This window comes from Nomascus leucogenys, chromosome X (assembly GCF_006542625.1).
Source record: "Nomascus leucogenys isolate Asia chromosome X, Asia_NLE_v1, whole genome shotgun sequence".
Classification (NCBI taxonomy): Eukaryota; Metazoa; Chordata; class Mammalia; order Primates; family Hylobatidae; genus Nomascus; species Nomascus leucogenys.
Window position 1 is genome coordinate 71,416,363 of NC_044406.1, and position 144,179 is coordinate 71,560,541.

Genomic DNA, 144,179 nt, shown 5'->3' on the forward strand with positions numbered 1-144,179 from the left:
CTTAAAATGGTGTCCTTTTTTGTACAGACAGCTGTTGTTTAATTCATTTTTGTGTGTAGTTACTTGACACAGACCATTTTTCCTGCCTTTCAGGTGGCTCATGTAGAGAGATTCTTGTTCATTATGCAAAAATTCTTTTTAGTATCACAGAGGCATAATCATCAGAAAATCTGAGAAACTACTTACCCAATAGTCAAATCTTGGATTTTTGTCACTTTCATTACGTTTTAAGAAACTTGCTTTCATTGAGTTGCTTTCTTGGCCTTGATTCATAAACTTACAAAGGACGAATGTTGTTTTCAGAATGACATCATTAAGAAGTAGCACCTAGTCAGAAGGTGATATTCTCCGACAATTAACACTAGAATATTGATCATATTAATCAGACCCTTGAAAAATGCATAAAGAATCATTAATGATAAATGCATAAGTTGACAGTGTTTAATTAGAAAATAACAATTTGTATTTTCTACATAGTTAATGGTACTTTTATTAAGGGGATTTAGAGAATTCAGTTATCATTAAAAGGGAGAGTTACCTAAGGTCAATAATATGAATCCATCTTAAAGTGCCTGTGTTTCAGATGTTATAAATTCTTATCACTTTAGTCAACTTAGTTGTACCAAGTAGTCTATATATGAAGACAAAATTTGTCTTATTCCTTATACCAACAGAGCCTATTGTGTGTTACTTCCCAAGGTATGATGAAAGGAAATGTTGAAGCATTACATACACCATAACATTAGGTATGTTTTAGCACACTGAGTCACTTACCAGTGACTGAATCACTTTAATAAAAATCAATAGTTGGCCGGGCGCGGTGGCTCACACTTGTAATCCCAGCACTTTGGGAGGCCGAAGCGGGCGGATCACGAGGTTAGGAGATCGAGACCACTGCGAAACCCCGTCTCTACTAAAAATACAAAAAATTAGCCGGGCATGGTGGCGGGCGCCTGTAGTCCCAGCTACTCGGAGAGGCTGAGGCAGGAGAATGGCGTGAACCCGGGAGGCGGAGCTTGCAGTGAGCTGAGATTGCGCCACTGCACTCCAGCCTGGGCGACAGAGTGAGACTCCGTCTCAAAAAAAAAAAAAAAATCAATAGTTTTCTTTACTTAGTACATATGTTTTTTCACATACAGTCACATATTTACTTCCAAAATCTCAAGTTTAAGATCTTAGTTAAAAGTACTTCTTAAAGTTATAATTTAATTATCTCCCTGAAATATAATTGCGGTTTACAATTGATGTTGTGTCAATGCAAATAGTCACAACATATGTGTCCCTCTATATATGTTTTACTGGTTTAGCAAAGCTAAGGGAAGCTAAAGTTAAAAGAATTCAAGTGATATTGAGTGGTGTGTGAATAAAGATAATATCATCTATTCATCCCACTAATTTCTAAGCCTAGGAAAAGAAAACAGGTTGTAACATAGCAATAAAATAACATAAAAAATAAAATTTGATATTGAAATGGAAATAGTGTGCCCACAGATAGATACTTGAAGGTGACCATTTAGGTGTCAGGAAAACTGTCAAGGTATATTTACGTGCCCTTCCATTTTTGTTTCTGTGCCTTTTCTACTCCTTGCCTCTCCCTCTTAGCCAGCTATATTGTCAGTGCCCTCAAAATGTCCTCTATCTCTATAGAAAACAGTATGAAGATTAGTTTTAAAACTGAAAAGAGAACTACCCAAAATCCAGCAATCCCACTATTGGATTTATATCAAAAAAAGAAATTAATGTATTAAAGGGACACCTGCACTTTCATGTTTATTGCAGCACTATTCATAATAGCCAAAATATGGAATCAACCTAAGCCTTCATCAGTGGACAAATGGATAAAGAAAATGTGGTATATATACACAATGTAATACTATTCAGCCATAAAAAATAAAATCCTGCCATTTGCAGCAATGTGAATGGAACTGGAGGTCATTATGTTAAATGAAATAAGCCAGACATAGAAAGATGAATATCACATGCTCTCACTCATATGTGTAAGCTAAAAAGTTTATCTCATAGAGGTAAACAGTAGGATAGTATTTACCAGAGTCTGGGAAGGGTGTTGGATGGAGTTAGGGGGAAAAGAGAGGTTAATTAATGTATACAAACATAATTAGATAGAAGGAAGAAATTATTCTGCTATTCAATAGCAGAATAGGGTGACCATAGTTTACAACAATGTATTATGTATTTAAAAATAGCTGCAAGAGAGACTTGAAATATTCTCAATACATATAAATGATACATACTTGAGGTGATGGATATCCTAATTGCCCTGACTTGATCGTTACAAATTTTATATATGTAACAAAATAGCATATGCAACCCATAAGTATGTACAAATATTATGTATCAATAAAATAAAAAATAATTTTTAAAAAATTCCTCTGGTTGCTCACTATTGCCCCCATCACAGGCAGGTAAACCTGAGCCTGTCTCAGAATTTCTCAAGTAGCCAAATTACCTCTCTTCTCTCCACATCAAACATCCCCAATGTTATCTTACTGGAGTAATTTTGTTTTAATGGAGGAATTTCTCAAATGAAAATAGATCCTTAATTGACATATTTTATAGCATTACTGAGTGGAGAATACTCATGATGTAGACATAATTTGAAAATTGGTGGGGGAAAAATCGCTAATGTTCTCACTTTCTCATCTGAAATTATTCTAGATGGATAAGCCTGTTTTACTTTTTTGTCTATTCAGCATACAGGAAAAGGGTAGAAAGGCATTGTAGGGCCTTTGATGTACAAATCAGTGAAGGTATGTGTAGTACTTATTGCTTCAGCTCACATACTTTGGAGTCAAACTGATGATGGTTTCATGCCCAGCTTTACCACAAATTAGTTGTATAACCTTTAATATTTCTAACTGCAGGATGAATAATAATGATATTCACCTGAATTATCATCATCATCATCATCCACCTCATCATCAGCTACATCTTTATTGTAATTAGAAAATATAGTTGTCTTAGAGGCTCAAATACACTCAGATTAATCCAATTACATAATCACTAATCTCAATTTGAATGTTTGACTTTAAATAAGCATTTGAGGAAATGAACATGATCATAGAATAACATTAAGTATTATTTCAATGTTTATAAAGTATATCAATGTTTATAAAGTATATCCCCCAAACAGGGTACCATTCAATCATTCAAGAGGTAAAACATGGAGGAAAGAGCAAAAAATGGATGTCATCAAATATTGTTGTCATTTGATGTCATCAAATACTGTTGAATTTGAAACAATATAGCATTTTTACAAAGCAATTTGACAACATAAATCAAGAGTCTTAATAATGTATATACATTTTGTCCCCGATTCTCACTCTAGAACTTCACCTAAAAAAAATGATCTTTCTATCCATGAGCATGGGATGTTTCTCCATGTGTTTGTGTCCTCTCTTATTTCCTTGAGCAGTGGTTTGTAGTTCTCCTTGAAGAAGTCCTTCACATCCCTTGTGAGTTGTATTCCTAGGTGTTTTATTCTCTTTGCAGCAATTGCGAATGAGAGTTCACTCATGATTTGGCCCCCTGTTTGTCTATTATTCGTGTATAGGAATGCCTGTGATTTTTGCACAATGATTTTGTACCCTGAGACTTTGCTAAATTTGCTTATAGCTTAAGGAGATTTCGGGCTGAGGCGATGGAGTTTTCTAAATATGCAATCATGTCATCTGCAAACAGAGCAATTTGACTTCTTCTTTTCCTATTTGAATATCCTTTATTTCTTTCTCTTGCCTGACTGCCCTGGCCAGAACTTCCAATGCTATGTTGAATAGGAGTGGTGATAGAGGGTATCCTTGTCTTGTGCTGTTTTTCAAAGAGAATAGTTACAGCTTTTGCCCATTCAGTATGATATTGGCTGTGGGTTTGTCATAAATAGCTCTTATGATTTTGAAATACATTCCATCAATACTCAGTTTATTGAGAATTTTTAGCATGAAGGGGTGTTGAATTTTATCAAAGGCCTTTTCTGCATCTATTGAGATAATTATGTGGTTTTTGTCATTGGTTCTGTTTATGTGATGGATTAGGCTTATTGATTTGCATATGTTGAATCTGTCTTGCATCCCAGGGATGAAGCCAACTTGTTCATGGTGGATAAGCTTTTGTATGTGCTGCTGGATTCGGTTTGCCAGGATTTTATTGAGATTTTTGCATCGATGTTCATCAGGGATATTGGCCTAAAATTTTCTTTTGTTATTGTTGTGTCTCTGCCAGGTTTTGGCATCAGGATGATGCTGGCCTCATAAAATTAGTTAGAGAGGAGTCCCTCTTTTTCCATAGTTTGAAATAGTTTCAGAAGGAATGGTACCAGCTCCTCTTTGTACCTCTGGTAGAATTCAGCTATGAATCTGTCTGGTGGGCTTTTTTTTGGTTGGTAGGCTATTAATTACTGCCTCAGTTTCAGAACTTGTTATTGGTCTATTCCAGGATTCAACTTCTTTCTAATTTAGTCTTCGGAGGGTGTATGTGTCCAGGAATTTATGTATTTCTTCTGGATTTTCTAGTTTATTTGCATAGAGGGGTTTATAGTATTCTTTGATGGTAGTTTGTATTTCCGTGGGATAAGTGGTGATATCCCCTTTATCATTTTTTATTGTGTCTATTTCATTCTTCTCTCTTTTCATTAGTCTGGCTAGCGGTCTACCTATTTTGTTAATCTTTTCAAAAAACCAGCTCTTGGATTCATTGATTTTTTTAATGGGTTTTTCTCATCTCTATCTCCTTCAGCTCTGCTCTGATCTTTGCTATTTCTTGTCTTCTGCTAGCTTTTGATTTTGCTCTTGCTTCTCTAGTTCTTCTAATTGTGATGTTAGGGTGTCGATTTTAGATCTTTCCTGCTTTAATCAATATCTTGAAAATGGCCATATTTGGCAAAGTAATTCATAGATTCAATGCTATCCCCATCAAGCTACCAATGACTTTCTTCACAGAATTAGAAAAATCTACTTTAAATTTCATATGGAACCAAAAAATAGCCCGTATAGCCAAGACAATCCTAAGCAAAAAGAACAAAGCTGGAGGCATCACGCTACCTGACTTCAAACTATACTACAAGGCTACAGTAACCAAAGCAGCATGATACTGGTACCAAAACAGATATATAGACCAATGGAACAGAACAGAGTCCTCAGAAATAACAGCACACATCTACAACCATCTGATCTTTAATAAACCTGACAAAAACTAGCAATGGGGAAACAATTTTCTATTTAATAAATGGTGTTGGGAAAACTGGCTAGCCATATGCAGAAAACTGAAGCTGGACCACTTCCTAACACCTTATTCAAAAATTAACTCAAGATGCATTAAAGACTTTAATGTAAGATGTAAAATCATAAAAACCCTAGAAGAAAATCTAAGCAATGCCATTCAGGGCATAGGCATGGGCAAAGACTTCATGACAGAAACACCAAAAGCAATGGCAACAAAAGCCAAAATTGACAAATGGGATCTAATTAAATTAAAGAGCTTCTGCACAGCAAAAGAAGCTATCATCAGAATGAACAGGATCCTACAGAATGGGAGAAAATTTTTGCAATCTATTCATTTGACAAAAGGCTAATGTCCAGAATCTACAAAGAACTTAAACAAATTTACAAGAAAAAAAGAAACAATCCCATCAAAAAGTGGACAAAGGATATAAACAGACACTTCTAAAAACAAGACATTTATGTGGCCAACAAACATGAAAAAAAGCTCATCATCACTGGTCATTAGAGAAATGCAAATCAAAACCACAACGAGATACCATCTCACACCAGTTAGAATGGTGAACATTAAAAAGTCAGGAAACAATAGATGCTGGAGAGGATGTAGAGAAATAGAAACAAAGACACATATACACATATTTTTACTGCAGCACTGTTCACAATAACAAAGACTTGGAACCAACCCAAATGTTCATCAATGATAGAATGGATAAAGAAAATGTGGCATTTATACACAATGGAATACTATGCAGCCATAAAAAAGGATGAGTTCATGTCCTTTGCAGGGACATGGATGAAGCTGGAAACCAACATTCTCAGCAAACTAACACAGGAACAGAAAACCAAACACCGCATGTTCTCACTCATAAGTGGGAGTTGAACAATAAGAACACATAGACACAGGGAGGGGAACATCATACACTGGCATCTGTTGGGGGGTGGGGGGCTAGGGGAGCTTTAGCATTAGCAGAAATACCTAATGTAGATGATGGGTTGATGGGTGCAACAAACCACCATAGCACGTCTATATCTATGTAACAAACCTGCATGTTCTGCACATGTATCCCAGAACTTAAAGTATAATTGTAAAAAAAAGAAACAAAGTGATCAGAAATATACCAACAACCCCAGGTTTTTAAAATCACACAAAAGACCTATAAACAACCTAAATATTTACAATAGAAGAATTAATTAAATAAAGTAAGATATATTAATATAATAAAACACTAGAGTTATTAAAATCATGGTGTTGAATATTTGCAGATACAGAAAATGCTCATATTGTTATGTAAAAGTTATAAAACAATATATGTACTTCTGGGTTTAAAAATAATAAATCAAGGTCATATACACATTTGTGCATTTTTAGATACACTCACACACACTGGAAAAGAATTATACAGTGATAACGACTTTCACTTCTACATCTATGTGCTGAGATTATTACGGATTTCAAGGATATGTTATCTATGCACCTTTCCGCATATTTGACATTTTCTACTCTAAGTATATATTATCTTCAATAGTAAAAAAGTAACAACTTTTAAACAAAGGTATTTCATACAGAATTCACTTCATATAGTGTCAGGGTTTACTCATTGGAAGCTCCTGCTCTTTGCCCCTGTGCCTACTGGTACCATTTCTTCTCAGTCGCAGACTCTAGTTTTAATCTTCTACACTAGGAGCCACAGAATAACCTATTTGCAGTAGTAGGGGTTAACTTAGAATAAAAAGGAAGTTAGGTGTTAAGGATAGAAAGTCAGGAAGCCTCACAAGCCCAGCTTCAGCATTGATTAGCAATGTAGTCAAGGGAAAATTACTTTTCTTCCCTAAGCCTCAATTTCTCCCATCTGTGGAATGGGACTATTATGTGTGCATATGTAATACATACAATATGTATAACAAATACCCATACATATTGGGTATTTGTTGTGCATATGTAATACATACAATATGTATAACAAATACCCATACATATTGGGTATTTGTTGTGCATATGTAATACATACAATATGTATAACAAATACCCATACATATTGGGTATTTGTGAAGATTAAATAATACTAGGTATGTCAAGCAATTAGCTCAGTGCCTAACAAATGATGCATGCTCAACAAATATGAGCAATTAGCTATTATTGACTGTGCTGGCTTATTGTACTTACTTTTGATTTCTTGACACTCCTTTTGTAATCTAGCACGGTGTGTTTGTACACAGTAGGCATTGAGCAAAATTACGTTTTAGTCAACTATAGAAAATAGTGTCATGTGTTGACAATAGCACTGGCCTGAGAAACAAAATATATGGATTGCAGTCACCTTTCCAATTTGCTATGTGACCCTAGACAAGTTACTTTCTATCTGTGGGCTTCAGTTCTGCTTTATTCTTCACTTTATAGTGAAGGTAGTAGGTAATACCAATAGAGGTTGTTTTTAGGTCCCTGCCACAACTCGGATTCTATGATTCCTTTGCCTCTAATTCTCCTGTCTGCCTTGACTGCTGAACTACTGTAGTTTTCACCATTGTGATGCTTGCTTACCATTTGCTGCACACTCCGGGCCTGCTCTTATGCCAGGCATCCATGTGTACCCTACTGACTGCTTGTCTGTTATCCCTAGGGGTGTATCTGCCCTTTCCAGGGCCATCTCCTTGGCTTGATCATTGACATACTATCTACCCATACCCAATGCTGACATAGATGCAAAACAATTGATAACTATTTGTAACTATTCAAGATTAAAAATCAAATTGCCTGCTACTGTTATCTTGCTGTTTCTTAAACTGACTTTTTCTGTTTCACAAAATTTTCTCATCATACTAATGGATCTCAACCACTCATGTTTTCAGAAAAGTCTTTAGCGTCATGAGAAGTAAAACATCTATAAGAGAAGCCCCTTTCCCCTGAGCTATGGTCAGCCAATACATACCAACTGTGTGGGTTCCCTTCGGTCTACTTCTAGTGTGGCTAAATAAGTCACAATCCCTTTAAATTTTTGAGGTTTACTTTATAACTAATTATATAGGGAGGTTATTCACAATTGCCACTTTTTCTCCAGGGTTTTATTTTTGTAGACTATTTTGAGAAAAAGGAGTGCTTAAGGATAAGTGTCTATGTGCAACCTACTCCAATATTTTCTGCTTAATTCCAGTTTAGGACTAGGGATTTATTTTTTTGACTAGTTAAGAGTTTTTACTTTTGTTTCTGGCTGGTATAAATTATTTAATGTAGAAACAAATTGTATGGGTAAAATATGTATAAATGATTATGAGCATACACACACTTTTTCAAAGTTTAATTTTTTGTCAATATTGCCTTAGGAAGAAAATAACTGGTTATGTTATTTTTATAGTGTCCTTTGGAATATCTGATAACCAGGAAATCAATTACATTTAACTCATGCTCAATCCAATTCGTTTGTTGTAGACCAAAATTATCACTGTAATCACATTGGCCATGTGGAGATCTAACTGCTTACTTAGTGCAAATCAACTAGAAAATGGTTGATGCAATTTGCAGTAGAATTTATGTTTGTCTATAAAGTCAGCAAACAAAAGCTTCAGATCCCATGAAAAATCCCTTCTTATGTCTAATCTGGCAGTCATAAATCAGTTTTAAAAATTCAAATCTTAACAGAAGCCATAGGAGGTTTTGGTAAACGCTTCCTGGACCAGTCTATTAAATTGAGCTGTTTGTAAGTATATAAGTGACAGAACCACTACAGTGACTTATTTGAAGTTACAGAGAGGTGGGCCAACTGTTCTTCCATGGTTTTTTTGCCATGTGCTTCACAACGGTCCTTAAAAGAAAGCTTATCTTGCTGGTTATGGCTTTTTATTTTTCTCTACCTCTAATTATTATGCAGCATAGTGTCAATTTTTAAAAATGTGTAGGTAAAAATATAAGGAAACTAATGAAAAGCCAATTTTTTTTGATGGTTTAGTTTTACAGTTTTACAGCTCACATTTATAAAGTATAGTGTGCTATGAAAACTGTTCATTTTATTGCAAGGCTTAAGTCCTGTAGTTATTATAAGAAAGGTTTTTCCAGGAGTCATTTGCATGGCCAGAAATCTAATCATGAACACGCAACACAAATAATCAGGCCTAAGTGAATTGAATTATCTTAAACCATAGTATTGTAGAAAAAAGTCCACAAGAGCGGTTCTAGAATATTAGATTTTAAGAAATTAAATTTCAGATCACTAGCTTTCAATGCCAGATATTTTGGCTGACACTAAGTCTAGAGCGAAATTTAGGTATTTATTTTTCAAGACACCCCAAGATGTTTCTGATGCTGTTAGCGTTTTTATCACATTTTAAGAAACACTACTTGATGCTCTGAAAACAAGTTTAAATAGCTGCAATGAGAACAAATAGCTTATTTTTTTATAGTAAGAAATATCTTGCAACTAAAGTGATTTGAAGCACTATCACCTACCCTAGAAATGTTTTCAAACTTTGGGGTACATAAGAGTAGCCTGGAGTGCTTGTTTGCAATTGCAGATTACTGGGAATAAATCTCAGAAACCGGAAGTTAGTAGAGCTAGAGTTGGGACCAGTAGTCTACGTTTAGGTGGTCAGGGGCCTTATTTGAGAGGCATTATTCTCTGTACCTTTTGCTGAATGGAGGAGGAAACAGGAGAAGTGTAGATATGAAAGCAGATACAAAGTTACATTTCTTAGTAACAAACCTATCAGATCAATAGACCTTACAGCCAAGAGAGAGGAAACTGGTCAGACTAACCTAAAGAAGGGACTTTTAAGAAATCACTTCAGCATGAAGGGGAGTTGAATTTTATTGAAGGCCTTTTCTGCATCTATTCAGATAATAATGTGGTTTTTGTCATTGGTTCTGTTTATACGATGGATTACATTTATTGATTTGCGTATGTTGAACCAGCCTTGCATCCCAGGGATGAAGCCCACTTGGTCGTGGTGGATAAGCTTTTGGATGTGGTGCTGGGTTTGGTTTGCCAGTATTTTATTGAGTTTTTCACATTGATGTTCATCAGGGATATTGGCCTGAAATTATCTTTTTTGTTGTTGTTGTGTCTCTGCCAGGTTTTGGTATCAGGATGATGCTGGCCTCATAAAATGAGTTAGGGAGGATTCCCTCTTTTTCTATAGTTTGGAATAGTTTCAGAAGGAGTGGTACCAGCTCTTCTTTGTACCTCTGGAAGAATTTGGCTGTGAATCCATCTGGTCCTGGTCTTTTTTTTGTTGGTAGGCTATTAATTACTGACTCAACTTCAGAACTTGTTATTGGTCTATTCAGGGATTCGACTTCTTCCTGGTTTAGTCTTGGGAGGGTGTATGTGTTCAGTAATTTATCTATTTCTTCTAGGTTTTCTAGTTTATTTCCATAGATGGGTTTATAGTATTCTCTGATGGTAGTTTGTATTTCTGTGGCATAAGTGGTGATATCCCACTTATTATTTTTTATTGTGTCTATTTCGTTATTCTCTTTTTTCTTCTTTATTAATCTGGCTAGCGGTCTGTTTTGTTAATCTTTTCAAAAAAGTAGCTTCTGGATTCATTGATTTTTTTGAAGGGTTTTTCTTGTCTCTATCTCCTTCAGTTCTGCTCTGGTCTTAGTTATTTCTTGTCTTCTGCTAGCTTTTGAATTTGTTTGCTCTTGCTTCTCTAGTTCTTTCATGGGAGAAGATTTTTGCAATCTATCCATCTGACAAAGTGTTAAAATCCAGAAGCTACATAGAACTTAGACAAATTTATGAGAAAAAACAAACTACCCCATCAAAAAGTGAGTGAAGGATATGAACAGACACTTCTCAAAAGAAGACTTTTTTTTATTATACTTTACGTTTTAGGGTACATGTGCACAACGTGCAGGTTACATATGTATACATGTGCCATATTGGTGTGCTGCACCCGTTAACTTGTTATTTAACGTTAGGTGTATCTCCCAATGCTATCCCTCCCCCCTCCCCCCACCACACAACAGGGCTCGGTGTGTGATGTTCCCCTTCCTGTGTCCATGTGTTCTCATTGTTCAATTCCCACCTATGAGTGAGAACATGCGGTGTTTGGTTTTTTGTCCTTGCGATAGTTTGCTGAGAGTAATGGTTTCCAGTTTCATCCATGTCCCTACGAAGGACATGAACTCATCATTTTTTATGGCTGCATAGTATTCCATGGTGTATATGTGCCACATTTTCTTAATCCAGTCTATCATTGTTGGACATTTGGCTTGGTTCCAAGTCTTTGCTATTGTGAATAGTGCCACAATAAACATATGTGTGCATGTGTCTTTATGGCAGCATGATTTGTAATCCTTTGGGTATATACCCAGTAATGGGATGGCTGGGTCAAATGGTATGTCTAGTTCTAGATCCCTGAGGAATCGCCACACTGACTTCCACAATGGTTGAACTAGTTTACAGTCCCACCAACAGTGTAAAAGTGTTCCTATTTCTCCACATGCTCTCCAGCACATGTTGTTTCCTGACTTTTTAATAATCGCCATTCTAACTGGTGTGAGATGATATTTCACTGTGGTTTTGATTTGCATTTCTCTGATGGCCAGTGATAATGAGCATTTTTGGTTGCATAAATGTCTTCTTCTGAGAATTGTCTGTTCATATCCTTTGCCCACATTTTGATGGGGTTGTTTGTTTTTTTCTTGTAAATTTGTTTGAGTTCATTGTAGATTCTGGATACTAGCCCTTTATCAGATGAGTAGATTGCAAACATTTTCTCCCATTCTGTAGGTTGCCTGTTCACTCTGATGATAGTTTCTTTTGCTATGCAGAAGCTCTTTAGTTTAATTAGATCCCATTTGTCAATTTTGGCTTTTGTTGCCATTGCTTTTGATGTTTTAGACATGAAGTCCTTGCCCATGCCTATGTCCTGAATGGTATTGCCTAGGTTTTCTTCTAGGGATTTTATGGTTTTAGGTCTTAGATTTAAGTCTTTAATCCATCTTGACTTAATTTTTGTATAAGGTGTAAGGAAGAGATCCAGTTTCAGCTTTCTACATATGGCTAACCAGTTTTTCCAGCACCATTTATTAAATAGGGAATCCTTTCCCCATTGCTTGTTTTTGTCAGGTTTGTCAAAGATCTGATGGTTGTAGATATGCGGCATTATTTCTGAGGGCTCTGTTCTGTTCCATTGGTCTGTATCACTGTTTTGGTACTATTACCATGCTATTTCGGTCACTGTAGCCTTGTAGTATAATTTGAAGTCAGGTAGCGTGATGCCTCCAGCTTTGTTCTTTTGGCTTAGGATTGACTTGGCGATGCAGGCTCTTTTTTGGTTCCATATGAACTTTAAAGTAGTTTTTTCCAATTCTGTGAAGAAAGTCATTGGTAGCTTGATGGGGATGGCATTGAATCTACAAATTACCTTGGGCAGTATGGCCATTTTCATGATATTGATTCTTCCAGCCCATGAGCATGGAATGTTATTCCATTTGTTTGTATCCTCTTTTATTTCATTGAGCAGTGGTTTGTAGTTCTCCTTGAAGAGGTCCTTCACATCCCTTGTAAGTTGGATTCCTAGGTATTTTATTGTCTTTGAAGCAATTGTGAATGGGAATTCACTCCTGATTTGGCTCTCTGTTTGTCTGTTATTGGTATATAAGAATGCTTGAGATTTTTGCACATTGATTTTGTATCCTGAGACTTTGCTGAAGTTGCTTATCAGCTTAAGGAGATTTTGGGCTGAGATGATGGGGTTTTCTAGATATACAATCACGTCATCTGCAAACAGGGACAATTTGACTTCCTCTTTTCCTAATTGAATACCCTTTATTTCCTTCGCCTGCCTGATTGCCCTAGCCAGAAAAGAAGACATTTTTGCAGCCAACAAACATGAAAAAAAGCTCATCGTCGCTGGTCCTTAGAGAAATGCAAATCAAAACCACAATGAGATACCATCTCACACCAGTTAGAATGACGATCATTAAAAATCAGGAAACAACAGATGCTGAAGAGGATGTGGAGAAATAGGAAGGCTTTTACGCTGTCGGCGAGATTGCAAATTAGGTTACCTATTGTGGAAGAGAGTGTGGTGATTCCTCAAGGATCTAGAACCAGAAATATCATTTGGCTCAGCAATCTCATTACTGGGTATATACCCAAAAGATTATAAATCATTCTACTACAAAGACACATGGACACATATGTTTATTGCAGTACTGTTCACAGTAGCAAAGACTCGGAACCAATCCAAATGCCCATCAATGATAGACTGGATAAAGAAAATATGGCACACATACACCATGGAATACTATGCAGCCATAAAAAAGGATGAGTTCATGTCCTTTGTAGGGACATGGATAATGCTGGAAACCATCATTCTCTGCAAACTAACACAGGAACAGAAAACCAAACACTGCATGTTCTCACTCCTAAGTGGGAGTTGAACAGTGAGAACACATGGACACAGGGAGGGGAATATCACACATCAGGGCCTGTCAGGGGGTGGGTGAGTAGGGGAGAGATAGCATTAGGAGAAATACCTAATGTTGATGACTGGTTGATGACTGCAGCAGACCACCATGGCATGTGTATACCTATGTAACAAACCTGCACATGTATTCCAGAACTTTAAGAGAAAAAAAAAGTCACTTCAAACGAGTTTTCTTTTTTTGCTGTTGCATTCTAGGGTACACCTACTAAATGCCAGTGTTAGCACTATTACCACTTTTCTGAACCCACTCTCTTTATATACTGGCAGCCCCACCACTCACAGGAATTTAACAGCTCTAACAAAATTTAACAGCTCTCAGATTTTTTTTTCTAAAACTACTATCCTCTTTTCAAGTCTTCTTACATGTAAATAATTTCAACCTTAAAGTCACAAGAAAATTACAAAGTACATTCACATAATGTCACCTACATTTTTCAGTTGTAAACATTTCCCTCTTTCTAGTCCTTTACCACTAAATACTTTAGTGCGTATTTCCTATCAACAGGGATGTATTCTTACATAAAGATCATACAGTAATCAACTTCAGTATAATGTGAGGTAGATAAAATAGTTTAATCTACTGTTTGTATTCCAATTTTGTTAGTTAGCCCAATAATATCTGTTTCATCACTTTTTTCTTCTGCAGTATAGGATCCAGTATGGTCAAGTATTGAATTTAGTTGTCCACACATTTTAGCCTTTTTTAAAAAATCTAGAGCATCTTCATAATTTTCCATAGTGCTTCAGTAAGCCAATATATTTGAAGGTTAATAGAATGTTCCTAATTTAGTGTTTGCCTGAGAAGTTCCTTGAGATTCAGAATATGCATTCTTGTCCAGGATAATCCATGGGGGATGGTGTATCTGTCTCAGGATTTCACACCTGCAGGTCTACAATGTCCATCTGTCTCTTGTTAGTAATGTTACTTTTGACAACTTGGTCAAAGCGATGTGCAATTTCTTCACTATATAATTACTGTGATTCCTTTCTCTTGATTGCAACTAATAGCAATCTTTGGGGACACATTTTAGACAATGTAAATATCCTACTTCTCATCAAAATTTTCTTTTAGATTCAATATTATTTGCGATTCTTTTCTGATCCAATTTTTATAATTATGGTTACAAAAATATTATTTCTCAACTCCAGATTTTCTTGTATACTTGTCAGTCAACATATACATTTTATTATGAGTCATTTCCCACCCTTGCCACTTATTAAGTTATTTACTATAGATATGAAGTTATTAATTAATATGTTTTAAGTGGTTTATAATTTGTCACCATATTTAATTATTTTGGCACTCAAATTTTTCCAGGTTTCACCATGGCGACCCCTCTTCAATCTGGCTATTGTGTCCTTGTGACAGCTTTATCATTTTTAAACCACTCTTTCACCTATCATTGACACTGTAATCATCCATTTATCCAAGGACCCCTGGTTCTTCTGGTCAAAAATGATATCACCAATATCTGGGTGTTTGGTGTGCTCATTTTTACTGGGCTGTTTCTTGGCTCTTTCAGTGGTTCTATCTTCTTTCTAGTTTTCCTCCTAGATATCACTGTCGTATGTGATATTGTTCACTACATTCTCTTTGAAATGTATGCTTCTCTTGACTTCTATGACATAATTTTTCCTGGTTCTTTTTCTCTGTGTACCTGTTTTTAATTTCCCTCTTTCAGTGACATGTCCCGTTTTTCATTACTAAAAGTATACCCTAAAGTTTCAATTCTTGATTATCTTCTCACTATGTTGGTTGCTCTCAGTCATACACATGCTTTAAAATGCCATTGATGTGGTCACAAATAGCAAATGATTTATCATAATCCACTTGTTCTCTCTGGAGCAATTAACTCATATTCCCAAACAACACACTGAGCATCTCTTTATCGATTTCATTCAGGTATTTCAAAATCATCATGTTATAAAGTATGTCATTGTCTACCATTCTACACTGCCCTCCCTTCTAGAAAAACAAACTTCAAACCCTTCTTATGGTGTATATCTTATCATCTACACTATCTATCGAGTAAGAAATATCAAGGCAATCCCTGACTTCTTTTCTTTCCTCATTTCCGTTTTTCAGTTTGTCACCAAATACTATAGATTCTGTGTCTTAAGTAACTGAGGAACCGAGTCCATCTTTATTATCTGTAATGTAAAGTGCCATTCTTGTTCCCTTAATGTTGTGCTTCAATGGACTATTATTTTGGCATTTTGATTCCCTTTTTTATGCATGCCCTTATTTTTTAGTATATTATCTCTTTATTTATTTCTTATTATTGTATATATCCAAGATGTACAGCATGATATTTCAATATATATATACACATAGTGAAGAGATTGCTACAGGTAAGAAAATAGTATATCCCTCAACTTTCACAGTTACTTTTTGAGGGTGGAAGTTAAGAGTACCTAAAATCTAGCAAATTTCAATATACAATATTATCAACTAATTTTCTTAGCAATTTTTCAATATACAGTATTATCAATTAAGATACTTCTGCTGTACATTAGCTCTTTATACTTATTCATTCTACATAACTATAGGATTGTATCTTTGACATACATTTCCCAACTTTCTTTCTCTCCCCATCCTTGGAAACCACCATTCTATTTTATTTTTCTATATATTCAACTGTTTTCTTTTTATATTTCAAATAAAATGAAATCATGCATTATTTTTATTTCTGTGTTTAGCTTATTTTACATAGCATCATGTTCTTCAGATTCATCTATGTTTTTGCAAATGGCAGAATGAAATTTTTAGGGCTGAATAATATTCCAATATATTTCTACAATATGTACTTATACACGCAAATATTCTCCTATTATATAGAATAATTGCGTATGCATATATACATATTATATATATACCAAAATATCTTTATCCAATCATCCATGGATTAACACTTATTTTCACATATTGGTTTATTGTGAATAATGCTGCATTCAACATGTAACCACAGATATCTCTGTGAGCTTTCAATTTCATTTCCTTTGCATATATACCAAGGAGAGTAAGTGCTAAGTCATATGGTAGTTCAATTTTTTATTTTTCGGGAAACTCCATGTTGTTTTTAATAATGGCTGTACTGATTTACATAGTCACCAACAGTGTACAAGTGTTTCTTTTTCTCCAGAAAGTTGACAACATTTACTATCTATTATCTTTTTGAAAATAGCTACCCTGACAGGTTGGGTGATATGTCATTGTGGTTTTTTCACTTTCTCTGAGATAAGTGATGTTCGGCACCATTTTATTAATATATACCTGCGGGCCTTTTGTGTGTATTCTTTTTCTAAATGTTTATTCAGATTCTTTGCCCATTTTTAAATTGTGTTATTTGATTTTTTGAGTTGTGTGAGTTCCTCATATATTTTGAATATTAAGCTCTTATCATATATACAGTTTGCCAATATTTTCTCCCAGTCCATAGGCTGCCTTTTCACTTTGTTGATTTTTCCTTTGCTGTGAAGAAGCTTTTTACTTTGATGTAGTCCCATTTTTTATTTTTGCTTTTCTTTATCTGCTATGTTATTCTGCTATGTTATTCAAAAAATCATTGTGAAGGCCAGTATCAAGGAGTTTTCATCTTATAATTTTTTCTTGAATATTTATGGTTTCAAGTCATAAATTTAGGTCTTCAATTCTCTATTAGCTTATTTTTTTTGTATTGTGTAAAATGTCATTTTATTCTTTTCCACATGAACTTTCAATTTTCCTAACAGCATCTATGAAGGAGACTATCCTTACCCCATTATGTCTTCTCTGAGGTCTTGTCAGAGATTAGTTGACAGTATATGCTCGGGTTTATTTTTGGATTCTCCATTCTGTTGCATTGGTCTATGTCTCTGCTTTAACCCAATATCATGCTGTTTTTATTACTATAGCCTTATATTGTAATTTGAAATCACGTAGTGTGATGCATGCAACTTTGTTTTTCTTTCTCCAGATTGTTTTGGCTATTCAGAACCTCTTGTGGTCCCATACAAATACAACTTTAGAATTGTATTTTTTCTATTTATTTGTAAAATGCTGAGGAATTTTTATGGAGATTGCATTGAACCTAAATATCTATATTACTTTGGGTAGTATAGACATTTTAACAATATTAATTTTTCTAATCTATGAATACGTGGTGTCTTTCTATTTATTAGTGCTTTCTTCCATTTCTTTAATCAGTGTTTTATAGTTTTCAGTATAGGGACTTTTCACTTCCTTGGTTACATTTATTTTTAAGGATTTTACTCTTTTTGGTGCTCTCACAGGTAGGATTGTTTTCTTGACATCTTTTCTGGATAGGTCATTATTGGTGATGAGAAATGCAACTGATCTTTGTATTTTGATTTTGTATCCTGCTACTTTACTGAATTAATTTATTAGTTCTGATTGTTTGTGTGTATGTGTGTGTGTATGCGTGTGCATGCATGTAGGCTTTATTTTTCTCTCATACCCTGTACATTGCAACCAGATTGGCCTTCTATGACATAAATCTGACCAGGACGCTTTCTTATATGAAAACTTCTATGTTTATCTATGGCCTTAAAATAGCATAATTTTCCAGTCTATCTTTTTATAAAAATGATTTATCATACCTCCTGTCCTCTACCTTGAAAGACTCATGTTGTCTTCACTCTTTTTAAATTCAGGTAAGAGTTACATATACTTACATATAGCGAAATGCACAGATCTTAAGTGTATATTTTGATGAGTTTCTATAAATGTATACACCTGTTACCATTGCCCTACCTTCCAAACCCTAAACAGCATAGGCAACATTTCTAATTCCTATGATTAGAGATTAGCTTTTCCTGTAATTTAACTTAATATAACTGGAAAAATTGCAGTATGTATGAATTTATGTCTGTTTTTTCTTTAAAAAAGAGCTTCTACAGTTGATCCATGTTGTATGCTCTACTAGTTCATTTTTTTTTCAATTTCGGAGTAGAATTCCATTGTATGAATATACAATATTTGGTTTGTCTGCTTTCCTGTTGATAGGTAGTTGGGTACATTTCGGTTTGAGTATATTATATATAAACCTGCAATAAACATTTGTAGATACACGATTTTCATTCATGTTTGTACATAGAAGTGCAAATGCTTTGGGTTTTCCTATGAACATTCGTATATGTATATATATATATACACATGTACCTAGAAATGCAAATGCATAAACTAAGGATATATTTGACTTTACAAGGATCTGCCTAACTTTTAAAAGTGGTTGGACAGTATTACACATCCACCATCAAAATAACGAGAGATTTATGAGTTCGTAATCCTCACCAAAATTTGGTGCCATAAAATTCATTTTATTTATTTATTTGTTAGATAATAAGTGTATGATGGCATCCCACTGTGGTTTTAATTTACATTGGTCTGATGATTAATGATGTTGAGTAACCTTTAATGTGTTCCTTGGTTATTCATAAATATTCTTTATGAAGATTTTGTTAATGTCTTATGCACATTTTTACTGGGTTGTTTGTCTTTATATTATTGATTTTTAAGGGTATGTATACACATTTATATATTCTGAATACAATTCTTTTTTCATATATATTCATTGAAAATACTTTTTCCAGTATGTAGTTTCTTTTTATAATTTTTGTGGCACTAAGCTTGTTAATAGTAGTTTTGATTAAGTAGACTTCATCCCAGGATGCAAGGTTGGTTCAACATATGCAAATTAATAAATGTGATTTATCACATAAACAGAACACAAGACAAAATCCACATGATTATCTCAATAGACTTAGAAAAGGCTTTCAATAAAATTCAATGCCCTTCATGTTCAAAACTCTCAATAAAGTAGGTATTACAGGACTGTACCTCAAAATAATAAAAGACATCTATGACAAACCCACAGCCAACATTATACTGAATGGGAAAAAGCTGGAAGCATTCTTGAAAATCAGCACAAGGCAAAGATGCCCACTTTTATCACTTCTATTCAACATAGTATTGAAAGTCCTAGCCAGATCAATCAGGCAAGAGAAAGAAATAAAGAGTATCTAAATGGAAAGAAAGAAAGTTAAACTATCCTTGTTTACAGACGACATGATTCTATAGCTAGGAAACCCCATAGTCTCAACCCAATAGCTTCTCCAGCTAATAAAGAGCTTCAGCAAACTTGCAAGATACAATATCAATTTACAAAAATTACTAGCATTCCTATACACCAACAACAGCCAAACCAAGAGCCATATCAGAAAGGCAACCCCATTCACAATTGCCACAAAAAATAAAATACCTAAGAATACAGCTCACCAAGGAGGTGAAAGATCTCTACAATGAGAATTACAAAACACACCTCAGAGAAAGTAGAGAAGACACAAACAAATGGAAAAATTATCCTCGCTCATGGATAGAAAGAATCAATATCACCAAAATGTCTATACTTCCCAAAACAATGCACAGATTCAATGCTATTCCGATCAAACTACCAATGACATTCTTCATAGAACTAGAAGAACTACAAAAAACTATTTTAAAATTCACATGGAGTAAAAAAAAAATCTCCAAACCTCATATAGCCAAGGCAATTCTAAGTAAAAAGAACAAAGCTGGAGGGGTCACGTTACCTGACTTCTAACTATACTACAAGGCTACAGCAACCAAAATGTCATGGTACTGGTACAAATACAAACATATAGACAAATGGAACACAATAGAGAGCCCAGAAATAAGGCCACCCACTTACACCCATCTGATCTTCTGCAAAGCTGACAAAAAATAAGCAATAAGGGAAAGATTCCCTGTTCAATAAATGGTGCTGGGATAACTGGCTAGCCATATGCAGAAGATTGGAGCTGGACCCCTTTCTTACACCATATGCAAAAATCAACTCAAGATGGATGAGAGACTTAAATGTAAAACCCAAAACCATAAAATCACTGGAAAACAACCTAGGTAATACCATGCTGGACATAGGAACAGGCAAATATTTCATGACAAAGACACCAAAAGCAATCATTACAAAAGCAAAAATTGACAAGTAGGGTCTAATTAAACTAAAGAACTGCATAGCAAAAGAAACTAGCAGCAGAATAAACAGACCACTTACAGAAGGGGAGCAAATATTTGAAAAGTATGTATTTGACAAAGGTCTAATATCCAGCATCTATAAGGAATCAACAAATTTACAAAAGAAAAACAAACAACCCCTTTAGAAAGTGGGCAAAGGACATGAACAGGCACTTCTCAAAAGAAGATATACATGAAGCCAACAAGCATATGATAAAAAGCTTAATATCACTGATCAGTTGAGAAATGCAAGTCAAAACCATGATGAGATACCATCTCACACCAGTCAGAATGGCTATTATTAAAAGTCAAAAAACAACAGATGATGGCGAGATTGAGGAGAAAAAGGAACACTTATACACTGTTTGTGGGACTGTAAATTAGTTCAACCATTGCGGAAAGCATTATGACAATTCCTCAAAGGGCTAAAAGCAGAACTACAATTAAATTATCATGAAATACAATTTTTTATAGACAATAATTTGTCTGTCCTAACAGACTTTTGCTACCAAATGTTTTAAAGATATTCTCCCATTTTTTTCCAGAAGCTTTTAAAAAATCATTTTAAGCACTTATTTTGAAATATTTAATTAACAAATAAAAGTTTCATACATTCATGATGTACGATGTTATGATCTGATATACATATGCATTGTGTAATGCTTGTCACAATTAAACTAATTAACACACACATCACCACACATCCTGTACATTATATCCCTAGAACTTGTTCATCTTATAACTGAAAGTTTGGGTCTTCTGTTCAATGTCTAGATGTTTTTAGGTGCACGTCTCTGATGAATTTCAACTTAATTATTTTGTGTAATATGAGATAGGAATCAAGACTCATATTTTTACATACACATGCCTAGTATTTGAGCACCAATATTGACAGTATTTTTTCTCAATTGAACATTTTGGCACTTTTAATAATTTTGTAACTATTTGTGGTGGCATATTATTAAATGTTCTATTCTCTTGCATGTATTTATTTATATATTCTTATGTAAAGAGCTCATTGTCTTGATTAATGTACTTTTATACTGAGTCTTTTTATTAAGTATCATTACTTAACTTTATTTTCCTTTTTTGAAATTTTTTGGGAGTCTGAATTTTTGGTTTATATAAATTTTAGAATAAACACGCAAATTCCTATTTATTAAAACGAAAGCCTGTTAGGATATTGACTGTGACTGCACTGACCACATAGACAAGTTTCATGAAAAGTGTAATCTTAATACATTTGAGTCTTTCAATTGATAAATGTTATATGTTTTCCATTTATTTGGTCTTCTTTTATTTCAGGCGCACTATGTAGTTTTCCACACAGTTATTCACGTCTTCAATTTTAAATATTTATATTTTAAATTATATAAATAAAATGCACATTTTAATCATGTAGTTCTATGCATTTTAACACATGTGGTTTCATAAAACCAACACCAGTTAGAATACAGAACAATTCCACCACATTCAAAGAACTCCTTGATGCTGGCTCTTTATAATCCTATTCACACCAATCATAATACTGATAAGCATTGGTGTGTTTATCATGTCTATAGCTTTATCTTTTGCAGAATGTCATATAAATTGAATCATGTAGTATATAACATTTTGTGATTTATTATTATCGGCATAATGCCTTTAAAATTCATTAAAGTTTTTGCGTGTATCAGTATTTCATGTATTTTTATTTCATGTGTGGATATACCACAGTTTGTTTAAACATTCACCCACGAAGAACATCTGTGTTGTTCTCAGTTTGGAGCTGTTATGAATAAAGCTTATACTGAAATTTATAAATATGCTTTTAGTAAACGTTAGTTTTAATATCTATGGGGTAAATGTAAAGGAAATTTGATTGCTGGTCATGTGGCAAGTACAAGTTCAATTTTATAACAAACTCGAAAATTACAGAGTGGTTGTGAAATTTTGCTTTTAAACTGCAATATATGAGAGTTACAGTTGATCTAGAATCTGACCAGCACTTAGTATTGTCACTTATTATTATTATTTTTTTTTTAAGAAAGAATCTCACACTGTCGCCTGGGCTGGAGTGCAGTGGCCCGATATCGGCTTACTGCAACCACTGCCTCCTGGGTTCAAGCGATTCTTCTGCCTCAGCTCCCCTAAGTAGCTGGAATTATAGACACCCACCACCATGCCCAGCTAACTTTTTGTATTTTCAGTAGAGAAGGGGTTTCACAATGTTGGCCAGGCTGGTCTCAAACTTCTGGCCTTGTGATCCGCCAGCTTCAGCCTCCCAAAGTACTGGGATTAGAGGCCTGAGCCACTGTGTGCAGCCAATTTTTACATTTTTACTTCAGCCATTCTAATAAGTGTTTAGTAATATCTCATAATTGTTTTAATTGCATTTCACTGGTGACTAATGAAGATAAATGTATTTAATTTTGCTTATTTGCCACCTCTGTATCTTCTTAGGTGAAATGTATGTTCGAGTATTTTGTCCATTTTAATTTTTTGTATAATTTTGAAATAATTTTAAACACAAAATATTACAAAGATACAGTCATCTGTTGCTCAACAATGGAAATATTTTCTGAGAAATTTGTTGTTAGGTGATTTTGTTGTATGAATATCATACAGTGTGCTTACACAATCCTAGATGGTGGCACCTACTACATACCTAGGCTGTGTGATATAGTCTATTGCTCTTAGGCTAAAAACTTGTATAGAATTTTACTGTACTGAATACTGTAAAAAATTGTAACACAATGGTGGGTAGTTTAGATATATGAATATCATAAAAAACTAGGCTACTATAATTTTATGGGACCACCTTCATATATGAATTAACTGAAATGTCATTATGCAGCATATGACTTGTTAAAGCTAATTCAATAAAACCTGAGAAGGACTCCATGCTCTTATATTTGAGTCCTTGTGGATGAACTGTAAACTAACTTAACAGGTGGACAAGATTAAGCCTTGCATCCCAGGGATGGAAGGCTGGTTTGACATACGCAAATCAATAAATGTAATCCATCACATAAACAGAACCAATGACAAAACCACATGATTATCTCAATAGATACAGAAAGGGCCTTTAACAAAATTCAACAACCTTTCATGCTAAAAACTTCCAATAAACTAAATATTGATGGAACATATCTCAAAATAATAAGAGCTATTTATGACAAACCCATAGCCAATATCATACTGAATGGGCAAAATCTGGAAGCATTTCCTTTGAAAACCAGCACAAGACGAGGATGCCCTCTCTCACCACTCCTATTCAACATAGTATTGGAAGTTCTGGCCAGGGAAGTCAGGCAAGAGAAAGAAATAAAGGGTATATGAAGAGAAAAGAGGAAGTCAAATTGTCTCTGTTTGCAGATGACACGATTGTATATTTAGAAAACCCCATTGTCTCAGCCTCAAAATTCCTTAAGCTGACAAACAACTTCAACAAAGTCTCAGGATACAAAATCCATGTGCAAGAATCACAAGCATTCCTATACACCAACAATAGACAAGCAGAGAGCCAAACCATGAGTGAACTCCCATTCAAAATTGCTACAAAGAGAGTAAAATATTTAGAAATACAACTCCTAAGGGATGTGAAGGACCTCTTCAAGGAAAACTACAAACCACTGCTCAAGAAAATAAGAGAGGACACAAACAAATGGAAAAACATTCCATTCTCATGGATAGGAAGAATCAATATCATAACAATGGCCATACTGCTCTAAGTAATTTATAAATTAAATGCTACTCCCATCAAGGTATCATTGACTTTCTTCATGGAATTAGAAAAAACTACTTTAAATTTTATGTGGAACCAAAAAGTGCCCATATAACCAAGACAATCCTAAGCAAAAAGAACAAAGCTGGAGGCATTATGATACCTGACTTCAAACTATACTACAAGGCTCCAATAACCAAAACAGCATGGTTCTGGTGCCAAAACAAATATATAGATGAATGGAACAGAACAGAGGCCTCAGAAATAACACCACACATCTACAACCATCTGATCTTCAACAAGTCTAGCAAAACAAGTAATGGGGAAAGGATTCCCTACTGAATAAATGGAGCTGAAAATACTGGTTAGCCATATGCAGAAAACTGAAACTGGACCCCTTCCTTATGCCTTACACAAAAATTAACTCAAGATGGATTAAAGACTTAAACAGAAAACCTAAAGCCATAAAAACCCTAGAAGAAAACCTAGGCAATACCATTCAGGACATAGGCATGGGCAAAGACTTCATGACTAAAACACTGGAAGCAATTGCAACAGAAGCCAAAATTGACAAATGGGATCCAATTAAACTAAAGAGCTTCTGCACAGCAAGAAAAAAAAAAAAAAACCTATCATCAGAGTGAACAGGCCACCTACAGAATGGGAGAAAAGTTTTGCCATCTATCCATCTGACAAAGGGCTAATATCTAGAATCTACAAGAAACTTAAACAAATTTACTAGAAAAAAAAAAACATCAAAAAGTAGGTGAAATATAATAACAGACACTTATCAAAAGAAGACATTTATGTGGCCAAAAAACATGTGAGAAAAAGCTCATCATCAATGGTCATTAGAGAAATGCAAATCAAAACCGCAATGAGATACCATCTCATGCCAGTTAGAATGGCGATCATTAAAAAGTCAGGAAACAAAAGATGCTGGTGAGGAATTGATGAAATACGAATGCTTTTACACTGTTGGTGGGAGTGTAAATTAGTTCAACCATTGTGGAAGACAGTGTGGCAATTCACCAAGAATCTAGAACGAGAAATACCATTTGACACAGAAATCCCATTACTGGATATATACATAAAGGATTATTCATCATTCTACTATAAAGACACATGCATACATATGTTTATTGCAGCACTATTTACAATAGCAAAGACTTGGAACCAACCCAAATGCCCATCAGTGATAGACCGGATAAAGAAAATGTGGCACATATACACCATGGAATATTATGCAGCCATAAATAAAGAGTGCATGTCTTTGCAGGGACATGAATGAAGCTGAAAACCATCATTCTCAGCAAACTAACACAGGAACAGAAAATCAAACACCATATGATCTCACTTATAAGTGGGTGTTGAACAGGGAGAATACATGGACACAGGAAGGAGTTCATCACACACCAGGGCCTGTTGAGGGGTAGGGGACAAGAGGAGGGAGAGCATTAGGACAAAAAACTAATGTATGTGGGTCGTCAAACCTAGATGACAGGTATAGCAAACCACCATGACACATGTATACCTATGTAACAAACCTGCACATTCTGCACATGTATCCCAGAACTTAAAGAAAAATTTTAAAAAAGAGAAAAAAAGAATCAAACAAAACAAAAAAACAAAAACAAAAAAAAAGAATGGCTATTGGCAAAGACCCAAGTGCAAAGACCTGAAAGACCTGAGTGGGTCTTTGCACATTTGGATCAGCAAAGCATTCTTTCAGTAATCTTGAAGTTCTGACATCATTCCCATCCCCCACTGATAAATAAGACTCCCATGGGGATGGGCTAATCTCAAAATTGGCTAATTGGTTTTGGGTTGCCATGCAATAAAATCATGGTAAAAACATTTCACTGTCTTCTCACATAGCATTTTCCTTTTTTAGGAGGATCTAAGATCTGTTGTAAAAATGAGACCCTTAATTTTGGAGACCTGTTTTTGTCTTCCAGATGTGCCTGCTTATCAGGCTGTAGAAACTGCATGCTTTCCTGGCCCCGTTCCTCCAGGGACTCCACCCTAATGCCAGTAATCAAATAATAAAAAAAAAAACTTAAAAACTGTCAAATAAAAAATCTTACAAATACTGAATCTTCTATCTGGTTTCTAGTTATATATGTGTTGTATGTGAGATGTTTATGCAAAAGAACTCTAATTAATTGGTTTAAAGAAAAATAAGCACTTAAAAAATGTAAAAGAACATAAAGCTGTTTTGTCTTTTATTTCATGTGACTTTAGTAATTTTTGGAAAATAAAAAGAACTTTAAAGATTATTGGTAAAAATAAAGACACTTGGTCTAAATTAGGCAGGTCAGATATTAGGTTTACTAAATGCTTTAATGCCAGTTTTTGAAAATTGTTCAACTGGCCTGCTTTACAGCTAGGTAAGGCCTGGAGACAGTTGGAGTTAGCCACACTTCTAGCTATGCTGGAAACAGTTGGACCTTATCTTTCTGGTGATCTATGGTCCACACCTACTACATAGTTAAAATAACTTACCAGATTTTTCACCAAAACTAAAAATTGCTAAGAGTTACCATTATCACATGTAATTGAAACTACAGTAAAAAATGTTTTATACACAAGCTGTGTAAGAAAACAAAAATGTGTTTTTAGTAAAAAACTGTAAAAAGGCATGGAAATGTAAATTTTTGCCTAGCTTAGCGGGTTAAAGGACTATTTGTAATTAGATAAGACAAAGCTAATGGTTTGAACCAGTTGTATAAGGTTTGTAAAAATTAATCTTGTAAAGTAAATTCTGTGTGTGAACATATTAATTAAAGTTAAAAGGATGTTATTCAGTTGAAATTGAACTTTGGGATAAAAGCACAACAGGGTTTCCCTTGAACGCTGATCTGCTCATTAACAAAAATTTGTAAAGGGATATAAAACGTTTATGAGAATCTCACTTTATGATCAAAATGATTATAATTGGATAGATTTGGCTATAAGGTTTTATTAAAAATTGGGGTTGACATTAATAGTACACTAAGGCAAGGGTGAAATTTGGCTTTCTCTCTTGAACAAGATTTTTATGTAATATTAGAAGATAATGAAAGATTTTTGTTTGGCTTTTGAATAAACTAACAAAGAAAGGGGTGGGAGGGGGAATAAGAGACAGATCTTTTGGAAAGATGTCTTCTTTCTATCAATGAGTAAATGTTTTTACCTTTTAAGAAATTTTTGAGTCATAATTTTGGCTAAATGAATGACTTATGGTAAACTGGAATTCTATTTCATAATATCAAGTTTTAAACCTTTAATATGCTTGATAGGCTTCCCAAAATCAAATTTCAGCCTCCTAATTGTCTTTTCTGACCTCTAACTTTGAAATGCTACAAAGGCCCCCTGAGTCATCCAAAAGATAGGTAAACAGAATTATTTGACATGTTTAATTACATGGGAAACATTGTTGAAATAAAAGATAATGTTTAACCTTCTTCAGGTTATATTTTAGTAAATAATATTAATATATGTTTCAAAATCATATGGGATTTCTAATATTCTAATATTTCTAAGTATATGCTATCAATCATAATTATGTTTATTGTGTTAAGTTATTGCAGACTACAGAAATAACCAAATTTTCTTGTCGATTTGGTCTTTAACTATTACCATTTAAAGTCATTTGCACATTAACTTAATTGTTTAATGTTGATGCAGTTTCTGAAAACTTCACAAGTACCAAAAATCCTAGAATATGTCTTTTAGGAGGTTCATGAAAGGATAAAAAGGGCCCTGAAAAGCACTCTTAAATACAGGTTTCTCATAACTTTAGAATCATATCATTTGAACTGGGTAAGAATTCCTGGAACTTTAATGAAAAGGCTGCCTGGGTTATTAAACTGCTAACTCCACTAGAACAAAAATTAATTGAATACAAAAGAAATACTTTGCCAACTTTGCATGCTGAATCAGCCAATACTGAAATTGTTTACATATGCAATTTGAACAAACTCCATGGTTTAAGTCAAATTACCTATGATAACCCATCAGTTTTCAGCACTATGCACCTAAATTGGAAAAACAACTGGTATTCAAGAGGACGTAAGTCTAATGTTAACTAAGCATAGACCCTTGGAGAACCAGGTTGGCCATCTTGCTCTTCTTGAGTCCTTCGAACATCTGTTATTAAAACTTCTGAATTCCATGGCTCATCATGGAAAAGATAAAATTATCTAAATTAAATATATTTGTGTGATAACTTATAAATTGCCAAAATAGTTTATAACCAATTTTTAGTTTGTCAAATCAATATCAAAGCTCTAGGTGTATTTGGCTACCTGATGGGCCATTTAAACATTTATAAAGAGATTTCATTAAATTATCATTTTCAATGCATGTTTTCTGGTTGTATAAAAGCTTTCCCATGCAAGAGGGGTGATGATATTATAGTTAATTATTATGCCACAGTGTATTTTCTTCAGGTAAAAAAAGCTCTTTGTGTTTCACTGAGAACAGTCAACCCCTTCACAATCTAGAACTTGAAGACTGGATCTTCTGCAAACATCAGAGAAAGAGTGCCCTTGCCATCCACACTGCAACAAAACCTTGGGACCTTGAACCTTGCGACATAATCTCACAACTGAGAAGGCTCTCTCCACACTCTTGGAACTGTATACCCATTGGAACCCTTAAGGTAAAGCTAATCAGGGAAGTTTCTCCCCAGAAGAAGATGACATCCCTGTTGTGAACAGCTTTTCCCAAGATGTTAGATCAAGACTTCTCTACTGTCATGAAACTCTTATCTTTAAATATTTTTCCTTGCTTATGCCTCTATGAACAACAGAAGTGAAAAGAGGGTCTGTTATTTACACTTATTGGATATATTTTTATTTGAGAAGGATTTTACAGATAGCTTTATACATTGATAACTTTATTCTTTGATAGATAAAAGAAGGCCCAAAGTAGGTGAGAAACTTTAATGTTACATACGTTGCCTTGTAATCAATCAGAAACAGAACATTAGTTCACTCCTTTTAACCCACATCGTCAGTTAAATTGAACATTGCCAGGAAGCATTCATTCTTCTATAAGGGCATCCTTTGTTAGGTCATTTTTCTATGATTTGGAGTAAAACAGGCAATGGCTATAAATGTATCCGTCATGATAGGCTCTATAGCAGATTCTACTGTAAAGGCTATGGTTACACTGCAGACTCTACATTCTCTTGTGAAAGTTATGCTAAATAATTGAATTGCTCTAGATTACTTACTGCCTAAATAGCAGTATCTGTGCAGCTACTAGTACTTATGGCCTATGGAGAAAACACTGGGTTTTATAGAGATTCGGTCATCCTTTGATCTATTTGAATTCATGTGGTTTGGTTTATGGGGATTCTGGGTTAGCAGCATACTCCATACTCTTGATATTATTATCCGAATAATCATAATAATATTCTCCCTGGTGCACAGTATTCTCTCAAATATTTTAAATGTTTGCATGCAGCCATGTCTAGAATGTAAAATAATCTCTCTTCAACTGTAATGACAAGAGCTGAAAGAAATGTGCGACCATGTGGACACTGTAACTTATGAATGACATGCTGAGATGGGAAATCCAAAATAATGGTAACTGAGAGTGGCACTAAGGCCCTAAGTTTTGGCACACTGTCACTTAAGTGAGAACTTTACTACAAATAGAGGATTTTTTAAAACAAAATTATGGGAGATCATTGTTTTGGACTGACCTCATGTACTTGTCACCAACAGACTAAACAAACAAACAAAAAATAGAATCACTTTTGCTAAATGTAACATAATCAAATTAAGATTTTAAGGAAACACATAGGTCCTAGAACAGACCAGGTTTTGTTTTTCTCCTGTAAAAAGAACATTCAAGCATAAGGAGGTACTTCTACTTTTGCAAAACTGACTGTTTTATTGTTTCCCAGTGGGTTTCAACACCAATAGTTATAGTGACATCAATGACCGAAGTTTTGGTCAATCTCTCAAAATTGAGAAGATGACCTAAAGGGGGGAATTGTTAAAGCGACTTAAATATGGCCCAAGAAGGACTCCATACTTCTATATTTGAGTCCCTGTGGCTTATCGTCTGTATCCTAATTTAATAGGTAGACAAGATTGAAAACCTAATTTAGGAGTATGTGCTTGTAACAATAGCTCAGTCTTGGCCAATCCCAGCAGCCATACAGTAACCACTCATACACTGCTGAGTGTTCAAATAAGGCAAACACGAACCTGTAACCAACAATCCAGCTATTTCTGTACCTCACTTCCAATTTCTGTACGTCACTTCCCTTTTTTTGTCTATAAATTTGTTGACTATGAGGCATCCCTGGAGTCTCTGAATCTGCTGTGATTCTGGGAGCTGCCTGATTTACAAATTGTTCATTGCTCAAGTAAACTTCTTTAAATTTACTTTGGCTGAAGTTTTTCTTTTAACAGACTGCAGCACAATCTCTAAATTATTGAAAATAAAACCATCTCGGTTTGAGGAAATCCTAGACAACGTCTGGATCTAAAAATAGTTGAAAACGTAAACTGCTCTCTTGACAAATAGGAAAGACTACCTTTTTAGAGCCACCGGAGGGAAACCTGCTCAAGGAGATAAAAACTGAATTGTTTTGCAAAGATTAGGGACTGCCATTTAGAGTGGCATTTAAACCATTCTTGATTACTACAGTCAAGCCAGTTAACATATTCATTATCTCATATAGTCATCTTCTTCTGTGAGGTAAAAGAACATAAAGCCTATTCTTTTTGCAAATTGTCAATATGCAATAGTATTTACTATAGTCCTCATGTTGTATTTTATCTCTGTAGATTTATGCTACATAACTGCAGCTTTATACCCTATGAGGTGCATCTCCCCATTTTCTCTTTACCTGTAATAACAACAATCCCACTCTCTTAGATTGTTTTAAAATTCTACATAGAGAAATCAAGTAGTATTTTTTTTTTCTGTGTCTAGCTTATTTAACTTAGCATAATGTCCTCCAGGTTCATCTCTGTTGCCACAAATGCAAGATCTACCTTTAAAAATTTGAATAATATTCAATTGTATGTATAACACAATACCTTTATCCAGTCATAATTCCACAGACACTAAGGTTGTTTTCATATATTGGCTATTTTGAATAATGCTATAATGAACATGGGAGCACAGATTTTTCTATGAAGTGCTGATTTTATTTCCTTTAGATACATACTCAGAAGAGTGATTGGTAGGTAGGTGGATAGGTAGATAGATAGATAGATAGACAGACATACTTAATTTTGGACTCTGTTGCATTCTATTAATTTATGTGCCTACATCTTTAGGAAAAAACAGTTCTGATAACAATAGTCTTTTTTTCTCAAACAGCTTTATTGATATATAATTTATAATATAAAATTCACTGGTTGTAAGTGTCCAAGTCAATGGTTTTTAGTATATTCACAAAGTTTCATGAACTTTGCTACAGTCTCATTTTAGAACATTTTCATAACTCCAAAAGTAAACTCTATGATTATTTTATCATCACTAAGAATATTCACCTCCAGCCTGACAACAAGTAGTTTACTTTGTGTTTGTATATATTTGTTTGTTTTGAACATTTCATAAAAATTGAATCATGTAAATAATATAAATAAGAATAAACCCTTCTTGAATGAGAAACAATTTTTTAATTTGTTATCCCGGCTACATCATAAATACTACTCATACTTAAAAAAGTATAAACAGCCCGGCTTCCAAGATGGCCAAATAGGAACTGCTCCGGTCTACAGCTCCCAGCGAGATCAATGCAGAAGATCTGTGCAAGGTGATTTCTGCATTTCCAACTGAGGTACCTGATTCATCTCATTGGGACTGGTTGGATAGTGGGTGCAGCCGATGGAGGGCAAGCTGAAGAAGGGTGGGGCATCGCCTCACCCAGGAAGTGCAAGGGGTCAGGGGATTTCCCTTTCCTAGACAAGGGAAGATGTGAGCGACTGTACCTAGAGGAGTGGCACGCTCCTGTCCAAATACTGCGCTTTTCCCATGGTCTTTGCAATAGGCAGACCAGGAGATTTCCTCCTGTGCCTGGCTTGGCGGGTCCCACGCCCACTGATGCCTGCTGAGTGTTAGTGCAGCAGTCTGAGATCGAACTGGAATGCTGAAGTTTGGCAGGGGGAGGGGCATTCACCATTGCTGAGGCTTGAGTAGGCGGTTCTATGCTCACAGTGTAAACAAAGCAGCAGGGAACTTCTAACTGGGCAGAGCCCACTGCAGCTCAGCAAGGCTTACTGCCTCTCTAGATTCCACCTCTAGGGGCAGGGCATATCTGAACAAAAGGCAGCAGAGAGCTTCTGCAGACTTAAATGTCCCTGCCTGACAGCTCTGAAGAGAGCAGTGGTTCTCCCAGCATGGCATTCGAGCTCCGATAATGGACAGACTGGCTCCTCAAGAGGGTCCCTGACCCCCATTGTAGCCTGACTGGGAGACACCTCCCAGTAGTGGCCAACAGACACCTCATACAGATGGGTGCCCCTCTGGGGTGAAGTTTCCAGAGGAAGGATCAGGCAGCAATATTTGCTGTTCTGCAGCCTCTGCTCATGATAACCAGGCAAATAGGGTCTGGAGTGGACCTCCAGCAAACTCCAACAGACCTGCAGCTGAGGGGAAGGTCTTTTAGAAGGAAAACTAACAAACAGAAAGGAATAGCATCAACATCAACAAAAAGGATATCCACACCAAAACTCCATCCGTAGGTCACCAACATCAAAGACTAAGGTGGATAAAACCACAAAGATGGGGAGAAACCAGAGCAGAAAGGCTGAAAATTTCAAAAGCCAGAACACCTCTTCTCCTTCAAAGGAACATAACTACTCACCAGCAAGGGGACAAAACTGGAAGGGGAATGAGTTTGATGAGTTGTAAGAAGTAGGCTTCAGAAGGTTGGTAATAACAAACTTCTCCAAGCTAAAGGAGCATGTTCTAACACATCTCAAGGAAGCTAAAAACATTTAAAAAAAAGGTTAGACAAATGGCTAAATAGAATAACCAGTGTAGAGAAGAGCTTAAATGACCTGATGGAGCTGAAAACCACGGTAGGAGAACTTAGTGAAGCATACAAAAGCTTCAATAGCCGAATAGAACAAGCAGAAGAAAGGATATCAGTGATTGAAGATCAAATTAAGGAAATAAAATGAGAAGACAAGATTAGAAAAAAAAGAGTGAAAAGAAATGAACAAAGCCTCCAAGAAATATGGGACTATGTGAAAACACCAAATCTATGTTTGATAGGTGTATCTGAAAGTGACGAGGAGAATGGAACCAAGTTACAAAACACACTTCAGAGTATTATCTAGGAGAACTACCCCAACCTAAGAAGGAAGGCCAACATTCAAATTCAGGAAATACAGAGGACACCACAATGATACTCCTTGAGAAAAGCAACCCCAAGACAAATAATTGTCAGATTCACCGAGGTTGAAATGAAGGAAAAAAATGTTAAGGGCAGCCAGAGAGAAACGTCGGGTTACCCACAAGGGGAGGCTCATCAGACTAACAGCGGATTTCTTGGCAGAAACTCCACAAGCCAGAAGAGAGTGGGGGCCAATATTCAACATTCTTAAAGAAAAGAATTCTCAACCCAGAATTTCATATCCAGCCAAAGTAAGCTTTGTAAGTGAAGAATAAATAAAATCCTTTACAGACAAGCAGATGCTGAGAGATTTTGTCATCACCAGGCCTGCCTTACAAGAGTTCCTGAAGGAAGCACTAAACATGAAAAGGAAAAACCAGTACCAGTCACTACAAAAACATGCCAAATTGTAAAGACCATCAACGCTATGAAGAAATTGCATCAATTAACAGGCAAAATAACCAGTTAGTCTCATAATGACAGGACCAAATTCACACATAACAATATTAACCTTAAATGTAAATGTGCTAAATGCCCCAATTAAAAGACACAGACTGGCAAATTGGATAAAGAGTCAGGAACCATCTGTGTGCTGTATTCAGGAGAACCACCTCACATGCAAAGACACACATAGGCTCAAAATAAAGGGATGGAGGAAGATCTACCAAGCAAATGGAAGGCAAAAAAAAAAAAAAAAAAAAAAAAAAAAAAAAAAAAAAAAAGGCAGGGGTTACAATCCTGTCTCTGATATAACAGACTTTAAACCAACAAAGATCAAAAGAGACTTAGAAGGCCGTTACATAATGGTAAAGGGATCAATTCAACAAGAAGTGCTAACTATCATAAATATATATGCACCCAATACAGGAGCACCCAGATTCATAAAGCAAGTTCTCAGAGACCTACAAAGAGACTTAGACTCCCACACAATAATAATCGGAGACTTTAACACCCCACTGTCAATATTAGACAGATCAATGAGACAGAAAATTAACAAGGATATCCGAGACTTGAACTCAGCTCTGCACCAAGCAGACCTAATAGACATCTACAGAACTCTCCACCCCAAATCAACAGAATATACATTATTCTCAGCACCACATCACACTTATTCTAAAATTGGCCACATAATTGGAAGTAAAACACACCTCAGCAAATGTAAAAGAAGAGAAATCACAACGAACTATCTCTCAGACCACAGTGCAATCAAATTAGAACTCAGGATTAAGAAACTCACTCATGAAGTGTTTTGAACATTTCATAAAAATTGAATCATGCAATAATATAAATAAGAATAAAATAAATAAACCATTCTTGAATGAGAAACAATTTTTTAATATGTTTAATTCACTGAAAACCACACAACTACATGGAAACTGAACAACCTGCTACTGAATGACGACTGGGTAAATAGCGAAATGAAGGCAGAAATAAAGATATTCTTTGAAACCAATGAGAATAAAGACAAAACATACCAGAATCTCTGGGACACATTTAAAGCAGTGTGTAGAAGGAAATTTATAGCAGTAAATGTACACAAGAGAAGGCAGGAGATATCTAAAATTGACACGCTAATATCACAATTAAAATAACTAGAGAAGCAAGAGGAAACAAGTTCAAAAGCTAGCAGAAAACTAGAAATAACTAAGATCAGAGCAGAACCGAAGGAGATAGAGACATACACACAAAAAAAAACCCTTCAAAAATCAATGCATCCAAGAGCGGTTTTTTAAAAAGATCAACAAAATAGACTGCTAGCAAGACTAATAAAGAAGAAAAGAGAGAAGAATAAAATAGATGCAATAAAAAATGATAAAGGAGATATCACCACTGATCCCACAGAAATACAAACTACCATCAGAGAATACTATAAACACCTCTACACAAATAAACTAGAAATTCTAGAAGAAATGGATAAATTCCTGGACACATTCACCCTCCCAAGACTAAACCAGTAAGAAGTTGAATATCTGAATAGACCAATAAGAGGTTCTGAAATTGAGGCAATAATTAATAGCCTACCAACCAAAAAAGTCCAGGACCAGACAGATTCACAACTGAATTCTACCTGAGGTACAAAGAAGAGCTGGTACCTTTCCTTCTGAAACTATTCTGATGAATAAAAAAGAGGGAATCCTTCCTAACTCATTTTATGAGGCCAGCATCATCCTGATAGCAAAGCCTGGCAGAGACACAACAAAAAAAAAGAGAATTTTAGGCCAATATCCCTGATGAACTTCGATGCAAAAATCCTCAATAAAATACTGGCAAACCGAACCCAGCAGCACATCAAAAAGCTTATCCACCACCATCAAGTTGGCTTCATTCCTGGGATGCAAGGCTGATTCAACATACACAAATCAATAAATGTAATCCGTCACATAAACAGAACCAATGACAAAAACCACATGATTATCTCAATAGACGCAGAAAAGGCCTTCGACAAAATTCAACAGCCTTTCATGCTAAAAACTCCCAATAAGCTAGGTATCAATGGAACGTATCTCAAAATAATAAGAGCTATTTATGACAAACCCACAGTCAATATCCTACTGAATGGGCAAAAACTGGAAGCACTCCCTTTGAAAACCGGCACAAGACAAGTTGGCACTCTCTCACCACTCCTATTTAAAATAGTGTTGGAAGTTCTGGCCAGGGCAATCAGGCAAGAGAAAGCAATAAATGGTATTCAAATAGGAAAAGAGGAAGTCAAATTGTCTCTGTTTGCAGACGACATGATTATATATTTAGAAAAGCCCATTGTCTCGGCCCAAAATCTCCTTAAGCTGATAAGCAATTTCAGCAAAGTCTCAGGATACAAAATCAATGTGCAAAATTCACAAGCATTCCTATACACCAATAACAGACAAACAGAGAGTCAAATCATGAGTGAACTCCCATTCACATTTGCTACTAGGGGAATAAAATACCTAGGAGTACAACTTACAAGGGACGTGAAGGACCTCATCAAGGAAAACTACAAACCACTGCTTAAGGAAATAAGAGAGGATACAAACAAATGGTAAAACATTTCATGCTCATGTATAGGAAGAATCAACATCGTGAAAATGCTCTTAGTGACCAAAGTAATTTATAGATTCAATGCTATGTCCATCAAGCTACCAGTGACTTTCTTCACAGAATTGGAAAAAAATATTTTAAAGATCACATGGAACCAAAAAAGAGCCCTCATAGCCAAGACAATCCTGGGCAAGAAGAGCAAAGCTGGAGGCATCACGCCACCTGACTTCAAACTATACTACAAGGCTACAGTAACCAAAACAGCATGGTACTGGTACCAAAACAAACATATAGACTAATGGAACAGAACGGTGGCCTCAGAAATAACACCACACATCTACCACCATCTGATCTTTCACATACCTGACACACACAAGCAATGGGGAAAATATTTTCTATTGAATAAATGGTGTTGGGAAAACTGGCTAGCCATATGCAGAAAACTGAAACTGAACCCATTCCTTACACCTTATACAAAAATCAACTCAGAATGAATCAAAGACTTAAATGTAACACCTAGGACCATAAAAATCCTAGAAGAAAACCTGGGTAATACCATTCAGGACATAGGCATGGTCAAAGACTTCATGACTAAAACGCCAAAAGCAATTGCAACAGAAACCAAAATTGACAAATGAGATCTGATTAAACTAAAGAGCTTCTGCACAGCAAAAGAAACTATCATCAGAGTGAAGAGGCAACCTATAGCATGGGAAAAAATTTTTGCAATCTATCCATCTGACAAAGGGCTAATATCCAGAATCTACAAAGAACTTAAACAAATTTACAGGAAAAAAGCAAGCAACCCCATCAAAAAGTGGGCAAAGCATGTGAACAGACACTTCTCAAAAGAAGACACTTATGCAGCCAACAAACATATGAAAAAATGCTCATCATCACTGATCATTGGAGAAATGCAAATCAAAACCACAATGAGATACCATCTCATGCCAGGTAGAATGGTGATCATTAAAAAGTCAGAAAACAACAGATGCTGGAAAGGTTGTGGAAAAATAGGACCGCTTTTACACTGTTGGTTGGAGTGTAAATTAGTTCCACCATTGTGGAAGATAGTGTGGTGATTCCCCAAGGATCTAGAACCAAAAATACCATTTGACCCAGCAATCCCATTACTGGGCATATACCCAAAAGATTATCAATCATTTTACGATAAAGACACATGCACACGTATGTTTATTGCGGCACTATTCACAATAGCAAAGACTTGGAACCAACCCAAATGCTCATCAATGATAGACTGGATTAAGAAAACATGGCACATATACACCATGGAATACTATGCAGCCATAAAAAAGGATGAGTTCAATGTCCTTTGCAGGGACATAGATGAAGCTGGAAATAATCATTCTCAGCAAACTATCACAAGATCAGAAAACCAAACACCACATGTTCTCACTCATAAGTGGGATTTGAACAATGAGAACACATGGACACAGGGAGGGGAACATCACACACCGGCCTGTGGGGGGATAGGGGAGGGATAACATTAGGAGAAATAGGTAATGTAGGTGACGGGTTGATGGGTGCAGCAATCCACCATGGCACATGTATACCTATGTAACAAAACTGCCCGTTCTACACATGTAACTCAGAACTTAAAGAGTAATAGTAAAAAATGTATAAACAGTATCATCTCAAAGACTACTTCAATTATTACTGATGTGAAGATTACCTTTTATTTACTAATATTGATAAATCATTTTCCACTTAAAAGTTCCATTTGCAATTTTGAAATTAGTTATGAACTGAAACTATTCTGGAGTTTCATAATTAAAAACCAGGAGTCAAAACCATAATAATTACTTTGCTGTTTTTGCTCAAGAAAGAAAAGTATTGGCAGTTGGTCGTGATAAGTATATGGAATATTAGTTTGAAAATTTGATTTTAAAATAAATATTTCTAATTTATTGGTATAATTCTGTTTTTACATCTCATTCTTTGTTTGCATTTTCTGTCAGTCTGATGGTTGCCCTGTGGTTGTTGATCTTAATTTTGCCTCATCTGGCAACCAAATGAAATAGGGATCCTCACAGTGTTGCATGACAGATAGAAGTGTTGTTCAAAGTTTTGTTTGTTTTTTCTAAAAGTCTACATTTTAGAGAGTTCTGTCTATTAGCACCAGTAAATATGTATCAGAAATTCTGTAATTTTAAAAAGTTAGTGCTATTTGGAAGGCATCATGGCTTATGGGGAAAATCAGTAACCTAGAATTTATAGACCTTAGTCTAGTCTGCCTACATTACCCTTCTTGTGTGTAGCTTGAGTATGTCTTTTAAAATCTCAGTCTCAATTTTCTAATCTATAAAATGGTGACTTAAAACTTTACCAGTCTACCAATCCACTGGGGAGCTGTGAGGATAAAATGACAATTGATGTGAAATATATTCTAAATCACAAAATACTGAAACATGTAAATATTAAAGGAAACCTTACCATTCTTATTATTCTTTATATTAATTTAGAACTTTTGAGATTGGCATTTGTGAACACATCTAGTAAAGAACGTGTCACACAGTAAGTCTTAAAAAAGGGTTAGCTAAGTCTGAATCTGAACAAGCTGGTGTTTTCGCATTTTATTTTCTGTTTTTCAAATAGAAGCTGGATAAGCTCATGTTGGAGTGTGATTTTGGAAGTGTGAAGTTGAATCCACTCAAATAAACTTAGAGAAAATTCAGGCAAATCTAAAATCCTCTGATGTTGAAGTTGTTTTGGAGTGCTCAGGGACAAGCTGTTAGGTACTTATGGGGTATGCCTTAAAGTCGCTTTGCCTCAAAAATTTAGCTATTGCCTGGTAAGCTACTAAATTTAGTAACTTCTAATTTTTCAGATAATAATTTATTCAAAAATATAACAACTATTTCTTGAATATCAACATTTCTGGTGCTGTAGTCAGCACTGAAGTGACAGTGATGAAAAAAATTTAGTACCTCGGTCAAGTAATTTCATACAGTGAGGAAAAACATGCATGAAAATTTTTACATTTTATCGCAATTCTGTGCTTTAAAGCAGTAATTTTCAAACTTTAATTTGGTTTAGAATCCCCTGGAGGACTTGTTAATGCAAATAGTTTTGAATTTAGCAGGTCTGAAATGGTGTTTGACAATTTGAATTTCTAACAAGTTCCCAGGTGATGCTGATGATGTTGATACAAAGATCACATGTTGAGAACTATTCCTCTAAAAGTTATGTACCTAAGCTAGAAAAAAAAAAAAAGACTTTCTCAACTGAAGGAGCTGCCATCAAGTCCAGCAGCATGAGTGAGATTAAAAGCAGGTGGTGTGGAGATAAGGTAGTCCAATCACAGAAAATACTTACACCAAAGCCTAGGAGAAAGCCTTAATCAATAAATATGTCAGAATGTGTAAAACATAGAGTATGAAGGAAGAGGTTTTAATGGCATGAGACAAAGCTAGAAAGTTAGTAAGTATCAGATTATTGATGTTCAAGTATAACATGCCTTGAGGTTTTAATTTTATTTGGAGGGCAATGCATCATAAGCAGATAGATGTCATGTGCCAATTTTCATTTGAGAAAGATTACACTAGCAAAAGGGTGTGAAGTGAATTGAAAGGTGGCTATGTTGATGAGAGGCAGAGCATTGAGAAGGCAAGGTGGTAGAAGACAATGGTTCAAATTAAAAATGGCATTGGAGACAGACAAAAAGGAACTCGTTTGAAAGACTGTAAAGTGTTTTGTTTTCCTCTTTAGGGGATTGGGAAAAATAAATTCAGTGCTGCCCTCTTCTGTTTTAGTGCTAAATGGAGATTTTCAGTAAGCATTGGGTATAAACACATAAAGTTTAGAAGATAGGTCTTAGTTGTAAATCTATATGGGAAATCAACATATGGCTAATGATATTATAGAAACAACAAGAGTGAAGAAAATTACCCTGGACAGTGTAGAGAAGAGGCTCAAACTCTTGATTCCACAATAGATTCACCTGGAGAGATTTTATAAAGTATGGATGCCTTAGCTCCATCCAAGATATTCTGACTTAACAGATACTGAGTGAGGCTCCCGACAGCAGTATTTATACAAAACTTTTGATGCTAATGTGTAGTCAAAGTTGAAAACAGTGTGGGAAAGGAAGAAAAAGGAATGAAGTAGAGGAGGGAAGAGAAAGGAAGGGAAGGAAAAAAGAAAAAAGAAGAGAAAGGGAGAGAAGACAATAAGATTGATCTAAAACTGAAAGGACCATGAGATCTAGACTGAACATGACCAAAGAAGCATAGGAAGAGATGATCAGGCGAGCAGAGTTTAGAGAGAGAAAAATATTTCAATTTGCTGCACTGATGGCTTTGACAATGTAGGAAGCTGCCATGAGCCAGGGAATGCAGGTAGATTGCAGAAAATGAGAAAAGCAAAGAAACAGAATATATGCTAGATCAACCAGCTGGAACGCAGCCCTATTAATGTGACTTTAGAAAATTAATATACTGGCTGCGAAATTAAGAGGCTGAATGCAGTGGCTCACACCTGTAATCCCAGCACTTTGGGAGGTCAATGCAGGTGGATCACGAGGTCAGGAGTTTGAGACCAGCCTGGCCAACATAGTGAAACCCTGTCTCTACTAAAAATACAAATATTAGCCAGGCATGGTGGTGCGTGCCTGTAGTCCCAGCTACTTGGGAGGCTGAGGCAGGATAATCGCTTGAACCCGGAAGGTGGAGGTTGTGGTGAACTGTGATCATACCACTGTACTCCAGGCTGGGCAACAGAGTGAGACTCAGTCTCAAAAAGAAAAAAAAAGAAAGAAATTAAGTAAAGATAAAAGAAGTGCTGATAGCAAAGGAGAAAAGGTTGAAGTGAGAGGTAAACAATCAAATGATTTATCTCAGTAATTTTCATCACATGAGAGTTTAAATTATAATTAAAAGAGTGAAGAGATAGGAAGTTTTGATGAGTTTAATGAGAAAGGGGATATCAGAGATCATATGTGATTAAACTTCAAATAATGGAAAGGTGTGGTGCATGGCCATGTAAAAGCTAAATATATTGTCAGTGGAGATCACTTAAGGTGAAAAAGTAGGAAATCAATTGCCCAGAATGATAACATTATCCATATGGATGTGACACCATTCGGGATCATGACAGTTTTTAAAGCAGAAAGAAATACAATTATTCAGGTGCTAAGATCTTTAGTAACTGAGAGAGATGGAGCAGGAGTCAATATAAGACAACAAGTAAGAAGAATGGATAACAGTAGACTGAGGTAGAATTTATGGGTTTCTGAGGAACTTGGGGTTTGGGAAGACAATGAAGGAGTAATGATCTAAAAGCAACAATAAAAAATGTGGGTAGCTAAATTTTCAACTCTTAAAAAGATGATGTATAAAATAATAAGTAGGAATTACCTGCTAAGGCAAGTTGGAGAAAAATTACTCTAGAGGGAAAGTCACGTTGGATGGGAGAAGTGTGAATTCAATGGAGTTATTAGGATAGAAAGTGAAAATAATATCCCTGGAAAAAAAATACTGAGATATAAACATCTTAACGTTAAATAGATTATCAAATAAGTTTTTGGAGGGGAAGTTTGTTAGGGAAGTTTGTTATAGTGAAAAATGTTAGAAATTCCTAAGTTTGGATCATTTTTTTGCTACCTACTATCTGTGCGACCACGCTCAAGTTATAGACGTTCTCTAGACCTACATGTAATCACCTGTAACTGGGGGCAATACTGGTATCTACTTTAGAAGGTTGTTGTGAGGATTCCATAATTGGATACTCTTAATAGTCAACATTTATGGATAACCTTACCATAAGCCAGCAGTTGTTCCAAGGTCTTTCCTTCTTAAATTTATAATTGTTTATTTAAAAATATAATTATATTTTTAATTAGCATAATTTTCTAGGTTTATGGGGTGCAATGTCATAATATTACACATTTATAATGTGGAATATTAAATCAGGCTAGTTAACAAATTCATGACATTACATATATATCATCACATATACTTTTTTCCTGTTTACCTGAATCTTAAGAAATGTATATATTACAAATATGATTTTATGTATATTCATAAATACACATAATTTCATATATATGATTTTACATATGTAATATATATCATATATATGAAATTGCATATATGATATATCATATATAAAATTCTATGATATATAATACATAATTTATAAAATATAAATATATTTTTATTTACGTATATTTTATTTATATATATTTCATTTATGGTATGTCAAGTATGAAATTATATATCATATGTATTATATATAACTTATATATGTAATTTCATATATACATGAAATCATTACCCTAGTTTTGCAGATGAAGAACCTGTGCCATAAATATGAATATGAATTAGACATCCAGTGCCTACATTATTAAATGTTCAATAAATAGTAGCTGGCTATTTTTCTATTCAGTCATGAGCCATATAATGGAATTTCATCAATGATAAACTACATATAAAACCATGGTGCAATATGATTATAATGCCATATTTTTTACTGTACTTTTCTATGTTTAGATACACCAATACTTGCCCTGTGTTACAATTGCCTACAGTATTCAGTACGGTAACATGTTGTAGAGATTTGTAGCTCAGGAACAATAGGCTATACCATATAGGCCATTTTTATAGTGGGCTATATCATCTAGGTTTGTGTAAAAACACTCTGATGTTTGCACAATGATGAAATCACCTAATGATGCATTTATTAAAATGTATCCATGTTATTAAGTAATGCGTAATTTATTTGTATGTATAAAAGTTATGGGTGTATAAGATTTTTTTATTTAACTTTTGAGTTCGGGGATGCATGTACAGATTTGTTATATAGGTTAACGTGTCATGGCGTTTGCTATACAGATTATTTCATCCCTCAGATATTAACGCTAGTACACTTTATTTATTTTTCCTTATCCTCTCCCTCCTCCCACCCTCTACCTTCCAAAAGACCCCAGTGTGAGTTGTTCCCCTTTATGTGTCCATGTATTCTCATCATTTAGCTCTCACTTATAAGTGAGAACATGCAGCATTTAGTTTTCTGTTCATGCACTGGTTTGAGAAGAATAATGGCCTTTGGCTTGATCCATGTTTCCGCAAGGGATGTGATCTCTTTTGTTTTTATGGCTGCATAGTATTCCATGGTGTATATGTACCACATTGTCTTTTTTTATTTTTTATTTTTTTTACTATTACACTTTAGGTTTTAGGGTACATGTGCACAATGTGCAGGTTTGTTACATATGTATCCATGTACCATGTTGGTTTGCTGCACCCATTAACTCATCATTTAGCATTAGGTATATCTCCTAATGCTGTCCCTCCCGCCTCCCTGCACCCCATAACAGTCCCCGGAGTGTGATGTTCCCCTTCCTGTGTCCATGAGTTCTCATTGTTTAATTCCCACCTATGAGTGAGAACATGTGGTGTTTGTTTTTTTGTCCTTACAATAGTTTACTGAGAATGATGGTTTCCAGTTTCATCCATGTCCCTACAAAGGACATGAACTCATCATTTTTTATGGCTGCATAGTATTCCATGGTGCATATGTGCCACATTTTCTTAATCCAGTCTATCATTGTTGGACATTTGGCTTGGTTCCAAGTCTTTGCTATTGTGAATAGTGCCACAATAAACATACGTGTGCATGTGTCTTTATAGCAGCATGATTTATAGTCCTTTGGGTATATACCCAGTAATGGGATGGCTGGGTCAAATGGTATTTCTAGTTCTAGATCCCTGAGGAATCTCTACATTGACTTCCACAATGGTTGAACTAGTTTACAGTCCCACCAACAGTGTAAAAGTGTTCCTATTTCTCCACATCCTCTCCAGCACCTGTTGTTTCCTGACTTTTTAATCATGGCCATTCTAACTGGTGTGAGATGGTATCTCACTGTGGTTTTGATTTGCATTTCTCTGATGGCCAGTGATGATGAGCATTTTTGCATGTGTTTTTTGGCTGCATAAATGTCTTCTTTTGAGAAGTGTCTGTTCATGTCCTTCACCCAATTTTTGATGGAGTTGTTTGTTTTTTTCTTGTAAATTTGTTTGAGTTCATTGTAGATTCTGGATATTAGCCCTTTGTCAGATTAGTAGGTTGTGAAAATTTTCTCCCATTTTGTAGGTTGCCTGTTCATGCTGATGGTCGTTTCTTTTGCTGTGCAGAAGCTCTTTAGTTTAATTAGATGCCATTTGTCAATTTTGGCTGTTGTTGCCATTGCTTTTAGTGTTTTAGACATGAAGTCCTCTAACATCACAATTAAAAGAACTAGAGAAGCAAGAGCAAACATATTCAAAAGCTAGCAGAAGGCAAGAAATAACTAAAATCAGAGCAGAATTGAAGGAAATAGAGACACAAAAAACCCTTCAAAAATAAATGAATCCAGGAGCTGGTTTTTTGAAAAGATCAACAAAATTGATAGACCGCTAGCAAGATTAATAAAGAAGAAAAGAGAGAAGAATCAAATAGACACAATAAAAAATGACAAAGGGGATATCGCCACCGATCCCTCAGAAATACAAATTACCATCAGAAAGTACTATAAACACCTCTATGCAAATAAACTAGAAAATCTAGAAGAAATGGATTAATTCCTGGACACATAAACCCTCCCAAGACTAAGCCAGGAAGAAGTTGAATCTCTGAACAGACAAATAACAGGCTCTGAAATTGAGGCAATCATTAATAGCTTACCAACCAAAAAAAGTCCAGGACCAGATGGATTCACAGCCAAATTCTACCAGAGGTACAAGGAGGAGCTGGTACCATTCCTTCTGAAACCATTTCAATCAATAGAAAAAGAGGGAATCCTCCCTAACTCATTTTATGAGGCCAGCATCATCCTGATACCAAAGCCTGGCAGAGACACAACAAAAAAAGAGAATTTTAGACTAATATCCTTGATGAACATCGATGCAAAAATCCTCAATAAAATACTGGGAAACCAAATCCAGCAGCACATCAAAAAGCTTATCCACCATGATCAAGTGGGCTTCATCCCTGGGATGCAAGGCTGGTTCAACATACGAAAATCAAAACATAATCCAGCATATAAACAGAACCGAAGACAAAAACCACATGATTTTCTCAATAGATGCAGAAAAGGCCTTTGACAAAATTCAACAACACTTCATGCTAAAAACTCTCAATAAATTAGGTATTGATGGGATATGTTTCAAAATAATAAGAGCTATCTGTGACAAACCCACAGCCAATATCATACAGAATGGACAAAAACTGGAAGCATTCCCTTTGAAAACTGGCACAGGACAGGGATGCCCTCTCTCACCACTCCTATTCAACATAGTGTTGGAAGTTCTGGCCAGGGCAATCAGGCAGGAGAAGGAAATAAAGGGTATTCAGTTAGGAAAAGAGGAAGTCAAATTATCCCTGTTTGCAGATGACATGATTATATATGTGGAAAACTCCATCATCTCAGCCCAAAATCTCCTTAAGCTGATAAGCAACTTCAGCAAAGTCTCAGGATACAAAATCACTGTGCAAAAATCATAGGCATTCTTATACACTAATAACGGACAAACAGAGAGCCAAATCAGGAGTGAACTCCCATTCACAATTGCTTCAAAGAGAATAAAATATCTAAGAATCCAACTTACAAGGCATGTGAAGGATCTCTTCAAGGAAAACTACAAACCACTGCTTAATGAAATAAAAGAGGATACAAATGGAAGAACATCCCATGCTCATTGGTAGGAAGAATCAATATCATGAAAATGGCCATACTGCCCAAGGTAATTTATAGATTCAATGCCATCCCCATCAAGCTACCAATGACTTTCTTCACAGAATTGGAAAAAACTACTTTAAAGTTCATATGGAACCAAAAAAGAGCCCGCATTGCCAAGTCAATCCTAAGCCAAAAGAACAAAGCTGGAGGCATCATGCTACCTTACTTCAAACTATACTACAAGGCTACAGTAACCAAAACAGCATGGTACTGGTACCAAAACAGAGATATAGACCAATGGAACAGAACAGAGCCCTCAGAAATAATGCCACGTATCTACAACTATCTGATCTTTGACAAACCTGACAAAAACAAGCAATGGGGACAGGATTCCCTATTTAATAAGAAGTCTAGATTAATTAATGCCTTCACATATTTTCCACCTCTTTTAATTAGTATCATTTCTTCATCACTGGGTAGCAGCTCCTCTTCATCAAACTATGTATTTGTTTTAATCATCTACTAGAACCACCTGAGACATCATTTCTTGAAATAATTTCAAACTTTAAAAAAGCTGTATGAACAGTACAAACAGTATATATCTTCTTTACTCAGACTCCCCAATTGTCAATGACTTATGATATATGCTCTCTCTCTCTCTCCCTGTCAATAAATAACTATATGGTTAGATAGAAACGTTGCATTATTCTTTTTCTGAATAAGTTAAGAATATGGCGTAAGACTGATGCTGCAAATTTATAACATTACAGTATACATTTGCCTAAAGTAATGACTTTTTTCACCATACCACCATTACAACCTCCAAATTAGTAAACATTGCCATTCATTTTACAGATTCCATTCAAATTTTGCTAATGGTTTCAATAATTCGTATTTTATATTTTTGGTCCAGGATCTAATCCAGGATTAAATGTTGCACTGAATTATCACATCTCTTTACTGCCCTTTAATTTGGAGCAATTTTTCTGTCTTACCCTCTCTTTCATGACGGTGCCAATTTATTCTGTGGGAAGTAAGGCTCATATCGTTTGGTGTTTTTCATGACCAGGCTCAGGCTATGAAAACTTGGCAGATACACCACTAATGCGATGCTGCTTTTTTCACAGTGACTCACATCTAAAGACACCCAAACTGGCCGAATATTAACATCTTACATAGCAATAGTACATTTGTCAAAATGAAAAAAATTAACATTGGTTAATTTTTACAATGCTATTCTCATATTTACTTTCTCCTCTTCTCCACCTCCTCTTGCTCCCTTTCTTTTTCTTCCTCTCTTTCTTCTTCCTCCTCTTGCTCTTCTCCTTCCTGCTTATCCTCCTTCTTTCCATCTTTCTCCTCCTCCTACTTCTTATTTTTTCTTCTTCTCAACTCTCCATAAATGTAACAAACTTTCTCAGCCATGGAGTCACATAAAAAACATAGAAGAATACACAACAACGACAGTAGATTAGTGTAGAATAGCATAGAAAAATGAGGTGTGTTGATTCTGGATATTAGCCCTTTTGTCAGATGGATAGATTGCAAAAATTTTCTCCCATTTGATAGGTTGTCTGTTCACTCCAATGCTAGTTTCTTTTGCTGTGTAGAAGCTCTTTGGTTTAATTAGATTCCATTTGTCAATTTTGCTTTTGTTGCCATGTCTTTTGGTGTTTTAGTCCTGAAGTCTTTGCCCATGTCTATGTCCTGAATGGTATTGCTTAGGTTTTCTTCTAGGGTTTTTAGGGTTTTACATGTTTTGTTTAAGTCTTTAATCCACCTTGAGTTAATTTTTGTATAAGGCATAAGGAAGGAGTCCAGTTTCAGTTTTCTGCATATGGCTAGACAGTTTTCCCAACACCATTTATTAAATAGGGAATCCCTTTCCCATTGTTTGTTTTTGTTAGGTCTGTCAAAGATCAAATGGTTGTAGATGTGTGGCGTTATTTCTGAGGCCTCTGTTCTGTTCCATTGGTCTATATATCAGTTTTGGTACGAGTACCATGCTGTTTTGATTACTGTAGCCTTGTATAATTTGAAGTCAGGTAGCATGATGACTTTGTTCTTTTTGCTTAGGATTGTCTTGACTATATGGGCTCTCTTTTGGTTGCATATGAAATTTAAAGTATTTTTTTTCTAATTCTGTGAAGAGTGTCAATGGTAGCTTGATGGGGATAGCATTGAATCTATACATTACTTTGGGCAGTATGGCCTTTTTCATGATATTGATTCTTTCTATCCATGAGCATGGAATATTTTACCATTTGTTTGTGTCCTCTCATTTCCTTGAACAGTGGTTTGTAGTTTTCCTTGAAGAGGTCCTTCACATCCCTTGTAAGTTGTATTCCTAGGTATTTTATTCTCTTAGTAGAAATTGTGAATGGCAATTCACTCATGATTTGGCTCTCTGCTGGTCTGTTGTTGGTGTATAGAAATGCTTGTGATTTTTGCACATTCATTTTGTTTCCTGAGACATTACTGAAGTTGCTTATCAACTGAAGGACATTTTGGTCTGAGGCAATGGGGTTTTCTAAATATACAATCACGTAGTCTACAAACAGAGACAATTTGACTTCCTCTTTTCCTATTTGAATACCCTTTATTTTTCTCTCTTGCCTGATTGCCCTGGCCAGAACTTCCAATTCTATGTTGAATAGAAGTGGTGAGAGAGGGTATCCTTCTCTTATGCCGGTTTTCAAAGGGAATGCTTCCAGCTTCTGCCCATTCAGTATGATATTGGCTAAAGGTTTGTCACAGATAGCTCTTATTATTGTGAGATACATTCCATCAATACTTGTTTATTGGGAGTTTTTAGCTTGAAGAAGTGTTGAATTTTATCAAAGGCCTTTTCTGCATCTATTGAGATAATCATGTGGTTTTTGTCATTGGTTCTGTTTATGTGATGGATTACATTTATTGATTTGTGTATGCAGAAGAAGCCTTGCATCTCAGGGATGAAGCAGACTTGATCGTGGTGGATAAGTTTTTTTTTTTATGTGTTGCTGGATTTGGTTTGCTAAAATTTTATTGAGGACTTTCGCCATCAATGTTCATCAGGAATATTGGCCTGAAATTTTCTTTTTGTTGTGTCTCTGCCAAATTTTGGCATCAGGATGATGCTGACTTCATAAAATGAGTTAAGGAAGAGTCCTTCTTTTTCTATTGTTTGGCATAGTTTCAGAAGGAATGGTACCAGCTCCTCTTTGTACCTCTGGTAGAATTCGGTTGTGAATCCGTCTGGTCCTGGGCTTTTTTTGGTTAGTAGACTATTAATTGCTGCCTCAATTTCTGAACTTGTTATTGGTCTATTCAGACATTAGACTTCTTCTTGGTTTAGTCTTGGGAAGGTGTATGTATCCAGGAATTTATCCATTTCTTCTAGATTTTCTAGTTTCTTTGCGTAGAGGAGTTTATAGTATTCTCTGATGGTAGTTTGCATTTCTGTGGAATCAGTGAGCACTTTTTATATCTTTGTTGGTTGTTTGTATATGGTCTTCTGAGAATGGTCTATTCATGTTATTTGCCCACTTTTTGATGGGATTCTCTTTTCTTGATTATTTGTTTGACCTCCTTGTAGATTCTTGATATCAGTTATTCTTCAGATGCATAGTTTGCAAATATTTTCTCTCACTCTGTGGGTTGTCTGTTTACTGATTATTTCTTTTGTTGTGCAGAAGTTTTTTAGTTTATTTAGGTCCAATTTATTTATTTTTGTTTTTGTTGAATTGGCTTTTGAGTTCTTAGTCATAAATTCTCTGCCTAAGACAGTGTCTAGAAAATTTTTCCTTATGTTATCTTCTAGAATTTATATGGTTTTTGGTCTGATATTTAATCTTTTAATTTATCTTGTTGATTTTTGTATAAGGTGAGAGATGAGAATCCAATTTCCTTTTTCTACATGTAGCTTACCAGTTTTCCCAGAACCATTTGTTGGATAGGGTGTCCTTTCCCCACTTCATGTTTTTGTATACTTTGTCAAATAACAATTGGCTGTAAGTATTTGGCTTTATTTCTGGGTTCTGTATTCTGTTCCATTGTTCTACATGACTCTATTTGTACCAGTACCATGCTGTTTTGGTAACTATAGCCTTGTAGTATACCTTGAAGTTTGGTAATGTGATGTCTCCAGATTTGTTCTTTTTGTTTAGGATTGCTTTTGCTCTGTGGGCTCTTTTTTGTTGCATATGAATTTTAGAATTTTTTCCTAGTTCTGTGAATAACTATGATGATATTTTGATAGGAATTGCATTGAATCTGTAGATTGCTTTAAGCAGTATGGTCAATTTCACAACAGTGATTCCACCCATCCATGAGCATGGGATGTGTTTTCATTTGTTTGTCTCATCTATGATTTCTTTCAGTAGTATTTTGTAAGGTTTTTTTAAATCTTTTTTTAATGTCTAATATAATTCAGCTGTGAATCCATCTCGTACTGGACTTTTTCATGGTGGCAATTTATTTTTATTACTGATTCAATTTTGTTGTTTGCTGTTGGTCTGTTCAGGGTTTCTAATTCTTATTTAATCTAGAAGGGTTGTATATTTTCAAGAATTTGTCCACATCCTCTAGATTTTCTAGTCTGTGTATGTAAAGGTGTCCATATTAGCCTTGGGTGATCTTTTGTATTTCTGTGGTATCAGTTGCAACATCTCCAGTTTCATTTTTTATTGAGCTTATTGGGATCTTCTCTCCTGTTTTACTTACTCTCCTGTCACTATAATTAATTCTAATTAATATTTTATATTAAAATTACTTATATTGTACTGTGTTTCATGACAAAAAGATTCTATCTTATAATTTAAATCTGTCAATTGCTTTATGAACTCTAGATTTTATAAGTTGCTTAGATCAGCCTTTATAATATTTTTATGTCTATGGATTTTATAGATCAAAATCTGTTCTAAAATTTTATTTAATTCAAATAATAATAGCCACTTGAAACGAGTTCATGGTATTTTTTTTTAATTTTGGGTGATTGATTTCCCCAAATCATTAATAAAGTCTTTTATTTTTCTTACTAGTTTGAAATGTTGCCTTAAATGTGTGCTGAAATGACATACGTATATCTTCTTGTTTCTTAATTATTATATTTTTAACTTTTAGGTTCAGGGGTAAATGTGCAGGTTTATTATATAGGTAAACTGTGTATAACAGGGGTTTGGAATACATATAATTTTGTCACCCAGGTAATAAGTATAGTACCCAATGGGTATTATTTCTGATCCTGTCCTTCCTTTCACCCTTCATACTCAAGTATACCCCAGTGTTTGTTGTTCCCCTCCTAGTATTCATATATTCTCATTGTTTAGTTTTCACTTATAACTGAGAATATGCAATATCTGGTTTTCTGATCCTATGTCAGTTTGCTTTTGATAATGGCCCCCATCTCTATACAAGTTGCTGCAAGGACATGATCTTGTTCTTTTTAATGGCTGCATAGTATTCCATGGTGTATTAGCCTTTTGATGTGCTGCTTGATTTGGTTGGCTATTATTTTGTTCAGAATTTTTGCATCGATGTTCATCAAAGACATTGGCTTGAAGAGGTTTTTGTGTGTGTGTTTTGCTGTTGTTGCTGTTTTTGGTGTTTCTCTGTCTGGTTTTGGTAACAGGATGATCCTAGACTCACAGAATGAGTTGGGAAGAGGCTCCTACTCCTCATTATTTTGGAATAGCTTCAGTAGGGATAGTAACAGCTCTTCTTTGTACATCTGGTATAATTCAACTATGAATCTATGGACTTTTTTTGGTTAATAGGTTAGTTACTACTGGTCCTGGACTTTTTTTGGTTAGTAGGTTAGTTACTACTGATTAAATTTCAGAACTTGGTATTGGTCTGTTCAGAGTTTCAATTTCTTTTTGTTTCAGTCTTGGGATGGTGTACGTGTCCAGAAATTCATCTCTTTCTTCAGGATGTTTTAGTTTGTATGCATAGCAGTGTTTATAGTAGTCTCTTATGGTTTGCTTTTTATTTCTGTGTGGTCACTGATAACATCCCCTTTGCTATTTCTAATTCTGCTTATTTGGAGCTTCTCTTTTTTCATTTATAAGTCTAGCTAGTGCTGTATCTATCTTATGAATTTTTTCAAAGAACCATCTCCTGTATTTGTTGACCTTTCAAACTGTTTTTCATGTCTCAATTTATTCCAGTTTGGATCTGATTTTAGTTATTTATTGTATTCTGCTAGCTCTGGGGTTGATTTGCTCTTGCTTCTCTAGTTCTAGCGTTGATGTTAGATTTTTAATTGAAGATCTTTCTAACTTTATGATGTGGATGCTTAGTGCTATAAATTTCCCTCTTAACGTTGCCTTAGCTGTGTCCCAAAGATTCTGGTATGTTGTATCTTTGCTCTTATTAATTTCAAAGAACTTCTTCTTTTTTTTTGCCTTAATTTTATTGTTTACCCAAAAGTCATTCAGGAGGAGTTTAATTTCCATATAATTGTATAGTTTTGAGTAATTTTCTTAGAATTGATTTCAATTTTTATTGTGTTGTGACCTGAGAGGGTGGTTGGTATGATTTGGGTCCTTTTGAATTTGCTGAGTATTGCTTTATGTCTGAATATTTGGAGTATGTGCCATGTAATGATAAAAAGAATGTATATTCTGTTGCTTTTGAGTGGAGAGTTTTGTCTATTAGGTCCATTTGGTCAAGTGTTGAGCTCAGTTTTTTATTATATTTGTTAATTTTCTGCCTCGATGATCTGTGCAATACTGTTGGTGGGGAGCTAAAGTCTCTTGCTACTATTTTGTGGAAATCTCAGTCTCCTTGCATGTCTCTAAGAACTTGCTTTATTAAAATAGGTGCTCCTGTGTTGGGTGCATATATATTTGGAATAGTTAAGTCTTCTTGTTGAATTGAAGCTTTTACCATTATATAATGCCTTTCTTTGCCTTTTCCTGATCTTTGTTGGTTTAAGGTCCATTTTGTTTGCAATTAGGATTGCAACCCCTGCTTTTCTTTCTGATTTGCTTGGTTGATTTTTCCCCATCTCTTTATTTCGAGTGTATGAATATTACTGCATGTGAGACTGGTCTCTTTAAGACAACATACCATTCGATCTTGTTTCTTTACCAAGATTGTTACTCTGTCCCTTTTAATTGGGGCATTTAACCTCTTTACATTCAAGGTTAGTATTGATATCTGTGAATTTGTTCCTTCATCATGTTCTTGACTGGTTATTATACAGACTTGTTTGTGTGTTCCTTTATATTGTTACTGGTCTATGTACTAAAGTGTGTGTTTTTGTAGTGGCTGATAATATCCTTTCTTTTCCATATTTACGGCTTCTTTCAGGACCTCTGGTAAGGTAGGTCTGATGGTAATACATTTTCTCAGCATTTACTCTCTGAATGGAAACTTATTTCTCCTTCAGTTATGAAGCTTAGTTTGGTTGGATATGAAATTCTTCCTTGGAATTTATTTTCTTTCACATTGAATATAGGCCCCCAATGTCTTCTGGCTTTTAGGGTTTCTACTGAAATGTCTACTGTTGGCCTGATGTGGTTCCCTTTGTAAGTTACTGGGTTCATCTCTTTAGCTGCCTTTAATATTTTTTTCTTTCATTTTGACCTTGGAGAATCTGATAATTATGCTTCTTGGGGAGGTCTTCTTGTGTAATATTTCACATGGGTTCGCTGCATTTCCTGGATTTGAGTGTTGGCCTCAGTAGCAAAGTTGGAAATGTTTCCATGGATGATATGCTAAAAGATGTTTTCCATGTTGTTTGCTTTCTTCCATCCCTTTCAGGGATGCCAATGAGTTATAAGTTTGGTCTCTTCATGTAATTCTATATTTCTCCAATTTTTTTATTCTTTTAAAGTTTTGATTTATTTTATCTGACTGAGATAGATATTTCAGAAAGCCAATCTTTGAGCTTTGAGGTTTTGTTCTCACCTTGGTCTTATCTGCTCTTAATATTTGCAAGTGTATTTTGGAATTCCTGTAGTGTGTTTTTCAGCTCTATCAGATCAGTTTGGTTCTTTTTTATAATGGCTGTTTCATCGTATCAACTCCTGTATCATTTTATTATGATTCTTAGCTTCCTTGGATTGGGTTTCAATAGTCTCCTGAATCTCAATGATCTTTATTTCTATCTGTATTGTGAATTCTATTTCAGTCATTTCAGCCATTTTAGCCCAGTTAATAAACCTCACTAGGGAACTAGTGGAGTTCTTTGGATGCAATGAGGCTCTCCGGCTTTTTAAGTTGCCAGAATTCTTACACTGTTTTTCTCTCATTTGTGTGGCCTAGTGTTCCTTCAATCTTTGAAGTAGTTGTTTTTCAAATTGATTTTTTTTCTGCTTTGAAGGAGGTTTGATTATTGTGTAAGGTGAGTTCAGTTAACTGGCTTTGATTTCTAGTATGCTCCTGTGTCTTGGAAGAGCCCCTTGTGAACCTTCTCCATGCCTATGTTTCTTCTGTTGGGTGTTCTGGTCTACAGGGCTCCTTCAGGCAGGGGCCGCAGTTGGCAGACAAGCTGTATCCTTGCTAGCTCAGACCTAATCTACTGTCCATGTTCTTCCTGGGGAAACACTAGATTGCACCTGCCTGCAGAGTTCAGGCAGAAGCTGGACCACAGGGTTGGAATGTTTAGCAGATGTGGCCTGATTATGGGAGGCAGGAGTCAATGGAGTCACTTACCCTGCTATTCAGGTGTTTCCAGGGCAACTGGAGGCTTCACCACTCAGCCAATTCATGCAGAAATAGGACCGCTGGGACAGAAGCTCTAGCAGAAATGGCTCCCTAGCTATCAGTGTTGGGGGTAAATGGGGTCATGCGCTCTGCTGTTTGGGTGTTTCCTGGGACAAGAGGAAGCTGTACCCTCTAACTGAGTTCACACAGAAGCAGGGCCGCTGGGCCAGTAGCTTTAGACATTGCCCACTTGGCTATCATTGAGTGGGGGGGGAATAGTCATGTGCTCTGCCATCTGGATGTTTCCCTGGGCAAAAGGATGCTGTTCCCTCCAGCTGAGTTCCCACATGAGCAATAATTCTGGGCCAGAAGTTTAGCAGGTGTTGCTTGCTTGACTATTAGTGGCCAGGTTGGGTGGGGTTGTCTGCTCTGTCATCCCAGTGTTTCTCAGGACAACAGAAAGCTGTGCCCTCCAGCTGAGTTCTCACAGAGGCAGGAACAATGGACTAGAAGCTCTGCCAGGCATTGCCTTCCTGACTATCAGTGTCGAGGTGAGTGGGGTTGCATGGGGAGGCAGGGGATTCTTTCATTCCTAGTCTTTTACAGGTACCTGCAGAGAGTGTAAATCCCCCTGGGGGCTCTCACTTACTAACTCCTGTCGGAAGATTCTCCTGGCTCTGAATGGAACCCAGACAGGCTGATGCCCAGCTTCGCTCCTCTCTCTCTGTGTTCCCTTGCTGCCTTGATAGATTCTGGTGTGGTTTCTTAGATGATCAGCCTGCAGGTTTAGTGTTCACTAGCCCTTATGTTTTCTCTCCCAGTTTTCTGGTTTTTTTATGGTCCATTATTTTCTTTCTTAAAATTATTATACTTTAAGTTCTGGGGTACATGTGCACAATGTGCAGATTTGTTACAGTGCAGGTATACATGTGCCATGTTTGTTTGTTACACCCATCAACTTGTCATTCACATTAGGTATTTCTTCTAATGCTATACCTTCCCTAATCCCCCACCCCCCGACAGGCCCTGGTCTGTGATGTTCCCCTCCCTGTGTCCATGGGTTTTCATTGTTCAACTCCCACTTATGAGTGAGAACATGCAGTGTTTGGCTTTCTCTTCTTGTGTTACTTTGATGGTTACTTTTCTGATGGTTCCTAGTTTCATCCATGTCCCTGCAAAGGACATAAACGCATCCCATTTCATAGCTGCATAGTATTCCATGGTGTATATGTGGCACATCGGTCTATTATTTTCACTCGATTTATTTCTTTATCAATACTGTATTATTTAATTGGTATTGTTAATAAGTAATGTCCTCTGTTTTTCTAACTCAAATATTTCTTGGATTTCCTTCATTATTTTGTAGTTCATATTAATTTTAAAAGCGTATTTTAGGGTTTATAAAAATCTTATTTAGTGTGACTGGGATTGGATTTGTTGATTAAGTCATGGAGAATTAACACATTGTGTTATTGATAAACATGGTATATGCCCCATTTAGTCGTTATATTTTAAATCTTCAGCATTTAAAAATTGATTATCCATATTATTTTATATTTCAGTTGAGTTTATTTCAAGACATTTTGTATTTTTGTTTTTATTGTGAAGAAAATATCTTTCTCCACTATCAGTATATCTTCTAATTGTTATTGCTAGAATACAGAGAAGCTAATGATTTTAACTTGTTTATTTTTTATCTGGTTTTCTGACTGCTATCTTATGAGCTCTTTAAATTTTAGTTTAATATCTTGGTTTTTGAAATAGCTAATAATGTTGTCTGTAAACAGATGGCAGTTTTCTTCCTTCTTTATAATGTCTTTGCTTGTATTTTTATATTGTATATGACCCACAATTCATTATTGAATAATTGTGTTGCTAGAAGGCATCTTTCTCTTCTTAGACCAGATTCTTCCAATATAATAAAAAATAAATTTAATTTGTAATTAGAGGAGAAATACTCACCAAATAAATGTCTTTTTTTTCTGAGAAATAAGTATGTTTAGGGAAGAAGTTAAAAATTGTGGCAGAAAGGCACTGGAATAGACAATATTAAAAAATGATTATTTCCAAATCCAAAATAACAGACGAAAGACAAGAGTCCACAGCTTCATGAATTAATTTTTTTGTTAGGTAAAAAAATCTACAGACAAATTTGGATGGAAATATGTGAGAAATCAAAGAAATAAAATTATGTTTACCCAATATTCCAGGTTCTATCATATCTGCAGCTTTCCTGTTCCATAGACATTCATAGATTCGTACTAAGGCTTTACTAATTAGGATTAAGAAAATTGCTTGGTACTCCAATAAATCCAAATTTTTGACAATAAGGGAGTGGTTAAATGAATCATGATTCACCTGTACAATAGAGCCCCTTCTGGCCATTAAAATAATATTTTAGAAAGATCATAATCTTTTATAATAGAAAAAAGTTTTAAAAATAGTATAATTTTATTTGTGTCATATATTTTTTCACAATTTTATCGTAAAGTTAAAAGGACATATACATAAGAGGATTATTTTACACACACACAAACACACTTATATGTATGTAATTAATAAGGTGCAAATATTCATATATATCTACAAAATCAAAAAAACTTAAAACACAGTGTTAACATTGGCAATGCAATGTAGTGAGGTTTTCGATAATTTTTATTATCTTTATTGAACTCTTCTGTATTTTCCAAACTTGGTGAATGAACATGGATTACTCATATAATAATAAACATTCAACCAAGCATAATATTTACCCAAAACTCGCCCTTTAACTGAGTTAGGTCATATATCCCAGCACATTTGCTACCTGCTCCTCTGTTTCCTGTTAATATCTGCATTTTAGTACTTGATTATTTGTTTCTGTATATCAACTGTCTCTGGAACTTGCCCTCCACATCTCATGTTGTCTCCCATTCATATTAATCATGCAACTTTACTTCTTTACTCCTAAACTGAATCTGTTTATTTCATGCTTGTGTTCAGTTTCTGGGAGTTTTTATCTCATATCTCTGGTTATCACATTATTGACAACTACATCTTCCCCTACATCACCCCACAAACATGTTACATAAAGTACAATATTAAAAGTCTTGAAAGACATGCACATCGATACTCAGTAATGTATTAAATAAGTATTTTTCAGTGCTTGCTTTGTATCACACACACACAGACTGGGAACTAAAGGTAAAACTGTAAGAAGGAGTGGACTCTGCTTTCATGAAATTACTCTTACAGGCATTCAGAAATACATTAATTAAATTCTACACACACATGCAAATATAACTCAGAAGTATGATCCAACCACGAGGAATTGCATGATTCTATAAAGGCGTATAACAGAGAAATGACACTGGCTTTTAATGTCAGTATTATCTGGAGGAAGTAGCAATATTTGTGGTGGTTAATTTTATGTGTCAATTTGGTTGGGCCATGGGGTGTCCAGATATTTGCTTAAACATTATTCTGGGTGTGTGCATGAGGGTGTTCATAAGTAACATAACATTTGAATTTGTAGATTGACATAGCATATTATTCTCCCAAATGTGAGTGGCCCTCATCCAATTATTTGCAGGCCTGAATAGAACAAAAGGCTGAGTAAAAAAAGAAAAGTTCACTCTTTTTGCCTGACTACCTTCAGGCTGGGACATTGGTCTTCTCCTGCCTTCAGACCTGGACTCAGACTGAAACTTACACCATTTGCTCTCCTGGTTCTCAGGCCTTCAGAGTCTACTTGGAACTATGCCACAGCTCTCCTGTTTCTCCAACTTGCTAAATGCAGATCTTGGTACTTCTTTACCTCCATAAGTGTGTGAAACAATTTATTACAATAAATGACTCTATACATGCATACATACAAACACACATTCACACACACACGTGCAGATGCATACACAGACACACACACACGCACACATACACACAAATTTGTTCTGTTTCTTGGAAGAACTTGGACTATTACAGATTTTGGTACCAAGAGTGGTTTTATGAGAAGATAATTTTAAAGGTGAGTTTTTAAAATTGGTTCTGGAGTTTCTGGAAATTTCCCTCTAGTCTAATTAGATTTTAAAAGACCATGGCTGTATTTCCAGTAGTAAAGAGAGTGCTGATAGTGCATGGCATAGTGTGGAAATAGAGATATTCAAAATATCTTCATTGGATACTCCTAATCAACCACTTATAAGAAGCAAGGAGCTGGGTGACTGTTCATACTGCCCTTTGAAATATTTTTGGAATTCTAACAAATATAATGACGTTGCATGGTTGCTTTTAATGTTTCTGGAGTAAGTGGGGAAAGAAAAAAATTAGCTCAGTATTTAAATTCGCAGCTAAAGCACCACATAAATGACCTTCTATGTGTACCATGAAGGAAACTCTTATTTTTTAACCACAATGTTGAAATTGCTGAAAATACTAATCTCATCCTGTATCTGGCTGAATTACAAGTTGAATCCCCAGTATTACACAGTGTCTATTGCTAAAAAGAGGGCATTGATTGGAAAATAATGTGACCAATGGAAATGAGGATGCATGTAAACACTCTGACAAAATTGGGAACATTAAACCCCTGAATTTTGATGTATCTTCTTTGTCAGTAGAAGTCCTCACTCCCAGTGGATGTATCCTCCAAAATTAGAGAAGAAACAGATTACAAAACCCTAGAAGAAGCAACCTCTGCAAACTTGTCTGAGGAGATTAACCCTTAGATTACCTGAGGAAACTGTAATGGCCTTCCCTGGCTGTGGCCACACAATATAATGTTGATTTTCCTCTAGATGGACTCGCATGACACCTCTTTTCTTCTAAAGCAACAGAATCTCATATTTGAGAATTCCAATAAATTTTAATAGGAAATTTAACTAAACTCAAATCTAAGCAGGTGCATAAAGGTGAGTGTGACTCAAGAGGAGTTTCACTATATTCCAAATGAATTACCTGAGTTATATATTATATATATATATAATAGAGAGAGACAGACAGAAATTTGGGAAATATATATGAGAATGCATGTTGTCGGTTTGGCATAATGGTAAAAGGAACATAAAGTTAGATCAGGCCAAATTTATTAATACAAGCTAACTAAGCATGAGAGAATTAGAAAAGCTGATTCCTTGGTTTAATGTACAGAAAGGTGTTCAAAGGCTAAGGGATATTAGTATGTTGGAGTGGATTTTTCATTTAATACTGTCCCACCCTTACAGGGTCCAGAAGACATACTTTTCAGAAATACTGGGTTAAATATATTTATAAGGGAAGCATCACCACTTTAGATGAGCTCTGTAATCACTCATCACTACAGGCCAGACCTTACACTGGGAAACGCTGTCACTTAATTGGAAATCTTAAATGTAACAGAAGTAATTGGATAATAGGGTCTCAAGGGACAAGTGGTGACACTCAAATTATATAAACAGAGAGTCATTGCCTCTCAATCAATTTCCACATCTAAGTTAGTTTACAGACTTAGAATCTCCCCAGTGAAGTGGAGAAGGCTGAGTTCACTTGAGGAAGAACCATGGGATATGGTCAAAAATTATATTGTTAATCTTTCTTCCTGCCATACCCAAAAAGGCCTGTGGCCTATTACCAGGGCAATGTTATATTTTAAAAAAAATAAATAAACACACCTTCTGCGGACTACTGAGTACTATATTTGAACTGGCATTTATTTCAGGAGATTTAAGAGATCACTGCAGTCCAGTGGTTGGAGTAGGAACTTATGGATGTCAGGATTTAAATGGATTTTTAGCTCAGGTCCACTTCTAAGAGGGACCAGCGTATCTTTTAACCCAGCTTGTGATTATTTTTCCAGTCCCAGAATGGAAAACTGAAATAAATGTACTCAGCAACTGGTGGAATTCTCATACTGGTTTCCTGACCTGTGGAGTGAGGGCTATTAAAATAGGAAGGATGAAGTGGAAGCAGTTAGAGCTGCCTCTGCCTAGAAAACTAGTAAATCAAAAGCGATACTGCATTCATGAAGATATTACAGAGATTAGTGTCACTCTCAAAATCTTGAGAGATGCAGGAAATATTCCTACTCAAATATCCTATTTGTCCTGTGCAGAAGACAGACAAGTCTTGAATATTGACAGTGAATTATTGTAAGTTTAACAAGATGTTGATTCTAATTGCAACTGCTGTACCAAATGCAATTTCATTGCTTGAAAAAATCAACACATTCTGGTCACATGGTATGTAGCTAATTATGTGGAAAATGCCTTTTTATCTTAACCTATCATCAGGTGTATCAGAAGCAGTTTGATTTCGGCTAGCAAGATCAGCAATACACATTCACTGTCCTACCTCTAATGTATATCAGCTCTTTAGTCCTATTTCTTAATTTAGTTTTCAAGGACCTTGACGACCTTCCTCTTCCACAGGATAACACACTGATTCATTACATTGATGACATTATGCTGATTGGAGTGAGTAAGAAATAGCAACTACATTCAACATAGTTTGGATCCTTGCATGTCAGGGTGTTGGAAATAAATCAGAAAAAGATTCGGGGCCTTCTACCTCAGTGACATTTGTATGGATCCAGTGATGAAGGGTATGTCAAAATATTCTGTCTAAGCTGAAGGATAAAATGCTGCATCTGGCCTCTCCTATAACCTAATAAAAGGCTCAATGTCTAGTGGACCTATTTGAATTTAAAAGGCAACATATTCCTCATTTGGATGTGTTCCTCTGGTCTATTTACTCAGTGACTTAAATAGCTGCTAGTTTTGAGTGGGGGCTCAGAATAAGAAAGGCTATTCAAAAGGTCCAGACTAGTGTGTAAGATGCTCTACCAATTGGATCATATGATCCAGCAGATCCAATGATGCTTGAAGTGTCAGTGGCACATGCATAAGTTGTTTTGAGCCTTAGGTAGGTATCTATATGTATGAATTATAGTTTAAGCCTTTAGGATTTTGGAGCAATGCTATATCTTCATCCGTAGATAACTACTCTCCTTTTGAGTAAAAGCTCTTGGCTTGCTCCTGAGTCTGGTAGAGATTAAAACTTAACCATGGGTCATCAAGTTACCATGTGGCCTGAGCTGCCCATCATAAACCTGATACTATCTCACCCAGAAAACCACACATTTTGGTATTCAGAGCAGCACTCCTTAATCAAAAGGAAGTAATATATACATGAATGGGCCTGAGCAGGTCCTGAACACATAAATGAGTTACATGAAAAAGTGGCCCAAATGTTCATGGTTCCCACTCCTGCTACACTGCTTTCTCTCTCCTAATCTGCACCTATGGCCTCATAAGAAGTCCCCTGCAACTAGTTGACAGATGAAAAAAAATTGAGCCTTATTTGCAGTTAGTTCTGTACAATTTATAAGTACCACCCAACAGTGCCTTTCTTGCACATCCCTAAGAAATGATAGTGAACGGAAATTCTTTTAGTAGACAAAACTTTGAGCAGTGCACCTGGTTGTTTACTTTTCTTGGAAGGAGAAATGACCAGATGTTAAACTATACCAACCAATGGACTGTGGCCAATAGTTGTCTGGATGGCCAGGGACTTGGAAGGAATATTGTCTCTGCCTGTTTTGTGTTGCTTCAACAGAATACTTGAGACTGGGTAGTTTATATTTTAAAAGAGGATTATTTTGGCTCATAATTATGGAGGCTGGAAAGTGCAAGAAAAGGCAGCCACATCTGGTTGGCTTCTTTTGAGGGCCTTGTGCTGTGTCATAAGATGATGGAGAAGTAAAAGAGGAAGCAGGAGTTCAAAAAGGACAAAACATGAGGGGTGACTTTTTTTTGGTAACAATCTGCTCCTACAAGAACTAACCCAATCTTGCAAGAAAAAGTTAATTTATCTCACAGACCTAATAACCTCTTAAAGGCCCCACCTCCTAACATGATTATATTGGCAATTAAATTTCAACATGAGTTCTATCAAGGACAAACCACATCCAAACCACAGCCAACATGATTGAATAAATGGTGACAAAGAAATTAGGAGAAGAGATATGCGGGTATATCTTCCTGAATGGGCAAAAAAAACATGAAAATATTTGTGCCCGCTGTGAATGCTCAACAAAGAATTACCTCATCAGTGGAGGATTTTAATCATTACACTTGGATACTAGTCAGCCTCTTTTCTCAGCCACAGCTGTTCCTGCTCATAAACAAAGTGGCCATGATAGCAGAGATGAAGGTTATACATTGGTTCAGCAATATAAACTTTTATTCACCAAGGCCAAACTGGCTATGGCCATGGCTGAATGATCAATCAGCCAGTAGCAGAAACCAACACTGAATCCTTAATATGTCACCATTTTTTAGAGTGATTAGGCAGCTACCTGACAACAAGTTAATTACAGCTATTTGTATTATAGAAAGAGTAGTTTTGTTTTACTGTAATAGAAACTTACTTTTGAATATAAATTTGCCTTCCCTGCATGCAATAATTCTGCCAAAACTGCCATTAGTGAACTTTCAGAATGCCTTATCCATCATCATGGTATTCCACACAGTATGCTTCTGATGAATAAACTGATTTTATGGCAAAAGAAGTGCTACATTTGGTCTATAAAATTCACTGGTCGTACCATGTTCCCAACATCATTAAGCAGCTAACGTTTAATAGAATAGTGAAATGGCCTTTTAACAACTCAGCTACAGCACTTTCTAAGTGGCTGTACCTGGCAGGGTATAAACATAGTTCTCCAGGACACTGCATATGTTCTGAATCAGCGTTGGGTGTTTCTTCCATACCCAAGATTTATGGGTCCAGGAATTAAGAGATCGAAACGGGAGTTGAAACCACTTACTATACTTTAGTGCCCAATAGCAAAATATTTTCTTCCTGTTTCTATGACTTTATGCTCTACTGGCCTAGTGGCCTTAGTTCCAGGAGAAGAATGCTTCCACTGGGAGAGCCAACAATATTTCTATTGAATTGGATGTTAAGCCTTCTATCTGGCCACTTTTAACTCCTCATGCCTCTGAGTCAACAGGCAAAGAAAGGAGTTACAGTGTTGGCTGAAGTGATTGCTCCTGACCACCAAAGGGAAATTGGACTGTTGCTCCATAATGGAGGTAAGGAAGAGTATGTCTGTGGTACAGAAGATCTCTGAGGATATCTTAGTTTTACCGGACCCTGTCATCAATGTTAATGGAAAACTGCAATTACATAATTCTTGCAGGACTACTAGCGGCCCAGAGCTTTCAGGAAGTGTTGAGTCACTCTACCAGATAAATATCTGCAATGAATTGATGTGTTTCCTGAAGTTAAAGGAAATAGACAATGGACAGTGGAGGAGAGTAGTTATCAATTTCAACTATGACTATATTATCAGTCCAAAAAATGAGGACTCTAATTTTCATAAATATTTTTTATTTTGTCATAAATGTACACATACACACACATATATGTATGCATATATAGTTGTTTTCTTATCTTTCTTATTCCTTTATTATGTGACATAAAAGGTATGCACTTGTTATCACAGTATTTAAGTAAGGTGCTGTCAATTTTACTTTATTTTATTTAGTGTACAAGACATCAAGAAGTAAAGCAAACAAGACATAATCTACCATTTTTATTCTGAGGAAAACACACTTTAATAGGTGTTTTCAGTTGTACACTGATAACTGTATTATGTTAAGTGGGATTCTGACCTTGTTATCATCTTTACTTAGAGATTTAGTATTATTTAAGGAGATGTGTATGGGTGCTAAATTGAAGAGATTTGAAATTGTGATGGTTACTTTTATGTGTCAATTTGAGTGGAGGAGGGTTGCTCAGATATTTGGTTAAACATTATCCTGAGTGTGTCTTCGAGTGTGTTTTTGGGTGAGATTAACATTTGAATCAGTGAACTGAGTAAACAGATTGCTTTTCCTAAGTTATATGGCCTTCATCGAATCTATTGAAATCCTCAACAGAACAAAAGGCTGTGTAAATAATAATTTTCTTTCTCTCCTTGGCTGTTTTTGAGCTGAGACATTAGTCTTCTTCTGCCTTTGGCTATTCTGGGTCTCCAGCTTGCCAGCTGAAGATATTGTGACTTCTCACTTTCCCTAACCATGTGAACTAGTTTCTTATAATCCTACCCATTTTTTTCCTTTTTGTTCTGTTTATCTGAAGACCCCAGACTAATACAATATTTGAATCCAAATCTTAATTGTATATGAGAGTTAACTGGGTGAAGGGATTTATGAAGAGCATTGAAGTCAGTAATATCAGAATAATTCAAGAATCTGTGATGAAAAGAATTAAACTTTGATAAACTATGTGTCAAAAAACATAGCATGTCATTGGGGGGGTGTGTTGAAAGAAGTGGCCTAAAGTGCTGTTGGAGAAATTGAAGAAGGCTAAACATTGGGCGATCTTACAGGTAAATTCAACTGTCATTTTCTGCTGTTTAGGGTGTATCAAAGAGAATGTTGCCACAATGCTAATAACATTGGAAAAAACCTCAAAATTATGAAACTAATAACGTTTATGATCCCTTCAGATAGATGGGGTCTTATAGAAACAAGGTTAAATGAAACTTGAAAGTACAGCAGGCCCCTCTGAGAAGAGACAGGACACACAGACTGTTTCATCTTTAACCAGGCATGAAAAGATGTAGTATCATAACAGTAGATTATAAGAAATCAACTAAAATGATATTAATTCTTAAAGGATGAGTTATGTCAAACATCTCTTTAGAATAACTGCCACCACCAGACACAATGGGAGTTTGCATTCATTGACAAGCTCTCTTTTATAGGCACTCATCAAGTTCTCAAGAGAAAGATTCGGGCAGGACAGGAAACTACAAAATAAGTTACTATCAGTAGCACACTGGTAGAAAACTCTGCACACACTTACTAGGACAGTTTTCTCATAGAAAGAGAAAACTTTGAGCTGATGTGGGAGAGATAGGAAACTCTCTTGGTTTCAATGATCAGGCAAACTTCCACAGTTTCTATGGCTGGGTTAGATGTAAAACATATCTTCCTCTAAGGAAATTATTAAAAATTCTGTTTGCTTCACATCCATTTTTATTTCTACTTGGAGAGGAGTAAAAACAAAAATTATTTTTCTCTGGGAAAGGTACAGAAAAATCCTAGTTGATTGAGGATTCTGTGCTAATACAAAGCAGATACCTGCTACCAGTGATAGAGTCAGCAAACTCTCCTGATCAAGACCCCAAACAAAAACAAGACATACTTTGATTGGCACGCAGGGAGAGTAGAAGCAATTAAAAGAATAAAAGAGCCTTACCCCAAGTCCTAGGCACAAAGAACCTGTCTAAAATTGAGACGAAAAAAAGGAGAGACAAGAATCTCCTCTGGCTATATGACTAGGTTGAGACTAAGTAACAACAGTGGTAGACTACATCTAGAGCTGTGGGAGCGTAAAGTAGAGAAATCCCGCTCTGTGGTTTAAGAATGCAACGACTGCTGAAATTTCGGGATAGAAGAGAAACATTGAGAAAAATCTTCTGGTTTAAGGTTTCCACATGATGCACAAGGTAACAACAAACCACTACTTCAATAAATTTAAGGCTGTGTTGCACTGAACATAAATGTAGCAAAAATAAAACAAATTGAATTTAACTCCTAACTAGATTGAATCAACTCTTGACTCCACTGTTGGCCTCAGCCATATCAATTTCTGAGGATAGATACTATTTATATTATGTTCTATTTTTTCTCTTATACAACATATTCAGCAGTTTTTAGAGACAGTGCTTTCCTTTGTCACCTAGGCTGGAGTGCAGTGGTGTGATTTTGGTTCACTCTCCTGAGATCAAGTGATTCTCCTCCCCCAAACTCCTAAGTAGCCGGGATGACAGCCACATGTCACCATGCCTGGTTACCTGGTTAAGGTGGGTTTGTTTTGTTGTTTGTTTGTAGAGACAGTGTCTTTCTGTGTTGCTCAGGCGGGTCCTGAACTCCTGGCCTGAAGTGATCCTCCCACTTCAGCCTTTCAAATTGCTGTGATTACAGGCATGAGCCACCATGCCTGATTGGCAGTACTCTATTAAGATAAGAGCATTTTGTCAAGTTATAAGCAACCAACACAATCATGCTCAAAGATGAAACAAGTGTTGGAAAAATAAGAGAAGAAATTTTAAACAACTGTAATTTATATATTAAATAATTAAATAACAAAGACAAACTTCATGCATAAATATATGGAACATTTGATTAAAGTTATGAATATAGATCCACATATAACATGTAAAAGGGTTAGAAAAATGATACTAGAAAAAATGCTGGGCATATATGCAGATAAATCTAGTTAATTTGAAATTATGAAATACAAATTAATTACTTTGAAACACTAAAAGAAAAAAAAGTAAAATCTTTGAGTGGTTTCCTAAAAAGTTAAACATAGATTGTTTTGTACCAACTGTCTTAGCTTGTATTGTTTTCTATAATAAAATAAGATAAACTGGGTAACTTATAAACAACAGGAAGTTATATCTCACAGTTCTGTAGCCCTGGAAGTTCAAGACCAAAATGCTAATAGATTTGCTATCAGATGAGGGCCTGCTTCCTGGATGATATATAGCCATCTTCTCACTATAATTTTATGTTGTGGAAGTCATGAGAGAGGTGATTGGGGTCTCTTTTATAAAGGCACTAATTTCATTCACGAGGGCCCTACCCTCATAACCTAATTACCTCTCCAAAATCCCACCTCCTAACAGTATAATTGGTGTTACATTTCAATATATAAATTGGGGTAAAGGATATAAACATTCCATCCCTGGCCCCCCATTTTAGTCCATTGCAACGGCTATAAAAAATATATCACATATTGGGTCGCTTATAAACAACAGAAATTTATTTTTTGCTGTTCTGGAGGCTAAGAAGTCCAAGATCAAGGCACCAGCAGACTCACTGTCTGGTGAGGGCTCACTTTCTGGTTCCCATTCATGAGGGCTCCACTCCTGTGACCTAAACCACTTCCCGAAGGTCTCATATAATGATATCATCACCTTGGGGGTTAAGATTTCAACATATAAATTTTGAGGGACACAAATATTCACACCACACTTGCTTCCCTGTAATTTACATTCTTCTGTTATGCAAAATGCATTCATTCCATCCTAGTAGCCAAAAAGTATTAACTCATTTCAACATCGACTTTAAAGTATAAGTTTAAAGTCTCATATAAATGTTATTTAGACAAGATATGGGTGAGAATGAAAGTACATTTCTTTTTAAGACAATTTTTTCTCTCCAACTGAGCACCTGTGACATCAACGCTACTTGCTTTCCAAATCCAATGGTGCAATAGGAAAGAAATATTCATTTTCATTACTAAAGGTAGGATAGGAAAGCATAAGATAGTGACAGGTTCTAAATTAGTCCAAAACCCAATGGAGAAAATTTTATTAGACCTTAAGTTTCAAGCTTAATTCTCTGGCTTAATGCTTGGCCCTCCAGGAAAAATGGTGTGGAGGTTCTGCCTTCCAGATACATTTTGATGAAGATCATACTCTTCAGATATATTATGGCAGTTGTCCTCACCCATGACTTTGCTGGGTGGAGGCAACCATGCCTTCCTGAAGGGAGGCCACCACAGCTCATACTACACTAAATCTCACCAGTTCACGGTAAAGCAAATTCAAAAAATTGGAGGAAGTGGCCGTTATATAAGATGTGCAAATATCAATGTAAAAACACACAAAAAACATGAAAAAGAAATAAAATAAAATGCTTTCAAAAAGGGTAATTTCCCAACAAAAGATTCCAATAAAAAATAATTATAAAATCCTGGAAAAAGATTTCAAAATATTGCCACTAAAGAAGCTTAATGATTTACAAGAGAATACAGAAATACAATACAAAGAAATGAGACAAATAATTTAAAATATAAATACAAAGTTTGCCAAAAAGATAGATATCATAGAAAAGACCCAAAATGAAATTCTAGAAATATAGAATTCATTGAATTAATTTAAAAAATACATTCTAAAGCTTCAACAATTGATTAAATCAAGCAGAGAAAGAATTTCAGAATTTAAAGACAAGTCTCTTGAAACAAACCAGTTGCAGAAAAATAAATGTAAATAAATAAATAAAAATTGATAAAGCCAATATGACATATGTGACACCATAAAGCAATCAAGTATTCAAATTTTGGACGTACTGGAAGTTAAAGATGAAATATAAATGACAGAAAACCTACTTAACAAAATGGTAGTTAAAAATTTTTCAACTCTAGTAAAGCATTTGGACATTCATGTATAAAAAGCTGAGATCCCCAAATAGATACATTTCAAACAGATCTTTTCATTCCACAGGGGTTGAACTTTCAAAAGTCAAACACAAAAATAGAATTCTAAAATCGCCAAAAAAAAAAAACAACTAGTCACTTATAAGGGGAACCTCTAGCCTGCCAATAGTTGATTTCTCAGCAGAAATTACAGGCCAGGAGAGAATAGGATGATATATTAAAAGTACTGAAAGAAAAAACAAATCTTTCCCAGATAAGCAAAATCTAAGGAAATTCATTAAAATTCGATTAACCCTACAAGAAACGCTTAAGGGAGTCCAACACCTGGATATAAAAGAATGATACCTAACTTCCTGAAAATACATAAAAATATAAAACTCAATCTAGAGCAAATACATGAATAAGGGAGAGAAAGAACTCAAATGTTATCACTACAAAAAACAACCAAGCCACAATAATAAAAAAATAAGAAAGAAAAGAATAAACAATATACAAAGGAACCAGAAATCAATTTATAAAATAACTGGAATAAGCCCTCACATAGTAATAATAACATTGAATATAAACAGATTAAACTAACCACTTAAAAGATATAGACTGACTCAATGGGGTAAAAATAAAATTATATGCTGACTCAACTATGCTACCAATAAGAAACTCATATCACTTGTAAAGACACATTTAGATTATAAGTAATTGGTTGGTATAAAAAAATTCCATGCAAACAAAACAAAAGCCAAATAAGAAGATATCTACTTATGTCAGATTAAACAGACATTAATTAAAAAATAATGATAAGAGCAAAGATTTTTACTTAATGAAGAAAGAGGATGTAAAAAATTATAAACTAATTTGCACTTGACATTGGATCACCCAGATATATAAAGCAAATAGTATTAGATTTAAAGAGAAAGATAGACTGCAATACATTAATACTTGGGAATGTTAACACCTCACTCTCAGTATTAGACAGAAAACCTAAATAGAAAATTAACAACAACCACAACAAAACCCACATTGGATTTAAACTGCATATTGCACCAAATGGACCTTAAAGACATTTGTATGACATTCTTTTCATCAATGGATAGAATATTCTCCAGGATGCACCACATGTTAGGACACAAAATATGTCTCAACAACTTTAAAAAATATATCAAGCAACTTCTCAGGCAACAATGAAATAAAACTAGAAACCAATAACAAGAGAAACTTAAAAAACTGTATAAATACATGTACATTAAAGAACATGCTCCTGAATGACCATTGGGTCAAAAAGAAATTAAAGTGGAAAGAAAAAAAATTATTGAGACAAATGAAAACGATAACACAACATATGAAAACCTCTGGGATACAGCAAAAGTAATGCTAAGAGTAAAGTTTATAGCAGTAAACACCTTTGTCCAAAAAAGTAGAAAGATTTCAAATTAACACTTTGATAATACACCTCAGGGAACTAGAAAATTAATAACAAACCAATAAATAAAATAGAAAAAGTGATTAAAATCAGAGCAAAGCTAAACAAAACAAAGACTAAAAAAAGCAATACAAAACAAAATAGAAAAACAAATAGCTAGACTAAGAAAGGACCCAATAAACAAACTTGAAAATGAAAAATGAGACATTACAACGGATAATACAGAATACAAAAGGATAATTAGAGATTATCATTAACCATTATACACTAATAAACTGGGAAATCTTAAGAGAAAATGAATGTATTTCTAGACAAATACAACCCATCAAGATTGATTCCAGAAGAAATAGAAAACTTTGACATGCTATTAATAAGTAATGAGATTTAATCAGTAATTAAAATTTTCTCAACAAAGAAAAGTTCGAGATTGGATTGCTTCACTGTAGAATTCTACCAAAGATTCAAGAAAGGAACTAATGCCAATATCATCAATCTATTCCAAAACATTGTAGAGGAAACAATTCTTCCTAAAACATTCTACAAGGCCAGCAACAACCATAATAAAACCACACACACACACACACACACACACACACACATACACACGGCCCTACGTGTCAATGTCTCTGGTGAACATAGATGGAAAAATTCTTAATAGAATACTAGCAAGGTGAATACAACAACATATTAGAAATATAATACACAATGATTAAGTGTGATTTATCCAAGGGATGCATGAATGATGAAATGTTTGCAAATCATAAAATATGATACACAGCCTGGCCAATATGATCAACCCTGTCTCTACTAAAAATACAAAAATTTGCCAGGCATGTTGGCACATGCCTATAGTCCCAGCTACATGGGAGGCTGAGGCAGGAGAATCCCATGTAGCTTTAACCCAGGAGGCGGAGGCTGCAGTGAGCTGAGATCATGCCACAGCAGTCCAGCCTGGGCGACAGAGCAAGACTCCATCTAAAAAAAAAAAAAAAAGTGATACATCATATCAACAGAATGAATAACAAAAATCACATGGCCATCTCAACAAACACAGAGGAAGTATTTAATCAAATTTAACATCCCTTCATGATGAAGACTCCCAACAAACTAAGCTTAAAAGGATCATATCTCAACATAATAAAGGCCGTATATAACAAACCCATGGCTTATACTGAATGAGGAAATGCTAAAAATATTTCCTTTAAGAACTGGAATGAGACAAGGATACTCACTTTCAATACTCCTTTTCAATATAGTAAGAGAAGTTCTAGTCAGAGCAACCAGGCAAGAGAAAGAAATGAAAGTCATTAAAATTGAAAAAGATGAATTCAAATAGTTTTCTTTTGCTGATGTTATGACTTTATATCAAGAAAAATCTAAGGACTTCATCACATCACTCCTAGATATAATTGATAGAGTAAGCAAAGTGTCAGGATATAAAATCTGCATAGGCCGGGCGCGGTGGCTCAAGCCTGTAATCCCAGCACTTTGGGAGGCCGAGGCGGGCGGATCACGAGGTCAGGAGATCGAGACCATCCTGGCTAACACAGTGAAACCCCGTCTCTACTAAAAATACAAAAAATTAGCCGGGTGTGTTGGCGGGCGCCTGTAGTCCCAGCTACTCGGGAGGCTGAGGCAGGAGAATGGCGTGAACCCAGGAGGTGGAGCTTGCAGTGAGCCGAGATCGCGCCACTGCACTCCAGCCTGGGGCACAGAGCAAGACTCCGTCTCAAAAAAAAAAAAAAAAAAAAAAAACTGCATAAAAATTAGTAGAATTTCTGTGTACCAATACTGAATTATCTAAGAAAGAAATCAAGAAAGCAATTGGATTAATGATAGCTACACAAATAATAAAAAACCTAAAAATAAATTTAACAAAGAAGGTGAAATACCTCTAAAAAGAAAACTACAAAATACTGATGAAAGAAATATCAGAAGAAACAAACAAATGAAAAGACATTCCATGCTCATGAATTAGAACAATTAATACCATTAAAATGGCCACACTTCCCAAAGCAATATACATGTTCAATGATGCAATTCCTATCAAAATACTGATGTCATTTTTCACAGAAATAAAAAAATCTAAAATATGTATGAAACAACAAAAAATTCATACAGCCAAGGCAATTCTGAACAAAAAGCACAAAGATGGACATATCATGCTACCTGTCTTCAAAATGCATTACGAGTCTAGGGTAACCAAAACATTATGGCAATGGCAAAAAACAAGACATACAGACCAGCGGAACAGAATGTAGAACCCAGAAATAAATTTATATATGTGCAGCTGTCTGATTTTTTACAAGGCACCAAGAACATAAATTGGGAAAAGGGCACCCTCCTCAATAAATAATGCTGGAAAAATTAGATATCCATTTGCAAAAGAATAAAACTGGACCCCTATCTCTTACCATATACAAAAATCTACTCAATAAGGAGTAACAACTTAAATGTGACACCTGAAACTATAAAACTACAAAAGCAAACACTTCAGGACATTGGTCTAGGCAAATAGTTCATGGCTAAGAGCTCAAAGGTACAGGCAACATAAACAAAAACAGACTAATTCGTAGGAGTTTGGTCAGGGTGGTGGAAAAGTTTGAAGAAAAAGTTATAGGGAAAGATGCAAAACTTCTTGGATGGCTAGGAGGTTTTGCAAAACTTCAGGAAAGAAGTATGGCTGAAGGCAGCCAAATTCTCTTATCCGGAGCCTGAGAGCAAAGGGTAGATAACAAGGGAATGTAAACAAACTTATCTAGATAAATTTATTTATTCCTGTCTCTAGAAATCAACCTTTGACCATTCGCGCACCGGACTGCTCTCTACTGGGTGGGGGGAGGTGGTCGACAATGTTTATTACCCACAAATTGTATTTTCTCCAAGACTTTGTCATTAAATCTGTAGTAAATAAATGTGAGCAGGGCTGGCTTATGGGGACTGCACTCTCTTGTGGCTGCTGCACTCTCTTGGTGGCTGCGGCACTCTCATCGGTGGTGCTGAGGGGTGCAGTCCCCTAGCTGTGCTGTCAGGCAAAATACCTGTGTTAGCATACTTCTTTCATCTTTCACTCAGCCAGAGTTTGCAGGACAGACTTGGCACTAATTGGATTACATTACAATAACAAAGCTTCTACATAGCATAGCAAAATGTTAACAGAGTGAAGAGACAACCTGTTGAATGAGAGAAAATAGCTGTAAACTAATCATCTGACAAGTGAATAATAACAAGAATGTACATGGAATTTAAAAACTCAACAGTAAATAATGATCAAATAACACAATTTAAGAAGTGGTAAATATGTAAATAGACATTTCTCAAAAGAAGACATACAAATGGCTAGCAGGTATATATGAAAAAAAAAAGCTCTACATTACTAATCATAAGAGAAATGCAAATCAAATCCAAAATGAGAATTCAACTTACCCCAGTTAGAATGGCTATTAATAAAAATGCCAAAAACCCTATGGTGATAAAAGTGAACTCTTATGTATTGTTAGTGGAAATCTAAATTAGTACAGCCACTGTGGAAAACACCGCTGGGATTTTTTAATAACTAAAAATAGAACTACTGTATCATCCATCAGTCCAACTATTAGGTATTTATCCCAAGGAAAAGAAGTCAGTATATCAAAGAGATCTATTCACTTACATATTTATTGCAGCACTATTCACAATAGCTAAAATATGGACTCAACCTAAGTGTCTATCAATAGACAAATTGAATAAGAATGTGTAACGTATATACATACAATGAAATAGTACTTTGTCTTAAAAAATAAAATCCGGTTGTTGTAGCAACATGGGTGAAACTGAAGGTCTGTATGTTCAGTGAAATAAACCAGTCATGGAGATACATACATCCCATGTTCTTGTTCATATGTGGGAGCTAAAAAAGATAATAACATGAAGATGGAAAGCAGAATCATACTGTGTGTGAGACAAGGGGTAAAGAGAGGTTGGTCTATGTGTTCAAACACGTTTAGATAGAATAAGTTATAATGTTCAACAGCAGAGTAGGGAAACTATAGTCAATAATAATGTTTATATATTTTAAAATAGCTATAAGAGAGGAATTGAAGGGTTTCCAAAATATAGAAATAATAAATAATTGAGGTGATGGATACTCCAAATTCCCCGAATTGATCATTACACATTGTATTCATGTAACAAAACATCACACGTACACTATAAATGTGTATCTTTATTATGTGTTAATAAAATAAGAATGACAAAAACCTTCCCTAATTTATTGAAAAACATTAAACTACACATCTAAAAGCTCTTCAAATTTCAACTAAGATAAAAACAAAGAAATTCACATTCAGATACAATATAGATAAAATGCCAAAAGGTAAATATGGGGAAAAAAATCTTGACAGGAGGAGAAAAAAAGATTCCTTACTTACGAGCAAATTTCACTGAGATTAACTACTGACTTCTTATAAGAAATGCTGAAGACCAAAAGGCAGTGGGATTACATATTCAAAGGGCACAAATGTAATAAATAAAACTCTCAACTAATATTTCTACATTTGTCAAATCTAACATTCAGCAATAGATTTAAAATAGAAACATTCCCAGGTAGGCAATAAATGAGATAATTTATTATTAGCAATCTTACCTAGCAAGATACTAAAGGACATTTGTAAAGCTAAAAGCGATGGAAAACAAAGAATAACAAATCCCAATGAAAATACAAAGAACACTGGTAAAGAAAAATATGAAAGCATTAAAAATATTGCAAATGCATATTTTTCATAGTTATTTTATAACTACACTGTATTTTTAGAAAAGTTTTAGAATTACAGATAAATTGAGGGGAAAATACAAATAACTTACCTATACATACTCTGCCTTCACAAACACACAGCCTCTATTGAGACAGCCAGGTGGGAAGGGGTCCCCAGAGAAACTCCAGAGTGCCTGTGCACTGGGAGGAGTGCACTCTGTGGAGCCACAGAAGTATGTGCTATATGCAGCAGAAGGAGCCTGACCCCTCTTTTCCCTTGGGTGGAACCTGTGATTCAATTTGCGAGGTGGGAAGTGCACCAGCAGGGACCCTGGCTTTGCAGGGTGTCCCTGTTTATTTTATTTTTGCCCAATAAATTCCATTTGTCTCCTCCTTCAAATTATCTGCAAGCCTAATTTTTCATGGCCATGTGACAAGGACCTTGTTTTTAACCAAACTAAGAAGAAAGCCCTATAATATCTTTGATGCCCAGGACGTGGGGCTTGAGAAGGGGTGAGTAAAATGCGGACTGAAAACCTCTCGTTGTCGTTTCTAAGCCTTTTCACCCTCGGAATTCTTTTTTTTTTTTTTTTTTTTTTTTTTGAGACGGAGTTTCACTCTTGTTGCCCAGGCTGGAGTGCAATGGCACCGTCTTGGCTCATCGCAACCTCCACCTCCCAGGTTCAAGTGATTCTCCTGCCTCCGCCTCCCAAGTAACTGGGATTACAGGTGCCTGACACCATGCTCCGCTAATTTCTGTATTTTTAGTATAGACAGGGTTTCACCACGTTGTCCAGGCTGGTCTCAAACTCCCGACCTCAGGTGATCCACCCATCCCGGCCTCCCAAAGTGCTGGGATGATTCATGAGCCACCACGCTCGGCCCTCACCCTCAGACTTCTGAGGATAGGGGATACCATGACCCTACTCCTGTCACTCCCAGGGATTCAGAAGGTCAGCCTCAGTCTCCATGGCCTTTTCCTTCCTTTTTACGTGTGGCTTCCCTCAATCTCCTCACTTCCACTCCCCTCCCATCTGGGGCTGGGGAGCACCACACATCCATAGCATCTTCCCCTCACCCAACCAAGGGGTTCAACTTCATTGGACAGTAATTCAGCTTCTCTCCCTGGTAGAAGAACCAGTTGCATAAGAATAAGAGGTTCCTTCCCAGGCATTTTAAAACTGCTTCTTTTCTTCCCTTTCTCCACTCAATAAGCAGTTAACTTTTAAGTGAGGTTTTTCCTTTTAGAAGATGTTTTGCTATGCTAGGAACAATAAGGATCCCTGTTAACATTTTCTGTGAAGTTTTAACTGTGAAAAAGGATTTGTGAGGCTGGTGTTAAGCTGTAGCCAATCTGGTGTGCTTTGCATGTCTTTATATATGGTTCATATCAAACTTCGCTGCATGCCTCCGACTTGTTTTACATCATGGGGTTGTGGTCTGTAACCCAGTGGCAAGGCTTTGTTTAGCAATCCTGCCTTAGGAGATGAGCCCTTTCTGATTTGTTATCTGCATGTTTTCCTAGCTCTGTCTCTTAAAGGGCCCCACCAGTAACTGGGTTTTCTTCTGCCTTTCTCTGTAACTATATACGTGTTGTGTATGATGTCTGTGGAAAGAGCTCTAATTGGCCGGGCGCGGCGGCTCAGGCCTGTAATCCCAGCACTTTGGGAAGCAGAGGCAGGTGGATCACGAGGTCGGGAGATCGAGACCATCCTGGCTAACAGGGTGAAACCTCGTCTCCACTAAAAATACGAAAAATTAGCTGGGTGCAGTGGCGGGTGCCTGTCGTCCCAGCTACTCGGGAGGCTGAGGCAGGAGAATGGCCTTAACCCGGGAGGTGGAGCTTGCCGTGAGCCGAGATCGTGCCACCACACTCCAGCCTGGGTGACAGAGTGAGACTCCGTCTCAAAAAAAAAAAAAGCTCTAATTAATTTGGCCTAAAGGAAGACAAGCACTTGGATCAAATTTTTTTTTTTTTCCAAAGGAAAGATAAAAGCTGTGGTACCTTTGAGTTCACATGATTTTAATCTTTGAGAAATAAAAAACAGCCTTAACGATTGTTGGTAAAAAGCAGATGTCCTCAAAATGTAAATAGGTGAACTAAATTATGCAGGTCACATACAAGGTTTGCAAGTGTTTTAAGGTTATGCCTTTTGGGTTTTGAGAACTATCTGACTTGTCAGCTTCACAACTGGTAAGGCCTGGGAACATAGGAAACTAACCACACAAATTATTCTGGGAGTCAAACCTTGGCTGCACCTGGCACACAATTAAAACAACTTACCAGGTTTTACATTAAAATCACAATTTTATGTAAAAATTGCTAGGAGTTATTATTAAGACATGTAATTGAGACTACTGGAAGTAAGGTTTACATGCAAGGTGTGTAAGAACAATAAAATGTGTTCTTTAATAAGAGGTAATTAGAAGGCCTCAGCATTTTGGGAGGCCAAGGAGGGCAGATCACTTGAGATCAGGAGTTCAAGAGAAGCCTGGCCAATATGGTAAAACCCTGTCCCTACTAAAAATACAAAAATTAGCCAGGTGTGGCGGCTCGTGCCTGTAGTCCCAGCTACTTAGGAGGCTGGGGCAGGAGAATCACTTGAACCCAGGAAGCAGAGGCTGCAGTGAGCCAAGATCGTGCCATTGCACTTCAGCCTGGGAGTCACAGCAAGACTCCATTTCAAAAAATGAAAGGGAGAAATTCATCCAACTCCGGTATTTGCGGATATAAACCCATGGCTGGACTCAGCTTTAAAAGATCTTTTCTGAGATTCCTTTTGGAATGGTGTGTCATCAAAGTCCATTGAAAAGGCCTATGTAAAATAATTATTCTTGCTGCACTTTATGCAAATAATCAGTTCAAGTATAGGACTTAAGTCTACTTTGCAAACAGCTCAGTACTATGATGCTTTTGTTTTAATAAAAATGAGGACTGGAGAAAGAGAAATTATGTTTCAAAACTTTTTACACATTTGCCGTTAAATTCTAAACTCATTAGTTGTTTTTAAGTTTTTGCCTACATTTTTAGACTAACCCTTCTTGTTCCTGTGAACCAACCAGCAATCTCCAGCTGTAGCTCAGAAAGAACAAGCGGGATAGGTAATATAAATATCTGGATCAATATTCTAGTTCTGAGCAATTATCCTGCAAATCCTACGAGGTGGTAGGAATAAATAGAATGCCCATGATTTGGAGGTTTCTTTTGGGGCAAGTAAGACTAAGGCAGCTAACCAAAGCCAAGCACCATGCACCCAAATCCTAGCAAGCATAACTATAGCCACCAATTATCTGGGCATGTCACAAGACATCCTTTTCTCTCTATTGTTGGAGGAGGACTCAGTTTCACAGTTTCACCTTAGCTTTTGGCTTATGATAAGAAGCCCATGCACGCCCCCTGAGACACATTTTTGTCCCAAACTCAATTCCAAGCTTTGGGGAGAAGCCCTAGGAAGGAAAACTACATCTGAGTGACACAGGGACAGATGATAATGGTAGTTAAAAGGCACAGTGCAGGTGACCGTGGCTGATTCTTTTTGATTAAGCCAAGCTTCCCATTTCATGGATAGAGGCCATGTTAGTATCCATGGCATAAATGAGGTCTAGGGAATTCAAAGCTGCTGCAGGGGTCTTTGGAGATAGGGGAGCAGGGGACATATGTCATACATGGCTAGAGGAGATAATTCCCATGCCCTAGGCCCCCCTGCTTCATGGGTGTAAGCCACTTTGTCACCCATGGTGGTGCCTGCCAAGGTCACAGGGACCAGGGACTCCAGTATACAAGGACAGAAGAGGGAAACAGGATGCTCTTCCTTCTCTTCCTCACATACCCTGGGTATTTACTAGGAAAATAAATAAACCAGAGATGCCTGCTCCACTTTTTATAGATGGGAAACCATTCATCTTTGGTCTGTACCCCTTTCGAATACATCCTGAGCCCCTGGGACTCCTTTGAAAAAATGCTCTTCACAGATAAGTAATAGTATCTCCGTACTATGGAACACTACCCTCAGATGCATCCTCCAAACTGGAAAGAGTTAATTTCCCAAACCTTAAACTAGTTGACTTAAGATTGGGCCCAGGGGAAGGCCAACCCAGAAACCCAACATGCCAGCAAAGGTGTAAAGTTTTTTGCCAGTCAAGCTTTTGGCCTCTCTCTCTCTATGCAAACTGGTAAAAGGCCTCAGGATTTTTGAGCTGTCCTTACTCCTCCCTTTGTTTCCTATTGATACATGTTTTCTAATAACCGGGTTTGTCTCTTTTTGCCTTCAGGCCATCAAACTTCAAACAGTTATGCAAATGGAGCCTCTGACAATGGTCCCTTCTGCTGAGAACCCTTAAATAGGCCTCTGAGAGAGAGCTAAGTGCCCGTTTCCCCAAAACCACGCCCCCCTTCAGCAGGAAGGAGTAGTTAAGATTGGTCTTTGTCCTTATCTTTATCCTTATTTTATGTACTTCTTTATAGGGGGGGAATGAGACGGCAGGTGGAAAGGGGTCCCCAGAGAAACTCCAATCAGCCTGCGCACTGGGAGGAGTGCACCCTGGGATGGAGCCACAGAAGTTCGCGCTTTTTGCAGCAGAGAGGAGCCTGGCCCCTCTTCTTCCTTAGTGGAATCTGGGATTCAATCTGTGAGGCAGAAAGTGCACTAGCAGAGACTCTGGCTTTGTGGAGGGTCCCTGTTTCCACTTTATTTCACTTTTGCCCAGTAAGTCCCATTTTTCTCCCCATTCAAATAATCTGCAAACCTAATTTTTTGTGGCCATGTGACAAGGACCCCGTTTTAGCTGAACTAAGGAGGAAGTCTCACAACACGACCATTATCAACATTTCAAAGTAGAGTGGTACATTTGTAAAAACTAATAAATCTACATGGACGTTTCATCACCCAACATTTATAGTTCACATTAGGATATACACTTGGTGTTGTAAATTCTATGGGTGTTGATAAAGAATAATATGTGTCCACAATTATAGTAACACACCAAATAAGTTTACTGTCCTGCAAATTCACTCTGCTCTGCCCATTCAACCATCCCATTCTTCAATCCTTGGCAACCACTAATCTATTTACAGTCTCTGTAGTTTTGCATTTTGTAGAATGACAATGAATTGATATTTTACAATAATAGATTTTTTAGTTTAGCTCAATTAACTTAATAATATACATTTAAGGTTCTTCAGTGCTTTTTAAAGGCTTGATAGCCCATTTCTCTTTAGCACACAGTAATATTCCAATGTCTTGTTATACCACAGTTTATCTATTCATCTACTAAAGGAAATCTTGCTTTCAAGTTTTGACAATTATAATAAAGCTGCTGTAAACATATATGTGCAGGTGTTGGTGTGTACAAAGTGTTTTCAGTTTTTTGGATAAACACCAAAGGAACATGAACTGTTAGATTGTATTGTAAGAACATGTTTGGTTTTGTAGAAATCAAGGCAATCTTAAGCAAAAAGAACAAAGCTAGAGGCATCATGTTACCTGACCTCAAACTATACTACAAGGCTACAGTAACCAAAACAGCATGGTAGACACATAGACAAATTGAACAGAATAAACACAGGAACAAAAAACCAAACACTGCAAGTTCTCACTCATAAGTGGAAGCTGAACAATGAGAAAACATGTACACAAGGAGGGGAACATCACACACGGGGGCCTGTCGGGTGGTGGAGAGAAAGGGGAGGGAGAGTACTAGGACAAATACCCAATGCATGCAGAACTTAAAACCTAGATGATGGGTTGATAGGTGCAGCAAACCACCATGGTACATGTACACCTATGTAACAAACCTGTACGTTCAGCACATGTATCCCAGAACTTAAAGTAAAATAAAAAAAAATAAAAAAGACAAGAAATAATGTTGCACACCCTTAACTATCTGATATTTGATAAAGTTGACAAAAACAAGCAAAGGAGAAAGGATCCCCTGTTCAATAAATGGTGCTGGGGTAACTGGCTAGCTATATGCAGAAGATTGAAGGTGGACCACTTCCTGGCACCATATACAGAAATCAACTCAAGATTAATAGAATGCTTAATTATAAAACCTAAAATTCACCTGTAGTCCCAGCAATTTGGGAGGCCAAGGCAGGCGGATCATGAGGTCAGGAGATCGAGATCATCCTGGCTAACATGGTGAAACCCCATCTCTGCCAAAAAATACAAAAAATTAGCTGGGCATTGTGGTGGGTACCTGTAGTCCCAGCTACTCGGGAGGCTGAGGCAGGAGAATGGCATGAACCCGGGAGGTGGAGCTTGCAGTGAGCTGAGATCACACCACTGCACTCCAGCCTGGGTGACAGAGCGAGACTCCATCAAAAAAAAAAAAAAAACTAAAATTATAAAAATACTGAGAGATAACCTAGGAGATACCATTCTAGACATAGAGCCAGGCAAAGATTTTATGATGAAGATGCCAAAAGCAATTGCAACAAAAACAAATATTGACAAATGGGACATAATAAAACTAAAGAGCTTCTGCACAGCAAAGGAAACTACCCCCCTGAGTAAACAGGCAACCTACAGAACTGGAAAAGTCACTAGCAAACTATGTATCTGGCAAAGTTCTAATATCCAGAATCTATAAGTAACTTAAATTAACAATCAAAATTTAACAACCCCATCAAAAAAGTGGGCAGAGGACATGAACAGACACTTTCCAAAAAAAGACATACAAATTGCCAACAAGCATATAAAAATGCTCAACATCATTAATCACTAGAGAAATGCAAATTAAGACACCATCTCACAACAGTCAGAAAAGCTGTTATTAAAAAGTCAAAAATTAACAGATGCTGGTGAGGTTGTGGAGAAAAGGGAATGCTTATTTACTGCTGGTAGAGATGTAAATTAACTCAGCCACTGTGGAAAGCAGTTTGTTGATTGGTCCACTAACTCATAGTAGATTTACTATTCTACCCTACAATCCCATTATTGGACATATACCCAAAGGAAAATAAATAATTCTATCATAAAGACACATGCCATGTATGTTCATCTCATCACTATTCCCAATAGCACAGAAATTGAATCAATGTAAATGTCCATCATCAGTAGACTAGATAAAGACAATATAGTACATGCAAGCACTGTGTACAGTGATTAAAAAAAAGAAGATCATGCCCTTTGCAGCAACATTAGTAGAGCTGGAGGCCATTATCCTAAGTAAACTAACATGGGAACAGAAAACTAAACACTGCATTTTCTCGCTTACCAGTGGGAGCTAAACCATTAGTACATATGGGGACACAGAGAAGTGGAAAACAAACTTTAGGGCCTACCTGAGGGTGGAGGGAGGGACTAGGGTAAAGATCAAAATACTATCTTATTGGGTGCTATGCTTATTGTCTGAGTGGTGAAATATCTGTAAACCAAACCCCCATGGCACAAAATTTACTTATATAACAAACCTGTTCTTGTACCCCTAAATAAGTTATATAAAAAAAGAAAATTTCAGACTGTCTTTCAAAATAGTTACACTATTTTGCATTCCCACCAGAAACTAGTGAAAGTTTTTCTTTCTCCACATTTATGCCACTATTTGGTGTTGTCAATGTTTTGTATATTCAACATTCTAATAAGTGTATAATGCTATCTGATTGTTGTAATTTTTTTCTTTTATAAATACATTATTATAGATGATATTATTTTTGCCAAATGCCCTGTAGACTCTCTAGATTCTACATTCACAATTTTTGTTCCGTTTACCTAACAAAACATTTTATAAAAAATATGCAATTGAGAAAATTGTTTTCTTCTGCAAGTAGAAAATGGTATCTAATAAAAAATAAAAATGTATTAAGGTTACTTTCGATTAAGCAGAAATACTTCGAAAACATCATATAGTAAATACTGCATCTTTCTGTGTCTATAGTGATTTAGTTTATTTATTTTCAAATTTATTTATATTTAATTTACATTTTCAGATTAAGTTGTACGTATTTATGATATACAATATATTTTGATTATGTTTTGATTATATATACATTTTTGAATGATTAAATCCATCTAATTAACCTATGCATTACCTAACGTAGTTTTTTTAAAGACAATACTTAATATCCACTCTCAGCAATTTAAAATAGTGATTAGCAGAGGCTGGGGCGGTTCGAAGGTTGGGGATGAAAACATCTTGGTTACAGGTTACAAAATTACACTTAGATGTAATTACACTTAGATGATGCAGTTAACTACTTCTTTCAATCAAAGTGTAATTTTGTATCCTGTAACCCAGATCTTTTTAAACTCGCCCTTCCAACCACCTCAGCTTCTGGTAATCAACATTTTACTCTCACTCTCTATTGCTATGTATCTCATTGTTGTTTTAATTTTCAATTATGTAGTAACAAAATATATACAGCATATTTTATATGTTTGTTTTTTATTTGTATATCTTTTTTGGTGAAGTGTCTGTCCAGATATTTTGTCTATTTTTAATCAGGTTGTTTTGTTTTGTTGAATTTTAAGATTTTTTTTGTATATTTCAGATACAATCATTTACCTTAAATGTTTTGTGCAAATGTATTCCCAAGTCTGTGGCTTATCTTCTTATTTTTGATACTGTCTTAGAGCAGACATTTTTATTTTAATGAAGATTACTTCTTTCATAAATTTTTCTTTTTGTGCTGGATTTAAAATATCATTACCAAACCCAAAGGCATGCAGATGTTATACGCTAGGAGTTATCTTTTATTGTTTTCCATTTTCCATTTAGATCTATAATCCATTTTGAGTTAATTTGTATAAAGAGTATAACATCTGCATCCAGATCTTTTTTCTTTGCATTACATATCCAGCTGTTCCAATGTCATTTGTTATAAAGGCAAATGTTTATTTAAAAGAAACAAATATTTTCTCCATTTTATTGTTTTTGATTCTTATCAAAATTACTTGACTGTTTGAGTATATTTCTGCTTATTTTGTTACAATTTTTTACTGGTCTTTTTCTTCACAAATACCACACTGATTGGTTACTGTACTTTTATAATAAATATTTAGAATACATAGTTTTAGTCATTCAGGTTTGTCTTTGTTCTTCAAGATTGTATTAGCTATTTGGTATATGTCTTCCTTTTTGTATAAACTTAAAAGTTAGTTTGTTGGTATTTATATAATAACTTACTGGACTTCTAATTGAGATTGTTTTTAAATGAATAGATCAACATAGAAAAAATTGATATCTGGATAATATTGAATCTTTTCTTGTGTGCACATTAAATATTTATCTGAGTTTTATAAATTTTTAGAGTCTTTTGTTTGCCTAATAATAATCTTGTACATATAATTTATTTCTATGTACTTAATTTGTCGGTGCATTTGTTAATGGCACTGTATTTTTAATTTTGGATTCTAGTAAATTGTCACTAGTATATAAATAAATAATTGACTTTTGCTTTTAACCTTGTATTCTTCGACCTTCCTATAATTGCTTGCTAATTCCAGGAACTTCTTTGTTGATTTATTCAGATTTTCTACATAGATAAACTTATTATCTGGAAAACAAAAAGTATTTTTTCTTCTCAAATTGAATGCCTTTTATTTGTTCTTGTCTACTGCATTAGCTAGAATGTCCATTATAATGTTGAAAAGAAGTGAAAAAAGGGACATTTAAAAATTTTTCCTACTCTTAGGTAAGAGAGCATCTAGTCTCTCCCAATCAAGTTTGAAGTTAACTGTTCATTTGTTTGTTTGTTTTGGCAGGTCTTGTTTATCAAGTTGAGGGATTTTTCCCTCAATTTCTAGTTTTCTGAGAGTTTCAATTATGAAGAAGTGTTGGATTTTGTCAAATAATTTTTTTTATTTGTTGATAAAATTATGTATGTTTTGTTGTTTAACCCGTTAATATGAATTGCATAAAGTTATTTTTCAATGTTAAAACAACCTTACATACATATGATAAATATAAACTGATATTTAGTGTATAATTTTTTGTACAATTTTTAAATTATAGTATGCTAACATTGTGATGAGAATTTTTGTCATCTATGTTCATGAGAAATATTAGTTTGTAGCATTTTTTTGGTAATGCTTTAATTTTGGCAGTTTATGTATTTCAAGTAATTTCTTTCATTTGGATTATCTAATTTTTGAAAATACATTTGTTCAGTATGTTCCTTTACTATCTTTTTCATGTTCATGGGATCTGTAGTAATGTTCCTTATTTTCTTTTTTTAATATTATTATTGTACTTTAAGTTTTAGGGTACATGTACACAATTTGCAGGTTTGTTACATATGTATCCATGTGCCATGTTGGTGTGCTGCACCCATTAACTCATCATTTAGCATTAGGTATATCTCCTAATGCTATCCCTCTGCCCTTCTCCCAACCCCACAACAGTCCCCAGAGTGTGATGTTCCCCTTCCTGTGTCCAAGTGTTCTCATTGTTCAATTCCCACCTATGAGTGAGAACATGCGGTGTTTGGTTTTTTGTCCTTGTGATAGTTTGCTGAGAATGATGGTTTCCAGTTTCATCCATGTCTCTATAAAGGACATGAACTCACCATTTTTTATGGCTGCATAGTGTATATGTGCCACATTTTCTTAATCCAGTCTATGGTTGTTGGACATTTGGGTTGGTTTCAAGTCTTTGCTATTGTGAATAGTGCCACAATAAACATATGTGTGCATGTGTCTTTATAGCAGCATGATTTATAATCCTTTGGCTATATATCCAGTAATGGGATTGCTGGGTCAAATGGTATTTCTAGTTCTAGATCCCTGAGGAGTCGCCACACTGACTTCCACAATGGGTGAACTAGTTTACAGTCCCACCAATAGTGTAAAAGCGTTCCTATTTCTCCACATCCTCTCCAGCACCTGTTGTTTCCTGACTTTTTAATGATTGCCATTCTAACTGGTGGGAAATGGTATCTCATTGTGGTTTTGATTTGCATTTCTCTGATGGCCAGTGATGATGAGCATTTTTCCATGTGTTTTTGGCTGCATAAATGTCTTCTTTTGAGAAGTGTCTGTTCATATCCTTTGCCCAGTTGTTGATGGGGTTGTTTGTTTTTTTTCTTGTAAATTTGTTTGAGTTCATTCTAGATTCTGGATATTAGGCCTTTGTCAGATGAGTAGGTTGCAAAAATTTTCTCCCATTCTGTAGGTTGCCTATTCACTCTGATGGTAGTTTCTTTTGCTGTGCAGATGCCCTTTAGTTTAATTAGATCCCATTTGCCAATTTTGTCTTTTGTTGCCATTGCTTTTGGTGTTTTAGACATGAAGTCCTTGCCCATGCCTATGTCCTGAATGGTATTGGCTAGGTTTCTTCTAGGGTTTTTATGGTTTTGGGTCTAATATGTAAGTCTTTAATCCGTCTTGAATTAATTTTTGTATAAGGTGTAAGGAAGGGATCCAGTTTCAGCTTTCTACATATGGCTAGCCAGATACACACATACACCCTCCCAAGACTAAACCAGGAAGAAGTTGAATCTCTGAATAGACCATTAACAGACTCTGAAATTGAGGCAATAATCAATAGCTTACCAACCAAAAAAAGTCCAGCACCAGATGGATTCACAGCCGAATTCTACCAGAGGTACAAGGAGGAACTGGTACCATTCCTTCTGAAACTATTCCAATCAATAGAAAAAGAGGGAATCCTCCCTAACTCATTTTATGAGGCCAGCATCATCCTGATAACAAAGCCTGGCAGAGACACAACCAAAAAAGAGAAGTTTAGACCAATATCCTTGATGAACATTGATGCAAAAATCCTCAATAAAATACTGGCAAACCGAATCCAGCAGCACATCAAAAAGCTTATCCACCATGATCAAGTGGGCTTCATCCCTTCATCAAGTGCCCCTTCATCCCTGGGATGCAAGGCTGGTTCAACATACGAAAATCAATAAATGTAATCCAGCATATAATCAGAACCAAAGACAAAAACCACATGATTATCTCAATAGATGCAGAAAAGGCCTTTGACAAAATTCAACAACACTTCATGCTAAAAACTCTCAATACATTAGTTATTGATGGGACGTATCTCAAAATAATAAGAGCTATCTATGACAAACCCACAGCCAATATCATACTGAATGGGCAAAACCTGGAAGCATTCCCTTTGAAAACTGGCACAAGACAGGGATGCCCTCTCTCACCACTCCTATTCAACATAGTGTTGGAAGTTCTGGCTAGGGCAATTAGGCAGGAGAAGCAAATAAAGGGTATTCAATTAGGAAAAGAGGAAGTCAAATTGTCCCTGTTTGCAGATGACATGATTGTATATCTAGAAAACCTCATTGTCTCAACCCAAAATCTCCTTAAGCTGATAAGCAACTTCAGCAAAGTCTCAGGATACAAAATCAATGTACAAAAATCACAAGCATTCTTATACACCAATAACAGACAAACAGAGAGCTAAATCATGAGTGAACTCCCATTCACAATTGCTTCAAAGAGAATAAAATACCTAGGAATCCAACTTACAAGGGATGTGAAGGACCTCTTCAAGGAGAACTACAAACCACTGCTCAATGAAATAAAAGAGGATACAAACAAATGGAAGAACATTCCATGCTCATGAGTAGGAAGAATCAATATCGTGAAAATGGCCATACTGCCCAAGGTAATTTATAGATTCAATGCCATCCCCATCAAGCTACTGATTACTTTCTTCACAGAACTGGAAAAAAACTACTTTAAAGTTCATATGGAACCAAAAAAAGAGCCCGCATCGCCAAGTCAATCCTAAGCCAAAAGAACAAAGCTGGAGGCATCACGCTACCTGACTTCAAACTATACTACAAGGCTACAGTAACCAAAACAGCACGGTACTGGTACCAAAACAGAGATATAGATCAATGGAACAGAACAGAGCCCTCAGAAATAATGCCACATATCTACAGCCGTCTGATCTTTGACAAACCTGACAAAAACAAGCAATGGGGAAAGGATTCCCTATTTAATAAATTTAATTTCTGATATTAGTAAATTGTGTGTGTGTGTTTTCTTATAATGGCAAGAATTTTTTTTATTTTTTGAACTTTTGAAAAGACCAGCTTTTAATTTTGTTGATTTTCTCTATTAATTTTCTGTTTTCAATTTTATTGATTTGTGTTCAAATTTTTAATTTTACTTTTGTTCTGATTATTTTGGATTTTAATTTTTCTACTTTTTATTTTCTTTTATTTTTATTCTTTTTTTATTTTACTTATCCATTTTCCTAAGGTGGAGTCCAGAATAACCGATTTTAAAATCTCTTTTCTTCAATATATGCATTTGATGCTATTTTTTTCTTAAACACTGCTTTTACTCCATCCTATGAATTTTGATAATTGTATTTTCAATTTCATTTTGTTCAAAATATGTTTTTAAATTTTTCTGAAATTACTTCTTTTACAATTTTATTTAGAAGTGTGCTGTTTAATCTCAAAATATTTTGATATTTTAAAACAATCTTCCCATTATTAACTTTCAATTTAATTTCATTGTAGTCAGAGAACAGACATTGTAATTTTTAATATTTTAAATTGGTTTCAGTGTATTTTATGGCCAGAGTATAGTGTTTATATATATTTAGTGACAGACAGGGTTTCTTTCTGCCACTCAGACTGGAGTACAGTGGTGAAGTAACAGTTCACTGCAGATTTGAGCTTTTGGGCTCAAGCAATTTTCGCTCCTCAGCCTCCCAGGTAGCTGGGGCTACAGGAATGTGCCACTGCACCCAGATAATTTATTTTTAGAAGGGACAGGTAATATGGTTTGGCTGTGTCCCCATTCAAATCTCATCTTGAATTCCCACATGTTGTGGGAGGGATGTGGTAGGAGGTAATTGAATCATGGGGTCAGGTCTTTCCCGTGCTGTTCTCATGATAGTAAATAAGTCTCATGAAATCTGATGATTTTATAAGGCAGAGTTTCACTGCACAAGCTTTCTGCCTGCTGCCATCCACATAAGATTTGAATTGCTTTTCCTTGCCTTCCACCATGATTGTGAGATTTCTCCAGCCATGTAGAACTGTAAGTCCAATAAACCCCTTTTCCTGTATAAATTATCCAGCCTTGGGTATGTCTTTATTAGCACTGTAAAAACAGACTAATACAGTAAATTTGTACCAGGAGTGGGGCACTGCTGAAAAGATACCCAAAAATGTGGAAGTGACTTTGGAACTGGATAACAGGCAGAGGCTGGAACAATTTGGAGGTCTCAGAAGAAGACAGGAAAATATGGGGAAGTGTCGAATTTCCTAGAGACTTGCTGAATGGCTTTTCCTAAAATGCTGTTAGTAATATGGACAATAAAGACCAGCCAGGCACGGTGGCTCACGCCTGTAATCCCAGCACTTTGGGAGGCTGAAGTGGGAGGATCAGGAGGTCAGGAGTTTGAGATGAGCCTGATCAACATGGCGAAACCCCAATCTCTACTAAAAATACAAAAATTAGCTGGGTGTGGTGGTGCGCACCTGTAATCCCAGCTACTCTGGAGGCTAAGGCAGGAGAATTGTTCGAACCTGGGAGGCAGAGGTTGCAGTGAGCTGAGATCCTGCCACTGCACTGCAGCCTGGGCTGCAGAGACTCCATCTCAAAAAATAAAAATAAAAAATAAAGTCCAGGCTGCAGTGATCTCAGAGGGAAATCAGGAACTTGTTGGGAACTGGAGAAAAGGTAACACTTGTTATGTTTTAGCAAAGAGACTGATGGAATTTTGCCCCTGCCCTAGAATTTGTGGAACTTTGAACTTGATGGAGATGATTTGGAGTAGCTGGTGGAAGTAATTTCTAAGCAGCAAAGCATTCAAGACTTGACTTGGGTGGTGTTAAAAGCATTCAGTTTTACAAGAAAAGCAGAGCATAACAGTTCAGAAAATTTGCAGCCTGACAATGCAATAGAAAATAAAAATTCCATTTTCTGAGGGGAAATTCAAGCCACCTGCAGAAATTTACATAGTTCATGAGGAGCCTAATGTTAATACCCAAGACAGTGGGGAATATGTCTCCAGGGCATATCAGAGGTCTTCATGGCAGCCCCTCCAACACAGGTCAGGAGTCCTAGGAGGAAAAAGTGGTTTAATGGGCAAGGCCCAGAATCGCAGTGCTGTGTGAAGCCTAGAAACTTGGTGCCCTGCATTCCAGCCGCTCCAGCCATGCCTGAACGGGGTCAACATAAAGTTCAGGCCGTGGCTTCAGAGGGTTCGAGCCTCAAGCCTTGGTAGCTTCCATGTGGTGTTGAGCCTGTCAGTGAACAGAAGTCAAGAATTGGGGTTTGTGAACCTCTGCCTAGATTTCAGAAGAGTATGGAAATGCCCAGATACCCAGGCAGAAGTTTGCTGCAGGAGCAGGGCCCTCATGAAGATCCTCTGCTGGGGCAGTGCAGAAGGCAAATGTGGGGTCAGAGCCCCCACAGAGAGTCTCTACTGGGACACCGCCTAGTGGAGATGTAAGGAGAGGGCCACCATACTCTAGACCCTAGAATTGTAGATCCACTGACGGCTTGCACCATGCACCTGGAAAAGCCACAGACACTTAATGCCAGCCCATGAAAGCAGCCAGGAGGTGAGCCTGTACCCTGCAAAGCCACAGGGATGGAGCTGCCCAAGACCATGGGAATCCACCACTTGCATCATTGTGACCTGGATGTGAGACATGCAGTCAAAAGGGATCATTTTGATGCTCTAAGATTTAACTGCCCTGCTGGATTTCAGACATGCATAGGGCCTGTAACCCCTTTGATTTGGCCAATTTCTCCCATTTGGAATGGCTGTATTCACTCAATGCCTGTACCCCAATGTATCTAGGAAGTAACTAAACTGCTGTTGGTTTTACAGGCTTATTGGTGGACGGGCCTTGCCTTGTCTCAGATTAGACTTTGGACTATGGACTTTGAGTTAATGCTGAAATAAGTTAAGACTTTGAGGGACTATTGGGAAGGCATGATTAGGTTTGAAATATGAGGACATGAGATTTGAGAGGGGCCAGATGTGGAATGATGTGATTTGGCTGTGTCCCCACTCAAATCTCATTTTGAATTCCCACATGTTGTGGGAGGGATGCAGGGAAAGGTAATTGAATCATGGGGCAGGTATTCCTCATGCTGTTCTCATGATAGTGAATAAGTCTCAGAAGATCTGATGGCTTTATAAGGTGGAGTTTCCCTATACATGCTCTCTCTATACCTGCTGCCATCCATGGAAGATGTGATTTGCTCCTCCTTGCCTTCCACCATGATTGTGAGACTTCTCCAGCCATGTGGAATTGTAAGTCTCATAAACCTTTTCCTGTATGAATTTCCCCATCTCCTGTATGTCTTTATCAGCAGAGTGAAAATTGACTAATACAGGAGCATTTTCAGTATGTTGCCCAGGCTGGTTTTCAAACTTTTGGCATCAAGAAATCCTCCTGCCTCTGTCTCCCAAAGAGCTAGTATTACAAGATGTGAGCCAATGCTCCCAGCCAGAGTGAAATATATTTTGGGGAATATTCTATGCAAGCTGGAGAATAATGTGTATTATGCTGTTGTTGTAAAAATTGTTTTATAGATGACAATAATATTCATTTGATTGATTATGTTGTTAGGTTTAACTATATCCTTACTAATTTTATATCTGATGGATATGCCCATTACTGATAGAGATATGTAAAACTCTCAACTATAACAATGGATTTATACATTTCTTTTTGCAACTCTATCAGTTTTTGCCTTATATATTTTGATGCTTTGCTGTTAGGTGTGTACACATTAATAATTGTTATGTCTTTGTTGAGAATTAGTCACTTTGTCTATATGTAATTTATCTATCTTTAATAAAATACTGATATAACTACTCCAGTTTTGTTTTTATTAGCATGATTTATCTTTATCTGTTCTTCTAGTTTTAATCTATGTGTCTCATTATAATTAAAGTTGACTTCTTGTGCATGAAATACAATAGAATATTTTTTATTTAGAAAATTTTAATTTTCTGGGTATATAGTAGTTGTATATATTTATGAAATACATGAGATATTTTTATACAGTCATGCAATGTGCAATTATCACATCATGGAAAATGAGATATTCATTATCTCAACCATTAATCATTTGTGTTACAAATTACATTTTAATTTATTTATAAATGTATGATTAAGTTATTATTGACTATAGTCACCCTTCTGTACTATCAAATGCTAGATCTTATTATTATTTCTATTGTTTTTTGGTAGCCATTAACCATCCCCTACTCCTGCTACCTGCCCACTACTGTGTCCCACCTCTGGTAAACCATTCTTCTACTCTCCATCATCATAAGTTTAATTGTTTTGATTTTTAGAACACACAAATAGTGAAAATATGCAATGATTGTTTTCTGTGCCTCGTTTATTTTGTTTAACATTCTGATATTCAGTTCCATCCACATTGTTGCAAATGACGGAATATTGTTTTTTTAATGTATGAATTACTCAGTCTCGTGTACTTCTTCAAGCAGTGTGAGAATGGACTAATACAATCTGGTACACAACAAGGTTGCCCATTTTCACCATTGTTTTTCAACACAGTACTGGAAGTCATACCTAGAGCTAGAACAATCTGACAAGGAAAAGAAATAAAGTGCATCCAAATTGAAAAAAAAAAAAAGAAATCAGGTACACGTTTTCATATCTCCTCACCAGGAATGTCCTCCAAGCCTGGGCCTCTAGCCACATCATGCAAGAGCTATCGAGCCAGTAGCAACTCAGCAACTCCCTGGGCAGAAACTTCAGGGGCAACTGAAAGTCTTTGCCACTGCCTTTGCAGTAGAACTGCCCTTAACACCCTCAAACTAACAAAGGAGCAAAGACCCTAAGTGCCTTATCCACACTTCCATCAAGCTGCAGTCAACCCTAGGAGAGGAGGCCAGTCCATTTCCCATGGGTCCCCCACACCCCACCCCCCGCTTCTTGTCACCAGACAGGGAACTTCTGGCTTGGGCCCACAGCACATACCCTCAATCTTGGACTTTTTGCACTGAGTGATTGCTGAACTGCATCTCTCTAGGATGGAGTCCCCAGGAGACAAACACTACTAAGATCCTTTTCTCTGCTGCCTCCAAGTTGGGGAAGAAACATAAACACTGAGTTCACCCTAAAACTGCAGTGGGCAGCCCAGGAGTGCCAAGTTGCAATCTGTGGCCAGCACTCATGGGGGAGAGAAACCAACACTTTCAGAGCACAGAAAGGGAACATGGCTGCAACTGTGAGAAAACAGGGCCACGCAACTGATCAAGAGCCTAACAACTGACCAATAAGCCTAAGTGCTATCTGCTGGATCCCACCCCAAAGCTTCAACATGAAAACACCTCACTAACATAATCCCCTCTGAAAACATAGACAAGAAGGCAGATGTAGTTGAAGATTCTTCATAGAGACTCAGCCTTTTGAAAATATCCAGAAAAGAAGCCTGTTGACTGTTCTCAATCTACATTGCAGTTATTAATAAAAGAGTGCCCACATTAACAGATGAGATAAAAAGCCATCTCAAGAACTCCAATAATTCAAATGGCCAGATTGTCATATGTCCTTCAAACAACTGCACCAGTTCTCCAACAAGAGTTCTTAATCAGATTGCATTGACTGGAATGACAGAAATAGAATTCAGAATATGGATAGAACCAAATATCCTCAAGATTCAGGAGGATGGCAAATCCCAAATCAAGGAAAATAAGAATCATAATAAAGGGATGCAGAAGCTGAAAGACAAAATAGCCAATAAAAAGCAACAACAACAAAAAACCTATGAGGTCTGAAAGAGCTGGATAACACAATACCAGAATTTCACAATGCAATCACAAGTATTAACAGCAGAATAAACCAAGCTGATGAAAAAATCTCAGAACTTGAAAACTGGTTCCCTGAAATAAGACAGTAAGACCAAAATATCAAAAGAAAAACAAAAAGGAATGAACAAAACCTCTGAAAAGTACAGGATTATGTAAAAAGGCTAAATCTATGAATCATTAGCATCCCTAAAAGGGAGGGGGAGAAAGAAAACAACTTGAAAAACATATTTCAGGATATCATTCATGAAACATTGTCAACCTTGCTAGAGAGGCCACCACTCAAAATCAGAAAATACAGAGAACTCCTGAAATATTGTACATAAGAAGATCATCCCAAAGACCATGAGATTTTTAAAGGTTGAAGTGAAAAAAGAAAAAATAATGTTAAAGTAAGTTAAAGAGAAAGGGCAGGTCACCTACAAAGAAAATCCTGTCAGGTGAACAGTGGACCTCTCAGCTGAGACCCTATAAGCCAGAAGAGATTGGAGAACTATATTCAATATCCGTAAAGAAAAAAAAAAATCTTCAACTAAGAATTTTATATTCAGCCAAACTAACCTGCCTAAGTGAAGGAATAAGATTCTTTTCAGATAAGCAAAAGTTGAGAGAATTCATTACCACCTGACCTTCCTTAAGAGATATCCTGAAAGGAGCAGTAAATATAGAAAGGAAAGACCACTACCAGCTAATACAAGGATACACAAACACACAGGCCAGTGTCACTATAAAGCAACCACAAAAACAAGCCAACATAATAACCAGCTAACAGCAAAATGACAGGATCAATTCAACACTTATCATTACAAACCTTGAATGTAAACAGGGTAAATGCCCCACTTAAAAGGCACAGAATGTCAATCACGATAAAAAAGCAAGACTAAATGGTATGCTGTTATCAAGAGACCCATCTCACAAATAATGATGTTCTGATACAGTTAGGCTTTGGGTCTCCACCCTAACCTCATCTTAAATTGTAATCCCCATAATTCCACACTTGTCAAGGGAGAGATAAGGTGGAGGTAACTGAATCATGGGGATGACTCCCCTATGCTGTTCTCATGATAGTAAGTGAGTTCTTAGGAGATCAGATGGTTTTATAAGCATTTTCCCTGCTGGCACTCATTCTGCCTCCTGTCGCCCTGTGAATAAGTGCCTTCCACCTTGATTGTAAATTTCCTGAGGCCTCCCTAGCCATGTGGAATTGGGAGTCAGTTAAACCTCTTTTATTTATAAATTACCCAGTCTTAGGCAGTTCTTTATGGCAGTGTGAAAACAAAGTCAAATAGGCTCAAAATAAAGGTATGGAGGAAAATCTCCCAAGGAAATGGAACACACTAAAAAAAAGCATGAGTTGCAACCCTAATTTCAGAAAAAAAATACATTTCAAAAAAGCAAAGATCGAAAAAGACAAAGAAGGGCATTGCATAATGGTGAAGAGTTCGATTCAACAAGAAGTCCTAACAATCCCAAATATATATGCACCCAACACAGGAGCACCCAGTTTTATAAAGCAAGCTTTTAGAGACCTACAAAGAGATATAGACTCCCATGCAATAATAGTGAGAGATATCAACACTGTATTTACAGTATTAGATCATCAAGGCAGAAAATTAACAAAGATATTAAGGACCTAACAATATTGGACCAAATGGATCTGATAGACATTTACAGAACTGTCCACCCAAGAAAAAAAAAACAGAATATACATTCTTCTAATGAGCACATGGGACATAATCTAAAATTGATCACATAATTCGCCATAAAACAATTCTCAACAAACGTTAAAGAACCAAAATCATACCAAGCACACTCTTGGACCACAACACAATAAAAATAGAAGTCAAGACTATAAATATCAGTTAAAACCATGCAATAATGTAAAAATTAAACAACATGCTCTTTAATGACTTTTGGGTAAATAAAGAAATAAAGGCAGAAATCAAGTAGTTATTTGAAAATAATGAGAACAAAAATACAACATACCAGAGTCTCTGGGAAACTTCTAAGGCAGTCTTATAAGGGAAATTCATAGTATTAAATGCCCACATCTAAAAATTTAAAGATCTCAAATTAACAACCTATCTTCCCAACTTAAAAAAAATTAGAGAAGCAAGAACTAATCAACCCCAAAGCTAATGGAAGATGAGAAATAACAACAATCAGACCTGAACTGAAAGAAATTAACACATGAAAAAACATTGAAAAGATAAAAGAATCCAGGAGTTGGTTTTATGGAGAATTTGTTAAAATAGATATACCACTAGCTAGACTAATACATAAGAAAAGAGAGAAGATCCAAATAAACACAATTAGAAATGATGAAGAAAATGTTAAAGACCCCAAAGAAATAAAAACAAAAAAAATCAGAGACTATTCTATGCATACAAACAATTCTATGCATACAAACTAGAAGCCCTAGAAGAGACGGATAATTCCTGGACACATACACCCTCCCAAGACTGAGCTAGAATGTCATTGATTCCCTGAAAAGACCGATAATGAGCTCTGAAATTTTATCAGTAATAAATAGCCTACCAACCAAAGAAAACCTGAGATTTAATGGATTCACAGCTGAATCTATCAGATGTACAAAGAAGACCTGGTACCATTTCTACAGAAACTATTCAAAAAAAATTGAGGAGGAGGAACTCTTTCCCAACTCGTTCTGTGAGGTCAGCATCATCTTGATACCCAAACCTGGAAGAGACACAACAAAATAAAAACTTCAGGCCAATATAATTGATAAACATTGATGCAAAGATCCTTAAAAAAATACTTGCAAACTGAATCCAGCAGCACATCTAAAAGCTAATTCACCATGATCAAGTAAGCTTCAACCCTGGGATGCAAGGTTGGTTCAGCACATACATATTAATAAATGTGATTCAACACACAAACAGAAGTAAAGACAAAAACCACATGATTATCTCAGTAGATGCAGAAAGGGCATTCAATAAAAGTAAACAACAGTTTATGTTAAAAACTCACAAAAAAATAGGTATTGAAGGAACTTAACTCAAAATAGTAAGAACCATTTATGAAAAACCCACAGCTAACATTATACTGAATGGGCAAAAGGTAGTAGAATTCCCCTTGAAAACCAACATAAGACAAAGTACCCTCTCTCACAACTTTTATTCAACATAGTATTAGAAATCCTAGACAGAGCAATCAGGAAGAAGAAAAAAATAAAGGGCATCCAAAAGAGAGAGAGAGACAGAAAGAAAGACAAACTATCTCTGTTTGTAAGTGACCTGATTCTATATCTAGGAAAGCCCATAGTCTTGGACCAAAAGCTCCTCCAGGTTGCAAACAGTTTCAGCATAGTTGCAGGATACAAAATTAATGTATAAACGTCACTCTCATTCCCATACACCAACAAGAGCCAAGTCAGAAAGGCAACCTCATTCACAGTTGCCACAAATTGAGTAAAATACCTATAAATGCAGCTATCCATGGAGATGAAAGATCTACACAAAGAATTACATAGCACTCATCAAATAAATCAAAGAAGACACAAACAAATGCAAAAGCATCTCATGCTCATTAATATAAATAATTAATATCATAAAAATGGCCATACTACTTTTAATGCCCAAAGCAATTTACAGATTCATTGCTATTCCTGCAAAGGTACCAATGACATTCTTCACAGAACTAGAAAAAACTACTTTAAAATTTATATGGAACTAAAAAATTGCCCTAATACCCAAGGCAATCCTAAGCAAAAAGAACAAACCTGCAAGCATCATATTACCTGACTTCAAATTCTACTACAAGTGTACGGTAACCAAAACAGCATGGCACTGGTACAAAAACAGGTACATAGATCAGTGGAACAGAATAGAGAACTCAGAAATAAGGCAGCACATCTATGACCATCTGATCTTTGAGAAAGCTGACAAAAATAAGCAACGGAAAAAGGCTCCCTATTCAATAAACAGTGCTAGGAAAACAGGCTAGCCATATGCAGAAGTCTTAAACTGAATCCTTTCCTTACATCATACACAAAAATCTACTCAAAATGGATTAAGTCTTAAATGTAAACCCTCAAATTATAAAAACCCTGGAAAACAACCTAGGCAATACTTTCCTAGACATATGAATGGGGCAAAGATTTTGTGACAAAAACACCAAATCAATCACAACAGAAGCAAAATTGACAAGTGGGATCTAATTAAACGAAAGAACTTCTGCGTAGCAAAATAAACTATCAACATAGCAAACAGACAACCTACATAATGTGAGAAAATATTTACAAACTATGCATCTGTCAAAGGTCTAATATTTAACATCTATGAGGAACTTAAGCAAATTTACAAGAGAAAAGCAAACAATCTCATTAGAAAGTGTGCAAAGGACATGACCAGACATTTCTCAAAAGAAGACTTCCAGGCAGACAACAAGTATATGAATAAATGCTCAATACCAATGATCATTAGAGAAATGCAAATCAAAACCACAATAAGATACAATCGCACACCAGCCACAATGGCTACTATTAAAAAGTCAAAAAATAAAAGATGCTGGCAAGATTGCAAAGAAATAAAACATTTATACACTATTGGAGGGGGTATAAATTAGTTCAACCGTTGTGGAAAGCAGTACAGTGATTCATCAAAGAGCTAAAAGCAGAACTACTATCTGACCCAGCAATCTTATTACTGGGAGTGTAGGTATCTCTTCAACATACTGATTTCAAGTTATTGAGACATATACCCAGAAGTGGAATTACTGTATTACATGGTAATTCTATTTTTGGTTTTATAAGAAACCTCCATACAATTCTTCATAATAAATGTGTAATTTACATTCCTTCCAAGATTGTTCAAGTATTCCAACTTCTCCACGTCTTTACCAACACTTGTTATCGTTCCATTGTAAATTCTGTGCTACAAAGTAAAGTAATTATGGAACTATTCAAAAATACTGAGATGCCTCCTCATAAATTTATTTCTAAAAGTTTTGGTGAAAAGTATGTCTTCTGGACCCTGTTAGTGCAGATAAATAGGTATTAAATGACAAATCTACTCTAACATATTAAACTCCCTAAGGCTTTGGATTTTTCTTCTACATTAAACCAAGGGAGGTTGAGCACTTTCAGTTCATTCAGAGTGGGCCATCTTTTGGTCTATGTTTCGCAATCAACTAAACTGTTAGAGTCCTTTATAATCCCCCAAGCTACAACATCAAATGCTGGATCTCTGCTTCATTAACCCATATTAATAAATTATGTTTTATTTAATTTTACGTTATTTCCATTATTATCTCACACCATTAGCATCCATTCACACACAGTTTTCCTAGATTTCTGGTTGTATAAATTAGAAAATTCAAGTATTTCCTCTGGAGTGTAGCATATGTTCTCATGGGTTATACTTTGTGTCTCACCTTTAGGGACCCGCTGGCACTTGAGTACAGTTATTGGTCTAGTATCAAAGAGGGGCTATAGCAGGTGCATCTTCAAGAGAATCAGAATGGTCTTGCATAAAAATTGCCTTAGGGAGCTCATTACCATTAATTCAGGCAATGTAAGATTAATTATCTTATAAGGAGTTGGAAAGGCAGATACTACTCTGGGTGTAAAGGACAATACCAATTGGCATTTGCAGATCACTGCTCATGGTGGTGGCAAGATTACTTCTGCTGGCATTGAAGAGGCTGCTTCCAAGGTGGGTGGGGAGACCTCTTTCATTTGGAAAGAAGTCTCATCAGAATTTAAGAGATAAATATTTTTAGCTTCATCAGAGTTTTTCCATATGCTCTAATCACAAGTTATACGATCCTACTTTTTCCCACTCAGTGCCATCAATTTTATAATAGAGCCCTGTGAAAATGGGAGTTCAATTGTTGTTGTAGTTCATCCAAATAAAAGATGAGACTCCGCATTTTATTTTGTAAATATTGGTTCTGCTGCTACAAAAGATTAGGTACTCATTCGGGAAATACACAGAAGCTCTTAGGTCACTTATGTGGCACTTGAGCTGTAAATCTAAATCTTTTAGCTCATGCTTTTCTTTTACTACTTTTACCAGTGATATTAGAAACAACCAACCATGGCATTATGTTTCTTAGTTTTACAAAAATGCTTGAAACTATTACATATGGAGTCAGTTAGCTCCTTGATTTTTATAAGTAGTTAATTAGGAGTATCTAAAGCAGGTATTTTGTGTATCTCTATAAATAGTTCACACTATAGCTATAGATGCTCTCTTTACTACTGGAAATAGAAAATCTAATCACATTGGAGGGAAAATTTCAGAAACCTCATAACAAATATTAGAAAATTTATTCTGAAAATTCTTTTTCTAGAACCACTCTTGGTATAAAAATCTGTATTACTGTGGGTTCCTCAGAGAAACAGAACCAGTGGGATATACCTATACACACACACACACACACACACACACATACACACACATATATATGTATATATACACACACAAATATATATACATATGGTTTATTATGAAACATTCACTTATGAAATTATGAAGACTGAGAAATAGCACATTATTCAACTTTAAGCTTGAGGCTGTGGAAAGCCAGTAGTGTAGTGACACTGAAAGTCTGAAGGCCTGAGGACCAAGGGAGCCAATGGTCCAAGTCCTTGGCTGAGGCCAAAGGTTCAAGAACCAGAAGTGTTGATATCCAAGGGCCGGAGTACATGGATGTCCCAGCTGAAGCAAAGAGAGCAAATTTGCCCTTTCTCTGTCATGTTATTTTTTCTGAATCTTCAACTAATTGGATAATGCCTACCCAAATTGATTATGGCAATCTGCACTATGTTTATTGATTCACATGTTAAGCTTTTCCAGAAGCGACCTAACAGACACACCCAAAAATAATGTTTTCCTAGTTACTGGGGCACTTCCAGTCAAGTTGACATATAAAACCAACCATCACAATGGGTAAATGGGTAAAAAATATCTCTTTTTAGTATTAAAAATATTCTAAAATTATTTTGTGATGATAGTTTGAAAACTGTGAATATGCTAAAATCCATTAAATGTACAATTTAAATATGTATGTTGTACTGTATGTGAAATACAACTTAAAGTTGTTAACAAAAAATAAACCAGACAGAAAAAAAGATAATAAATGCGAGATCAAACAACTGGAAGAAACCAGCTGCCCAGTAGATTTTAAATCAATTATATCAATTATTACATTAAATAACATTTACTGAATATCCAAATTAGATGCATTGATTGTCAAATTAAATAAGAAAAATTTATCGTACTATATTCTGTCTACAGGAAACTGACCTTAAAGTAGTAAATATGTTAAAAGTGAAAAAATGAGAAAAGATGTATGATGAAACACTACTTAAAAGCTGGAATTGCTGTACAATATCATACAAAATAAACTTTAAATGAAACATTATTAGACACCAAGGTAGATTAGTTTATCAAAAAGACATAATGATTCTAAGTATAAATGAATACTAAACATAGCTGTAATATATGTAGAACAGGAACTGAAGTAATTAAAAATGTTAAGAAACAAATCCACAATTATAGTTACAGATATCAACACTCCTCTCAAAGTAACTAATAAGGATAAGCATGAAACTGTGGATTAATCAAAACATAACATAATCTATAAATATACCCATAATACATGAATAAGTAATTTTTGATCAAAATGCAAATGTTATTAAAGGGTAAAAGGATCAGGTGCGGTGGCTCATGCCTGTAATCCCAGCACTTTGGGAGGCTGAGGCAGGCAAATCACGAGATCAAGTGATTGAGACCATCCTGGCCAACATGGTGAAACCCCCGTCTGTACTAAAAATACAAAAATTAGCTGGGCGTGGTGGTGCGTGCCTGTAGACCCAACTACTCGGGAGGCCCAGGCAGGAGAATTGCTTGAACCTGGGAGGTGGAGGTTGCAGTGAGCTGAGATCGCGCCACTGTAATCCAGCCTGGTGACAGAGCAAGACTCCGTCTCAATAAATAAATAAATAAATAAATAAATAAATAAATAAAAGGGTTAAAAGTTGCCCTTCATTAAATGGCACCGTAATAATTGTAAAGCCTTACAAAAAGCACACACATAAACACACAATATCCAAAATGTTGAAACTATGTCCTTGACACCTACCTCATGACATAATTAAAAGTTAATTCAAAATTGATCATAGCTGTAAGAGTAAGAGTTAATTGTTGCATTAATCTATATTCCACTAACAGTATGCTAGACTGTCCTTTTTCATCACACCTTCACCAACATTTGTTATATCTTGTCCTTTTAATAATAGCCACTTTAATGGGTGTGAGGTAATATCACAGAGGGATTTTAATTTGCATTTCCCTGATAATTGGTGATATCGAGAATATTTTCATATATCTATTGGCCACTTTTATGTCTCCTTCGGAGAAATAACTATTCATGTCTATTGCCCATTTTAATCATATTATTTGTTTTTCTGCTATTGAGTAGTAAGAGTTATTTATAATTTTTGGACATTAATCCCTTATCAGATATGAGGTATGCAAATACTTTGTTTAGTCTTTATGTTGTTTTTCATTTTATTGATTGTTTCCTTTGCTGTGAAACAATCTTTTGCCTTGAAAACAATGAGATTCTGTCATTTGCCACAACATGGATGAAACTGAAGGACATTATGCTAAATGAAATAAGAGGCACAGAAGGAAAAGTATTATATTAAATTACTTGCATGTGGAGTCTCTTTAAAAAGACATCAAATATACAGATATAGAAAATAAAGCATTAGCAACTAGAAGTGGGGTATTTGGGCAGAGGAAATGAGTACATGTATTATAGGCCAAAACATACAAAATAGCAGATATGTAGGATGAACAAGTCTAAAGATATAATGTGTAATATGAGGATTATAGTTAATACAATTGTATTGAATTAGAGATTTTTGTTAAATAATAAATTTTAGCTACTCTTGACAAGAAAAAACTATGTGCGATAATATATGTGAATTTCCATCACTACAGTAATCATTTTACCCTATTTGTCCCATAATATTATGATGTAAACCTAAAATATACACAATAAAGTATATTTAAAATAAATAAAATTTTAAAAAGCGAAAGAAAGTCTAAGATTTCTTATGATGAGCAAAAACATTTAAAATTAATTGAAAATTAGACTTCATTGAAATTAGAAACTTCTGCTCCTGGAAAGACACTGTTGAAAGAAAATTAAAACACAAGTGACATACTGGGAGAACTATGTGCAAATCACATATATATTTTTTTAGACAGAGGTGCAAACATAAACATAATTCAGTGGAAAAAGATATATAAATACACACACATATATACACATATATACATATATACGTGTGTGTGTATATATATGTGTGTATATATGTATGCGTGTGTATATATGTGTGTATATATATATATGTGTGTATATATATATATATATATATATATATATATAATGGTTTGACTGTGTCCTCACCCAAATCTTACCTTGAATTGTAATAATCCCCATATGTCAAGGGCGGGGCCAGCTGGAGATAATTGAATCATGAGAACGGTTGCCCCTGTACTGTTTTCATGGTAGTGAATAAATCTGAAAAGTTCTGATGGTTTTATAAATGGGAGTTCCCCTACTGAAGTCTCTTGCCTGCCACCATGTAAGACTTGGCGTTGGTCCTCATTTGCCTTCCACCATAATTATGAGACCTCCCCAGCCATGTGGAACTGTGAGTCTGTTAAACCTCTTTCCTTTATAAATTACCCAGTCTCGGGTATGGCTTTATTAGCAGCATGTGAACAGACTAATTATATATACATGTGTATATATGTACATATATGTGTGTATATATACACATATATATAACAATTCCATATATATACTCTCGCTCTCTCTCTCTCTCTCTCTACATATATATATATGTATATATATGTGTGTGTGTGTGTTTGTATGTGTGATAAAACAGGGTAAATAATGTGAATAAGCACTTCTCCCTAGAAGATATAAAAACGCCGATATACATGTAAAAATTTGTTAAACACTATTTTTCATTAGGAAAGTAAAAATAAAAACTCCATTGAGATACCACTGCACATCTAATAGAATGGCTTAGAAAAGTAAGCCTCTTTCCAGCCTGGGTGACAGAGTGAGACTTGTCTCACCAAAAAAAAAAAAAAAAAAAAAAAAAAAGTAAGCCTCCTAATACCAAAATGTTGGTAATGATGTAGAATGGACTAACTAACTGGAAAAACAGAATCTTTATACATAGAGAGAATGTGAAATGAAACAGCAGGTTTGCCAAAAAATTTGGCCATTTCCTTCTTTCTTTTTTTTTTTTTTTTGAGTCGGAATCTCACTCTGTCGCCCAAGCTGGAGTGCAATGATGCGATCTCAGCTCACTGCAACCTCCTCCTCCCAGGATCAAGTGATTCTCCCACCTCTGCCTTCTGAGTAGGTGGGATTACAGGCACTCGCCATCATGCCCAGTTAATTTTTATATTTTTATAGAGATGGGGTTTCACCATGTTTGCCAGACTGGTCCCAAACTCCTGACTTCAGACGATCTGCTCACCCTGGCCTCCCAAAGTGCTGGGATTACAGGCGTGAGCCAACGCACCTGGCCCTTTCTAATAAAGTTAAACTCACATGTGTTATGAAATGCAGTAATTACACTCCTAGATATCGATCAAAAAATAAAAACTAAAAATAACTGTCTACACGGGTTTGTACAAAAGCATTCATAAGTTCATTAATAGTAATATCACAAGACTAGAAACATATGATATGTCCATCAACAGGTGAATTGAATAAACAAAATACGCTGTATCCATACAAAGCAATACTATTCAGCAATAAAATAATATGAATTACTGATATCTAAAATAACATGGGTGAATCTCAAAAGCAGCAGGCTAAATAAGTCAGATAAAAAAGACTACATAACGTATAAATTCATTTATACATCAAAGATGTATACTTTTATTTGTATGTTTATTTCTGTAACAGTTCTAGAAAAGGCTCAATTTTATTGACAAAAAGCATAAGTTGCTTTTGCCTGGGATGAGGAATAAAAGCATGGATTGAATGTCAGAGAGTAAAAGGGCAACTTTTTGAGTTGAAGTAAATACTTTAAAACTTGATTGTGGTTTGTTGTCCAATTTGATGGTTGCACAACAGCACATATTTACTGAAACTCGTATCATTGATTTTTTTTTTTTCAGAGAGAGTCTCACTCTTTTGCCCAGGCTGGAGTGAAGTGGCACGATTTCCATTCACTGCAAACTCCGCCTTCTGAGTTCAAGTGATTCTCCTCCCTCAGCCTCCCGAGTAGCTGGGATTACAGGCACTCACCAACATACCTGGCTAATTTTTGTATTTTTAGTAGAGACGGAGTTTCACCATGTTGGCTAGGCTGGTCTCAAACTCCTGAGCTCAAGTGATTCACCTGCTTCAGCCCCTCAAAGTGCTGGGATTACAGGCATGAGCCACTGCCCCCAGCCAAACTGAATGTTTTTAATGGTGTGATTTTTGTTATCTAAAACCTCAATAGAGTTGTTAAATAAAACCATCAAATAAAAAGATTTAATACATGGTTAAATAAGAAACACAGTGACACACATAATGCTAGCATGATAACCATTACTGGTTTTAGGGGTTTTCTCGGCAAGATGGCTGACTAGATGCAACCAGGAGGAACACCTGCTACCAAGGAACCAGGACATCAGAAAGACTTGTGCACTCCTAGAATATCTTCAGAGGGAAGGCAATGAAAGTGGACAGAGGAAAGGCACAGATACTGAGCTGAAGAAGGAGGAGACTGGGAACCTTGAAAGGGCTACCCGTACACTGAGACTTGTTCCTGGCCCACAACAACTACTGGGGCAGGGGTGAGTAAAGCAGGCAAGGAGAAACCCACTCTTGCCACAGACCTCCGGAATCCCAACAGGAGCAGACCACATGACCACCACAGACACTTGAGTTGGCAAGGAGAGGTGCTTAGAGAAATAATAGGGTCAGAACTCCAGCCATTGCAAACCCCAGAGGTTTTTTTTGGTGCAGAAGTGCCTGTAGTAAAGGACAGTCAAAAATGCCAATCTCTGTATGTTCAACTTGCTTCCATAGGAGATTTTAGCCCCAGCAGAAATGTTGAACCTGAACATTGGAGGCTGTCTTTCCCATGAGACAGGGCTGGTCTGACCTCAGCACCTTTTGGTCTGCTGGCCTTTCCTGTGGACCGAGCCTGAACATGACTTGGGTAGCAAGAGGGTTACCTCCTATGGGCCTACATCATAGCTCCTGCACTGGCAGGTGACACCTGACTACAGAGAATTCTAGCAGAGTGACCCTTGCAGACACACAACAGCCTACCTGCACGCTCCCTACACTACAGCCTTTCCAGTGCCACTTTGCCTGCATGCACTTACACACAGCCACCTCCCACATCACACTGTTGGTGTGTGTATGTGCACTAGCGACTCTTGCCTCCCATTACTCACCAAGTCCATGTATGTCTGTACCTTGCTGTGTCACTGCTGCTGGCATGAGTGCACAATGCATCCCTTTTCCCTACTGCCCCACCACTGCCATTGGAACACTGGTGGGCAGAAAGCCCAACAGCACCCCGCCCCTGTGGTAACACTTCCACTGGCATGAAACCAGGCACCTAGGCATGAAGAACAGTGAACACATTCCTGCCCTGAGTGGCCTCTGCTGCCTGTGTGAATGTGCATGAGGGTGCACACACTCCTGCCTCCACCAGCGACCTACACCCAGGCTAACACCACCACCAGCACAAATAGATGCACAGACACTTGTAGGGGTCCCCACCACCTCTTGCCATGCTGCCAAGACTACTGCTGTGAACACCCACATGGAGGGCAACACCCACTAGCACTCCACCACAGGTGATGAGCATTTACTATGCCATGCTGCTGCTGCTGCTTTTCTTCTTCTTCTTCTTCTTCTTCTTCTTCTTCTTCTTCTTCTTCTTCTTCTTCTTCTTCTTCTTCTTCTTCTTCTTCTTCTTCTTCTTCTTTCTTCTTCTTCCTCTTCCTCTTCCTCTTCTTCTCTCCTTCTCCTTCTCCTTCTTCTTCTTCTCCTTCTCCTTCTCCTTCTTCTTCTTCTTTCTTCTTCTTCTTCCTCCTCCTCCTCCTCCTCCTCCTCCTCCTCTTCTTCTTCTTCTTCTTCTTCTTCTTCTTCTTCTTCTTCTTCTTCTTCTTCTTCTTCTTCTTCTTCTTCTTCTGCTGCTGCTGCTGCTGCTGCTGCTGCTGCTGCTGCTGCTGCTGCTGCTGCTGCTGCTGCTGCTGTCTGGCATATGCAAACAAGAACAGATGCCACTGCCACTGCCCTTTGAAGCACTTTAGCTAGCACCACGCTTCAGAATGTTGTGACCAGCAGTGAGAGAGCATCTTGGTCCCCACAGCGCAGCAGGTTCATAACCTTGAGGAGCCAGAGAACAAACCTGCAGCCCTATACCAGTCTCCAAGAGTTAGAGCACTTTATCCGCAAGACCTGATCTGAACCTTGCCCCCTAAAATCTTCCAGAAACACAGCCAATTTACTGGACCCACCTTATATTACCATCAAATCTCCAAGGTCATCAAATAGTATAAAACAAAACAAAAAAATCCAAAGGGCAGCAACTTCAAAGATTGAAAGAACATCAGCCTACAAAGATTAGAAAGGACCAGTGCAAGAACTCTGACAACTCAAGAAGCCAGAGTGCCCTTTTTCCTCCAAACAACTGCACTAGTTTCCCAGCAATGGTTCTTAACCAAGCTGAGATGGCTGAAGTGGCAGAAATAGAATGCAGAATACAGATAAGAATGAAGATCATAGAGATTCAAGAGAATGTTGAAACCCAATCCAAGGAAGCTAAGAATTACAATAAAGTAACACAGGAGCTGACAGAGAAAATAGCCAGTGTAGAAAAGAACAAAAACAACCTGATAGAGCTGCAAAACACAGTACAATAATTTCATAACGTAATCACAAATTTTAACAGCATAATAGACAAAGCTGAGTAAAGAATCTCAGAGTTTGCAGGCTGGCTTTCTGAAATAAGACATTCAGACAAGAATAAACAAAATATAAAAAGAAATTAACAAAACCTCTGAGAAATATGGAATAATGTAAGGAGAATAAATCTACAGCATATTGGTGTTTTTGAAAGAGATGGGCAGAATGGAAGCAACTTGGAAAATATATTTCGGGAGAGCATCCATGATAACTTTCTCAACCTAGCTAGAGAGGCCAACATTCAAACTCAGGAAATGCAGAGAAATGCTGCAAAATACTTATCAAAAAGATTATACCCAACACACAAAATCATCAGAATCTCCAAGGTTGAAATGAAAAAAAAAAAAAACTGTTAAAGGCAGCTAGAGGGAAAGGACAGGTAACATACAAAGAGAAGCCCATTAAACTAACAGCAGACTTCTGAGCAGAAACTCTAAAAACCAGAAGACATAAGGGGAATATATTTAATATTCTTAAAGAAAATAAATTGCAAGGAATAATTAAATATCCAGGCAAACTAAGCTTCATAAGTGAAGGAGAAATAAGTTCCCCTTTAGAGAAGCAAATGCTGAGCGAATTCATTACCACCCGACCTGCCTTACCAGAGGTCCTGAAAAAGGCACTAATTATGGAAAAGAAAGACTATAACCAGCCACTACAAAAACACACTTAATTACACAGATCAGTAACACTATAAAGCAACCACGCAAACAAGTCTGCATAATAACAAACTAACAGCATGATGACAGGATCAAATCCATACATATCAATACTAATATGAATATCAAAAGGATAAATGACCCAATTAAAAGGGAGTGACAAGCTGGATACAAAAGTAAGATCCAGTGGAATCATGTCTTCAAGAGACCCATCTCACATACAATGATATCCATATGTTCAAAATAAAGTCATGTCAAAAAGTCTACAAAGAAAATGGAAAACAGAAAAAAGCAGGGTTTGTAATATTAATTATACAAACAAAACAGACTTTAAACCATCAAAGATTAAAAAAAAAAAGACAAAGCAGGGCATCACATATCGGTAAAGGGTTCAGTTCAACAAGAAGACCTAAATATACTAAATATATATTCACCCAACACAGGAGCACCCAGATTCATAAAGCAAATTCTTAGAGTTTTAAAAATAGACTCAGACTCCCAACAATAATGGTGGGAGACCTCAACACCTCACTGATAGTATTAGACAGGCCATTGAGAAAGAAAATTAATAAAGATATTTAGGACTGGAACTCAACACTGAACAAAATGAACCTGATAGACATCTACAGAACTGTCTTCCCCAAAACAACATAATATGCATTCTTCTCATGATGACATGGTATATAGCCTAAAATCAACCACACAATTGTAATAAAATACTCCTCAGCAATTATAAAAGAAATGTAATCATGCCAACCACTCTCTCAGACCACAGCACAATAAAAATAGAAATCAAGACTAAGAAAATTGCTCAATATCATACAATTACATGGAAATTAAACAACATGCTCCTGAATGACTGTTGGGTAAATAATGAAATTAAGGCAGAAATCAAGAAGTTCTTTGAAACTAATGAGAGTAAAGCTCCAAAAAAACAGAATATCTGAGACATAGCCAAGGCAGTGTTACAATAAAAATTTATAGCACTAGATACACACATCAAAATGTCAGAAAGATCTCAAATTATCAACCTAATGTAACAACAAAAAATCTAGAGAAGCAAGAGCAAAACCAGCTCCAAAGCCAGCAGAAGACAAGAAATAACCAAAATCAGAGAGAACTGAAGATTGAGACACAAAAGTCATTCAGAAGATTGATGAATCAAGGAGTTGTTTTTTGAAAAAATTAAAAACATAGATGGAACATTAACTAGACTAATAAAGAAGAAAATAAAGAAGATTCAATGAAACTCAATTAGAAATGACAAATGGGATGTTACTACCGACCCCACAGAAATACAAATAACAATCGGAGACTATTATGAACACCTCAATGCACGTGCACTAGAAGAGCTAGAATAAATGAATAAATTCCTGAACACATAAACCCTCCCAAGACTGAACCAGGAAGAAATTGGATCCCTGAATAAACAAATAAGGAACTCCAAAATTCAATCAGTAATATGTAGCTTACCAAACAAATAGCCTAGGAGTAGAAAGAATCACAGATGATTTCTACCAGATGCACAAAGAAGATCTATTACCATTTCTACTGAAATTATTTCAAAAATTTGAGAAGGGACTCCTCCCCAACTTATTCTATGAGGGCAGCAACACCCTGATACCAAAATATGGCAGAGACAAAACAAAAAATAAAAATTTAGGCTAAAGTTCCATGAAGAGCATCTACGCAAACTTTCTCAATGGAATACTAGCACACGAAATCCAGCAGCACATCAAAAAGCTAATCTACAACAATCAAGTAGGATTTATCCCTAGGATGCAAGATTGACTCAATGTATGCAAGTTAATAAATGTGATCCATCACATAAACATAACTAAAGACACAAATCACAGGATTTTCTCAAAGATGTAGAAAAAACTTTGGATAAAATTAAACAACCCTTCATGTTAAAGACTCTCAATAAACTAGGTATTGAAGGAAGATACCTTACAATAACAAGAGCCATTTATGACAAACCCACAGCCAACATCATACTGAAGGTTAAAAGCTGAATGCATTCCCTTTCAAAACCGGCACAAGACAAGGATGCCCTCTGTCACCACTCCTATTCAAAATAATATTGGAAGTCATGGCCAGAGCAATCAGGCAAGAGAAAGAACTAAAGGGTATACAAAAGGAAGAGAGAAAATCAAACTATCTTTGTTTGCAAATGACATGATTCTACATCTATAAAACCCCATAGTCTCAGTCTAAAAGTTATTTAATTGATAAGCAAATTCAGCAAAGTTTCAGAATACAAAATCAACATCTAAATCACTACTATTCCTATACAACAGCAAGAGCCAATCTCTGAGCCAAATTAGGAATGCAATCCCATTCACAATTGCCACAAAAAGAATGAAATACGTAGTAATACAGCTAATCAGGGAGGTGAAAGATCTCCACAATGATAATTACAAAACACTGCTTAAAGAAATGGGAGATGACAAAACAAATGGAAAAACATTCCATACTCGTGGAAAAGAAAATAATTAATATCATTAAAATGGTCATACTGCCCAAAGCAATTTACAAATTCAATGCTATTTCTATTCAACTACCATTGAGGTATTTCACAGAACTAGACAAACCAATTTTAAAATTCATATGGAACCAAAAAAGAGTCCAAATAGCCAAGACATTTCTAAGCAAATGGAACAAAGCTTGAGACAACATGCTGCCTGAGTTAAAACTACACTACAAGGCTACAGTAACCAAAACAGAATGGTACTGGCACAAAAACAGACACATAGACCAATGGAACAAAATAGAGAGCCTAAAAATAAGGCCACACACTTGCAACAATCTGATCTCTGATAAAGCTGACAAAAACAAGCAATGGGGATGAAGCTCCCTACTTAGTGAATGGTACTGGGATAACTAGCTAGCCACATGCTGAAGATTAAAACTGGACCCCTTTCTTACACCATATACAAAAGTCAACTTAAAGTGGATTAAAGACTTAAATGTAAATCTCAAAACTATAAAAACCCTGGAAGACAACCTAGGCAATATCATTCTGGACATAGGAACTGGCAAAGATTTCATGATGTAGATACCAAAAGCAATTGCAACAAAAGGAAAAATGGACAAATGCAATTTATTTGAACTAAAGAGGTTCTGCACAACAAAAGAAATGATCAGAAGAATAAACAACCAATAGAATGGGAGAATATATATGTAAACTATGCATCTGAGGAAGGTCTAATATGTAGCCTCTATAGGGAAATTAAACAATTTAAAAAAAAACATTAAAAATTGGGAAAGGGAAATGAACAGGCACATTTCAAAAGAAGACATACATGTGGTCAAGGAGCGTATAAAAAAAGCTCAAAATCATGAAGTAGTAGAAAAATGCAAATCAAAACCATGGTAAGATACCACCTCCCACCTCTCAAAGTGGGTATTATTACAAAGTCACAAAGTAACTGATGCTACTAACCTTGTGGAGATAAGGTAATACTTATGTACTGCTGGTGGAGTGCAAATTAGTTCAACCCTCATGGAAAGCAATGTGGCAGTTCCTCAAAGAGCTAAATACAGAACTACCACTCAATCCAGCAATTTCTTTCCTGAGTATATACCCAAAGGAATATAAATTGTTCTACCATAAAGACACATGCATGTGTACATTCATTGCAGCACTAGTCACAATAGTGAAGACATGGAATCAGCCTAAATGTCCATCAGCGGTAAACTGGATAAAGAAAATGTGCTACATATACACCATGGAATATGCAGCTATAAAGAAGCACAAGATCATATCCATTGCAAGAAGATGGATAGAACTGGAGGAGCTTATCCTTAGAAAACTAATGCAGGAACAGAAAACCAAATAATGTATGTTCTCACTTTAAGTGGTTGCTAAATCACGATAATACATGAACACAAAGCAGAGCAACAGACACTGGAACCTGCTTGAGTATGCAGAGTGGGAGGAAGAAGAGCATCAGAAAAAATAACTACTGGGTACTAGACTTAGTACATGGGTAATGAAATAATCTGTACAACAAAACCCCATGACACGAGCTTACCTACATGACGAACCTGCACATATATCACTGAACCTAAAATACGTTTTTTTTTAAAAAAAGAACCGTTACTAGTTTCAATCTTGGCTCAGCTACTCATTAGTTTTATACTTTTAGACAATTTTCTTAAGACTTTAGTATATCAGTGTGTTAAAACTATAAAATGAGTTAATAAATATATTTCAGCTTAAGAAAAAACTTCTATAGGGAAGTATGTTTTGGTTACTGTAGCCTTGTAGTGTAGTTTTAAGTCAGGCAGCATGTTGTCTCAAGCTTTGTACCATTTGCTTAGAATTGCCTTAGCTATTTGGACTCTTTTTTGGTTCCATATGAATTTTAAAATTGGTTTGTCTGGTTCTGGAAAATATCTCAATGGTAGTTTAACATTTGTGATTTGGGGGTAGGCAAATATTTCTTCAAACCTCAAAAACACAAAATATAAAATTAAAAATTGAAAAATTAAATTTTATCACAATTTTAAATTTCTGCTTTTTGAAAAAGCAATATTAAGGTAATGGAAAGACAGGCCACATGGCAGAAAAAAAAGTGTTAAAACATATACCTGATAAATAACTTGTATCCAGAATATATAAATACCTCTTACATTCAATGCAAAGTGAAAAAAAAACAATTTTTTTAAATGAGCCAAAGATATATTTATGGCAAATAAGCAAATCAAAATGTGTTTAACATCATTATTCATTAGGAAAATACAATTAAAACCATAATGAAACATTGCATTATGCAAGCTAGAATGGCCAAAATAAAACAACCACCACCACCACAACACACTGAAAATATTAAATGTTAGGGAGGATGTGGAGAAACTGACATCCTTGTATATTGTTTTCAGGAAATAATAAAGCTGCTTTGGAAATATTTTGGCAGTTTCTTATGACATAAAATATACACTGATTGTGTTAGGGTTCTCTAGAGGGACAGAACAAATAGGATAGATGTATATATAAAGAGGAGTTTATTAAGGAGTATTGACTCACACGATCACAAGGTGAAGTCTCACAAAAGGCCATCTGCAAGCTGAGGAGCAAGGAAGCCAGTTCGAATCCCAAAACCTCAAAAGAAAGGAAACCGACAGTGCAGCCTTCAATCTGCGGCCAAAGGACCCAGAGCCCCTGGTTTAAGTCCAAGAGTCCAAAAGCTGAAGAATTCAGAGTCTGATATTCAAGGGCAGGAAGCATCCAGCACCAGAGAAAGATGAAGGCCGGAAGACTCAGCAAGTCTGCTCATTCCACTTTCTTCTGTCTCTTTTATTCTAGCCGTGCTGGCAGCTGATTAGATGGTGCCTACCCAGATTGAGCATGGGTCTGCCTCTACTAGTCCACTGACTCAAATGTTAATCTCCTTTGGCAACACCCTCACAGACATGACTAGCAAGAATACTTTGCATCTTTCAATCCAATCAAGTTGACACTCAATATTAACAATCACACTGATCATATGACCCAACAATCTCATCACTAGGTATTTATCATTTAAAATAAGTTTTTATCTATGGGGAAAAGTTTACACAAGGATAAAAGTCTGGTGGGAGCTGGAAGGTGTGTGTTCAGTGAAGATGTTAAGATATCAAAAATTAAAATTTTCCTGGATGAGGAAATGCAATGAGATACTCATATTACAGTGTGAATCAGATTATGAGTGTTCTTTGTGGGAGGTAGTCATTGTAATGAATAAACTATGAAAAGACGTCAGGTAGACATGTATTTGAATTCTGACTATGACACTTACTGACTGTATGAATTTGGGTGAATTAATGACCTTTCATGGTTCTAAATTTGTAAAATAAGGACAATAATGGCACTACTTTTTAAGACTGTTCTGAAGATTACATAAATAGAAACTAGCAGTAGTTAATATTTATGAAGTACTTGCTATATGACAGGCCCTCTGGCAGCAACTTTCATGTATATTTTTATAAATACTTCACAAAAACTGTTAAGAGATAAGAACTCTACTTTGGACATTAATGGAATCAGAAAAGTGGAAAATGTTAAATTCAGCCTACAGATATTTTTGGAAGGGTCTACGCTGTGCAGAGAGAAAATGGCCAGAACACTCCGCTCACCTGGCTTCACTGACAGACCTTGTAGCTTTTGCTCATTCAGGTGGCATATTTTTCAATGGCTTTATTCTTTTTATCTGTGCTGATTGAATAGTGATGATGTCGATATGGAGCGTGTTATACACTGTTGTGCTAAAAGAGATATATTAACACTGACTAGTTGCCCAATTGGGCCCCTGAATATCAGCAGCTTTGTGGGTTATGTCCTCTAATGCCATTATTAATATTAAAACAACTATGGCTACTATTATCAGTAACAGAATTAACATTTTAGTGTAATTAAGATATGCCTAATATAATTTCAGAAGTTACCTATAGCATCTCATTTACCCTGTAAGGCAGCACTTTTCAGTTGAGGAAACAAAAGCTTAGCATAGTAGGACATTTGCCCAGAGTCTCACAAGATTAAGTTGTCAAGGGATATTCATACCCATGATTATTATTTATTAAGTGATTGATTCATTTAATAAGTATTACAGAACATTTACAATTTTCAGGGCACTTCGGATTCAATAGTAAGGCATTCAAAGACCTTGTTCTTATAAAATCATTTAGTCTTTTAACCACTGGGCTATGTTGCCTCCCAGGAGCCTTGGGTTTAATTTTCAGCTTTTATATTTTTACTTAGAGGTGACATATTAATCAAACTCAGATGGAATAGACTACAAAAACCGAGTACTGATTTATTTACTTTAGAAGACAAAAATTGGTAATGTAACTAGTATTGGTTTTATCTGCACACTTTTCTATGGATAAATTTATTTGGGAGAACAAATTAGAACAAAAAGTTGATGAGCCTGGAATAAAAACAAAGAGGTTGGCTTAAAGGAGATTTTATTAAATAATGCCACTTGGATTACTGTTTACTCTGCAGATATTTCCTTCTGGGTCTCTGATAATTAAGATATACTACAGAAATCTGTCCCTTTGCTTCACTTTGTAAATTTTTTTTTATTTATCTAGCTTTTAAGTTCAGGGGGACAAGTGCAGGCTTGTTACATAGGTAAACTTTTGTCATGGGGGTTTGTTGTACAGATTATTTCATCACCCAGGTATTAAGCCTAGTACCCATTAGTTATTTTTCCTGATGCTATTCCTCCTCCACCCTCCACCCTCCAATAGGCCCCAATATGTGTTGTTTCCCTTTATGTGTGCATGTGTTCTCATCATTTTGCTCCTACTTTTAAATGAGAACATGTAGTATTTGGTTTTCTGTTCCTGCGTTTGCTAAGAATAATGGCCTACGGCTCCATCCATGTCCATGCAAAGGACATGATCTCTTTTTATAGCTGCATAGTATTCCATGGTGTATATGTACCATATTCTTCCTTGTTGAGTCTATCACTGATGGGCATTTAGGTTAATTCCATGTCTTTGCTATGGTGAATTGTGCTGCAATGAACAAACATGTTTATGTGTCTTCATAATGAAATGATTTATATTCCTTTGGTTTATACTCAGTAATGGGATTATGGGGTCAAATGGTGTTTCTCTCTTTAGGTCTTTGAGGAATCACCACACTGTCTTCCACAATGGTTGATCTAATTTACATTCTCACCAACAGTGTGTAAGTGTTCCTTTTTTCCCACAACCTTGCCAGCATCTGTTATTTTTTTACTTTTTAGTAATAGCTATTCTGAATGGTGCGAGATGGTTTCTCATTGTGGTTTTGGTTTGTATTTCTGTAATGACCGTTTATTGAATAGTGATTCCTTTTCCCATTGCTTGCTTTTTGCAAGGTTTGTTGAAGATCAGATAGTTGTAGGTGTGTGGTCTTATTTCTGGGCTCTATTCTGTTCCACCAGTCTACAGTCAAGCCAGGAGCCAAACCAGAAATGAACTTCCATTCACAATTGCCACAAAAAGCATTAAATACACAGGAATACAGCTAACTAGCTAACCATTCCTGCATTTGTACAAATAATTACCTTAGACTGGATGATATTTTTATGGTAATAAAATTATGATTTTTAATGGACATTTTATGATTTTACTTACATACTTTTCCATAGTTTATATTGCTTGGTATGAAAAAATCCATATTCATAATGAACATAAGCCTTGGAAGCACATATTTGCATAAAACATGGTCCAGAAAAAGAAATTTATATTCAGGGTATCAAAAACTGTAAATAAAAACAATCACAGAGCTGTGTCAAATCTCACTAGTCATATATCTACATATGCAAAAATATTTTTGTGCATTTTAGGGATTCCAGCTTCTTCTGAGTATGATAGTTACATACTGTACCCATTCTCACACTTCCTACTCACAAATCCACCCTCAACATTCTTGCTTGTGTCCCTGCAGTTTTGTTGAAATTGCTCTTATTTTAGCTTCCAAAATCCTCTTCTTGCTGATTCAGAAGGGCATTTGATTTTTCTGCCACATTTTACATGGAGTGTCATCTTGAATCCCTTTGTTTCTCTGGCTTCCTGACAATATATTCTCTACATATTATTTTGGTGTGCCTCCAACCCCTTTGGTCATTCTTTCTGAGTCTCCCTCAAGGTGACTTTTTTTTCTGCCAAATTTCATTAATTTTAGACATTAAAGCTCTTTTTCTTTAGCCTTCTCTTTCATCCATACACATCTTCCCTAAATGATCTTCATCTTCCCCCATGACATAATTACCACCCACATGCTGATGGCTCCCTAAAGCTGGTGTCTCTCCTGAGCTCACACTTAGATGTTTGTAGTAAGTATCTGAGAGATTTTCTGATGAGGACTCATTTTCTAGGAATGACCCTCCCTTTCCAACTGCATGTTGAAGTTGTGCTATTGTATGACTCTTCTTTGTACCACAGTTAATCTGTCCAGACATGGGCACTTGATTCATATTGGCACTTGGCCAATAAATTTGTGTCCTAAGATTTTTGGGTTTGAGATTGAGATTCAGGTCACCCTTTCTCTGAAATCCTGGACTAGAATCAATGTGGTTGCCCAGGTCAAATGTGTATCAGTGTTATGAAAAAAAACCATCTATTCTTATTGGTGGTTAAATACTTTAAATGACACCTCTAATTGTAGGGTACATAATTGGGGAATTGTAGGCAACCATGTTAACTTTCATGTATACCATGTAAGCAGATAGGACCAGAGACTGAGTCATTTATAAAGAAAAGAGGTTTATTTGGCTGATGGTTCCACAGGCTTTATAGGAAGCTGGGCAGGGGAGGCCTCAGACAACCTGCAACCATGGCAGAAGGAGAAGAGAAAGGAGGCATGTCTCACATGGCTGAAGCAGGAGGAAGAGAGCCAGGAGAGAAGTGCTACATGCTTTTAAACAAGCAGATCTCATGAGAACTCTCTCGCTATCATGAGAACAGCAAGGGGGGAGAGTACACCCCCATGATCCAATCACCCCCCACCAGGCCCCTTCTTCAACATTGGGGATTAAAATTTGACATGAAGTTTGGGTGGGGCCACAAATCCAAACCATTTCAGGAGGTGAAAGATTTCTACAAGGAGAACTGCAAACTACTGCTCAAAGAAATCAGAGATAACACAAATAAACAAACATTCTATACTCATAAATAGAAAGAAGCAGTATCATTAAAATGGCCATATTGCCCAAAGCAATTTATAGATTCAACACTATTCCTATTAAACTACCATTAAAATTCTTCAGAGAACTAGAGAAAAAACTATTAAAAATTGTATATGGAACCAAAAAAGAGCCTGAATAGCCAAGGGACTCCTAAGCAAAAAGAACAAAGCTGGAGACATCAAGCTACCTCACTTCAAACTATACTACAAGTTTATAGTAACTAAGACAGCATGATACTGGTTCTCTTTTTTTTCTTTTTTTTGGAGACAGAGTCTCACTCTGTTGCCCAGGCTGGAGTGCAGTGGCGCAATCTCGGCTCACTGCAAGCTCCACCCCCCGGGTTCACGTCATAATCCCAGCACTTTGGGAGGCTGAGGTGGGCGGATCATGAGGTCAGGAGATCGAGACCACGGTGAAACCCCGTCTCTACTAAAAATACAAAAAATTAGCCGGGCATGGTGGTGGGCGCCTGTAGTCCCAGCTACTCGGAGAGGCTGAGGCAGGAGAATGGTTCTCTTTTTTTCTAATCTCTAGGTAGATTATCCTTCTGTTTACAAGCCATTATCTCACGCAGTCAGGTTATAATTGATTAGAATATAGCATTCTTTCCAGACATCCTTTGTGGAGGAGGAAGGGAAAATTTTTTTTATGTTATTTTTATGAGAACTACATTTCCTGACCTTTCACTAAAATTATGAGTGTGTCCCACTTTGGAAACTTTCCTCTAAACACTGACCACACAGGTCTCAAATACAAAATAGAGATATTTCAGGAGAACGTGTAACCAGAAACGAGATTCAAAGGAAGGTAGGGATGTAGGAACTATGTTTAACAGAAGCGATTGATAATCATAGCAACTTTAAAAAATACCTTTAAAAAAAGAAATTTCAAGATTAGTTATCTTGGCAGTGGATACATTCTATTTGTGTGAGAAAGGGAGAATTTGACTGCACATGCTGGGCTGCCTGCCCTCCACCCTCCAATGCTTCACCCTCACCTCCCTTTCTCTAATTATTTTGAAAGTTTTGAGATATATATATACATATATATATATATATATATATATATATAAATGCAAAGAGTCTGGAAAATTATATAGCAAATGCAGAATAATAGTGAAAAGATCTCTACCATTCACAGTTTATACTTACTAATTGAAATCCTACCTATTTATAAATAACTCAAATTTTATGTCCCATGAAAGTTCTCAGAAATTTTTCTCATCAGTTAGAAATTAATTCCGGGTGCGGTGGCTCACGCCTGTAATCCCAGCACTTTGGGAGGCTGAGGCGGGCGGATCATGAGGTCAGGGGATTGAGAACATCGTGGCTAACATAGTGAAACCCCGTCTCTACTAAAAATACAAAAAATTAGCCGGGCATGGTGGCGGGCGCCTCTAGTCCCAGCTACTCAGGAGGCTGAGGCAGGAGAATGGCATGAACCTGGGAGGCAGAGCTTGCAGTGAGCCGAGATCACGCCACTGCACTCCAGCCTGGGTGACAAAGCAAGACTCCGTCTCAAAAAAAAAAAAAAAGGAAAAAGAAATTAATTTCTCCCTTTCCTCACAGTTCAAAATATATTAATTGATCCTCTGTTCCATCACTTATTATAGTACAGCTTGTTTAAAATTGATTATATATGGCTTTGTCATACCCAGTAGACTGTGAGACCCTGACAACTATGTATAGCTCACAGTGCTGTTCGCACTGCCTAGAAAAAAAAATGCTTTCTATGTAGTGGATACCCAGGATGTCTTTTTTTCTTCTAAACTCCAAAGTGAGGCCGGGCGCGGTGACTCACGCCTGTAATCTCAGCACTTTGAGAGGCCGAGGAGGGCGGATGACCTGAGGTCAGGAGTTCAAGACTAGCCTCGCCAACATGGTGAAACCCCATCTCTACTAAAAATACAAAAAACTTAGCCAGGCGCAGTGGCGCGCTCCTGTAGTTCCAGCTACTCAAGAGGCTGAGGCAGGAGAACCGCTTGAACCCGAGCGACGTGGGTTGTGGTGAACCGAGATCATGTCACTGCACTCCAGCCTGGGCGATAGAGCAAGACTTTGACTCAAAACAACAAAAACAACAACAACAACAACAAAACCTTCACACCAGTTGTACAGTGGTCAAGATATACACTTTCCTTTTCAACATTAACTTTTTCATATTAAATAAACCAGGCTCACAAGTTGAGTTTTGCAATGGCATACCTGATTCTATTATCTTTGTAAAACTGAGTTTTAAAAAAGTGAAAATTTCAACAACCTAAAGGACTAAGAAAATCATATTGCATACTTTTTGGGTAGCCAAATTTTATGCATAATTCGGTATGCATAGTGTTTCAATTTTATTAATTTCAGGAATATTGTGACTATAGAAAGACTGTAGATAGTTTTAGTAAATAAAATTATAACAAAATATATGTTTTTAAACTGTTTAGCTGAGATAATCAAATACATTACAACATTTTACAAAAAAAATGTTTAATTTCATAGGTCTCATTATTAGAAACACGGCAAGATTTAAAAAACAAATGTTATATTTCCAAGTCATGAGATACAATATATTTGAAGCAAAAGAACTGAAGTTCAAAAATATATTCTTAAAATTGAGCCACACATATAGGCTCTTAACAATTGATTGATTTGTCAATTCCACTTCTTTAGTAATGCTTGGATTACTTGTAATGCAGACAGAACAAAGACTCATGAAGAGAGGGAGGCCTCAACAATATCAAAACAGAGAATTGAAATGATCCACTATATTATGGATTTTACTCTTATTCTGCACTATTTTATTCTAAGATTGTATTCACTCTGAATGTGTGTATGACACTGTTTGTTTATTAACAGTAATTCCCTAAACTGCAAGATCTACTTGGTATAAAATAAGATTTTAGAATAAAACTTCAAAATTATTCAAAAAAGAGATGAGTTGTTTGAGTAGATTTATTTACTTTCTGGAAATTATTGATTACTGACATCCAATCATCTAGAGAGGTGATGGAGCATTGGAGAAATTTTTTTTAAAGTTACAACCAAATATAAACTTCGTCTTGTTCAGGACAAAATATATAAATAAATATGGATTAGAAAATAAATTTTATTTCAGCTCTCTACATGAGAACTTTCACATGGTAATTTCTCAATCAATCAATAATTTTACATGAAAATCAGTGATACACAAGTTTTAATCAGGTTTGTATTTAATATTGGCATAGCTTTTCCACTAAAATTTTATGTGCAGCATTCAGAAAAATTATGCTTCTGGTTTTTATTTATCAAGCACAACACACATTTTAAGTCACTCTAAATAAAATCCTAAATGTGAAAGCCCTCCTTCTCCAAAAATATATATACTAGCTTGGAAAAGTCAATTTTGAAAAAATGGTATGTTTTCTCATTTTTTTTTAACAAACTCAGAAGTTTTTTAGCATTGCATAATGTTACTCTTTTGGCAATAGAAGTGGTGATTATCAAAGAAATAATGTGCATTTGAAAGCTCAGGTTACCTCTTGTGAGGAAGTCTCTTGTAACCCTAGCAATAGCCAGATTTCAAATAAGAAAATATATATACAAACATCTAGTTCAGTTCATGGGACACAGGCACTTAATAATATTTCCACTTTTCTGAATGTTTAAGTGACTTATTGTAGTATAAATAGCACAAAATAAATTGTGCATATTTAAAATATAAAATTAAGTATGTTTGACGTTATATATACATCTGTGAGGCCATTGCCACATTTAAGAAAATGTGTATTGCTATGACCTTGCAAATTTTGGGGGCCACTTTTTAATCTCACCCCCTAACCTTTACTCCCACATCCACTTCTTACCCCCTCTCATCCTTAGGCAACCAAAAATCTACTTGCATTTTGTATAAAATTATTACTGCAATCATACATTATTTGCTTTTATGGTCTTGCTTTTTTCACTCAGCTTGAGATTTATACATATTGTTGCATGTAGCTGTAGTTCATTCATTTTTCTTCTTTCTAATGAGTATTCATTCATTTTTCTTCTTTCTAATGAGTATTCAATAGCATGGGTATAACACTATTTACCCACTCATCTGATTCATTTCTATTTACATAAAGATAAGAAATGTTTGTTTTTATTTACTTTTGCTTATTTTATTGTAATGGCAAATGGTAATTGCATATTTTTACAAGGAACAATGCAATGTTATGATGAATGTATACAATGTGGAGTATTAAATCAATCAATTAATGTATTCTAATACTAATTAATGTATTCATCACTAGAAATACTTACCTTTAATAAGTGAAATTAATCACTTACATCTTTAGATGAATGCACACTTACATGTAGACATATAGCTTAGAAACACTGGAAAACTTTGTAATTTTGAGTTGGTCTGGCAATACTTTCCCAGCCTTCTCCCTGTACTTGGTTACAGAAATAAACTCTCTTCTTTTCCAGTTCATCTGCATCTTGTTATTGGGCCATAAGTATAAGCAGCCTGACCATCAGTTTTGTACAGGAACAGTTGGGACCACAGACATAAGCCACCATGTTTGGCTAATCTTTAAATTTTTTTGTAGAGATGGGATCTTTCTATGTATCCCAGGCTGATCTTAAACTCCTGGGCTCCAGTGATCATTCCACCTTGACCTCCCAAAGTGCTGGGATCACAGGCATTAGTCACCGTGCATGGATGCTGTATTTATTTTTAAAGAAACATTCATAAAGTTTCCATTATGGCTGTTGAGATGTAAATTCCCACCAACAGTGTGCAAGGGTTTCTTTTCTCTATACCTTTACTAACACTTGTTATCATTGGTCTTTTTTATAATAGCCATTGAAACAATTGAGGCATGTTGATAAAAATAGTCAAACTCTCTAAAATATTTGAAGAGATTTATTCTGAGCTAAATATGAGGGACCATGGCCTGTGACACAGCCCTCAGGAGATCCTGAGGACATGTGCCCAAGGTGGTCGGAGTGCAGCTTGGTTTTATTCATTTTAGGAATACATGAGACGTCACTCAAAGACATTTAAAATATACATTGGTTCAATTCAGAAATGCAGGACAATTCAAAGAGGGACCTTCAAGGTTATAGGTAGATTTTAAATTTTTCTGATTGGCAATTTGTTGAAAAGGTTATTATCAATAGAAAGAAATGCCTGGGTTACAAAAAGAGGTTTTGGAGACCAAACTTTATTATGCAGATGAAGCATCCAAGTAGGCTTCAGGGTGAAGAGATTATAAATGTTTCTTAATAAACTTAAGGTCTGTGTTGATGTTAATACTCGAGGGTATAATGAGGCATATCCAACCCCCATTTTCTATCATGGCCTGAATCAGTCTTTCAGGTTAAATTTTGGAGTGCCCTGGCCAAGTAGGAAGTCCATTCAGATGGTTGGGGTCCTTAAAATTTTATTTTTGGTTTACATTCTCCCACTTCTGGCCAAGATTTTCCAGGAGCAATACAAATGGCCACCTAAATTTATTTTTTTTCCCGTAGCATTGCCAGAGTGACACGGCTGCCTGCCCCAGGGACATCTGGTCCATTGGTGAGACTTCCTTTAGCCAAGGGACTTAGTCAACAAGACTTATGGCTAAGTAATTGTTCTAGATGAGATAGGACTGAACATGGACAAGCATTCATTACCCCTTACAATTATTATTATTATTAATATCATTTAAGTAGAAAACCAACAAACGAAAAGCCAAAGGCAAAGCTACAAAACTGACTTATTTTTAAGTTCTATGCATTGAGTTACTGTAAGCTTGGTTTCAGTTATAGATTTATAGCAATTATTTATACAAAACATAAGCATTGTTCTAAGAAAAAAATTGATTTTTTAAAAAATATACTTATCTTTAAAATTAATAACTGGGAGTACTATACTTGGGAGGCTTTGTCACAAGGTATCTTTATTCTGTCAGTAAATGTTTTCTTTTAATTTTATGGAAGCAGAAAATTCTTGATGTTTGGTGTATTAGTCTGTTTTTATGCTGTTGATAAAGACAAACCTGAGACTGGGCAATTCACAAAAAAATAGGTTTAATTGAACTCACAGTTCCATGTGGCTGGGGAGGCCTCACAATCAAGGTGGAAGGCAAGGAGGAGTAATTCATATCTTACATGGATGGCAGCAGGCAAAAACAGAGAGCTTGTGCAGGGAAGCTCCCATTTTTAAAACCATCAGATCTCATGAGATTATTCACTATCATGAAAAAAGCATGGGAAAGACCCACATCCATGATTCAATGACCTCCCATTGGATTCCTTTCACAACATGTGGGAATTGTAAGAGTTACAATTTAAGATAAGATTTGGGTGGGGACACAGCCAAATCATATCATTCTGCCCCTGCCCCCTCCCAAATCTCATGGCCTCATATTTCAAAACAAATCATGTCTTCCCAAGAGTCCTCCAAAGTCTTAACTCATTTCAGAATTAACTCAAAAGTCCACAGTCCAAAGTCTCATCTGAGATGAGGCAAGTGCCTTCTACCTATGACCCTGTAAAACTTAAAGCATGTTAGTTACTTCCTAGATACAATGGGGGTACTGACATTGGTTAAATGCAGCTGTTCCAAATGGGTCACAAGTTCCATGCAAGTCCAAAATCCAGCAGGGCAGTCAAATTTAAAGCTCCAAAATGATTTCCTTTGACTCCATGTCTCATATCCAGGTCATGCTGATGCAAGAGGTGGATTCCCATGGTCTTGGGCAGCTCCACCCCTGTGGCTTTCTAGGGTACAGCCTCTCTCTCAGCTGCTTATATGGGATGTCCTTGAGTGTCTGCAGCTTTTTCAGGCAAACAGCACAAGCTGTCAGTGGATTTAGCATTCTGGGTTCTGAAGGATGGTGGCTTTCCTCTCATAGCTCTACTAGGCAGTGGCCCAGTGGGGACTCTGTGTGGGGACTCCGGCCCCATATTTCCCTTCTGCATTGCCCTTGCAGAGGTTCTCCATGAGGGCCCCACTCTTGCAGCAAACTTCTGCCTGGACTCCCAGGGATTTCTATACATCCTCTGAAATCTAGGAGAAGGTTTCCAAACACAGTTCATGACTTCTGTGCACTTATAGGCTCAGCACCATGTGGAAGCTATCAAGATTTGAGGTTTGCACCCTTTGAAGCAATGACCTGAGCTTTATGTTGGCCCTTTTCAGCCATGGCTGCAGTGGCTGGGACACAGGACACCAAGTCCCTAGGCTGCACACAGAGTGGGGACCTTAGTCCTAGCACATGAAACCAGTTTTTCCTCCTAGGCCTCTAGGCCTGGATGGAAGGGACTGCCATGAAAGTTTCTGACATGGCCTGGAGACATTTTTTTCATGTCTTTAGAAGTAACATTCAGCTCCTCGTTACTTATGCAAATTTCTGCAGCTGGCTTGAATTTCCCTCAGAAAATGGGGCTTTCTTTTTTATCAAATTGTCAGGCTGCAATTTTTCTGAAGGTTTATGCTGCATTTCCCATTTAAAACTGAATGCCTTCAACAGCACCCAAGTTACCTTTTGAATGATTTGCTGCTTAGAAATTTATTCAGCCAGATACCCTAAATCATCTCTCTCAAGTTCATTTGAGGTCAGAAATTTGAGACCAGCCTGGGCAACATGGTGAAACCCCAAATCTACTGAAAATACAAAAATTATCTGGGAGTGGTGGCGGGTGCCTGTAGTCCCAGATACAGTTAATCTTGGGTTAGATACTGAAAATGAAGTTTCTCCTCCAAAAAGAGAAGGTGGTGCCTTTTCTATTTTCTTTAAAAAATCTCAGGCTGTTAAAGACTATTAAAAAAAAACTTTCTCAAAAAGAACAAGGTCATACTGTTGCAGATAGACAGGCATGAGTAGGGTAGAGAGGGCTTTCCTCCACCCACTAGGAATGTTGGGTGATGGTTTGGCATTTATTGCGTTACCTCTTTAAAAGTGATAAATTGGCAGCTGGCACCAGGGAGAGGCCATCTCCTGATTCTCAATACCTGTTGCACTAAAGTGTTAATTGAATGCAGTCACCAGAGGGAAGCAACTTCCTGGTCATGCACATTAAGAGAGATAATGGCAGAGTATGATTTTCCAAGACCACTACACTGGAAAAGGGAAAAAAGCCTCAAATGGGCGTGTGTACAGCTTCCTAAATACACTGCGTGTGCTCACCTCTCAAGCATAAAAAAGGCACTGCACATGCAGACAGCCCACACTAAGGCAAGAATCATGAGAAAGGGACCAGGCTATAAAGTCCTAGAATCAAGATTAAACATTGCACTTGACTTTCACATGCCCACATGGGTCTTTTCCAAGTGTGCTTTTTTTTTTCTTTTCTTTTCTGTTCTAAAGACATTTTAAGTAAAGTGATGATGCAAGATTTTTCTCAGCCCCTTCACTGGACTCATGGCAGGGACATCCTCTCTACTTGGCCCACCATGTTCTACCTTACAGAAGGTAGCACATGGGTGAGCAAGTGTGGGATCAGGCTGGTCACTTCAGGCACTGACACAGGAACAAGCTCCATGCAGGGCCTGCAGTCAGATCAGGCATGAGTGAGTGAGTGCAGGATCTGGCTGGCCACTCCAGGCACTGACACTGGAGCAAGCTCTGTGTGGGGACCACAGCCAGACCATGTGTGTCACCTCAAGGGGAGTGCAGTGATGCCAATGTGAGGATGCCCATGACCCTGAATCCCCAGAGGGTGTGTGACATTGCTTCTTTAGTTCCATTATCTACAGACTAGATTGTGTTAGCAGCTCAGTTGGCCTCTTGCCTCATTGCATTGGGCAGCTTACCTTCACCCACGAGGGCAAAGGGCTGGTGTGACAGCATTTCTGGGTACCCACACTCAGTGGGTCCTGAGCTCTTATCTGGAATCCAAGAAGAATGAGATCACATGGATGGTTGAAGGATGCTGAAGGTGGAGAAATTTTGAGTGATGAAAACAGCTCTCAGTGAAAAAGGGAGGTGGAGAAGGGACAAGAAAGACAGGTCATCTTTCCCAAACTCAGGTTGTCTCTTCCCCAAAGTCAGGTCATCTTTCCTTCCACTTACTGAGTCTGAGGTCTTTATAGGCACAGGATGGAGAGTGCATGCTGATTCATTTGTGAGTGTGCAAAAAAGGTTAAAGTGAAAACACCACTCAAAGACGGGCATGACAGTGTAGAAAACCAAGTAGAAAAGGGTAGGTACACGTAAAATAGGTAAAGTGTGGGGATCAATCAGAGAAAATCATGACAAATAAGAAGACAAGTGCTCAATCTAGTCAGATGATTTAACTTGTAGTTTGGCTTTCAGGCTTTAAACTGTCTTCAGCTTGGAGGTGGGGTTTCACCAGGTAATCACCCCTATGTGCCTAGGCATTTGGCTACCTCTTGGTGCTATTTTCCCCCCATCTGAACAGGTATGTCAAAATGCCAGTAGAATAGGCATGAAGATTGATCTTTACCAGTTCCTGCTAGCAGGGGGTGCTGTTTTGGGAAAAGAGCAGTTAGATTTCCCTCAGGAGCCTATCTAAGGATCCCTGGTAAAAGAAAGCTATTACCTGAGGCTCCAGTTACATGATCATTTGGACTTTGATGGCCTCTCAGTGAGAAGAAGCAATTCAGGTTATGAGAAGACATATATCATAACAAAACAAGGGGGTAAGGACTACTAATAAATCCCAGGGCTGCCAACACACCCAGATAACTGGTACCTATAGTTATATCTGCTAATATTTGGATGCATGGGGCTTGGCTTTTGCTAGCTCCCTTGGTCTTATTTTCCCAAAGAAACCTCTGGGTTATGAGCACCCTATTTACTCCTATCACCTGGCAGTATTTTCAGGATAATGCCCAGCACAAGAATATTTATCCAGATTTTTACATTACCCATTTCTTTGGTTTCTACTGAGCTGCAGCCAGAGATCATTAGTCGATTCACAAAAATAATCAGGATTAGTCTAAAATGTAGGTGAAAACTTAGAAACAACTAATGAGACTAGAATTTAATAAGTGCATAATAATTTTTGAAACACAATTTTTCTCTCTGCAGTTCTCATTTTTCTTAAAAACAAATCATGATAGGACTGAGTTGTTTGCAAAATACATTTTAGTTTTATCCTTGGCCTGGTTATTTGCATAACGTGCAGCAAGAATAATTATTTTCACATAGGCTTTTAAAATTGGCCTTGATGAAACTCTGTTCCACCAAAAAAAAAACCATGAGATTTTCTAAAGCCAAGCCCAGCAATGGATTTGTGCCCTCAAATACCTTTGATTTGGGTAAATTACTCTCTTCTTGAGGTCCCAAGAATATGAGGCTCCTGGGCCTGTTACAAAGTGACATTCTTTCCTCAAAATAGGTTAGGAACGCTGTACGGGGACTGCATAGACAAGGTATCAAGCCAGTTTTCCCAAGGGGCTCTTATTGGCTCTACAAGTCAAGCTTGATTCCTTAAAGTTAAGCACCCGCTTCCACTCAAAGCTTTGCTAAAACAAACAGTTTCTCCAATTGTGTCCTTTTGCAGAAGAAAATGGATTATTATTGCACTGATGCAAACTATATTGCCATAAGTTAAGAATACTCATAAACAGTTTCCAAATTCTGGAGAAGTCAAGCAGAGATAAACAAATATGCCACAAACTTTGTTCACAGGGGTATACTTTACTCAACTATTAAAGGCTGTAAATAGCTCAAAATAAAAGCTCCCTTGACTCTGAAAAAACAAAATAAAGATCAGAAATGTTTTAAGAAAAAAGTTTAAAAAGTCACTTCAGTGTTCTGTTCAGTTTTTGTTCTGCTTGATATTCCAATATCACAATCTCCAAAGTTATCATAAACCTGCGTTTAATGTCACCTGTCAAAGTTCTACAGCTGATTACAAGCCATCTTTCAAAAGGATCAAAGCAAGACATCAATTCATGAATAACAAAATATCCAGGGTAGTTACAGTAAAAAATACTATTGACAAGGAAACTTGGTTATTTCTGTGGCTTACAATACCTTAACATAATATCCTTAATTATGATTGATAGCATATACTCCAACAATAGAATTTTAGCAATCTCATACAATTCTGAAACATATATTAATATTATTCACTAAAATATAATGTGAAGAGAATTAAATATATATGTATATATGTGTGTGTATATATATGTGTGCATGTGTGTGTGTGTATATATATATATATATATACACATATTTTTTATTTTGGCAATTCCATGTAAACATGTCAAATATGTCAAATAATACTGTTTACCTCTCTTTTGGATGTTCCAGGGGCCTTGTGTATTAAACAAAATTAGGAGTATGGTTAATTTCATATTTCCTCAGACCTTACCAAATTGTAAAGCAGGCAAGTCAATAAGGTCTCAGAAACTATAAAAGCAGTCTATAACCTTAAAACATTTAGGAAATCTAATATCTAAACTGTATAATTTAGACCACATATTTACATTTTGAAGACATTTGTATTTTACCAATAATATTTAAAACTGTTTTTATTTTTCAAAGATTAAGGTCATGTGAACTAAAAGGTATCACACTTTTATCTTTTCTTCAAAACAAATTTGTGCTAAGGACTTATTTTATTCTTGGCCAATTAATTAGAACAAATATAACACACGTATAACTACTTGGAAAGACAGAAGAAGATCCAGTAGTTGTAAGATTTTTCGTTTGCTGATCTCCTAATTGGATTGCTGGTCTCAGGGTGGAGTGCTTCAAGAGGAAGGGCTAGGAAAACATGCAGTTTCTAGGGTCTAATCATCACATATATCTGGATGACAAAAATATAATTTGAGAGGGATCTATTTGCTTTTAGTTCCTGGGGTTTCATTAGAAAAACAAGATATTTTTTTCCTCAAAATGGGCCTGTGTCATATTCTCCATTTTCCCATAGAGTCCCATGCTCTGAGAAGTTATCTTAGGACCTCTGATGCATGCATTAAGAGTGGCAAGTCAAAATGAAGATCAGTAATTTAATCAACCGAGAAAAAACCTTTTTTTCAGAAAAACAAGATTCATGAAGAAAAAAAAGGCATTTTAAATATACCTATAGCTTGGATATCCAAATTTAATTGAGCTGACTTTTAACCATAGCACTCTTTAAGAAAATCCTTTTAGACCAGGTGTGGTGGCTCACACCTGTAATCCCAGCACTTTAGGAGGTGGAAACAGAGAGATCACCTGAGGTTAGGAGTTTGAGAACAGCCTGGCCAACATGGTGAAACCTCGTCTCTACAAAAAATACAAAAAAAAAAAAAAATAGCCAGGCATGATGCTGTGTGCCTGTAATCCCAGCGACTTGGGAGACTGAGGCAGAAGAATCACTTGAACATGGGAGGCAGAGGTTGCAGTGAGTTGGGATGGTACCATTGCACTCCAACCTGGGAGAACAAGCGAGACTCTGTCTCAAAAAAAAAAAAAAAAGAGAATCCTTTTAAATAGCTTGTTACCCAACCTTAGCCATGCAAAGTGGCCAATATTCCTGGCTTTTGAACTTTACCAAAAGTAACCTCACAGATAAAACCGATAAGCCTCAACTAAGGTTATAACTTAATTGTGAGTATATGAGGTATTTTCAAAGAGGTGATAAGCAGATTTTACAAAACCTAGAATCTTTAAAGGTATCTTAGAGAAAGAAAGGTTCAAGAAAGGAAGCTAGAAGTTGTTCATGAAGAGGAAGACAATCAGCAAATAATAAAATTTACACAAATATTAACCAGAAAGTGCTCATTCCCTAAGCCAGTTTTGAACCCAGGACACCATTGTAAAATGGCAAAGACCAAAAGAAAGTACTGCCACGTGGTTACAAGGTCAAGTTCCAAAAAACCTAAAACAACATGGAGATATCATCAAGTTTTTTCAAAACTTTACAGTAATATTTACCATTACTTTTACTGGTTTGCACGGAGATAGAGAGGCCAGAAGTCTGACTGGAGAAAACAAAACAAACAAACAAAAAACCTTTACCCTTTTGACAGCGTGCCACACTTCTGGGTTCCCTTTCCTAAAGCTCAACCTTAAGCCAAGAAGTTTAAGGTTTGGGGAAAGTAACTTTTCCTAGTTTGGGGAATGCATCCGAGGGGATTGTCTTATGGTACAGGGGACACAATTAAACAACTGCAGAGAAACGACAGAGGAGAAAAAGAAGGAAAAAGAATGTCATGTTTTATTCGAAGGATTCCCAGTATTTTAGGAGGCATCCATGAGAAGTACAGACTGAAGATGATTGGTTATCCACCTTGAAAGAGGGAAAAAAAATGTATCCCTATTTCTCTTCCCAGAAAATACCTGGGGCACACCAGGGAGAGGAAGAAAAGTCATCCCCCTTCTTTCATCTGAGTCCTGATGACCTCAGCTGTGTGGTGCCCATGGGTTCCAATGTGGCTTTCACCCATGTTAACAGGAGACCTAGTGGGTAGGGATTATCTGCACTCACGTGCTTTCCTTCCCCCATGCTGTCAGTAACCTTTCAATTCCCCAAACCTCATTTATGCCATGGATACTAGCATAACCTCCATCTATGAAATGGGGGTGGCTAATCGGCAGTAATTAATCATGCTCACCTGTGCTGGGTACCTCGACTTTTGTTGTTGCCTGGCTTTGGATCCCTCACATATAGTTTTTTCCTTCCTAGGGCTTCAAGCAGAAGCTCGTAATTGAGTTTGGGACAAAAAGGTGTCTCAGGAGGGTACATGGACTCTTTAGGTTGGGGAGTCCCATGAATTGGTGTATGGCCTAGTAAGATGCTTTTCAAAAAAAAAAAAAAGCTCTTGTATAGAAAAGTTCCCTGTATTTGCAGGGCTATGTGAACTCCTGACACGGTAGAGAAAAGGAAAGAAAAAAAAAACAGTTTAAGTGCAGGGGCAGGAAAGAGCCTGGGGTAAAAAGCCTCTTGATCTTAGCAAATGGGTTTCTTCAACAGGAGAAAGACTCTTGATCACTGTACCCTCCTTGCCTCTAAGAATAGATGAAAATTGCTTTGTTCTGAATCACAAATCTGATGGCTAGGCCAAATGCTCATTCTACCCAGTAATATTTCTTCAGTTTGCAGCAATATTTTTAACATTATGAAAGAAGGCATAGGAACCATTTCAAACCATGAAATAAGGAAGGAAAAATACCATACAAATCTGGGGTTCTTGGCTGATGACCTATGGGTGATTGGGATGGAGTCAAGCCTAGCAGCCTTCCAGCAACATTGAGAAGTGGCCTCAACCAGATGCATTCAGTTGTCCTAGGACCTCATTCCCATCCCATGTGATGGCTAGACCTCCACGAAGGGAAACAAAGCCAACATTCCTTTAACCCAAGAGAGAGTTGGTAGGGTCACATCCTGTCCTCTGTAACTGTTCCATTCACTTTCAACTGGCTAGTCAGAGGTTCAGTACTTCATCTGCATTCAGAGGAAAGTCTGAGGACAAGAAGTTTTGGAAAAAAAAGTGAAGTGTCTGGTCCACATTCAATTACCCTTCTGACAAATCCTGAGTGAGCTCCCAGATGATTGAGGAATTTTCTCAGCCCCTTTGCTGAGCTCATGGCAGGGGTGCCCCCTCTACTCAGCCCACCATGCTCAGCCCCTTTTGGGAGAAAGCACATGAGTGAGAGTGTGGGATCTGACTGGTTTCTCTGGGCACCAACACAAAAACAAGCTCTGTGCAGGGCCCATGGCCAGACCAGGCATGTTGCCTTCAAGGGAATATGGTGGTGCCCATGTGAGGGTGCCCACAACCCTGAATCCCCAGAGGTGGTGTGACAGTGCTCCTTTAGTTCCACTGTTGGTGAATGGCATTGTGTTACCAGCTCAGTTGGCCCTTTACCTCATTGTGTGGGACAGCTGCCCTCTGCCACTGGGGGCAAAGGGCCAGTGTGACAGCCTTTCTGGGTACCCGCACTTGGTGGGTCATGATCTCTTGTCTTGCATCCAAGAAGAATGAGGTCACCTGGACAGTTGAAGAATGGTGAAGGTGGAGAATTTTATTGAGTGATGAAAATTGCTTTCGATGAAGAGGGGAGCTGAAGAGGGGATGGGAAGGGCAGGTCATCTTCCCCAAAGTTAAATTGTCTCTTCCCTGAAGTCAGGTTGTCTCTCCCTGTGCTCACTGAGTTTGGGGTCTTTATATGGACAGGATGGGGAAGGCGTGCTGACTGGTTTGTGAGTATGCAAAAAAGTTAAAGTGAAAACACCACTCAAAGGTGAACACTACAGTGTAGAAAACCAATTAGGGAACCGTAGGTATATGTAAAATAGGTGAAGTGTGGGGCTCAATCAGAGGAAAGCATGCCAAACAAAAGGAAAAATTCTCAATCCAGTCCAAGGATCTAACTTGTTGCTTGGCTTTCAGGCTTTAAACTGTCTTTGGCTTGGAGGTGGGGTTTCACTGGGTACCTGTCCCTTTCTGCCTAGGCATTTGGCTGCCTCCTGTCACTTTCACTCCTTCACTGAAACTTGTCTTGCTCTGTTTTTCTGCAGTATTCCCCTCAGTTAAATTCTTTTATTCTGATGAGGCAAGAATTTAGGTTACCTTCTTCCTTGGAGACCTTCCACAAGCAACATAGTTGCTGCCACATGACTCAGATACATTCCCTAGCAATAAGAGAGATCTCTATGCATAGCCTCCTTTGCCTGGAAGCATTTGACTCCCATGCATGATTTTTCCTCTCCATCTCTCTTCTGCTTACTAACCAACCCCAGAATAATTCCTCTTGGCCATAACTGACCCTGCTCCCTATCACTGATTTCAAAGCTCACCCCGACAGGTGGCTTCTCAGGGTGGGAATGACTTTAGGGTCCACATTGAGCAGATTGGAGGCACTTAATTGCCTCCTAGACAAGAGGTTCATAAGAGTGGTGAGGCTAAGGCCTAAAAACCTTACGATGTCTGGGGTTTTCTCTTTTTCTTTCCACCTAAAATTGGCTTTTTTCCAAAAACATGCACTGCTTATTCTCCTGTTTTCTGTGTGTGTGTGTTCTAAAATGATTTTGTGCACCTGCAGGACCTCCCACCTTGGGAGCAAGCCTGCCTCTTTGCTTTCACTTTGCATACCACGTGACTTTTTAAACACACACTCCTTGTTATTCACATGCCCGTGGCTCTCTGTGTTTGTGCAGCAACAAAGGCACCGGCTCCCTTGTGGATATCCCCTGGGGTTTGTATTTGTTTTTACCAGCTTGGGTGACCTTCAGTTTTTTTCTCTGCCTGCTGGCACATGGCCTGGACAGACACTAATTGAAACTCTGGCTCTGCCAGCTTCTTACAACTCACCACGTGCTTTCTATTCTTGTTACACCGCAGGGCTAAGTTTTCTGATGGCTTCTAAAAGCAGCTTCTCTGTCTGCATAGGGCTTTGCTTTGGCCCTTTAAGAATCCAAACCTCTTGCATTTTAAGCTAGCACAACTTTGGGAAAAGGAGAAATTCTTACTCCAAGCCATAAGTCCTCAGAGATTACTGTTTTATGTCCAGAGCACAAATAAATATTACCCTCCTGAATCCAAGAGCTGCAGTTTTTGTGCGCATATGAAGTCTTTCAATAATTATTCCTTGGGCTTCCTTCCAGTTCCTCCTATACCTTTAATTTTTCTAATTACTTCTACACCCTTCTCAATGCTCATTAAGACTTTCTAGGTCATTTTCTAATAGAGGGGCAAAGGAAGTCCAGGACTTCTGGCAGTTAACAGAGAAATAGACTTCTACAAAAAAGAGATAATCATTTCATTACTAAAATACTCTGAATGAGGGTTACTATAAGGTCATGGATAAAAGAGCATAGGTTGGTCCAAGGCCACAGATGTAATAGACATACAAGACAGAGATGAAGGATGGCCCCAGGCTAACAGATTACCATTGGAACAGAAATGAAAGGCGAGGGGAGTACCCAGTAAGGACATGTTAATTCTGGAACCCCAGGAAAGAGCAAAGACCCACTGTTCACTACAGAAACTCTTCTGTTCTCAAGTGAATAATTGTGATGAGATGGGACCAAGGGTACAAGATAAAGATGGGTTAAGTCCAGAACACAGTATGACAGCGGATACCTCATCCAGAATAATAGAAAGGAAAGGGGAATGCATTCTTTTGCATTTTTTTCTCTTTTTTCTCCTCCGTTCTCTTTGCAAATGGCATATGTGTAATCATATCTACATACCACAGGAGATGCCTCTTTTGAATGCATTCCTCAAAAGTGAGACAAGATTATCTTTCCCAAACCTTAAAGTGTTTGGCTTAAAAATGTACTGAGAAAAAATTACAAAATTTAGCCTTGGATCCTAGTACTCCTGGGCAAGAGGTCCTCAGATTAGCCTCTTAAATCTTTTATAACTAAAAGTAGAATAGGAGGACAGGGCTAAGCCTGTTGAGTATGGCAAATGGCATCTCCTTCCTCCAAAATAAAAGATTCACACCCCTTTGTATTACTTAAGGGACCAGTTGACATTCTTCCACCGGTCCCTGATAATTTCTAAAATATCCCACACATGTTCAGATAAGCTCCAGCAAAAATCTAACTAAGCAGTCTCTTGAGGCGGAATAACTTCTACAGTATGTAGATAACCTCTTTATCTACTCCCCCTTCACAGGACATGCATGGCAACATGCGGTACAAACCTTAACTTTCTAACAGAATTAAAATGGCTTTTGTCTTATTAAAAGGATATATGAAACAGAAAAAGATAATTTTCCTTTGTGTTGTGATTTAGTCCCCAGGCTGTGGCAAGCAAGGTTACTAGGGCTGCTCAGGGAAAGGAAACCAAGATGCCTGGCATGCCAACAAAAGGGTAAAAATTCTTACTAGTCACACGCCTGGCTTCTGTCCCCCTGTGCAAACCAGTTGTAGGAATGATAAAAAAAAAATCACTGTATTCTCTGCTCCTCCATGAATTACTTCTGACTTCCCTTCTTGAATTTTCCTTTATCAGAGCTACCTTTGTGGACTCTAAATCCTGTAAAATCTACTTAACACCTCTTTGAAAATATCTCATACACTCATGGATAAGTCATAACCTTAGTTAAGGCTTATTGGTTTAACCGAGTTTACTTTGGTAAAGCCAGAAATATTGGCTTTTGGACCAGGCTAAAGTCAGGTAATAAGAGATTTGAAAGGATTTTCTTAAGAGCTCTATGGTTAAAAGCCAGCTTAATTAAAGGTGGATATCCAAGCTATACAAATTTTAAAAGCCTTTTGTTTTTTTCTCTTCTTGAATCTTATTTTTCGAATAAGTTTTTTCTCTGTTGACTGAATTGTTTTATTCTGTTTTATTTTCTTGCCACTCTTGATGCACACATCAGAGGACCCAGGATAATTACTACCAGCTTGTGACTCCTTGGCAAAAACATAGGGGAACCACAGACCCCATTTTGGAAAAAAAAAGTCTTTTCCTTATGGGACCCCAGGAATTAAAAGTAAATAGATACCTTTCAAAATCTAAGGCTGTGTTCTGTTTGCTTTGAATTACCTGATGTTTTTTACTTTTGAGAGTATCAGAAATTACTTTGCATTATGAGAGAACTTTGGTAATAACTAGGTAGTAAATATATTTATATGGATAGCTAATGGCAGTTATGAAGAAATACCCAGCTCTTTGCACATTTGGATGAGAGAAGCATGCTCTTGGCCAACTGGAAGGTATAAAAACATCCCCACCCTGCACTGAGAGGTAAGACTCCCATGGGTGATAGGCTAATCACAGAACTGGCTGATTGACTTTGGATTACTTTGCAGTGAAATGCATGGTAAAATAGTAGTAAAATGGGACACTTGATTTTTGTTGATCTGTTTTTGCCTTCCAGCTGTGTCTGCTTATCAGACCCAGGAAACTGCATGCTTTCTCAGCTCTATTCCTCCAAGAACACCCAGAAGAGGCCATTTCCTGATGGTCCACACCTATTGCACTGAAGTGTTAACTAAATGCAGACTTCAGAGAGAAGGAACTTCCCAGGCACGTGCGTTAAGAGAGAAAGAGGTGAAGTATGACCTCATGGGGGCATTCCACTGGAAAAGGAAAGAAAGCCTCAGATGGATATATGTATAACTTCCTAAACACATTGAGTTTGCTCACTTTCCAAACATAAAGAAAGCACTGCACATGTGGGCAGTGCACCCTAAGGGAAGAATCATGGAGAAGGGGCCAGCCTATGAAGTCCTGGGATCAAGGTTAAAAATTGCATTTGACCTTCACATGCCCACTTGAGTCTCTTCCAATCTTCCAAGCTTCTTTTCCTTTCCTTTTTTGTCCTGTTCTAAAGCCTTTTTAAATAAACTTCCACTCCCGTTCTGATACTTGCTTCAGTCTGTTTCTGCCTTATGCCCCTTAGTTGAATTCTTACTTCTGAGGAAGCAAGAATTGAGGTTGCTTCAGATCCGTACAAATTCACTGTCTGTAACTCAGATACCTTCCACCAGTGACAATAGGAGAAAAATTAAAAAAAACAACTAAAAGGATATATATATGTATAGCCTAGGGTTTTAGTGTGGGGGCTTGAAGAGTGCTGGTTGTGGGCAGTCCTCCACAGTGTGTCATCAGTGATTTGTTCCTACCCTCTTATGTGTCTCAGTTTCTCTCTCAGAAGGTCTAGCACCTCCAGGAGGGCTCAAAGCATGTAGTGACCAGCTCCTATATGCTTTCCCTGAACAAGCCTTTCTAAATTAATTTTACTGGGGGTTCCCTGTGGGGTTGCTTCATGTAATAAAGGGTCAGCCTCCCAGACACTCCCACTCAGACTCTGGTCACCCAGGGGTGCCTTTCAGCTGAAAGGAGCAAAATTTCATTTTCTTTGGAGCTGAGAAAACTCAGTCTCTCATTTATCTATAAAAGCAACAGTTCCGTTCCTTATGCAAATGCACAGACAAGCCAAATCAAGATTAATTTAGAGAGAAAAAGTAATGAAAAAGACCTTTTAGAATGCACTTCTTAACTAGCAATAGGGTGCAGAGAGGAGGTCTCCCTCCTTGTCTTTAGGAAAAAAAAATCAATGGAGAAAACCATGTAGAATCCATCTCCAAACTCGAATTAGGATCCTAAAGAACAACCTCCTAGGAAGACAAAAAAAAAAAAAAAAAAAAAAAAAAAAAACAGCTCAGAATAAATCAAGGCCCATCAATCAAAGGGAGGTTCTGGGCTCAGGAAGACTTACAAGGTTCACCCCTGGAAAAGCTCAAAGTTAGGGAGGTTTTCAATAGACCCCTGCTGGTACCTTAGCTCAATGTTTGGGCAACTCCCTCAGGATCTTGAGTCTTCTCTTAGGCCCCTCGTTAGGTGCCAAATCATTTTTAATAAAAATGTCAAATTCTGTAAAGTAGTGAAAGAGATTTATTCTGAGCCAAATATGAGTGAACATGGCCTGTGACATAGCCCTCAGGAGATCCTGAGAATGTTTGCCCAAGGTTGTGAGGGTGCAGCTTGCTTTTACACCTTTTAGGGAGACATGAAACATCAATCAAATACATTTAAGATACACATAGGTTCAGTACAGAAAGGTAGGACAACTCAAAGTGGGGGGTTGTAGGTTATAGATAAATTTAAAATTATTCTGATTGACAATTGGTTGAAAGAGTTATTATCAATAAAAAGGAATGCCTGGGTTACAATAAGAGGTTATGGAAACCAAAGTTTCATCATGCAGATGAAGCCTCCATGTAGCAGGCTTTAGAAATAATAGATTGTAAATGTTTCTTATCAGATTTAAGTTCTGTGTTGATGTTAATGCTGCAGAGTATAATGAGGCACGTCTGGCTTCCACTTCCTGTCATGACCTGAACCAGTCTTTCAGATTACATTTTTGGAGTACACTGGCTGATGAGGATGTACTTTCAGATGGTTAAGCGTGGCTTAGAATTTTATTTTTGGTTTACGGGTGGCCTCTCACTGTGGTTTCAATGAACATTTCTATGGTGATTGGTGATACTGTATAATTTTAAACATATCTCCTTTCTATTTGTATATCTTCCTTTGAGAATTGTCCCTTCAAACCATTTGACTATTTTTTAATCAAGGTATTTTTAAAATTATTGAGTTGTTTGACTTTCTTATATATTTTGAATATTAACCCCTTATCAGATATATGATATGCAAATATTTTCTCCCACTCCAACATTGTCTCTGTACCCTCTTGATTGTTTTATTGTTCATGCAAAAGCCATATATATATAGACGATAGATAGATAGATAGATAGATAGATAGATGATAGATAGATAGATAGATAGATGATAGGTAGATTTTTGAAGTACACATGCAGTTTTGTTACATGGATATATTGTATAGTTGTGAACTCTGGTCATTTTTGTAACCATCATCTTAATAGTGTACATTTGACCTATTACATAATTTTTTTATTCCTCTCTTCCCTCTCATAACCCAGCCTAAGTCTTCATTGTCTATTACTCCACTCTCTATGTCTATGTATACACGTTTTTAGCTCCCTCTTATATTTGACTTTCTGAGGTATTTCACTTCAGATAACAGCCTTCAGTTTTATTTACATTGTTGCAAAAGACAAGATTTTATTCTTCTCATCCATTGATGAACTGTTAGCTTGATGCTACATATTTGATATTGTAAAGAGTTGCAATACACTTAGAAGTGAAGGTGTCTTTTTGATATAATTATTTATGTCCCTTTGAGCATATACACATTAGTAGAATTGCTGGATTAAATGGTAACTCTGTTGTTACTTTTTTGAGAAATCTCTATACTGTTTTTTTCATAAAGGCTGTTCTAGTTTACATTTCCACCAATAGTGTATGTGCAGAACCTTTTCTCTACATCCCTGCCAACATTTTATTATTTGACTTTTTAATAATAGCTATTCTGACTGGTGTAAGATGGTATTTCATGGTGGTTTTAAATTGCATTATTCTAATCATTAGTGATATTGGGCATTTTTTTCATATATGCATTGGCCATTTGTGTGTCATCTTTTGAAAAAAATATTTGTTCATGCCCTTTGCCCATTTTAATGGCATTATTATGTTTGTTGCTCTTGTTTAACTCTTTGAGATCCTTGTACATGCTGGATATTAGTCTTGGATGCATAATTTATAAATAATTTATTGCATTTTGTGAACCACCTGTTTACTCTCTTAATTACTTCTTTGTGCAGAATTCTTTTTAGTTTAATTAAGTCCCATTTCTGTTTTAGTTTCTTCTCTTTTTGCCTTTGTTTTTGGAATCGTAGTAACAAATTATTTGCCTAGGGCAACATCAAGAAGAGGTATTTCTATGTTTACGTCTAGAATTTATACGGTTACAGATTTTATATTTAGCCATGTTGAGTTGATTTTTGTATATGGTGAGAAATAGATGTCCAATTTCATTTTTCTGCACATGGCCCTACAATATTTACAGCGTCATTTATTAAATAGGTGTCTTTCCACAGGGTATGTCTTTGTTGACTTTGTCAGAAGTCAATTCGCTGTATGTATGTAGTTTTATGTGGATTCTATACTCTCTTTCATTGATGTATATGTATATTTTTATACCAGTAATATGATATTTTGATGACTATAATCTTGTAGTATAATTTCATGTGAAGTAATATGATTTCTTCAGCTTTATTCTTTTTACTAAGTATTGCTTTGGCTATTGGAACATATTTTTGGTTGCATATAAACATTAAGATCTCTTTCCAATTATGTAAAAATATGATGTTGGTATTTTGATAAGATTGAATTTAATTCATAGATTGCTTTGGGCAGTATGGTCATTTTAAGAATATTAATTCTTTCAGTACATAAGCATTGAATATTTTCCCATTTTTTGGTTTAATTGACAATTTATTTCATTTGTGTTTTGTAGTTTTTCTTGTAGAGATCCTTCAACTCCTGGGTTTAATGTATTTATACATATTAAACTTCTTTGTAGCTATTGTAAATGAAAGTTACTCAATTTGGTTCTCAAATTGGTGAACACAAATGCTACTGGTTTTTATATTAATTTTATATACTGAAACTTAATTAAACACATTTATCAAATCTAGGAGTCTAGAAAGAAATTTTAGTGTGTTCTAGGTATAAGAACATAGCATCAGCAAACAGATAATTTGAAATTCTTTTTTCCAATTAGAATACCTTTTGTTTCTATCTCTTGCCTGATTGGTCTGGCTATGACTCCCAGTACTATGTCTAACAAAAATAGTGAAAGGGGCATCCTTGTCTTATTTCAGTTTGTAGGTGGAATGTATTCAACTTTTCCACAATCAGTATAATTTTGGCTGTAGATTGGTCACATACAGTTTTTATTATTTTGAGATATGTTTCCTTTATACTTACATTGTTGAGAGTTTCTTTCATGAACAGATGCTGACTTTATTAGTTTTTTTTTTCTTCATCTACTTTAAGAATCATACTGGGTTTTTAGAAATTTATGCTTATGTGGTAAATCTCCTTTAAAGATTTGCATATGTTGAACCATCCTTTCATCTCTGGAATAAAGCTCACTTTATAGTGGTGTATTGTTTCTTGATGTGTTGTTGAATTTGATGAGCTAGTATTTTCTTGAAATTTGCATCTATGCTTATCAGGGATATTGGCCTGTACTTTACTTTTCTTAACTTGCGTCCTTGCCTGATTTTGATATCTTCTGGATCTTTTCCAAGACCACAAAGATGGTACCACTGTGAGGCTGCAAGAATCACAGCACTACTGGGCATGAGGCGACCCTAAACCAGATACAGATTAGATCAGAACACCCATATCGTTTCAAATATCTCAGAAGCCTTCTCAAGAAGGAAGGGTACAAATAAGCTGAGAAAGTGAAGACTACAATAAATACCTAACTCTTCAATGCTCAGACACTGAAGAACATATACTAGCGTCAACACAGTCCAGGAAGACATGGCTTCATCATTAAACTAAATAAGCCACAAGAGATAATTTGTGGAGAAATAGAGATATGTGACCTTTCAGACAGAGAATTCTAAATAGCTGAGTTGAGGAAAAGCAAAGAAATTCAAGATAAAACAGACAAAAAAATTCAGAACTATATCAAACAAATGTAACAAAGAGATTGGAATAGTTAAAAAGAATCAAGCTGAAATTCTGCAGCTGAAAAGTGCAATTGACACACTTAAGAATGCACCAGTCTTAACAGCAGACTTGATCAAGCAGAAGAAAGAATAAGTGAGCTTGAAGACCATCTATTTAAAAATACATAATCGAAGGAGACAAAAGAAAAAAGAATATAAAACAATAAAGCACACCTACAGGAGCCAGAAAATAGCCTCAAAGGGGAAAATCTAAGAGTTATTGGCCTGAAATGGGAGTTAAAGAAAGAGATGAGAGTAGAAAGTGTATTCAAGATGATAACAACAGAACTTCCGCAAACCTAGAGAAAGATGTTTATATGCAAGTACAAGAAGATTATAGAACACCAAGCATATTTAACCCAGGGAACATTACCTCAACACACTTAATTATCAAACTCCCAAAAGTTAAGAATAAAGACAAAATTAAAAAAGTAGTAATAAAAAATAAATAAAAAACATATAATTGAGCTTCAATATGTCTGGCAGAAGACTTTTCAGTGAAACTCTTACAGATCAGGATAGAGTGGCATGACATATTTAACATGCTAAAGAAAATAAAAAATTACTGTTGAATACTATATCTGGCAAAAAATATTTAAACATAGAGGAGGGGTAGATTTTTTATTCAAACAAAAGCAGAGGAATTTCATCAACACCAGGCCTCTCCTACAAGAATAAATTCTAAAGTGAGTATTTAATGAGCAAGAACACAATGTTAATGAGCAATAAGTAATCACCTGATGGTTAAAAACTCATTGGTAATAGTAAGTATACAGAATAACAAAGAATATTGTAACAATGTACCTGTAGTGTGTAAACTACTCTTTACCATATAAAAGATTAAACAATAAATGAATCAAAAATAGTAACAACTACTACTACTTTTCAAGATATAGACAGTGCAATGAAATAGAAACAACAAAATGTTAAAAAGTAAGAGGACAAAGTTAAGGTGAGTTTTTTCTTAGTTTTCTTTTCACTTGTTTATTTATGCAAATAGCGTTTCATGTTAAAGTAATGGGTTGTAAGATATTATTTGCAAGCTTTAGGGTAACCTCAATCCAAAAACCTACAATGGACACAAAAAATTAAAAGCAAGAAACTAAATTATATTATCAGAAAAAAAGTATCTTCATTAGAATAAAACAGGAATGAAAGAAAGAAGGAAGAGAAGACCACAAATAACAAATAACAAAATGTATGGCCAGTGTAGTGTTGATGAATTTCCTCAGCATTTGATTATCTGGTAAAGACTCTTTCTTTATGTATGTTTCTCTTTCATTCATGTATGTTATTCTAGCAAGATACAAAATTCATAGTTGACGGTGTATTTTTTTTTTAAGTCTGAAAATAAAATCCCAATATACTTTGGCTTTTAAATCTTCTGTTGAGAAGTTCACTGTTAGTGTCATGGGGTTTTCTTTATAGATGACTAGATGCTTTTCTCTTCCTGATTTTAGGGATTTTTTCCTTCATGTTGACTTTAGATAGTTTATTGACAATATGTCTTTGTGAATTTCTTCTTGTAATATATTTACTTGGAATTCCCTGAGCTTTTTGTATCAAGATGTCTAAATCTGCAAGATTAGAAATCTTTTATTCAATTATTTCCTCAAAGAAGTTTTTCAAGCCTTTATGCTTTTTGCTCTCTCAGAAACACCTATGATTTTCAGGTTTAAGCATTTCATGTAATTTTATTTTTCTCAAAGGCTTTGTTCATTT